At 36.5% G+C, this 144,179-nt stretch overlaps 1 protein-coding gene across 22 annotated transcripts; it reads left to right on the forward strand.

Moving 5' to 3' along the window:
• The first annotated feature begins 19,192 nt into the window (after positions 1 to 19,192).
• On the forward strand, positions 19,193 to 105,781 carry TANK (TRAF family member associated NFKB activator). Of its 22 annotated transcripts, none has more exons than XM_070581369.1 (9): positions 19,199 to 19,460; positions 35,628 to 35,730; positions 55,107 to 55,254; positions 75,019 to 75,127; positions 76,235 to 76,353; positions 94,568 to 94,644; positions 95,285 to 95,400; positions 100,900 to 101,480; positions 104,925 to 105,781. In XM_070581369.1, exons 3-9 carry the CDS (start codon positions 55,156 to 55,158, stop codon positions 105,102 to 105,104), a joined length of 1,281 nt encoding a protein of 426 aa, XP_070437470.1. In that variant the 5' UTR covers positions 19,199 to 19,460; positions 35,628 to 35,730; positions 55,107 to 55,155; the 3' UTR covers positions 105,105 to 105,781. The 22 variants fall into 22 exon arrangements, 12 of the variants coding, with proteins under 12 accessions (XP_070437471.1, XP_070437470.1, XP_008530041.1 ...); XR_011528773.1 differs by lacking the exon at positions 35,628 to 35,730 and adding an exon at positions 83,926 to 84,093 and having other exon boundaries at positions 19,201 to 19,460; XR_011528774.1 differs by lacking the exon at positions 19,199 to 19,460 and adding an exon at positions 83,926 to 84,093 and having other exon boundaries at positions 35,622 to 35,730; positions 95,285 to 95,529.
• The last annotated feature ends 38,398 nt before the right edge of the window (positions 105,782 to 144,179 follow it).

Genomic DNA, 144,179 nt, shown 5'->3' on the forward strand with positions numbered 1-144,179 from the left:
CCGACGCTCCTCATCATCTCACACGGAGTTGGCAGGACTGCCTCCCTGTCTGTCTTCCAGCTTGGGGTAGCTGATTACCTCTTCATTCTTCCAGTCTTAACTTCTTCTCTGCTGCCTAGTGAGTTTTGGCATAAAGTCAAAACTAGATTTTGTGCTTATAGATACAAGAATCATTAGACTGTACACACTGTCTTTAGAAGTTTACCTAAATTCAAATATCTCCATCATTCTATGGTTAATTCTAACAGCAATTGTGTTAAAAGATATCCTAAATTCCCCTGAAGACAGTCTTTATCACGTGTGCTCTATAACCCCTATACTGGAATGCCTAGGCTCACACCCCAGATCTACTTAAATCAGAACGTCTGAGGATAGAGTCAGAAATATGCATTTTAATAAGCACCACAGGTGATTCTGACAGCCACTAAAGTTTGAGAAACATTCTTTTAAAACAATCATGAATAGAACTTCAAAAATTATGTTTATCTTCTAAATTATAGACTACAAGACAAAAGCATAGGCCAGAAAAGCAAGAGACAAAAAACATTTTTTAATTAAATAGAATGATCTCTAAAGACCAAGTGTATTTTAATAATATATATACATATTATTAAATGGTTACCTTTATTAAAAGGCAAAGAGTCTAAAAGGATCAAATATCCAACAGTAGGAAAATCATTAACTGAAGTATAGTACATCCACGCAAGAGACTATTTTGCAGTTGTTATAAATGATCATTATGAAGACTATTAAGCAAAATAAAAATATCTATGAGAAAAACAAAAATGTGGAGCACAAAATTTCATGCTCATGATTATTACAGCTAAATATATGTATGTATTCAGAAAAAACTAAGAGAGAAAGGGTCAGAGCTGTAAAATTATGGGTGAATCCCCCTTCCATTTTTTTTTCCAAAAATATATTTACTATTGTATTTTTCCTACAACTTAAGCTAAAGAAATAGATTGTGATAGGGCTTGGGAATCCAAATTGCAGCCTCTGACAATTCTACCGAGTAGATTAACAACACTGTTTTGCAAGTATTATGAAACAAGAAAATAAGTGAAAGTGACTAATTCTGTTTACCTTGATTTCTGATGAGGCCCAGATTTCACCTTAACATATTAAGATCTTTTCATTTCCCAGCATCTTCCCACTAATATTCAACCACTTATCTGCAAGCCTTCTTAACTCACTTCTCAAACCAGAAATCAAATCCTCTCCATCTTCGCCTCCCTCCCCTAATGTCCTCAAGTACTTGCATCTGTTCACAGTCTCTCAAGGGTTTCAAAAAGATCCACCCTCCAGAAAGTACCTTCATTTCCCCTCTCTAGAAATCCACAGGTCATCTGACCACACTTAGAATTCACAATAAATTTTGCTCTGCAATGCAAAAGCCACAATTGACCTATCAAAATTGGCCATATTTGGGGTTTTGTTGTAGTTGTTGTTCTTAGATTGTCAATTTAGGAAGTAAGAATTTTTTCCCTCTGCTTACAAGTAGAAAACATGTGATATTGAGAATCTCAAGAAGAAATACTCTTCTTAAATCATCCTCTTATTTTATAAGCAGTAAAATAATATAAATAAAATAAAATCTTGAGTCAGGGCCATCAGGAAAGGTTGTTCAGGAGGTGCACTACACAAACCTCAGGCAAGATGTTGAGTGGTGGCCAATATCTAACCAGAACTCTGCTCACCTTATCTATCCTTTCATTGATGTAGCACCTGGAAGGGGGTGTACATTCTCTGTTGAGAGAAGAAATCTGCTATATGTTTGTCTATTTTTAAAGCTTCTTGATTGCATGATTTTCACCCTCTCAAAAATGCCTGTCCAAGAAAACCTTCAATATAACAGACAACCTGTAAATGCAGAATCGTTCCCTTTCTTAGTGCATTTGTTTTCCTGCTCTTTTAACTGTACAAAAGAAACAAAGGAGCTGGATCAGACCCTGCCAAGGCTACTCCTGGTACTCAGTTTCTTCAGGGGACAGAGACTCCTGAGCAGAGTCTGACTGAAGAGGAATAATCCTCAACTGTAGCATCTGTCCCACCCAAGCACAATACCAGGGAAGCTCAATAATAACGATACTGGTGTCCCTGAAAATGGCAGAGCTCCTTCAGGATCTGGAATAAAAAGTATAAGATAGCACTATGTACCTCCAGTAAGTCCTCTCTGTTTATGAGCTTTTAACTTCAAAGCTAATGTATACAAGTGCCTAATACCATACACAGGACAGTGGTGTACCTAATGAATTATAAATATTATTATCATCATTATTGTTTCTCTCATCTCAACTTTGAGCAAAAAGGAAATCAGTCAAACATTAAATTGGAGGTGGGGAGATGCCAAAGTGATGCACTGGGTAAGTTTCAAACTAGTTCCAAAACTGTATTTTCCACTTAGCGAACCCTCACGCAGATTAATGAATGTTCACACCATGCTTAGTATTGAAACCATAACTTATGACAGTCATGTGCCTATACAGCTGTCCCCAATCATCACAAGACTACCTCTGTCACCAAACCCATCTTGCAATGGTTATCAATTCTTTAATCATTGGTATTTTTTATAGAATTGCTCATTTTAGCACTTCATCTAGTTCAAATCCAACATAGACGACAGCTTTCATTTTAGTTATGCAACATTTAGTGTCTATTTTGTGGAGTTGCTATCAAAAATATTTTCCCATGAGCTCAGCCTTAGTAATTCAAGCAGTCTTGAATTCATATTATAGAGGAGATAGCCCAAGAATGACCTTTCAGATCAGTCAGTTATTCAGTCCCATCAATAATTCAGAAATACGCAGGGTCTCGGAAACCCATAATGTTAGCTATTGAGTGTTAAGCTTGAACTAATCTCTGAATTAGAGTGTTTGAGGCTACCATTCTATCCCAGTTCCTCCTGTGTCTAACTTGAATTAAGGCTCAAAAACCATGCAGTTCATTGAATTCTCTTGGATGTCTCCAGGCTTGGACGCTCCACCTAAACTTTCAAAGACTGCCAGGCAAGAATCAGCAGCTGTAGGATTGAAAGAGAGTCTGGGAGTTAGGCTGGCTTTTGGCTCTTCAGCTCCACAGGAAATGAAGGCGCATATTATACGGTGGGAATAGTGGAAGATTTACCAGAAAGTGAATGATGGGAAGCGATGAGAAGTGAGATCACAGCCCACTGCCACTATGTAAAACACAGCTGTACACATCCACCTAATATGTGTTTCACATGTAACTCGATTGTTGATTCTTAAAGAAATAATTGTCAGCCATTTGTCATCTGTAGGAAATATCTTTATCGCTATAAAGAAACATGATCTAACAGGCCCTTCTGCCTTCTGGGGAACATAGCATGTGTGCCATACAAAGACCATAGGCCCTGGAGACAGACATACCTGAATTCAAATCCTGATCTGCCACTTACTCGCTATGGCCAAGTTACTCAGTCTCTCTGAGGCTGCTTTATCCTCTGAAAAATATCTAATTCACAAGGTACTTGTGAAAATGAAATGAGAAAGCCCAGCCCAGCACAAAACAGGCACCCAATACAAGTTAGCTTCCTGCTCCTTTCCTTCATAGGAATTTGCAAACTAGGTGTTAAGGTAATAAAAGAATCTCCCGTTTCCAAGATTAGCCTTTTGTGGAGCTGCTCCACTTCAAGGCGGTCTAATTAACACCCATTCTTCACTTTCACCCACGCATTCATCAGTTTCAACAACAGTTAATCACCAGCCGGAGGTCACAGAGCATATCCCGATTCTTAATTCCAATTTATATTTCTGAGTATCTGTTTGCAACAGGAAATTTAAATAAAATGAAAACAGAATACTTGATTTGTAATTCTTAAAAAATATGTAGATCTTCAAATTCATGCTCCCCCTCATCCTTCTAGGTTCTAACACAATAAAGAGATATTTCTAATTAAATGTTTACCCTAGTTTTCATATTAATTTATATAGCATATATTTATGCTGTAATGGAGCTGTTTTTTTATGGAGTGTAAATACTTTTTTTTTTCCCCCTGCAGGTCTTCATCTTAAAATTCCTTAAAGAAATAAAATATCACAGACGTTGCAATGCTGTTTGCACATAACAATCAACTGGGGAAATTTTTTAAATGCTGATACTTGGGACAGACCTGAGACCAATTAAATCAGAATATATGGGGATGGCACCCAGGCACTGGAGGCTTTCTAAGGCTCCCCAGGAGATTTTAATGAGCAGCCTGAGGGAAGTGAGATGGAGGAGACATGACTCTTTCTCTTCCCTTTCGTTTATTATACCTCCACTGATTAATTTCTGAGTCCAAACTCCAGCTGAGACACTGGTTGGATTTGAGAAGATCCACGTCATCTCTTCCCAGGAAGGAGCCCTGTGAGTTTACAATGACTTTCCAGACACAGCCCAGCAGCATTTCATATGACACAGTGGTTCCTTTCAACCCTTCTGATGGTGGTGTAGTGGTTAGGTTTTTGAGCTCTGCTGTGGGGACCCAGGGTTCACAGATTCGAATCCCAGGCATGGACCTATACACTGCTCATCAAGCTGTGCTGTGGCAGTATCCCACATATAAAATAGAGGAAGATTGGTACAGATGTTAGTTCAGGGCCAATCTTCCTCACCAAAAGAAAAGAAAAGAATCACCAAGGCATCTTGTCAAAATGCAGATTTGAGTTGAGAAATATAGAGACAGGGCCCTGAAATTCTGCATTTCTAATAGTCTAATGATGCTGATGCTGCTTATCTGTCAACCACGCTTAGGCAGCAAGGACATCCATGTTTTTTTTCATCTCTAAATTCTAGAACAGAAGATAATTCTATTGTGTCAAGACTTTTCTTCTTTTGTGAAACAGTCTTTGTTTGCCATTTCTGGTATATTTGATGTCGAGTCTTTGGAAGGAAATGCATTCTATAATTAAAGCATTGCTCCTTGGGAAAAGCACAATCCATTTTATGAAAACCTACTCTTATTACACTCAGTTCACAGGAAACACCATGGTGAAAGGGAGGGCTTTTCGTATAAATAAACTGATAACTACAATCTGGAACAGTATATGCTAAGGATCAAATGAGGATATTGACTTGAGATGGCAAATACACGGCCACCTCAAATACATGCCCCTACCTCCCCTCTGGAGCCCTTGGCCTGTATCAATGACCATTCACAACAGTCTTTCTCCCTGATCCCATATTTAGCCTTAGAATACTTCCCAACACAGTGACCTCCCCAAAATCCAAACTGGCATCCCTGATATGGACACGATGAGAGTTCAGAGGAGGAAACAATCAATTCCAAGTAAGGACACTTCCCAAAGGGAGTTTACTTTGATTCAGCGTGGCCAGACACTTCAATAGCATCTCTTTCTTTGTGACACCAACCTGCCAGTGATAATAAAATAGTATGTTTAAGTGTTCACACACTTAAGATAACATTAAATATTCATTTTAACTGCAACTATGCAGTTATAATTTGTGCTTTATGGATACTTCTCCATGATTTACTTTTAACAATAACAAAACAATGGCAACCATTTCCACAGTGCTCAGAGGCAGCATTGATAGAAAGCCTGTAGGTGACATTTATGAGAGGCTCAGCTCCAGCTGCTGACCTAGAGAACTGGGCCTAGAGTTCAATGCCACTTTTATCCCACACTCTGTTTGCCACCATCCAAAGAACATGGTGTCTTCCTGAGCAGGTTTCCTATTTCTTTGTCAATTGGTATATCACTGGATAATGTGTGGCTAAAATCAGAACTTCCAAAATGTTTGGGTTTTAGGAACTAGTAATATTTTCAAAAATATTTTGGGAACTAATATAAGGTTCTCAATCTTTAATTTGCTAAGCAAAGATATAAAAACAAATAACTATCATGCAGTAACACTTTTATTTTTTCAAACCACATATTAACACCAAAAAATAAAGTAGGAGGGAATTAATCTCAGAATGAAAAGCAGTTCTTTAAAGTGAATAAATTTAGTTTTAGAGGACAAATCACTACATGATCCTTCTCATTTCACTTGGTCTAATAAAAACTTTGTCACTGACAACAGTCCTTACACTCTCCTTTGAGTACTATAGGCTTAAGTAACAGGAACTTCTAACAGAGGGCAATGTCTTCCTCATCAACAACAAGGACTAAGGTCTTTGCTCAGGGGATGAATTGGTTCCTTTGGACCAGGCTTGAAAATCAGTACCTGCTAAACCATTTCTGTGCATATCCTGTTTTTTGTGCTCTGTGAGGTAGACACCCATCAGTCCCGGGAAGGCCAGATTCTATATCCATCTGTCCCATCTCAACTTCCTTCTCCTACCTGCTTGTCCATATTGATAGGTCCTATCATGTCCAAGTTATAGCAATCCTCCCTCCTGTGGATTGAGGAAATGCCAGATTATGGACAAAAAGAGCTGCTTTTTCAATTATTGCAGAATGTGAATCTCTGATTTTCATCAAGTTGCCAAAGACTGTTTTACACTGTGTGGGCTGCATTTATGAGCCCATTTATGAGCAGCCCACACAGCGTGAGTCCCTAGAAGAGGAACAAGTTTCTGAGTCTCTGTCAGGATTTCATTCTGCCATCACTTCTGAGAAGTTGTGCTGGCTTTGAAGAGAAGGCAAAACAACTATTTTCTCGCATGTTTTAAAACTGGCTTCAATGACAATGAAGCTGAAATCAAAAGATTTTTGGAATTAGAGCTATACTGACTTTTGAAATCTTTACTAGTAGGCAAGCTGTGAAAGCAGCAGCAGGATCCTTCCTGCTGAGTCATGACAATGGGGTTACCATAGTCAAGCAAATTCAAGGCCACAGACACCAGAACTCAAGCAAGGGAGAAACAGGAATCAGACTCAGACGGATTGGAAATACGATCATTGAAATCAGGAGCAAGGCAGAAATAACACAGAAACATAGGCAGTTTGAGTCTGGTGATCATGCCAAAATGAGGAACGCAATAGATCAGAAAATTCGGTCATTATTTGAGAATCAGGAACACAAAAGACCAGAGGTGAATGGATGCTAAGTGAAGCCCTTTTATTCAGGCCTTCTGGGAAAGAAGGCCTAAGAGATCTTAAATAGACCTCTTAGAAATCTCCTCTGTCAGTTTTAGCCTACAAAATAACTCCCATTGTTCAGTCTATCCATTTGCCTGTCTGTGGAAACCACCCTGAAAGAATGATGAAAGTCTCTGAGACTAATTCTACACACCAAACTGGTCCAACCATATTGACTAAAGCATTACTCTGAAAAAATAAATTCATAAATTAAGCCACCTTGTTCTGTTTATAGATATAACATGAATATAAACACAAGAGTAAAACTACTGATGTGTATAGCAGTTGTAAGTAGACTTGTTCCTGTTGCGTCTGATTTTCTTCTGAAGTTCCAGAGCAGAGAACAGTGTTAAGAGCCACATTATCTATAAATTTGCTCAGGAGTCACCCCAAAAAGCTGATCCAGAAACTGAACCCAAAAAATAAAAGGAGGCAAGGTGATGAATCCTGACAAGATTATACAGTTTTGGGGGTGAGGGATTATTCAGAGAGATTAATCACAGCGTAGTGCATTTCCTCTACTCATCTCATGGTAGAATTTGGGAGAGCAGTCACAGACATTCCTCAAACCAGATGAAAAAGAGAGCTTCAAGACAATCTCTTGTGATCTCACAGAGCCTGGCTTTGTGTCCACTAACATTAGTGGGCTACAGAGACTCTTAATTGGAAAGTTTAAAGGCAAGAGTCTGGCCTGGACCTGACTTTGAAAACAGAGCAAGAAGAGAGGGTTATTATGGAAGTGGCCTACACTTCTAGAGTTTAGCAGAGCAACAACACAGGTTTTCTGGCCCAAGTGGACATTACAGGAGGTAACCAGGTGTAAGTCAAGGTCCCAAAACAAAGAGTCTGTGTAAGATGTAATGTTGAAGCAAGGCCTGAAGAGCAATAGTGAGAAGCCAGATAGAGATTTCATTGTTCACACCAGGGACAGGACAAGTGTCTCACAAACAATTGGACATCTGCCCCGTACAGAGGCCTTCAAAGTCACATTACCACTCCAGCCAGCCAGAAGCAGGTCTTCTGTCCCAAACCTCTCCTCCCTCCTCATACCCCCACACCCGTGTCTGAAAGACACAGAGGTAACACAGTGAGATATGGCGTCTCCTCTAGTTGACAAAAATAAAAAATAAAAACGTAATTGGAAATCCCACCAAATAAATATTTAAGGTACTTTTAGCTTCAAAAATTTACAGGGATCCAAAGCTATCTCAGCTGCAGCACCCCCTGTTTGCAGACCATGGCCCCTCCTTTGGCAAGGAGCACCCAACTGGAGACAATCTTCACCAGCACAGCTCCTCCCTGCTGGGCCACCCACTGAGATAAAACGGTAGTTCTTGTCTAGGCAGCTTCTCTGATAAGCCCCAACTCCACTCTAGCCAATTCCAATTCCATTCAAAGCTACAAACACAATCTCCATGGAAATTTTCTTTGCTTTTAGAGGAGACCCAGGTCATCGGTCTAAACTAAGTAAGTGAATTTTCCACTCATTCTAATTACTTTAGATTCTTATCTTAAGAGAAACTGTGTCATGTGGTAAAAAGAGCATGGGCTCCAGAGTTAGACAGCCCTAAATTCAAATCCTGGTTCCACATTTGTAGCTGTGTGACCCTGCCACCTCTGCTTTCTCATCTGTAGAATGAGAACAAAATCTACTTCATGGTGTGGTTGAATTGATTAAGTAAGATAATGTATTTATATATAGCGGCTAGTCTGATACCCAGGCACAATAAAGTTACTTAATAAATGCATTTCGTTACTTTCTTTATCAACATTTATTTTTGACTTTCTCATCAAGTGCCTTGAATTACTTTGAGGATCTTGGAAGAAAACCTACAATACTGCCAGTAATTACTTTAGCTTGCACTGAATATTTTCATAAAGTTTCTTTGTTTAATATCTTGCACTATAATTCTTATAAGTGGATAGGGCCAAGGTATTTAATTAGGTAGTTTTCTCAAGTTTCTGGGTGGGACTCAATTCAAGAGAAGAGTGAATGCCCAAATCCTTTAGCCTCTTGTTTCTTTGAGTAAGAGTTTTGTTACTATAGAGAGTCTTTCTTAACATACAATGCCAAATAGGAAATTCTTCCGTCAGTAATAGAAACTCATCCTGGGTGGCCATCTATTCAGTAGCAATCAGGTCATTTCTCAAACCCCAATCCTATATTCCTTCAGCTACTATAAATATCATTAACTCTTAAGTGCCTAGCACAGGCACAGCACTTCTAGGTGCTGTGAGGGTACAAATTATGTGCAAGTCATGGCCTTCGTTCTCAAAATACAAGGAATAATTCTAGAACAATGAAGGAATGTATAAGATATAGCTAAACTATATCAGAGTTTCAGTGCTAGAAAAGTTCAGAAGAGACAGGAAAGTCTTCTGACTAATGGTAGGGTAAAGTTTCAGCTTGGGGCAAAAAAAGACATCTAATTTAAGAACAGAGTGTCCACAATGAATGTGCCATCAAATGCTAAATACACTGTTTTTGTTTCTAGTTGGATAACTTCATTTTTCTTCTCAAGAACCCCAACCTCAGCCTTGCATACTGGGCATGAGCTCATCTCAGTGCAGCCCACCTGCATGCAACCATCCTTGAACAGATTCTTCCTCCTCACGTCTTCACTCCCATTCCACCTTCTTTTCTTTTCAATTTTCTCCTGTGTCCTATCCTCTCATAAACAAGCTCTGTATAAGAAATTCAATGATGCCAATGAACCGAATCACAAATTGTTGGCATATTAGAGCTGGATGGTATCTTAGATATCAAAGAGTTACCCTGCCCTTCACTGTGTGCAGTCGAGGACTTTCCATCTTCTATTATCATTCAGTCATTTATTATTTCATTTTAAAAATATCTAAGCCACCCTATCATATACAAAGTTCCCAGTAACTGTATTTCTGCTAAATTTCCCTTCTTCTTAAGAATCTTATCCTCTGCCTCTTCTCCAAGCAATCAGTTTAGACAAATTTGAGAAATGGACAAAACTATCTTGGGTACTCCCAGCCTCTGCATTCTTAACCCATGTTCCTCTTCGGTGACCACTCCCGTCCTAGTTCCTCAAAAATTTCTCATTTTCCTTATCAATAGTTATTGTTAGAGTCTTCAGTCACCTTAAGGTTTAATGGCCCACAAGAGTATAATGGTTCTCCTTAATGAGGTAGTTACATTGTAATTGTGGTCAAAGTCTTACATTACAACTAAAGACCTAACCTATTTCAGACACCAGTCAAGAAGTATTGGGGAAGTCTCAAGACTTTGGTAGAGACTGCACCTGAAGAGACTTTTTATAGTTAACATCTACTTTACCTACCTTCAAGTAATACAGATAATATACTTAAATAAAAGCTACTGTTGAATACCGACATAATAGAGTATCATAAGAACTAATCTTCTACGTTCAAAAGTGTGCCAACTAAAAATGTATTTCCTCCCAGTTGCAAAGCCACACTTTATTGTCTGCCCTAAAAAAGTGGAGCTGGAATGTTGAAATTTTTTTCCTTTACAGTGAGCACAATGTTCAGCTTTGTCATTATAGGGAACGGGAGAGACACCACAAGAGGAACCAGCCTTCTCTTCCTGATTCTGATTTTTTTCTATTTGCTTCATCTTGTTCCTGTCTCATGGCTGCCAGCTTCATATCCAGTAGCACCCACCTCCATCAAGTTTCAGTGGCATATGTATGGGCAGTTTCTCATCAAGTTTCTGTGACATCCCTATTGACAGCTTTCCAATGGGTCTTATAGATATGACAGATATTGGTTCCCGACCTCGGCTCACCTGCACTTTGGAGGGGTATTTCCTGCTTTTCCAGTATCTGTGGATCAGTTCTGGCCTGGACAACCCAGCAAAATTCTCTGCAATCCACTGGTCCACAGCCATACCTTCTCCAACATGGCTGGAGTTCCAGCCTTGGGGAGGAGGGCTCTTTTCCACATTTGTTCCCTCCTTGGGTACCCTTCCTGAGCCTTAGCCTATTTTTGGGGGGTTACTTTTACCCCTTGATAGATCACCACCTATTATAGTTAATAATTGTTTATATTAAACTTTCCCTGTTCAAATTACTACGTGCTGTCTCCTGATTGTCCCCTGACTGATATAAGGGGGGGAAATAAGATCTTCATTCCTGCAGAATAAAACTTCAAAACATTTGTTAAAAAACCCAAAGTATACGAAGAACCAGAAGTATAGTTTGACTTTGTGCCAAAGTAATCTACTGCAAATGAGCCTAATGTCTTGGTTACAACAAGTGAGATAGGAAAAAAAGGCACCAAGCATTTGAATCTTAGAAAAATAGATTCTCGTGTTAAACCTGCAACTGAAAATAAAATAAAGCAAAATAAACTAACTAAAAGAAATCGAATCTAAATACACAAGGGCCTTATTCAGTTGTCCTGTCTCAATATTATTGTGCCCAAATGAATATCTTCTGTATTTAGTTTAGAAAATTATCTGGGAGACCAGGGAAGGGGGAGTCTGACTAATTAGGCATTTACATTTGTTTTCTGAAAAAATATTAACACAAAATAGGCCACAAACAGGCCACATTGGTAGTATAAGGTCTGCAGTCACAATGTGTTATGCAGAGCATTCAGAGTCCGGCTCTTTGAGTGGTGGAGAGTGAGAATCATAATACCTTTCTCACGGTGTTATTGGAAAGATCAGTACCTAGGACAGTGCTTGCCATACAGCAACTTCTCCCAAGGCTATTTTTTTTGGTTATTGCTATTGTTTGTGACTCCTTTTTTACTCTATTCAGTATTATGGCAAAAAGATTTCAGATGCTAGTAACAGAAAATCCAACTCAAAGTGGCTTAAAAAATAAAGAGAGACTTTGAGGATTACTTAACAGGAAAGTCAAGAGGTAAAGGGAGCTTCAAAGTTGGTTCACCCAATGGCTCAGCAATATCACTGAAAGACTCATTTTTGTTCCTCTCTTTTTGGCCATTCCATGGTCGTGGCTTCTCTTAAGGCTGAAGCCCTTTGTAAATGTAGTCTGGCTGCCAGCCATAATGAGGGCTATGCTTCACTGTTCACCCTCAGTGGGAAAGTGAGCTCCATATTCTAAACCAGAGTCCTGGGATTCACCCAAATTAGACTGGCACAGGTCACATGATCACCCCTGATCCAAGAGCAAAGTCCATGAAAATGAAATGTGCTGACTGGTGTAAGTCAATCATAGCTTACCTATGGATCTGTGGTGGAGTTTTCCCAAACAGCATATAGGCTATGAGGAGAAAGAGGAAAAGGCAATACAGACGTTGTATAGACAAACAAAAAGATCTTGCTTAATAATTTAATTTCCTTCTGTCTAGTGTTTCTGCAATACTTGTATAAATTCATATCATGATTTTACAGAGACAGTGAATAAAAACATAACAAGCAATAAACAACAGCAACAAAAAAAACCTCTTACATAGTCTTACCGTGTGCTCAGTGTTTTAAATGCTTTATATATACTCATTCATTTAATCCTCAAGACTACCATAAAATTTAGGCAAGGAGCTATTCAAGAATGGATTCAGGATGTGGAACCCAGGCAATATGGCTACAGCACCTGTATGCCTAACCTTTCTGCTGAGACTGCCTCTCAACAAAGAGGTAATTTTTAATTCCTCTGATGTTCTACAGAAAGTGCCATGGAGCTTGTTTCTATGGCACCCTCTGTCCACAGGTGATCAGTATAGAGCAACCGATGAATGAAGGACTAATGAACAAATGAATGACATAGGAAAGTGGTGTCCCTTGAAGGTTTTTTTTTCATTGAAACAGTATTTTAAAACCAGAAACCCAATGACAAGGGATGAGGCAAAGCACACAGGCCTTTCACCAACAGTGTAATTAGAAACAGTTCTCCAGTCACACCCCATTCAGCTTCCAAACCATAGCAGCATCCTCAGATTATAAAGTCAGAGATGATCAAGTACTTTGGAGCTAGGATCTCTAACGCCAGTGGAACTCTTGTCAACACCATCAATCAGCTGCTTGATATTGAGAAAATCAATCTCTTCAAGTCTCAGTTTCTTCTTCTTTGAAGTGAAGTAATTCAACCAGGTCATCTAAAGCATAGCATGTACACACACACACACAGACACAAAATTATTCCAACATTTCTAGCACTACCTCAATCTTGTCCTCTCAAACAATAGCTTGTGATTTTACTTGGAACCCATGTTTATTGAATCTCTCAACATGGCCCTGGCATCCCTCCAAATATGATCAAATTAAAAGGGAACTTAACTGGTAAACCAAAGAATAAAAACACACAAGGAATCTTGAAATCTCTCTGCAAGCTTCAGCTAGTTAATCCCTTCAACATCCCCCTGGAGTGAAGCTAAACCGTTTTGAAAGGTCAGATCTCTTTGAAAATCTGACTTATTTTATTAAAGGCATAGAAAAACCCAGAGTTTATGGATTATCCTTTCTGTCTCTCTGTCTTTTTTCTTTTCCTCTCTGATTTTTCTCCCACTGTCATTGTCTCTTAGAGGTTATAGTCGGACGAACATGTTTTTTTATCTCCTCATTTATAGAGAATTACAAGTATGAACTATTAATCCTCCTAATATTAGAAACTATATCAGGATTAAATTGCTGTACTTTGTGTAGTCACATAGAAAATTATTGATGATCTTAAGGATCTCACAGCAACTTCAATTTCATGAATTTACAAATCCAAAAGAAATATATTTCAGGTAATGCAAATTTGTTTTCTACCTTTTATAAATTCTGGATCTCTGTGAGGGATCCACGTAATTCCTGTTTTCTGTATTCTGATATCTAAACCACTTTTATAGGTTTCTCAGTTTAGAAAGAAAATGCCTATGAGACTCATTTTTTTGGTAGGTTGTTTTTATTAACCTTAGATAGGAGAAATCCCAGTACATAGATCAAAATAAAAGGGCTATTGACAATAAACTAAATGTATTGCTACCTTGGCCACAAAAGCAGAATGTACAATACCTGAAACAAACCTTTGTGTAGTGAGATGCCTTCATTCCCCGATGAAATTCTGTCAACTTATAGGGATTTTTTTTATGGAGACTTAGATAGTTCACCTTGTACCCTCTAGAAAGCATCATGGATTTCTTTATGAGACTTACTAAGCTGTACATAATAGATTAGAAAGGAAAAAACTGAAGGATAAGTAAATCTGCAGAAACAAAATGTGCACCGTCATCTTCCCTAACTAATGGCATTGAATCTGCTCAAAGGCTGCCCTATTTTCCTAAATTGGCGTTTGAGAGAAGGCAGCGAGTCTTATTCCCTCTTCCACTTCTCCACAAAGTCCCCCTTCTGCACCACCCTCCTTTTCCTTTCCCATCCTCTTGCTGTCTCCAATTATACCATCTTTACAAACCCATCCTATGACCAAACTGGTAGATGTTAAGCAGGGATTGGAGGTGGCACATTTTCAGTTCTTAACTTCTTGCCAGGCTGGAAGTTTTCAAAATTAGGCATGAGAAGGAATAACAAGTGACAAGGAAAACATCTGACTTTCTTTTCACCTCCTCTAAAATTCCATGCTGTAGGTGAATGAGGGCACCTACATTTGATAAATTGCACTATAATGGACATCCCGGCTGCTCTATAGTGAAGTTGTTAAGAGCATGGACTTTGGAGGCAGATGCCTGGGTTTCCACTTACTAGCTATGTGTGAATTTGGTTAAGTTAGTTAACTTCTTTATGCCTCAGTTTTTGTATCCATAAAATAGCACCTTTCTCATAGGGTACTCATAAGGATTAAATGAAACAATGTGTGTAAAGTACTTAGAATTGTGCCATGGCCATAGTAAATTCTATATAGGTATTAGTCATTATTTCATCTGAGATTTTAATACCCTTTCAACATTCCCAAGCAGTGGTCATTTATCTCGTACTTGATTTTTCCCAGGAACATGGAACTCACTACCTTCCAAGGTGACTTACTATCATTCTTACTGTTGGAATGTTGATCTTTCTATAGTGAACTAAAATTTGTTTTCCTTTTAGTTCCTGCTTACTGGCCTGAAGTTTACCTTGGAGCCATACAGAAGAACTGAATTGATATATGGATACTGTTATTTCCTTCTCATTTTCTCTAAACTAAACATCCTCCATTCCTGCAATCATATACATGTAATATGGATGAGTATTTAATAACTAGTTTGTCTATGTCTTCTTAAAGACTGGTACCCAGGAAGATGTGTCTGAAGGCAGGACTAGGGCTTTCCTCATTCTAGAGAGAATTCTAAGGTCCTATTCATTTTGGAATTTTTTAGCATTCATTTTTTACCACCTCAAGTAAAACTCAATTTGTTTTTGTATGACTGCTATTAAATTGCATCTCACCATCCCCTCTCTGGGCTTATGCAATTTTTTCTTGTCTTTTGTTTGTTTGTAGGATGTGGATGGTTGTTAGATAGTCCTAGGATGGTATAGGGTGGGAGTAGTAACTAGACAAATTTATAATTACTCCTGTTAAATTTCATATTATCATCAGCCTATAACTTGAGTTTATCAAAATATTCTTAGATTTTAGTTCTACCAACCTTCTTTTAATCATACAACATTGTGTCTTCTTTCTTTTGATAGCAAAAAATGTGTAGCCATTATACAATGAGAATGGCAGAATGCTGGGGAAGCCAGAGTCCTGCTTTTGTTCCTAGTCTCAAAAATAATAGACCTAAGGTACTTCTTAACTCTCAGGCTATCTGTGTACCTCAGAGATTTGTTTTTCAAGGATCGGTGCCAAGAAGACTAAAATGGTTTCTATCTAACTATCATCAAGATTGTGAGCAATCCTCTACAATGTTAAAAAGCAAATTAAGATTTTTCAGAAAAAATGTTACCTATAAAGCTATGAAAATGAAGAAAAAGCCACAAGTTTAGCCTAAAAGAAATCACAGTGAATTTACTGAGAATATGGAAAAAGGTATAAAATAAATTTTTTTTTGAGGAAGACTAGCCCTGAGCTAACTATTGCCAATCCTCCTCTTTTTGCTGAGGAAGACTGGCCCTGAGCTAACATCCATGCCCGTCTTCCTCTACTTTATACATGGGACACCCACCACAGCATGGCTTTTGCTAAGTGGTGCCACCTCCACATCCGGGATCTGGGCCCGCGAACCCCGGGCCGCCGAGAAGTGGAACGTGCAAACTTAATTGCTGCACCATGGGCCAGCCCCTAAAATAAATTTTTTAACCCTTGATCCTTTTATTTATTCAGTCCCTGGATGCCTAGGCATCTCTTTGTGAGCAGCTCCAGCTCTGAGAACTGCCTCTCTGCCCACACAGCACCTTGTATATATCTCTGCTCTTATTTTTGGCAATAGACAGAGGAAATGTTCGCCTGTCTGTCTCTTCCTTAAGATCATGATCTCCTCAAGGGCAAGAAAAAGCATTTTAATAATCCCTACACCAGCCCAGAACCTGACATATAAGAGATAATAAATGTTTATTGGATAAGTAATTGAGCAAGCATGCTAACTGTGTGTCCCTACTGATACAAGGGCAGTCATTAACTGAAGTTACAGCTTAAGTAGAAGAATTGTGAGGAGTAAGGACATTTCTCCTTCCCTACGCCCTTCCTACTTCCACCAGATCCCTTTCTGCCACTCTGGCCAGAAATTCCATTAAATGAGCACACCTTTAATTCTACGACTCTCTAAGACATAAAATGCAAGTATACCCACTGAAGAAGCAATACTTTGGCATAAATTTAAGTTAAGTTGCTCATTAGTGATATAAGCTACTCCCCCCAGTGCCGTTTATAGAGATTGGGCTGGTAGCAGAAAAAAGAGTATCCATCATCCCTGCAGGTGCCAGTCCTGCTGTGGCCATGGGCCTATAACATCCTGGAGCATCAGCCCACCAGCAAGTAGAGGCTAGAAGATTCTGCTGCTCCCACAAATACCATGCCTAGAACATAGATTCATCCTGCAGGTGCCCGTATGATCATCTGAACCAAGTTGCTCAATCAAACACCCACCCCATGCAGCCCGGCTGTCTAACTAGCTCCTTGGCCAGCGTTGCAAGCACCTGGGTCCCCTCCTGAAGTTGGAAGCCTGTCTCTGCATCTCAGTCAGCAATGAAGAGCCCTGGCTTTCTTGTCCTCCACTGTCCCCAGGGAAGACTGTGCTTTCCAGGGATTCTTCTTAAGAAGGCCTTTCACCCAGACCTGCCCTGAGAACTCTGCCGTCCTATGGTGGTGATCCCTTCATTCTTTAATTAGCGACCCCTTGGCCATTCACCTCTGCCTGAATGGGAACCTGACTTTTGCCTCCCATCCTCTCATTTGGGCTTGGAGCCCCACCCCCACCCTCAATCCCCTCCTACCCTATTCATTGGACCCTAACCCTTGCCAATCCTGGCTTGCTGCCAGTTTGCTCCTTCCTTTCCTACAAGAATCTCTGCATTTCTGTCTGCCCTGGTCACATGGCCTATGACTCTAAGAGGAAAAAGGAGGAGGAGGGAATAGGAAACGGAACCACCAGAGACAACAAAGACAAAAACTTCCATCTGTCTCACGTGTTTTGCCTAGGGCCAGAACTAGTGAGTGCATTGGTTTTAAATTCCATGCACTCGGACAGAATTTTCTCAAAAAGCGTCTTTAACTATAAGCTTCTCTGTCTTGGCATCAGGACCCTCTTGCAAGCAGTACCCCACCAGGTTGAGGTCAAATACCCAGTACTAGCCAGTTCTGCTGGAGCTTGGGCATCAGCCAAGCTCACATGCCAAAGTAAATAGAACAGAGAAGGGGCACGGGACAGAGAGACCAAAGGGGTATTTCCCAGTTAAGACATCAACACTGCTTTTTTTAAAAGCTGTGTTTTTAAAATCCTCCTCATTCAAAATATAAGTGCTTGAGAAGAAAGTTTTCCTTCCACCAGTGGCTATCTCAGTTCTTTGTTTTGTTTTGCTTTATTTGCAGTATTAGACGGGTTTTATTTTTCCATTGCACACAAGAAAGTTTAATGTTTGATGCCAGTAAAATAATTATAAAACACACGATGCCAAAGGAAATTAATACTTCATTATGTGTTAGATGAGTATATGAAATGTTTTTAATATAATCTTATTCATCATATTAGATACTTTCAAAATTATTTCCTTTTTATAGAATAATTTCATCATGAGTAGAATATCTTAGGCTTGTTTAACAACTAATTTAGGAGAAGGCAGTGTTTTAAAGTGGAAAAGAAACTAGACTGAGAATCAGAATTTCTTAGTTCTAGGCCTTTTGCTAACTTTGGCCTTGGAGTAAGATCTCGGAATCCTCATCTGCAAAATGAAAGAATTGAACAAGGAGACTCTCAATCTATTTTTCTTGTTACAGTCTTTTTCCTGTTCAATAACTTATACGCTAAGAATATGGTATGGTAAAAAGAGAAATGCCCTCAGATTCAAAAGACTAGGATTTTCCTCTGAGTGCTACCTCTGACTTTCTTTGTGACTTTGAGCATTTACCCTCTCCTGTTTCCTCATCTGTAATAAATAGGAAATGGAACAGATGGTGTCTAAGGACATTTCCAGCTCTAAAATTTTATAACAAAGAAAAATGTCTGTGGTGCATATGCTGCCTTCCATTTGCATGCAAAATTTGATGTTTTGCTCCGAGTAGCCTGAGAAGAATACATGCATTTGTAAAGCATCTCCTCAGAGTGCTGGAGCATACACTCATCCACGTGAACAGAGACCCTTAGTTCCCAAGGAGAAAAGCTGTCTTAAGAGCCTTCTTTGCTTCACCTCTCTTCTAAGTACCTGAGGTCAGGCTCTGGAATCCAGTATAAATTTTATTGCTAGGCTTCATCCAAGTGACCTCTGTAGCCTGTGAAGCAAAGACAACTATACTCCAGTCTAGTTTTTCCAGCTGTTTATAAATATACTGCTTACGTCAAAAAGTGACTTCTTAAAAGCTAAAAAAAGCCAATTATCAAACTTACTTCTAAATTTTCTTACATGAAAATGTGCTTAATCCAAAATACTTTTGTGTTGACAATTTCTGGATTTTTGTTAGAATGCCCTAACTATTCAAGTAAAGTATCTTTGCTTCAAAAGGAAGTCAGGGTTACAGTCACGGGTGGTTTACAGAACATTTTCTGGTAGTCTTTGCTTCATTTCAATATCTTGCCATGATTGGCTGTTGATAGCTACAAATAAGGAAGTCTTCAAGTCAGGGGATTTCTCAGTGGAAGTTCCCAGTTCAACACAAGGGAGAGCTCACGATTTGGGCGGCATTGCTAGAGCCTCTAGATAAAGCTTCCAGACTCTGTAACTACCTGTATCTTTAAAGAGCAATAGACTGTGAAGGAAGACTTGTCACTTGGAGAAGAAGTAACCAAAACTTTGGTAATTCCTACCAATTCTCAACCTACCAAGGTGGCCTGGATGTCTTAAACTGAAGTGTGGCAGATTCGTTCTACTCTTGCTTCTGCTAAGTGAGTAATTTATGACATTATTCAATAATGCCTTTGTATTCACTGTCATAGTTGGAAATTTGGTCTCTAAAAAATGGAGCCCCTAGCTAAGACTAAAGGAAAATTTTAAACATTGTGGTCTTTTTACCTTCTTCCCAACTTTTAAGGTAGAATTTATGTCTCTACTTGAAATGATCTTAAGTTTGTATTTGGAATATAAGCCTTCTCCAATAAGTGGTTTGCATAACATAATGTAAGACTTAAAGGATATGTATTTGGCATAAGTAAAGCTGTGTATAGCTTATTAGGTTGAAAAGTAAACTTACACTATATATATTCGTAGTTTTTGGTTAAATTTTTAAAGATCAATTCCAGCATGTTCCAGCGTGTCCATTCAAACATTAACTGGAGTTAGTATTTTTCCATATCCTAAGAAACAGAGGTTAATGAATATTTCTTTACAGCAAAGTATTAATCTTATAGACAACTTTGCATTCCCTATCTTGGAACATTTAAATTTACACAGAGTAATCCAGTCTTATTCTATTACCAATTAGCCTTTATTTTCACTATCAAAAATAAATATTAAAGATTATGTACTATTTTCTTAAGAATAATCTTAGGAAAAGTTGATAGTTCAGAAAGATTAAACATCAATCATCATTATCAGTATTATTATATTAATAGCTGCTATTTATTGAACGTCTGTTGGAGGAAAACAATCACAGGAACTTCCAGCTAGTAAGTGGCAGAGCCAGGACTTATAATTTTATACCACTTCTTTTTCCATGTCTCTCTGTTAACACTGCCTTGTCTTCTTATAATATTGAACCTATATTTTAAGAAGTCTTATCCAAGCTGCAAAATGATGGAGGAAAGAGGAAGATGACTTGGCGCGGGGCACAGAACAGCCAATCATTCATAGACACTTCTAAGTCATTCCTGGGTCTCCCTTTTCCTCTCTGCCACCCCATCTCCTCATTCCATCCAGAGTGTACTTCCGCCTGTGCACAGGTGCGCATATTAGTCTGCCTCCGTCCAGGGAGGACATGGGGCTGTATACCAGGTCCAACCTGACGGAGGTTCCTGCTAGCAGCCAACTAGGGTCCTAAAGCAACATCCAGTTATTTCTCTTAAACACTTGTAACAATAAAAGAGATAGCCAGCTGGAAGATTTAAAATAAATCTGTTAAATTCCTCCAAAAGAAGTTCTGGTTGAAATTTCATGAAGCTCATGCACTAATTTGAGGAAAATGATCATTCCTACATTAGAGAACCTTCCTGTCTGCAATCATTCTTTCCCTCCAGGTATTAAGGCCTCAGGAACCATAGAGGTTCTTTATTTATTGTAAAACATATTCCAATGTATTTTGTTTTATCTACTTTATGTGTGCGGTAGGGATGCTATCTTGATAGAGGCATTCTTTCCACTATGTTTTCTGACTAATTACTGCTGGCATTTGGGAAAATACTTGATTTCATAATTTTATCTTGCATCCAGCCATTGTATAGATCCTTTATTTGTTCTGAGTTATTTTAGGTAATTCACATGTGATGCCTGTATAAATATATTTTTGTCTCCTCTTTTTTTCTTCTCACCACATTGGCCAGAACTTCTAGAACAGTGTTTAGTAAGAGAAGAGATAGCAGCCAACCTTGTCTTCTTCTGATCTCACTGGGAATTTCCCTAGTGGTTAACATTAAGAACAACGTCGGCTGTTGGTTTGAGATAAATATGTTTATCACAAAAACCAAATAACTACCAAATATACTTCTAATCCTCGTTTACAAAAGATGTGTCAAGACTTCATGTTAAACTGTATTCAATGTCTTTTTGGTATAATTCGAGGCAACTGTATGGTTTTTCTACTTTAAACTATAGAGTGTTCTGCTGTTACACAATACAGTAATTGCATTTAAAAAAAATTGTTTGTTATCAAAAATCATGCCTCAGTAATAAAGGTAGATTTATAGTTATAGAGTATATTTTTTTATTGCTCTGGTTAAAATAATAAATTAGTTGATTAAAACAAAACAAAACAAACCTACACATTTCCTCATTTTCTCTTCAATCCACATGCTTAGACGCCTCTCCGCTGTTATTTTGGCTTCACAATTCAGTTCAGAACTCAAATTAACAGAAAAGAATGAAAACAATGTGGCATAGCCAAGGAGCCCTATCCAGACAGAGCAACCAGATACTCAGACAAAGCAGCTGTTCCTACGCTTTGTGCGAAAGGCTTCTCCCTATTGTGACAGTGCTACTTGCAGACTACAATTCAGTTACAACCAACAGTGCTATGCAAAACGTGTGTTCAAATTGATTAATGTTACACCAATTTATATCAGAAAGTGTGTACTGAAAAAGAAATGTCTATAATTTATTGAGCATTTTTGCTTTCATATTCATAAGTGAAATTAACCTGTATTTTTTATTTTCTGATAAAAATATCAAAATTTTCCATGTTTTAAAAAAAGCTTCATGAGAGTTATTTGCTCCTTGAAATGTTTAAAGAGCAAACACTGTTTGTTCTTGGCATCCGCTTTTGGAAGTAATTCTTTAAAAGCTTTCCAATGTTTTTTATTGTTATTGATCTATTCAGGTTTTATGCTATTTTTGCACACAGTTTAGGTTGTTTTGTTTATAAATGATCCTTTTTATCAAACTTCTCAAACGAATTGGCATGCATGGTATTTTTGTACTTTTTTGAATCATCTCCACCATGTGGATAACTCTTTTTCATTACTAATTTTTTCCATTTATGTTTTTTCTCTCTTTATTTTCCTGATTGGACTTGTCAAGGGGTTAATCTCTTGGATGTCTCACTTACATGGTTAGCTCTTTCTTAAATAATTAGTTTTGCTTTCAACATTATTAATATTTTCTTAATGTCTCTTTTTAGACTATTTTACTTTTCCTCTTCTCGATTTTTGAGTTGAATACTTAGTTCATTTATTTTTGTTCTTTCTTGTTTTGTAATGAAAGTATTTAAGGCTAAGAATTTTCTGAGTACCGTTTTAACTACACCTTACGACCTTTGCTATGTCATTTTCGCATTATCACTATTTTATGGTTTTTAACTGCAGTTTTATTTCCTCTTTGATCCAAGAGTTATTTAGGATGATAAAGCTTTTCTTAGTTAATAGATTTTATTCTTTTAGAACAGATTTAGGTTTAGAGAAAAATTGAGCCAACACTACAAGGACTGCTCATATACCACCCCGCCTCCCCGCCACACATAGTTTTGCCCGTTATTAGCATCTTACATTAGTACGGGGTTTAATATTGATTAAACTAAGGAATTAATATTGATACATGTTTATTAGCTCAGTCCATGTGTATTCAGATTTTGTAATTTTTTTCCTTTTAAAAAGATCGAGGTAAAATTCACATAACATAAAATGAAATGTTATAAAGTGAACAACTCAGTGGCATTTAGTATGTTCACAATGTTGTGCAACCACCACCTCTATCCAGTTCCAAAACATTTTTATCACCCTAAAAGAAAACTCTGTCACCATGAAGCACTTCCTACTCCTTTCAACCCCTGGCAACCACCAATCTGTGTTCTGTCTCTCTGGATGTACCTATTCTGGACATTTCCTATAAGTGAAATCATATAATGTGTGACTTTTTCTGTTGCCTTCTTTCACTTAGCATAATGTTTTTGAGATTCATCTATGTTGCAGCATGTATCAGTACTTCATTCTTTTTATGGCTGAATAATATTCTATTGTATGTATATGCCACAATTTGTTTACCCATTTATCTATTGATGGATAAGATAATTGGGCTGTTTTCACCTTTCGGTTACTGTAAATAGTGCTGCTATGACCATGAACTTACATTTGTTTGAATGCCTGGTTTCATTCTTTTGGGTACATACCTAGCAGTGGAATTGTGGAGTCATATGGCAATTTTGTTTAAAGTTTTAAGGAACCGCCAAATAGTTTTCCACAGTGGCTTGACCATTTTGCATTCCCACCAGCTGTGTATGAGAGTTCCCATTTCTCCACATTCTCACGAACGTTTGTTATTTTCCATTTTTTTGTTTGTTTTTTGTTACAGGCATCTGTCCTAGTGGGTGTGAATGGTACCTCATTGTGGTTTTGATTTGCTTTTCCATGATGACTAATGATGTCAAACATCTTTTCATGTGCTTGTTGGTCATTTGTATATTCTCCTTGGAGAAATGTCTTCGAGTCCTTTACCCATTTTTCAATCGGGTCATTTGTTGTTGAGCTATAAGAGTTTATATGTTCTGGATATTAGACTTTTATCAAATACATGATTTGCAAATATATTCTCCCATTCTGTAGATTGTCTTCTGATAATGTCTTTAAAAGCACAAAAGTTTTTTTTAGTTTTTGTAAAGTCCAATGTACTTTTTCTTTTCTTATTCACGATTTTCATATCATATCTAAGAATCCATTGCCAAATTCAAGATTATGATGATTTACCTCTATGTTTTATCTTAGAGTTTTATGGTCTTAGTCTTATATTTAGGTTATTGATCCATTTTGAGTTGATTTTGGTATATAGTGTGAGGTAGGGGTCCAATTTCATTCGTTTGATTGTGGCTATAAGTAATCCCAACATCATTTGTTGAAGAGACTATTCTTTCTCCATTGAATGTTCTTGGTACCCTTGTCAAAAAATCAATTGGTGATAGATGCAAGGATTTATTTCTGGACTCTCAATTCTATTCTTTTTTTCCTTTTTTCTTTTTTTTAAGATTGGCACCTGAGCTAACATATGTTGCCAATCCTTTTTTTCCCCGATTCTCCTTCTCCCCAAAGTCCCCTGGTACATAGTTGTAGGTCCTTCTACTTGTACTATATGGGACACCGCCTCAGCATAGCCTGATGAGCAGTGCCATGTCTCCGCCCAGGATCTGAACCAGCGAAACCCTGGGCCACTGAAGCAGAGCACACAAACTTAACCACTTGGCCATGGGGCCGGCCCCTCTCAATTCTGTTCTTGCTGTCTCTATGTCTATCCTCATGCTAGTAGCACACTGTTTTGATTACTGCAGCTTTGTAATAAGTTTTGAAACTGAGAAGTGTGAGTCCTCCAACTCTGTTTTTCTTTTTCAGTATTCTTTTGGCTCCTCAGGGCCCCTTGCAATTCTTTGTAAACTTGAGGATCAGCTTTTCCATTTCTGAAAAAAAAAGTGGGGGGGCCATTGGAATTTTGATACAGGTTGCATTAAATCTGTAGATCATTTGGGGGAGTACTGCCATCTTAACAATATTAATTCTTCCAATCCGTGAACACAGAATGTCTTTCCATTTATTTAGGTCTTCTTTAATTTCTTTCAGCAATCTTTTGTAGTTTTCAGTGTACAAGTCTTTTGCCTCTTTGGTTAAATTTATTTCTAGATATTTTATTCTTTTGAATGCTATTGTAAATGGAATTGTTTTCTTAATTTTCTTTTTAGATTGTTCATTGATGATATATAGAAGTGCAACTGATTTTTGAATGTTGATATATCCTGAAACTTTGCTAAATTCATTTATTACCTCTAGTAGCTTTCTTGTGGATTCTTTGGGATTTTCTATATATGGGATAACGTCATCTGAAAATAGAGATATTTTTACTTCTTCCTTTCTAATTTGGATGCCTTTTATTTCTTTTTCTTGTTTAATTGCTCTGACTAGAACTTCCAGGATAATGTTGAATAACAGTGGTGAAAAAAAAAGCATCCTTGTCTTGTTCCTGACCTTGGGGGGAAGTCTTTCAGTCTTTCACCATTCAGTATGACATTAGCTGCGGGTTTTTCGTAAATTCTCTTTATCATGTCGAGGAAATTCCCTTCTATTCCTAATTTCCTGAGTGTTTTCTTATCAGGAAAAGGCATTGGATTTTGTCAAATGCCTTTTCTGCATCAATGGAGATGATCACATGGGGTGTTTCCCTTTATTGTGTAATGTGGTATATTGCATTGAATGATTTTCTTATGTTTAACTACCTTTGTATTCCAGGAATAAATCACACTTTGTCATGATGTATAATCCACTTAATATGCTGTCAGATACAGTTTGCTAGTATTTTATGGAGAACTTTTCCATCTTTATCCATAAGGAATATTCGTTATTAGTTTTCTCTTCTTATGGTGTCTATGTCTGGCTTTGGTATTACAGTAATGCTGGCCTCACAGAATGAGTTAGGAACTATTTCCTCCTCTTCTTCTTCTTCATTTTTTTTTTTTTTGAGAGTTTGAAAAGGATTGGTGTTAATTCTTCTTTAGGTGTGTGGTATAATTCACCTGTGAAGCCATCTGGGCCTGAACATTTCTTTATTGGGTGGTATTTTATTACTGATCCAATCTATTTGTTATAGGTCTGTTCAGATTTTCTATTTCTTCTAGATTCAGTTTTGGCAGTTTGTGTGTTTCTAAGAATTTGTACATTTCATCTAGATTATCTAATTTGTTGGCATACAATTGTTCATAGTATTCTCTTATAATCCTTGCTATTTCTACTTGGTTGGTGGTAAAGTCTCCACTTTCATTTCTGATTTTAGTTATTTGTTATTCGCTCCCTTTTTCTTATAAGTTTAGCTAAAGTTTTGTCAATTTTCTTGATCTTTTCACAGAACCAATTTTGACTTCCTTGATTCTATTCTTTTTCTATTCTCTATTTCATTTATCTCTGCTCTAATCTTTATTGTTTCCTTCCTTCTACTAGCTTTGAGTTTAGTTTGCTCTTCTTTTTCTAGTTCCTTGAAGTGTAAAGTTAGGTTATTGATTTCAGATCTTCCTTCTTTTTTAATGCAGACTTTACTACTATTAATTTTCCTCTGAGCACTGCTTTTGCTGAACCATTGTGATGCAATTTTGTCTTCATTCATCTCTAAGTAAATCTAATTTCCCCTGTGATTTCATCTTTGACTCATTGGCTGTTTAAGAATGTGTCATTGAATTTGCACATATTTGTGAATTTTCCAGTTTCCCTTCTGTGATTTATGTCTAGTTCAGTCCATTTTGGTTGGAGAAGATACTTCATATGATTTCAGTCTTTTTTAATATGCTGAGATGTTTTTGTGGCCTAACATTTGATCTGTCCTGGAGAAGGATCCATCCCCATGTGAGAAGAGTATATATTCTGCTGTTGTTGGGTAGAGTGTTCTATATATGTCTGTTAGGTCTAGTTGGTTTATACTGTGTTTCAAGTCCTCTATTTCTTTTTTGATCTTCTCTTTTTCTATCCATTATTAAAAGTGGTATAGTGAAGTCTCCAACTGTTATTGTAGTCCTGTCTATTTCTCCCTTCAATTCTATCAATATTTGCTTCATATATTTTGGGGCTCTATTGTTTGGTGTGTATATGTGCATAATTGTTATATCTTCTTAAAGAATGATCCTTTTGTCAATATAGAAGATCCTTCTTTGTCTCTTGTAACAGTTTTTGAATTAAAAGCTATTTTGTCTGATATTATTATAGCTGCCTCATCTCTCTTTTGGTTACTATTTGCATGGAAAATCTTTTTCTATCTTTTTACTTTCAATTTATTTGTGTCTTTGGATCTAAAGTAAGTTGCTTGTAGATAGTATATAGTTTGACCATGTTGTACTATCCAGTCTGCCAAGCCCTGCCTTTTGATTGGAAAGGTTAATCCATTTATATTTAAAGTAATTACTGATAAGGAAGGTCTTACTTCTGACATGTTTCTATTTGATTTCTGTATGCCCTCTACCATTTTTCTGTTCCTCATTTCCCCCATTACTGCCTTCTTTTGTGTTTAATTGATTCTTTGCTGTGTACCATTTTATTTCCTTCTCATTTTCTTTTTTGTGTCATTTTTTAGATATTGTCTTAGTGGTTACCATGGGGATTAAAATTAGCAACTTAAATTTATAACAATCTAATTGAATTAATACCAACTTAGCTTCAATAATATACAAAAACTTTACTCCTATACAGTTTAGTTCCCTCCCTTATGTTGTTGTAATCACAAATTTCATCTTTATATATTGTGTGCCCATTAACATAGATTTATAATTATTTTTAAGTGTTTTTCTTTTAAAACATGTAGGAAATAAAAAGAGAAGTTATAAATTAAAAATACAATCATGCTGGGTTTTATACTTATATAAGTAGTTGCCTTTACCAAAGTTTATTTATTTGTATGGCTTTGAATTATTGTCAAATGGCCCTTTATTTGAGCCTGAAGACTCCCTTTATCATTTCTTATAGAGTAAGTCTACTAGCAATGAACTCCTTCAGCTTTTTTTTTTAAATCTCAGAATGTCTTAATTTCTCCTTCATTTTTTAAGAATAGTTTTGCCAGATAAAAAATTCTTGGTTGACACCTTTTTAAAAGCACTTTAAATATGTCATCCCACTGTCTTCTGACTTTCATGATTTCAAAGTGAAATTAGCTGTTAATCTTACTGTGGATCCATTGTACACAATGAGTCACTACTCTCTTATACTTTCAAGATTCTCTCATCTTTGGCTCTCAGTGGTTTGATTATAATGTGCCTCAGTGTGGATCTCTTTGAGTTTATCCTAGTGGAGTTCATTGAGCTTCTTGAATGTTCAGATTCTGTCTTTTATCAAATTGGGAAGCTTTCAGCCATTATTTCTTCAAATATTTTTTCTGCTCCTTTTCTCTCACTTCTTGAGAACTTCCATAATGCATATACATATTGATTTTTTGGATAGTGTCCTGCAGGTCTATTAGGCTCTATTCACTTTTCTTTATTCTTTCTCCTCCTACAACTGGATAACTTCAATTGTCTTCTCATCACATTCACTGACTCTTTCTTCTGCCTGCTCAAATCTGCTGCCAAACCCCTCTAATGAATTTTTTGTTTTACTTACTGTACTGCTCAGTTCCAGAACTTCTATTTGATTCCTTTCTATAATTTCTAACTCTGTATTGATATTACCATTTTGTCCATACATCATTTTTCTGATTTCCTTGGTTCTTTGTCCAAGCTTTCCTTTAGCTCTTTGGGAGTATTTAAGACAATTAATTTAAAATCTTCTATTAAATCCAATGTCTACATTTTCTCAGGGTGAACTTTTAAAAATATTTTAAATGATAATTATGGCTACTTATTTAAATTAAATATCAACTACATGTAGAACTACCTACTTAAGCTACAGAAACTATCCATATTAACTAATATTTATTGAGTCCCTCCTATAGACCAGACCCTGTTCATATATTATCTCATTGTACACATATATATATACACACAATCTTTTAGGCAAATATCATTATAATCTGCATTTGACAGATGGAGAAACAGAGGCGCATGGTTAGTAAAGTCATATGGTTAGTAAATGGCAATACTAACATATGAATGAGGCAATTTTAACTCAGATTTCTCACTTATAACCAGCATGCGTTAGCCTCTCTCAGCTTAGGTTTGCCTTTGTGGGGGCAATGACCACTTAGGCATCAGACTGATGGTTGCAAGTTTCTTTAAGATCAGTTGTAATAGCCATCCTAACTTCAAAAATATCCAAATATGTATCTTGGAATTTCAAGTGTGATGTATGACAAAGGGGAAAGGACAGGGTGAAATGGGAGCCCATAGCTGAGCCCACAGTTCTAACGTGGAAGGAGAGTCAAGTGAGGCCCTGCTTAGAATCAGACCATTCCACTAAGACCTCAAAAGACCAGGTGAAATGTGAGGGAAACACGTTCTAGGATGAGGAAACCACATCAGCAAACACCAGAAAAGGACAGAACAGGGAGCATTTGAGTTATTGAAAAAAGCCCAAAATCACCAGGAGGAAGAGGCAGGATATGAGTCTAGAGAAGTAGGAAGAAGCCTTATATCATGCTTAGAATTTAGATTTTATCCTGAGGGTAATAGGAAGCCAATGAGTGATTTTAGGTGACACAGGAACATAATAACATCTAGAATTTGACAAGAGAGAAAGCGAGGAGAACAGTTAGGAAGATAGTATGGTAAATACAAATTGATGGTGGCTTGAACAAGGGGTGGCAATAGAGACAGAAAGTGGCAATGAGGACAGAGTGCAGCAATGGGAACAGTGAGTATATGCAGGCAAGAAATGTTGCAAAGGAGTACTCACAGGCATTACCTTATTTAGTGATTGATTAAATGTTGGGAAATAAGAGTTTTATGTCTTTGTTATATGGGCAATGTTTTCTTACTTCCTCTATTAACAAAGAAATAAACAAACAATTTTTAATTCTACTTATAGTTATTTACCTTTACATATTAAAAAAACTACAATAATATGTGTTAAATTATCATAGAATAAGATCTTATTATTTCTGCATATAGAAGACAAGAAAATGAGTAAATTAAAACTTTTTACTTCCTGCTACCTCTCATCCACCCACATGAGGTTTTGTTGCTATAATCAGGAAGTTCAGAAAGTATTATTATTTAATTATTTATTTAGACTTGTATCTTATGTCTTAAAAATTACTTTTAATATTCTCATTACATTTGCAACAAGTTTTTACTTAGTCCAATATTTAAATTATTTCAAATATTTACAAATATTTCTTTTATATCATAATTTCATCTTTCTTGGGTTTTTTTATTTTAATTCCATTTTGGACTAACTGAAGTGTATCTTCAACTATTTCAGGAAATGGGTGGTATATTTCTGAACATTGAGATATCTAAGAATGTCTTTATTTTCCTTTCCTATGTGAATGATAACTTGAGTGGGTGTAGACTTTATAAATCAAACCCTTCCCAGGCAATTTAATTCTATTTAGCTTCTGAAGTTTAATATTGAAGATAAGTTTATTTTTCTTTCTTTTCCTTCCTTTGCAAGTTTATTTATTTATTTATTTATTTGGCCTGGATTCTTGTTGAATTCTTCCCATAGATAAAGGAAGCCTTCCCTCACCCTCTCAAACCTAGACTAAGGCCTCTTCAATGTGTTTTTAGAGTACCTTATACTTATCGTTATTGTAATATTGTAATACCACAGTGTGTAGTAATTGCCCACTTCTTGTATGTTTAGTCACCCACAATACACACTAAGTTCTTTTAAGTTAGGACTGTTTCTTGGTCATCTTTGTATCCTTAACTTTTAGCGCATAGCAAACACTCATGAAATATTTGCTTAATAAATTGATAAATCATTTAATATTGAAATTTTTATCAGAATAGGTCAAAGTGTATGGTCTCCTTTAATTCACTAATATGTTTAAAAATTTATTGAGTCCTTGTTATCTCTAATTGCTTTGGATCAAAGTATTACTTCAGACATCTTCTGATATATCTTTGGTTGCTACTTCTGTTTTCTTTACTCTGATCTCTTCTTCAGGAAAAAGTTGGAGCACTATCTTTTCCACTGTTTCGTGTAGCGGTTTTCATCTATTTGTCCTTTCCGTTCACATTCTGAAAGAGTTTTCAAGCCTTTACTTTAATCATTGATTTAATATTCTGCAGTATTGATTATATCCTTGATTATGTCCAAATAATATTTGAATTTTGCCATTGTATGTTCTATGTCTTTACAGCTTTAACCTATCCAACTTTGTTTTCATTTCTCCCTGCCTCTTAACTAGGTTCCTCCTTATTTTAGTCCAATCTCTTGACTTATATTTTATCTCTTGTTTCATAGAAAATACAAAGCCGATTCTTTCCATTTACTTACACTTCTGGGAAACCATTTTCCAAAGTGTTCACTTTCCCTGCATTTTGAGGACTCTGTCCTTCTTCTTTTATGCAGTATAATCTTTTCAAAGGGATGCTTTGTCTTGTATTTACTCACTCCAAGCCTTGAGCAGCCCTTACTAACCAGACATATGGATTTTTCTTGGTTCTTCTCATTATCTGCCTGATTTATATTAGTTCCTCAGCACAGATCTTAAGCTGAGAGACAAGTAGACATGCACAGTTTACAGCTAAATTTTTGGCCTAAAGCTGACATTTATCAATTTTGTCACTATGGGTATTGGCCCAAGGTGAGATCCCTCATCCTTATTGCCTAGTTATTTTACTAAAAAGAGGAGAATTCCTGGTTAATCAGAAACAATCATTGGTCTTTTCCTTGATAGGAACTATATCTGCAAAATTAAACTTCCAGAGTCAAACACATAGCCCTGTCTGCCCAGCCCCTTTCATTATTGGCTTCACATATCCTTAAATACAAAGCATCACTTCTATCCATTTCCATTGGGATCATGTTGGTATACTCCAAATCATAGTTCCAAAATGAATAATAGAAGCACTAATGAGGGCTTTGGGGCAAGGAGGTATAAAATACTACTTGTAGGTAACACATAGTAGTGAGGTTAATTCACTACTAGGTGCCATGAGGCAGAGACCTTTCTTACTATCCTTCAGGCCAGCAGATCTACTTACCTTCAAACAACAAAGTTCATGTCCACTTCAGGCCCACAGTTCTTGCAAATGGTGGAAAATCCTGTCAAATTTTGTCACTAGGATGCTTTTCAGCAGCTACTCTTTTGATGCCTTTTTTGACTTAGAAAAAGACACCCCTCTGGGGAAGTCTCAGGCCAAAGGCAGCAAAGCTTGACAAGTGAGCACCTCTGTCAGCTGCGTGCCCTGTTGAGGGAGCAGTATACTCAGTCATATTTGCTGGGCCTGGTTATCAATCCTGCCTTTTGATGCTATTATGAGTTCTCATATTTTTCATTAGGCATTTAGTTTGAGAGTCTGAGACACAAACAGCTAGTCCAGATGTCATCCTAAATCAGAAGTCAACCAGATTCTATTAATAGCCACAATTCACATCAAAGATTTAACTGAGATCATTGATGCATACCTGACATTCCAAGTTGTAGTAAGTGTTTATACTGGCAGCTTTCCTTGTCCCTAGATTTATATTCAGAACTCTCAATAAAAATATTAAGCAGTTTTGAAAATAGGTCCTAAAATATTTTTAATAAGGTTACAGTTCTCATTTTCATTCCACCCTACCCCATAGTACTGCTTGCTAAACTGAGGTATATAATAATATAAGTAAAGGAAAATTGGAGTGAAATTATGTCATTCTTTTAAAAGATTATTCCTCAAATAAACCTCTCAACTCAATTCCTAACCTTAACAAAATATACTTCATGTCAATTCTAAAATATTCATCATCATTATAGAAAAAGGAAAATGTCTGACACTGTTTTAGTACAAAACTCATCCATCTACTCCAGCATTCACGTATGTTTCACACATTGGAGAAGTACGCAGCCATTTCTCTTCATAACTACAACATCATAGGAGTGGAAATAGAAAAATATATATTTAAAAAAGTGTATGTTTAATTTTTTCTTCCTTATTCACAGTTTTTAGCACTCCCACATTTCAAAATGCTTATGCACTCAGTTTTAGATTCTGAGTGTACTATTAAATTCTACTATTTTAATTAGAAATCGTTGAAGCAGCTCCTTCAATTTGTTTAAAAGAAGTGCTGGATAAGTTGGACTTCATTAAAATTAAAAATTTCTGCTCTGCAAAGGACACTGTCAAGAGAATAAAAAGACAAGCCACAACTTGGAGAAAATATTTGCAAAAGATACATCTGATAAGGGGTGTTATCCAAAATACACAAAGAACTCTTAAAATTCAACAATAAAAAAACCCCAATTTTAAAATGGGCCAAAGACCTTAACAGATACCTCACCAAAGAGTATATACAGATGGCAAACAACCAAATGAAAAGATGCTCCACATCATATGTCATCAGGGAAACGAAAATTAAAACACACTGAGATACCACTATTCAGCTATTAGAATGGCCAAAATCTGGAACACTGACAACACCAAATGCTGGGCAGGATGTAGAGCAATAAGAATTCTCATTCATTGCTAGTGGGGATGCAAAATGGTATAGCCACTTTGGAAGACATTTTCCTGGTTTCTTATAAAACTAAACATATTCTTACCATATGATCCAGCAATTGCGCTCCTTGGTATTTACCCAAAGGAGTTGAAAACTTATGTCCACACAAAACCTGAACACTAATGTTTATAGCAGCTTTACTCATAATTGCCAAAACTTGGAAGCAACCAAGATATCCTTCAGCAGGTGAATGGATAAATAAACTGTGGTACATTCAGACAATGGAATATTATTCAGTACTAAGAAATGAGCTATCAAGCCATGAAAAGACATGAAGGAAATTCAAATGCATGTTACTAGGTGAAAGAAGCCAATCTGAAGAGCATACATACTGTATGATTCCAACTATATGACATTTTGGAAAAGGCAGAACTATGGAGACAGCAAAGACATCAGTAGTTACCAGGGACGGGGGAAAGGGAGGGATGAAGAAGTGGAGTACAGAGTAGTTTTGGGGTAGTGAAACTAGTATAGTATGATACTATAATGGTGAATAAATACCATTATACATCTGTCCAAACTCTTGGTGTTGTACATAACATAAACTATGGACTTTGGATGATAATGATGTGTCAATGTAGGTTCATCCACTGTAACAAATGTACCACTCTGGTGGGAGATGTTGATAATGGAAGAGGCTTATGCACGTGTTGAGGGAGGGAGCATATGGGAAATCTCGATTACTTATTACAAGAAAACTGTTCAGCTGATCATAATGTTATAACAAGAAGTTTCTGTTTGTTAAAAAGAAGTTTTTTAAACCATATTTTGGCTTTGAGTTTTAAAAGTAAGCCCAATATTCGAAAATGCACTGCAACTTGGCAGGTTTTTAAATCCTTGCACTTATCAGCCTAAAGAAAGAAGTGCAAACATCGTGGTTCAGAAGTGCAGGGAGAAATTGGGGCAGCCAGAACCTGATCTTCCAGCTCCAGCAGAAGGAGTAAGATGCTGTATTCCCCTGGGGAGACAGCAGCTTCTAAGTCATATGGGACCATATGACCAGAAAAAAATGAAGCTCAAGAATTCCAGAGCCAGGCTTGAACCTTTCAGGATGAAGAAAGAATCACGAGCTGAAGACCTGTTCAGGCATGTCTTAGCTAGGATCAGTAAGACAGGAGAGTTCTCAGCTTTGGAAGTTTCATCAAGTCCATGGATATAAAGCTATGTTCTGGAGCAGGCTCTACATGACAACAGTACATAGTATTCCTGGTCATTTTAGTCTAGGCTATCAAATTGCTATTTCAACATCCTTAGTACGCTTGTGCTTGGTGGTAAGGTCTTTTTCAGACACCATTGACCCACGTCAGACATGTGCACAAGCAGTGAGTTTTAAAAATATTTTTAAATTAAATAAATAAATAGGTCATCACCACAGAAGCTTCTGAGAGTGCTACACGCATTCAGCCAGATGCAATCGTGCTCCAGTCAACATGGACAGTCCCAGCCTTCAGTGATCTCAGTAAGCTTCCACACGTGCTGTGGATTTGACTGCGCACTTTTCCTGAAAGGAACCCCAGGGAAAACCTTGCTGGTGGGAAGGAGCCAGCCTGACAAAAATGACGGCGGACAACACCTTTCGTTTGCAGAGCATTCCAGACTTTACTGTGTGCTTTCGCTCACGTTATCGGATTGATCCTCCCAACCATCCACCCAGTGAAGTAGGTTATCATTGTCCTCATTTGCCGGATAAAAATATTAAGGTTCATTAGATTAAGCAACTTGCCTGAGCCAGTAGGTATCTGAGCTAAAATTGGGAGTACAAACACTTTTCCTGAGGTATCTCTCAAAAATGTCTATCTTGAGAATATTCAAGAATAGCTAGGAAATGGAGTAACGGGGAAGTTCACGGGAAATTTTCTGATAAAGGTCTTCTTGCATTTACTAACCAACTTTAGCAAGTTCATTTAGTGAAAGGTGTTAGAGAAAAACTAAACGGGTGTGTGTGTGTGTGTGTGTGTGTGTAGCGTTTCTCAGAGTGTGCATCTTAACCACATCCACATGAGGATTTGTAGAAAACGCAGATTCCTAGGCTTCACCCCAGTTGCTCTGAAGTCTAGGAATCTCCACGGGTGAGTCGGTGAATCTACATCTTTAACAAGCCTCTCAGGTGATTCTCGTGTACGCTAACTCACATACAGAGTGATGTTAGACCTAGTTATTTATTGTTTGGCAAAAATCTAGCCAAGACCCTCAGGTGACCTTTAAACTTGACACTGGACGCCTCTCTGCGCCTGTGGTTTTCCCTGCGAGGTGGGGCGGGGCTTCGCTGGGCGTCGCTTGGATGGGTGGGGCGAGGGGGCGGGGCCTGGCCGGGAGGGGCAAGGCCTGACCTGGCGGGGTGGAGGGTGAAGGGTTAAATGGCTCCACGCGCAGGCGCTGCCCTCTGAACTGGAACGGAAAACAACTTCCGGTTGGAGTCACTCGGCCCGGCGCCGCCGACCCGAGGCTTAAGAGACCGGCGTGGAACCCTTGAACTGTGAGTAAGAAACTTCGTGAGCGAGTTGGTGTGTCCGAATCCGTCGCGCGCGCCGACGGAGAACTTGTGTGTGTGTGAGCAAGAGGGACGCGCTGGCAGGATAGGCGCCGCCGGGAGAGAAGCCGCGGAGACTACTAGTGCTCCGAGTGGGGAGGGACTTTGTGCGAGAGGAACCAGCCGGGGCCGCTTCTCGGAGCGGACCCGGGAGGGGCTTTCCGGGCCCGCGACGTCAGCGCCGCCACGCCGGCCCGCCGCGACGCTCCCGGGGAGGGCGCCTGCCCCCTCGGCGTCGGCAGCTCCCTGGACTGCAGTGCTCCGCCGCGAGACGGGGCAGGCGGGGCTTGCGGTGTCACAGTGAGCGCTGGACCTCGTCAGGAGCGTCCCAGGCACCCTTCCAGGAGCTAGTACTACTGTGCTTACTCTTTCGCAAACTTCTTACTAGGTTCTTTCTGTTGTTTTTCCCAAGGTTGTTGCACAGTTCCGCTCTCTGCTTTCCTGTGGGGTGTCATCATAACCTTGTCAATGAGAAGTTGGGTAACTTCCCCGAGGGTCACGGAGAGAATGGGTGGCAGAGGCGGAAAGAGCAAAAGCAAACCAGGTGTTAGGTAGAGGCCCCACCCCGGTGTCAACGGACTAGCAAAGAGTTAACAGGTGTAAAAAGCCGTGCTTGTCAAGAAGTGAAGAAAGAAAAGGGAAGGTACTCAAACCAAAGAGGAGTTGTGTTTCCCTCACTGTTAGGCTGTCACAAGCAAAAGTGGAGCAGCCTTGCTATGTAAAGTGTCATTTACTTCACAGATGCTTTTGACAAGTTATCATAAGGGAGAAATGGTAGTACAGGAAGTGAGGTGCCATGAAAGTGAAGGAAAATAAAATGATCTCCCTCCTTACCACGGTTGCAATACACTTTTCAAACGAGAGGCAGAAGAGAAGCGAGCACTGTATTCCGTTGAAAATTGTCCTCATCATTTGAGAGGGAAGGAAAGCCCTAAAAATGAAACGACCATGTATAAAGCAAAAAATGAAGCTCCTCCTCTGCCCGTTCCCCAACCATAGGTACTCCAAGGCCTTCCACATCTCTCTTATAAGTACGTAAACATGTTGTTTTGCTTTCTTATGAAAATGAGGTTATGTATGCATACCATTCTCTTAGCTGCTTTTCCAGATAAAATATATGATGGAAATCTTGTCATATGTAGCTCTACTTTATCTTAATATCAGCATGATATTCCTTTGGATGGACCATAACATAGTTAACCATCTCTTAATATGGCCTGTCCGTATATTTTGCCCTTTATTCTTCACATTTACTTTTCTACATTTCATTAGAATACAGATATATTAGTCCTTTGTGAAATATATGGCATATAGTTTCGACAACTGTCAGTCTTTTGGCTTAAAATGTCCAGGTTTTGTATTGCTTGAGAAGGCAGTCCCCACTGAAAAATTAAAATATTTTCCTATATTGTCTCTTAATTCTTATTATCGTTTTTTTGTGCTTTACTCGTTAAGACATCTGAAAGGTTTTTTTGTACATTGTATAAGTTAAGGATATAGCCATTTTTCTTGAAATCAACCTATTCCCAACTGACTAGATATATTACCTTAATATAGTTTCCACATGTACCTGGGTCTTTTTTTGGACTTTTCTGTTGCTTTGTTCCGTTTCTCTCTTCCTATACAACTACCAATCTCTTTGATTATGGCACTTTTCGTAATTCATAAAGCAAGTCTCTTCATTTGTCTTTTTCAAAATTTTCTTGAATATTATGTTCTCTTTCAGGTAAAATTTTAAATAAACTGTTATATTTCATTAAAATAATCCTTTTGGTGTTTTAGCTCTTATATTCACTGATATTTTGTGGCTGTTATGTAGATGAATGTTTATATATCTGGCCAATTTTCTAAACTTATTATTTTTAATAAATTGTCTTGAATTTCTAGGAAAACAATCATTTAAATATCATCTCTTCCTTTATACTTCTTTCTTTGATTTAATGAATTGCCAGTTTCTCTAGAACAGTGATATAATAGTGATTCTGGCTATCCTTATCTAATTTTTTAGGTTATCATTAAATACAAGGTTTACTGTTAATTTTCGATAAATTTTATTTATCAAGGAAATGTCTTTAATATTTCTAGCTTACTAGGATTTTTGCAGAGAGTGGATTTTGGATTGTGTCCAAAGTCATCGTCTTTTTTTTTTTTCTGTTTGCATTGAGAACAGTTTTAAATAATAGATGTTGAGTGTTTATTTGGTCGATATAGTTCTTGTTGTTACATGATGTCTTTTCATTACTACTTAACTAAACGTTTTTATCTGGAATGGAAGTTGAATTTTGTCTTGTGGTTTTTTGGCCCATCGTGTGCTTTTCTTCTTTGATCTATTAGGATGGTGAATTATTTTCGTAGATTTCCAGTTTGTGAACCAACCTTACACTTGGTCATGGTGTAATATTTAAGTATATGGGTTCCTTTTTGGTCACATTTTCATGTAATAGCAATAATTGAGTTTCATCTATAGTCCTCTTTTTCTGTGTTATCTTTGCCAGAGTTTGATGTTAAGGTTATGCTAGTTTCCTAAAAAGAAGTGGGAAGAGTTCTTTCTCTGCTCTGAAGTAGTTTAAATAGCATAAGAGCGCTCTGTTCTTTGAAAGTCTGAAAGAATTAACTTATGAAACCATCTTGTCCTGAAAGTACCTTGTTCTTAAAACAGCAACAATATTCAGCAAAAAGGTCCAGAACTCTAAAAAGTGAACAAACAAAAACTCCTTAGAGTATATCCAAATAAATGAAAGGGTCTGAAACACCAATAATGTTGAGAACAAAGAACTGCTGTACTGATCCTGGTCATTTTTTCCACTTCTCCTCCCTCCCTTCTTTTTTATGGTCAGGGAAAATGCTGTAGGTAGGCTGATACTGATAATAAAAGGATTTTCTGTCCAAAAGTCATCGTCTCCTCTCCTCTATTCCAGTTATATTATAGAAGAAAGGGTGTTACTTCTGCATGGGCAAGTTCTTCTATGCCCTGAAAGAAACCAAGAGTGAAACTCAGCTGGGAAAGCGTCAGTTTCACTTTGTCGTCATTTGCTTCCCAATTTTGCTGGGAAATTTCTTACTTTAGACGTAATAACCAAGCTGACATTCTACTGTAGCCAAATCCCATAAGGAGTTTCAAAATGAGTGGGTGAGAAAATACATAAGCTCAGCATGCTTGTACTTATTTAATATGAAGTGAAAATCATTAGCACAGTCTAGGTAGGTGCGTGGTGTGTGCACACACATAGAGCAGGGCTGCTTCTAAGGAATAAAAACCATCTAAGCAAAGCCCATCTTTTTACTCAACTAATAGTTTACTGTTAATATGTGGTTGATAGTGTATTATGTAATCTTTGGTAGAGTTATTAACTTCTATAAATGATATCAAACACTTTTTGATCACTTTAAAAAATATGACCTTAGGCAGGTAATATAATTTAGCAGTGTACATTTGTGAACTGTGGAGGATACTTCAAGACAGTCATAAGTGGTATTTACAGAGGGATGTAGGCATTATGTGAATGCTTAGATATTTGAGTATTTTAGTTGATTGTTAATCTAGAAAAAATAATTATTGACATGGTTTGGGGGCATTCTCTGTGACAAAGAATGACTTTGCATGTTTTTTAAAACCATACCAGTTATCCAAAAGTAAATGGTAAATAAAAATAGCCTATTGATGTAAAACTTCACTGTTCTAACTAATCTGATGTCTTGCGTTAGCTGATTAGCTGTTATTACTATTTATACTTTTTGTTTTCTAACACCTTATAAACACGAATATTACTGTTTAATTTCAACTTGTTTGTGTTTAGTTGTGTCAAGCCAAGTTTTAGTTTCTATTTGCTGTAGGATTTATGTTGTGGCTGTCATTCCCCCCACTATCTCCCATGCTTGCTGCTGTGGTTTTCACTCATTGGTAGAGGGAAAGAGAAGGCTATTATCTAGGATAGGTAACAAAAATCTGTTGATAGTCCAGGACCAAGGTTCTGAGTCATCTTCAAAAAAGGATAACAGAGAATATGAAATGAATTACTTGCGAGTAGGTGGCTAATTAATGTACAAAGTCTTTTGAATTAGGTGCAATATTTGACAGCTGTTCAAAAAAGTTGAGGAGGATTGGAATAGGCAGTGGTACTAGGTCCTTCACAACTGACAAGGCTTTGGAACCTATGTAATACATATTATAGTTTTTCAATCACTAGTCTATAGGAACATATTTTTTAATTGTGGTAGAATACACATAACGTGAAATTTACCATCTTAACTATTTTTAAGTGTGCAGTTCAGTAGTGTTGAATGTATTCACATTGTTATTCAACCAGGAAAAACATTTCTTAAGGGACTTATTTTTTTAAGAAAAAGAGTTTGGAAAGTATATAATAATGATAGTTGTTTGTCTCACGGGGGAAATGTCCTGTACAGAAACCTGTGTGTTCTTCCTTTTACCTTCAGAGATACTCCAGGATGTTAATTGTCTCCACTAAATTATGAGAGTAAAGAGTTTGAGCACTGATGATCTGCAGTAGCTTTCGCTTACCAATACTTTTCCTTTGCAAAGAAGAAGAGTCTATTGAAAATAGTTTGTTAACAGTGAAAACAAAGTCTGTCTTTCAAGTCATTGCCATGAGAAATTATTAGAAATTGAATGGACTAAGAAAAATAATGAGTTCCATTTCGACGGTTACTTAGTAAGTTGCATAGAAGTTATATGAATTCAAGGATTCTGTAAGTTATAAGAATCCTTGAATGTTTGCGGTGGAATGAGGCATGAAGAATTGTTCTCTTGAGCAGCAGAACAAACACAATCAGGTAATTTTGCTATGGGGAGTGACTTTCTATAAGGACGGAAGTCAGGGACTCAAGTCCCTTCAAAATAATACATTTTTTAAAATTGCTTGAAGAAAATCCTGTGTTATTGTGGGATATTTAATTGATTTTACTATTCATAACCATTTATTATGTGGCATTTACTATAATGTAATTCATGACTGCATATATTTGCTATCCCTAAACTAGAAATGCATTTCCCTTGATACTGATGTTTCTCAACCTTTTTAAATCCATATTTCCTTTTTGATAAACATTAAAATCTCACAAGTCCTAGGAGAGTTTGATATGTACCCGTCCTTCCACACAGTCCTCTCTTACACCTCCTCATACTGAATATAAACTTTCTCTTGTAGATTCCCCCATCCAAGAATATTCTACAGAGCCCTACTTTATACAGTTTATGAAAACAGATTTTTAACATTAAATAGCCATTTTTAAACTGTATTCGCCCGACCTCCCCTCCACCCCCACCTCCCTGCCATCTCCAAATTCTAACATGCCCCTCCTCAGGGGAGAGGATACCCCTTAGTGGCTGAGCAAGCTAACTGAGCAGTGCCATGTTTCTGTCCACCTCAGAGGGTAGGACTTCATATGCCTTTTCCCTTTTGGTGTTATACTGTTTAGTTGTGCACTTCAACCCATAGAATTTGTTAAACAGTCTGAGAGAAAGAAGTACTACTGGAGAAAAAAGGAAGTGAAGCAAAGCTGAGACTCATGGGTGTGGTCTTTGACTCTGAAGTCTTCTCTTAACTCTTAGAAGATAGCACAAAAAGTTTCATCACATTCTAACATCCAGCAAAATGGAGAACCTGATCTGAGGAGCTTTAGGTTTGATCATTGGGGTTGTCTTACCTTGTTTATCTTGATGCATTTAGCCAACCAGTTTATGGAAAAAATACAAAATCCAAATTCTGACACTGCTGGATCTATGATATTAGTTTCTGTTATTTCAGTTCCCTGATTGGAACACAGTAACAGTGTAGTGCAGTGGGTATATCCATCACCAAAGTTTACAACCTGGAAAGGGAGAACAGAAATGCAAGTTGTCATTTTGGAGAATTGGCTGCTTGTGTTATGGAACTCTCTTAAAAGTGGGAAATGAGCCTAAGTAAATGTTAGGAGTGACATTACCTTTCTTCGGGTAAGGAAAACACACATACTTTTGAGTGTCTTTAAAGATTTACTTAACCATCTATGACAGAGGATGTCCTTTTAGAGGATGTTCTTATTTTCTGCTTTTTGCTTCTGATGCTTTTTGTGGGTGAAGAGGGGAACACAGGGCTAAGATATAGAAAAGACAGGATGTATCTCTCACTTATTCACTTCTTTGTTTGCTAAGGTGGTAACTTTTCTGAAATAGAATGTGAACTCTTATTATTATTCATACCCCAAGGGGTTAGGAAAAGCAGGTGATTTTTTTTCTAGGGTAGAGTGGAAGAGGTAACAGTTACCCAAGGTGATTTCCTTCCCCATCCTGAAACTGCTTTAGATTTAAACTGACCTCTCACCACAAGTGTGAACCCTAGCAGAACACTTACCCAGAAGCAGAATTGTCTCAGCAGTGGGGGAAACCCAGCAGAGGGGCCTTTCCCACCCCCCAGATCACCCACACTTGCCTTTACAGCCCCACAAAAAGTAGACCTTATTAAAGAATTGTAAATCATTCTGGGGTGGGGGTGGTGGGAATCTACCTTTAAGCCTGCGATTCTTTTTAAACTTGAAGTCCCGATATATATAACTAATTAAAGTTGAGCTCCTGTGGTTGAACTGGGCAGTTGGTGGTGGAACATTGTTTGGTTCACACAACCCCAGCCTCAGTGGGGCTCTGGAAGCACCACTACTTACCTTTATTACTTTATTCAGAATTGGTTAACTGTCATTTGGCAGCATGATACTGGTTGCCAAAGACAACAGCCTTAAGATATTTTATCTATGAAATAAGAAAAGTTCATTTAAAAGGGAGAAGGAGGGTGGGAGGAATTAGAGTACAACTTCAGAAGATTCGCCATCCAGATAGTAGGAGTTCCAGAAAGGAACTCCTTCCAGAAAGGGACACAGAAGGACTAAAATTGCCGAAAATATAATTTGAGAGAATTTCCAAGAACTGAAGGATGAATGTCCAGATGGGTTAAGTACAAAATCAGAATTCAGAGTGGCTCTGTACTTTAACAAAAACAAATGGAAGCTAGAAGAGAGCATAGTAAAGCTTTCAAAATTCTGAGGAAAAATTATTTCCAACCTAAAACTCTTAACCTGGCAAACTGTCAGTAAAATCTGAGGGTAGAGTAAAAATATTTTCGGTTATGCAAGTTCTCAAAAAAATTTACTTCACACACTCTTTCTCAGGAAGCTACTAAGGATTTGCTCCACCAAATAGGAGAGTAAAACAACAGAGATGAAGATTTGGGATACTGAAAATGAGTGATTCAGCTAGAGAGAGGTGAACAGAGGGAATCCTCAAATTCAAGGTGGAAGAAGGTCACAAGATGAAGGCTTTCCTCTGAGATGAAATTGATAGAGTAACTGAACTGTCTGAATAAATTAAGGAGTTGTATTAGTGATAATAAAAAATAAAGCAAAAAGTTTTTTCAGGGCAAAAAGGTTTTTCGGGAAAGGTAAAGGAGCCATAGTATAGTATATGACTCAGCAGTGAATAGCATTGCATAGTCCTAAGAAAGTAAAGCTTGGGGGCCAGCCCGGTGGCATAGTGGTTAAGTTTGCACAGTGGTTAAGTTTGCGTGCTTCACTTTGGCTGCCCATGGTTCACAAGTTCGGATCCTAGGCACAGACATAAAACTGCTCGTCAAGCCATGCTGAGATGGCGTCCCCCATAGAAAAACTAGCAGGACCTCCAACTAGGATATACAACTATGTACTGGGGCTTTGGGGAGGGGGGAAAAAGAAAGGAAGCTTGGCAACAGATGTTAGCTCAGGGCCAATCTTAAAAAAAAAAAAAAGACAAAGTAAAAGTTGAATGCTAATCCAAATCATATCCAAAAATAGGATATAATTGGGAGAATGGGGATGACAGAAAGTACAGGGAGGGGGGCAAAAAGAGAGCTGAATCCTTCCCATGCATAGTGGGAAAACAAGTAAAACTGAGAAATCAATAGTGGCAATATTAGCATGTTATTTAGAGATAACAGAGATAAATACCAAAAGGAATCAACCAAAAGAGCTGAAAATTGTTGCCAAGGTAAAGCAGGAAATGGGGAGGGTGGGGAGGAGGGCAAAGGACTACTGTTTCTCTTAAGCTTTGTGAAGTTATGTGACTCATTAAAATATAGATATGTATGGCTTTAATTAAAAATAAAATCAAAACTAAATTAGCGTGAACGAGGTAGAGATTGGACTTTCACATCAGAGAGACCTGGATTTATCTGGGTCTTCCATTTTCTAATTCTGTGACCCTAGTCAACTTATTTGACCTTTTGAAGCTCAGTTTCCTTATCTGGAAATGGGAGATAATATATGCTCCTGCAGAGGGAAGATTAAAATAAGGTAGTTTATTTAAAGCACCTGGCAAATAATATTACCTCAAGAGATGTTGGTCCCTACCCTTCTTCCTAATGTTTCCCATGAACAACCTCCTTCATTGTTGGGATGCTTGCCATTCAAACACAAGACTAAGACTGTCCTTCTGGTCCATGGCTCTGTGCCTCTTTGGATTGAAGGCATGTCATTAGGATCTATGTCCTTTCTCAACTATCTGTAGATAGTTTTAGAATTTAAATAGAATTGAGATGGTTTGAGTATTAGTAAGGAGAGCATCAAGGTAAAAGGGCTCTTGCTGCTTGGTGGGAGAAGAGCTGTGGTCACACTCGAATTTCTCTCTCAACATGAACTTCAGTGCAGATGCCATTAATGGAGTCTCTTGCATTAGTAGAGAAAACACTTGTCATACAGACTGATGAGTTGTGGAAATTTCATGGAACCGGGATCGTTAGAGTGCTATTGCTCTGGTCCATCTGCCAAAGTATTAAAATACTTTTTAAAGGAAAAAAAAAAAAGATCATCTACTCTAGCAACTGCTAGTTTTGTTTTCAAATTCTATATACTTCTCTGGAACAATTCAGAAAGCAGATCTCTGTGAAACAAAAGGAGACTTTATGAAAGTCTGTTTCCCTGCCTTGGTGCATATTTGTGTAGTGTTTTACACAGATACAGTGCTCTCCCAGTTATGACTTGACCCCCTATGGCAATGGTTCTAAATCTGTCTTACAGCTGCTCTTCCCCTTTCCCCCTTACCCTCCCTTCCCCCCAAAAATTATAATCCAAGAAGTCTTGGACAGGGTTTGCTGATCTATTTTTTTAAACCACCCTGATGGTGATAATGTGCTGACAGGTTGGGAACCTGTCTCCTACATCATGCTCTACCCCAAACATTCTAAACTGGGGCAAATGAGGGAACCGAGGTCCACAGAAAGGTTAAATGGTGTGTTCACTCTCACCCGTCAACAAGCATGTCTAGACTGGTCACGTATTCTGTACTCCAACGCTGATTTTATCTTTGGTTGATTAGGCTTTTTAACTTTGATTCTCTACTCTACAAATTGTCATAATAGAGAAATTAACACTTTACACAAGATGTGGTCTCAGTTAAAAATTGTTTGGAATCTTTATTTTATAGCTTCTTTATTTTTCCTAGTTGCAAAATGAAGTGAAACAGCAAATCTAGATTTTTAATAAACTCTTTCTTCTCCACAGTTGGGATAGCACAGCAAGTATTAGGATTTACTAGGTCTGAATATTCATATTTGAGGAAAACTGTTGTGGCCCTGAAAAGAGTGGAAACTTGGGTAGTGTGGGCACAGATGCAGGTCTGAGAGGTTGGTTTGTCAGCCTACCCAGGAATTTTTGAGTCCTGTCTTCAGGAGTATTCAACAGTTGGATTGAGAGAGTGTGTTGCATGATGTAAAAATATTGCATCTGGTTTTAAACTTTTATCGTATTATACATTTAAAGTCGCACCCTAAACGTCTTGGGAATGACTGGAAATGGAGATCTGGAAATCTCTGAAACCTTATTTATTTTCTCAATTGAGTTCTCACAATTACTTCTAATAAAACAAGTTGTGCCTTGCAAGGATTTACCCAAGAGCCTCTAGGTGTCCTCAGGGAAATTAAAAGCAGGGCTGTGAAGAGCCGTAGAGTCCTGTGCCAGTGGTTAAGAGCGTAGAGTACAGCTTGGTAATTATGTAGGCTTTTGCCTCTTCCCATTTATCATTGGTAATATTCTCAAGGCTAAATGACTGCTCAGCAACTTAAACTGCAATTTAAGAGAAAACAGACCTTTTTGTGAAAAGGTCCTCTGGCTCCTGAAGTTTCACTCTCTTTTCATAGAAGAGCTCTCTCCTTTCATGGTGGTTTTGTTCTGTTACAGTAAATGACTCAGAGATGCTGGAGGGGCCCCTAATCTGTTAACTCATGAGATTTTAACTACTTCTTTTTCGAAAACAACTTTGCCCTTTATGAATCTGGTGCAGCCTGTGACATCGCTCACATTATTGTCTTCTGTTGTGGGAGAACTTTTCAAGATTACTGAAAATATTTTTTTTGAAAATTTTCTGGTTAAGACCAGAAGATCAGTGCAAACTATCCTACTCTTGTGAAAGATCACTAGTAATACTATTTTATTATCATAAATTTGGTAGAATAAAAAAGAGAGACTTAGGAAAAGTCACACATTCACTCTACCAGAGAGTTAGTTTTCGTTATTTAACAGCGTGTAAGGGTTAGCAGAACAGAGCGTTAGATAACATTCCCACCTATTTGGCTGATAGTCTCTTTATAATAAGATAACGGACTTCTACTAAAATACCTTACTGTTTTATGCATTTCCTAGTTTTCCTTCTGACATTGTACAGATAGTAAGTGGGCTTATCCTCTTTTTTTATTTATGTTAGGGAGAAAAGAAATGTGCATCTTGTGACACAAAATGGTACAATAATGAGTATTGTTTCTTTCTCCACTATTTTCTTTTCAAAAATGTGGCTTTTTCTGCATGTTTTTGGTAAAAAGATTTTGGCCTGGTTGACTGTCCAAAGATTTACCAGTATCAGAGGACATTCAAAAGAGAACTTCCAAGAATATAAGCAGGAAGGAGGGCATACTTAGCCTTCATTTCTTCCTCTAGATTTTGTTATCACTCACTTGGTACATTTTTCTTACCTATTGCTAATTATGTCTCTTCTAGTAATTTTGGCCAAAATTGAATTCAATATTCCACCCCACCCCCACCCCCCAATTTTTATTCCTGTTTCTCTGTGCCTGGCTATCATCACTGTCTGCCTAGTATTTTGAAAAATATGGCTGGTGATCCATCTTCAACAAAATCACCTGGCTTACTCTGCTTATTAAAATATAGATTCCGGGGCCGCGTCCCAGGCCCATTGATTGGAGAATTGCAGGGATCTAAATGCTGCCTTCTTGTCTATGGTGCAGATCTAGTTGGCCAATGAATTCTGTTGATTCTGCCTTTGAAATGACTCTTGAACTCATGCATCTTTCATTTTTCCTCTGGTTCAAGCCTTCACCTTTCACTCAGAGTACAGCAATAGTTTCCTATGGATATTCCCACTTTGTCTCCCTCATTCATTTGTATTCTATGCTAGTATCCAGTTTACCTTTCTAAAACATGTCCTTCTCCTGCATGAAAATCCTCCATTACTCCTGAATATCAGCAGGTTAAAGTCTAAGTTTCTTAGACTTTAAGGTCTACTTTCTAAGACAGTCTGGCCATAACTGAGTCTGCTATGTATAGTTTATGCAGTTAGTGTACTCTATAACTCTAGGGAGTTCCATTCCAATTATGGTTTATATGAGTGGTGCCCCTGGGCTTTTGCAGTACAGCATAATCATACATAGTGGCTCTATCTTGTCTTAGCACCCTCACTTCCCCATCCTCTCTGCATACACAGTAGACTTTCATAAGTAGAATACTCAACTCCAGTCCCTAAATGCACTAGACTAGTGAATTATCAGTGCCCCTTGCCTTTTCAGAGTAAATATTCTTTCTCCTCTCATTCTCTACATGTTGAAATCCTTATATTTCAGGGCCCAGTTTAAGTGTTAGATCCTCTCTGAAACCTTCCACAATCCTTCTCATTTTAATTCTTCCTCTTATTTAGCTTTATCTTGCTTGTAGCTCTTATTTAACAGTTCTTTTTTCTTCTTTTGAGGTAAAACTTAACATACAATGAAATGCACAAATGTTGAGTGAACTATCGAGTGAGTTCCTACAAATGCTTCTTCTACCTATGCTTCCCAGACTGCTATCAAGATTTACTCATACCTTTTTACACATTTATGATTGACCTGCTAATAAGGTTAATCATTTTCATGTGTGTCTGCCTTACTAAATTATAAGCTCTAATTAGAAGAAAAGGCAGGGATTATGACCTCGTTTCTTTCTTATGGAGAAAAGGAGCCCCTAGTATATGTTCAGCACTGAACCAGTCTGGATTATTACCCCAGTTAGGATACAGCTCAGCCCCGCTCTTAAGAGACCTCAAAGGCGGTAGCTAAACAAGACAGAAATTTTATTTTTCTCACATATTACAGTTCAAAGCATAAAATGTCCGGAGCTGATCTGGCAGCTCCGTAATGTCAAGGATCTAGGCATCTTTGTTCTTGTTGTTCCACCCTACCCTTGTTGTTGCACTATCCCTAAAGTATTGTCCTCAGCATGGTATTCTGGGTGACTCACCACAACATTCCTTCCAGCTGGGAAAGGGAAAAAGGTGAAGAAGAGAGCTCATCTTGGAAGTTACATTTTCTTGCCAATGACCAGAATGTAGTCATGTGACCAAACCAACTAAAAATCAGGAATACTAGAAGAGGAGAATGGCTATTAAGGAAAAAGTAAAATATAAGCTTCATATATGGTCTCATTGACTCTTCACGGTAACCTTATAAACTATGTATGATAAGAAAACTAATACTCAGAGAAACTGAGTAAATGGCTAGAAAATTGCAGATCTGGAATCTGAATCTTTTTTCATTGTATGTAGTAAAGTGGTAGGAGAGAATATATAAGTGCTATTAAATAAATAGTCATTAATTTTCACAGTGTTATATCACATATTTTCACAGTGTCATATTATCTCTTTGCTTTCAGGACAGCCTCTGTAACTTTACTCCATGCTTCTACCATCTTAAAATGAAATGCCGTATCAACTGATTGTACCCAAGGCCTAGTTTGTAATACAGTTTAAAAATAAAATGGCCACTCCTTTTAAATCTATAATATCATTTATCAGGAAAAATAAATCACTGTGTTTGCCAAGCAAAAGCTTCTATACTCTGTAGTTGTTTGGAAATGCTATATAATCATAAAGTTGACGGAGATTATATCATTTAACTTCATTTTGAAGGCAAGGAAAATCGAGGTCCAGAGAAGATACAGGACTTGTCCTTTATTTTATTCCCATCCCTACCTCTTCTCAAGTATCATGGAAAAAGCACTAGCCTAATTATTTCTATAAATAACCATCATTCTTATACTTAAGAATTGTCACAAGTTTGCAGAGTTGTCCTGATCAGGAAAATCAAGCTGAACGTAAGAAATGCATTTAATCCTGGCCTGTTTTAGTGAAGGATAGATATTATCTAACACTAAAAACATCTTTATAGCTATCAGGAACCTGTTTCAGAAAAGATGGCTGCTATTTGATAAGTAAAAGGAATGACTGAGATCATTCCTATGCATAACTGAAACCCCAGATCAAATGCCACCTACCTCTCAAAGCCTTTCCTAAACTTCATAAATAGATGTGACCACTTTCCTCTCCAAACTCTATGGCCTTTGGGTATCTCAGGGTACTCGTATATATATTTTAAGTTTCAGCTAATGGTGCCTGTGTGAGGACAGGTTTCATGTCTGTTTTTTTCTCACTGCATCAGTGGTGCCCAGCAGTGTCTTTGCTCAAAGTTAACACTCAATAGATTTTTTTTTTTTTTTGCTCAGAAAAATTTGCCTTGAGCTAACACCTGTTGCAAATCTTTACTCTTTTTGCTTGAGGAAGATTGTCTGTGAGCTAACATCCATGCCAGTCTTCCTCTATTTTGTATTTAGGATGCCACCACAACATGGCTTGACAAGCAGTATGTAGGTCCGCACATGGGATCTGAACCTGCAAACACCAGGCCGCTAAGGCAGAGTGAGCGAACTTACCCATGTAGGGGAGAAAGACGTTTCCTCTGCCCACTCTAGGTCTTTCTGGCAGGGCTATGAATTAAATTCACATGAGACAGAATAACAGGAGAAAACTAAACACAGCTTTATAACATGTATACATGGGAGAGACTCAGGCAAACGGAGTAACTCGCCAAAATGGCAGAGGTTCTCATCTTAAATACCATCTTTAGCTACAAAGGAGGATGTTGGGGGTGGGGCAGTCAGTTATGGGAGATTACCAGAAAAGCACAGTAAACAAGAGTAAGGTTATTATGTAGATTTAGGTCCTTGCCTTCTGCATTGATGAGAGTTTCTAGAGAAGATCATCCCCCTTCTTCCTGGTGCAGAGAGGGAGATAGCTTTAAAGATGGAGATTTCCTTACAAATGTAAATGTTTCTTACAAAGGGTAGCTTATACTTTTCAGAGTTTCTCTCCTGTCTGCAGTTTTTAAAAGTAACCAGCCCAAAATAATCCTCATGCCAAAGAGAAGTATCTTGGGGTAGCCAATTCCAATCCCCCACACCCACTTCACCATCATGCTGGCCCCAGTAGATGTTTTATTGAATGAACATATCCACCATGACACCCTGGGAGAATACTTTGCAGCTGGCTTTAATAAACAATCTTTGAATTAAGAATTTCAAAGATTTAGTCCTAGTTCACACATTTACAGCTTTGTAGCTGTAGGCAAGTCATTTAACTCCTCTGAGCCTTATCAGTCAAATGGGAATACGCATAATAGGAAATGAAGAATTGGTGAAAAAACTTTGTAGAAGAAACACAAATCTAAGGTGGTACTATCTCTGAAGCCCTTTGCTACACCCCACACAGTGCTTTACATGTAGTAAGCAAGTACTTTATTCTCAGATTGAGTAGTAATGGGATATATTTTATTAAAATCAAAGTTTGGCCCTTGTAGTTAACAAACCTTCATTGGAGCTGGGGAAACTTTACCAAGGGATGATAAAATTATCTCTGTTGCACATGCTGCCTCTCCTACCCTAGGCCAGTTTTGGTGAAAGAGGAAGCAGTCTGCTGCCCAGGGATTTTCTTGGTGCTTCCTCCTGGGTGGGCACATGCTGGACCCTGGAGGCAGAACAGCAACTTGCTGCCTTCCATTTTCCTTCTTGCAGGAACCACCCAGGGGAAAAAAGAAACTACCGCCTGAGGGACGTAGGCAGGTGGGTGGGGACTAACCTGTCTTCAGGAGGATTGCTGGGGAGGTGGGGGAAGAGGGCAGCACTCAGGTGCTTTGCTTTGCATTCTGCTTACCCAGCTATCTTCTGAGGAATCAGTGACTTAATCTTTTCCTTGTGTGGAGGAAGGAAACCAATAAACCAAACCCAGAAATGTGGAGATTACCATGAAAGGCTTTCCTAAAAATACATTTAAAAGAGTGAAACCATAACTAGAAGAGTGTTTTCAAGGCAGAGGTTCCTCTAGCTTTGACCTCCTGGGTTTGGGGGATGAGAGTGGCCATTAGATTTGGGTTTGAGCATGTTTACTATGAATAAAACCATTTCCCTGAAGCCTGGCAAGTTTTGCAGAAGGCATACCAAAATGTAATTGAAATGTGACTGCCTCTTAAATTGTGAAATTAATTTTACACTTGACAAATGCTTTTAAAAAATAGAAGAACAAGTGGCTTTAAAGTTCAGGGTGTTAATGTTTGAAATCTGCCTGGTTTAATTAGCTGGGTACTGGAGATGTTTCCTTTTTCTCTGGTCAGTGTCATTGATCTAACACCCAATTCTCTTCTTGGTTGTGAGATAGGAATTAAATGTATCATTTAGTTAGTTGTATTGACCTGAATCATATCTCCCCAGCATACATTCTTATTTCAGGAAATAGGATGCATCCATGTGGAATTTACTCAGTAACTCTTCTTAGTGACATTTGTGTGATCTAATTCAAGGACCTGAAGTGAAGGCTTCACATGATTTACTTGCATATGATGCAGCTATTTTCAGTACTGCATTTACATTTTTAAAAACAAGAATGTACCTTCTTGGTGAAACAGACATGCGTTTTTAGACTCACAGACTCAAGAACTGTAGAACAAAGAAGTTTCTTAGAAATCAAGTCCAAACATCTTTTTTGTATTGGAGAGAAAGAAACTTGGGTCTGAAAAGATTTAGTGGCCTCAAACTAAGGTCACAGGGTCAGTCAGAGATAGAACAAAACAAGAAACTAGATGGGTTCCCAATACAAGGCTCTTGTCTGTCCTAGATATAAAAATATAGGTGTGGTTTACATTGACAGCTGTCATGACATGTGCAGCTTTTTAAGACAGTGATAGATAACTTAGCCACTTAGCTACCTAAAAGCTCTAATTTGTGCGTTAGCTTATTATAGTATACTGTAGTCCCTGTAGCTGCCTACCCTTAGTTTTCTTTTCCTGCTTGTATATTTAATTTTTAATCTTGTGTGTATTTTTGTAAGCCACCTTAAATCTTTTGAATGATAGAGTGTTTAAATAAAGTACTCAGTGGTACTTTGTATTAATGCTAATTGCTTATGTTTCCACAGTGTCTATGGCAGGTCAGAGATCCTGTGAGTGTTAATGATCCTAACAGTATTTTATCTATCAGAGGTAGCAGTAGAAACAAACTTCCTAAGTCGAATGCCTAAAAAAATTACCATTCATTCATTTCTTCAGAAAGTAATGACACTGTGATCCCCATAATAAAAACCCTGAAATTGCTTTTATTAAGCCTGGAAAATTATTTAGGAGTGTATTTAGTGTCTTAAAATGAAAGACTGGCTGGTAGAATTGAAATATTACCTAGGTATTTAAAAGAGCACTGTAATTATGGTCAACTGATTTTTACCATAGTCAAAGTGCCAAGGCCATTGAGAGGGAAAAGAATAGCCTTTCAACAAATGGTGCCTGGATACCTGGATAATCACATGCAAAAGAACGAATCTGGACCCCTACCTCACACCATATCCACATTAACTCGATGGACCACAAATCTAAGTGTAAAAGCCAAAATTATAAAATTCTTAAAGCACAGGTAAAAATCTGCATGACCTTGGGTTAGGCAACAGTTTCTTAGATATTACATGAAAAGCACAAGCAACAAAAGACAAATTAGATGAATTGGACTTCATCAAAATTAAAAACTGTGTGTGTCAAAGGACACTATCAATGAAATGAAAAGACAATCTACAAAATGGAAGGAAATATTTGCAAATTATGTATATTTGATAAGGGCCTAGTTTCCAGAATATATAAAGAACTCTTACAACTCAACAGTAGAAAGAAAAATAACCCAATTAAAAAGTGGGCAAAGGATTCGACTAGACATTTCTCCAAAGAAGATATACACATGACCAATGAGCACTGGAAAGATGCTCAACATTATTAGGGAGATGCAAATCAAAACTGATGAGGTGCCACTTCACGCCCACTCAGATGATATAATTTTAAAATGGACAATAAGTGTTGGTAAAGATGTGGAGAAGTTGGAACTCTTGTGCATTGCTAGTGGAAATATAAAGTGGTACAGCTTCTGTGGAAACAGTTTTGGCAGTTCCTCAAAAAGTTAAACAGAATTGTCATTGGACCCAGCACTTCTGCTCCTAGGTATATATCCAAGAGAATTGAATACATATGTTCACACAAATATGTATACACAAACAGTACCTTTGTTCAGAATAACCAAAAAGTGGAAACAACCCAAATGTCTATTAATTGAGGAATGGATAAACAAAATGTGGTATATAAACATGGTGGAATGTTATTCAGACATATAAAGTAATGAAGTACTATTACATGCTACAACATGGATAAACCTCAGAAACTTTATGCTATGTGAAAAAAGCCAGACACAAAGGCCACATGTTTTATGATGCCATTTATATGAAATGTCCAAAGGAGGCAAATCCATACAGTCAGAAAGCAAATTAGTGGTTGCCGGAGGATGGGGAGAGGAAAATTGAGACTAACTGCTAATGGGTATAGGGGGTTTCCTTTTATGGTGATAAAAATGTTCTGGAATTAGATAATGGTGATGATTGCACAACGTAGTGAATATACTAAAAACCGCAGACATATACACTGTAAAATGGTGAATTTTGTGTTACATGAATTATATCTTAATGTAAAATACTAAAAATTTTCAAAGCATTGTGTACCCAAAGGTGAAATGAAAGGTGTTATGAAATATTAGAGACTGAGATTAGAAAGGATTTTCACTCATAAAGAAGTAAAATAAGGGGCCGGCCTGGTGGCATAGTAGTTAAGTTTATGTACTCTGCTTCAGCAGGCCAGGGTTTGCAGGTTCGATTCCTGGGCATGGACCTCCACACTGCTCATCAAGCCATGCTGTGGCAGCATCCCACATACAAAATAGAGGAAGATGGGCACAGATGTTAACTCAGGGTCAGTCTTCCTCAAGCAGACAGAGGAAGATTGGCACAGATCTTAGTTCAGGACCAATCTTCCTCACCAAAAAGGAAAAAAGAAAATAATTTGATATCCCCAAAATCCCCTATGACTGATAGAGAAGTTTCTATTCTGTGCCTTTCAGAGGATTAAGAGAAAGGTCCTGTGGTGTTTTTACAGCTGGACAGGAAGAATCAGAGTTATTAGATGGCCCTCTGCTCAGAGCCAAGGAATGTGGTTAGAGATGTGGTGCAAATTGAGATGATAAAACCAAATTACCTCAACTGAGTAAATGACCTATACTTCAGAAACAGCAGGGAGGTTGGAAAACTAATGGGGAGTAAGGGTAGGACTGAAGGGATGTGGTTTTTCTTTTTTAATGTACAGTCCAACAGCAACTCTCCCTAGATTTTTGTGCTAAAATAAGAGCATTTTCACACATTTTAATTGCTCTGCGATAACAACAGTGTGAACTCCATCCGCAAACATTTATTATCTATTTAATTTTTCTCTAATTTCAGTGTAGCAAGAATTCACCTTGTAAGTGGGAGTAACTGTCTAGTAGAAAGAAATCCCTTCTCACGTTGCTAATCTGTTGTGCGTTTCTATGATAGAGTACTAATAACACATGGCTTTTTGTATTTCTCCATTTTTAGGTTGCATTTATAGATTACAATTTCCAAAGTAGCATCTCTATGAAAGCAAACCCCTCTTGCTCCTTGAACATTAGTAAAGAATATTTAAAAATTGTAGAAGTTAAAGTTTCACAATATTTCTGATCAGGATTTTAGATGAGACTTTTATGCCTTTATAAACCTTTTGTAATACTTGGTGCTATAATGTTCATGATAAACCGTATAGAACTGTCTTTAAGATGCATTTTAGAAATGAGATTTATATAACTTAATGACTATCTAAATTGTTCTGATTATTTTCCAGACCTGCCATTTACTCCATCCTTTATAGTGATGCTACAGGACGGAGAGGAATGGATAAAAACATTGGTGAGCAACTCAATAAAGCTTATGAAGCCTTTCGACAGGCATGCATGGATAGAGATTCTGCAGTAAAAGAACTACAGCAAAAGGTTTGTCGTTTTGGTTTTGAAAGTTGTTATTTATCCTGGTAAATGGAATTTGAGAGTCTTTTGCAACTAAAAATATTGTTAGAAACTGCCAAAAAAACTATAATTACTGAAACAGGGATATATTAATGGATGAAATTTGAGATTTTTATCTGGTGCCTTTTAAAAAAACATTGTGACCTGTGGGAAGAGTTCATTTTAAGGTGATTCTGTGGAGGAAAGATGAATGTTATCTTCCATAAATAATTTTTAAGTAAAATGACAAAGTTAGAAGTATCACTGTCTCAGCTAGTTTTGTTCTTTGGTTTTTTACATTGTTGTTTGACTGGCAGGATGACTGTACAACTCTTAAAATATGCTGGAACTAAATTTGTTGTTAATTTACCTTCTTTGGAAAATGAAAGTACTAAACAGAAATTTTCTATGTAGAGGGGTAATTTTAAAAAGCTGAAACTTCTGTTACATCATTAAAGATTTCACTTAAATACTTTATTTTTAACTCTTAAAGTTAAAGGTGTTCTCCATAAATCTCATGGTACAGTCTGAATAGGCTGGCACACCAGTCACAACCTTATCACTAGGAACTGTTTTCAAAAGTCAAGTTCTTAGATGCCAGCCAAGGGCCAACCTTGCACGTTGGCTTTTCTGAAGATAACAGCTGAAGACATACTATATTAAATTATTCCTACAAAGAGTTGAAAGTGGAGCATCTTATGTTGGTTCCTTCAATTTAAAAAAAAATTTTACTAGCCTGTGAAGTTCTGAAGTCTAAGAAATATGCTAGCCATACAGTTCTGGGTTCTTCCGTAAATATGGGAACTCCACAATTCTCTTTTTCTTTCTAAGTGATGCATATACCATAAGCTGTTGTACATGTTTCTCTGCATTCCTCACAAATCATTATTCTTTGTGATTCTGTTGGTTTTCAAAAGCATACTCCCACTTATGTAGGTAGACTTATGGACTATCGATCTTCATTGGGGGCTCAGAGGAGCAACAGAGGCATGATAATGATGGGGAGCTTTCTGAAATTATTGGAATGAAGTTTGGAATTTGGATTTCTTTTCCTTTCCAGTTCAGGTATAAGGCATAATAATTTTTTAAAAAACAAAACCTCCCAGCTTTCATTCTTATTTTCCCATTAGATTCATTAAGAAACTTCAACAGTCCTATACTTTTCTAGGAAAGTTAGGAAACACAGAATTAGGGAAGGAGGAGTATTGAGCTATTCTTAGGTTAAGATAGAAACAGGAATTTTTGTACTCTCTTCCTGCACTGGCCAGTGGTAAGCAACTGAAAACTTATGTAGTTTAACCTCTTATTTGCCATGGAAGAAGCCTTTGCTCACATGAGCAATTATCCTAAAGAGGAGGAAGGGAAATATATTTTTTTTGTATTTGTCAAGTACTTAAGAATAGGAGAAGAAAAAATGTTTACTGTATGTTCTTTTATATTAGACTCAAAATATCCTGATTTAAGAAATATTGTTGAGTGTCTACTATGTGCTGGGTACTTGATGAGGTTCTGAGAATACTGAAATATGTTTATGCCCTTAAGGAACTTTCCAATAAGTAAAGAGGATAAAAAAGAAGATCAATAGTTATTACCATAGTGTTCTAAGTGCCATAATAGAGATCTGTGCAGGATAATATATGAGCACAGAGAAAAGGCACCTAACTTAGTCTGGGAGGATCAAGTCTTAAGCTCAGTATCAAGCCCAACACTTGGGCTCAGATTAGGAGGTATTGGGTAAATTAGAGAAGAGTCCTGAAAGCAGAGGGAGCAGTATATATAATAAAAACTCAGAAGCGAGGGACTGTATGGTACGTTCCATGTACCATAAGGTAATCCTTTGACTTCTGAAAGACTAGTCATGGTAGTACAGGAAAGAAGCTGTGAGGGTAGATTGGGGCCCTATCATGATGAATATGAGTAAGTAGTTTGTACTGTATTCTTATTCAATCAAAATTTACTGAAGGATTAATATGTGCTTTAGAAAAGTCTTCCTGATATTGGGGATAGAGGATAGATAGGATAGAGGACAGTGTGGAATTCATCTCAACAAATGTATGTATTGATGCTAACCAGTGTTCTAAGAGTCAGGACTGTAAAAATACCTGGCAACCATTAAGTTGCACTTTATGAACTTTAGTATATTTATTAGTATATAATTATAAATTATTAATATACTTGTGTTAAATATAAATGTACATATAATACTCAATTTAAAAAAGAAAAAATGAATGTCAATCATTTCAAGCAATGAGGACTTAAATTAAGCATTAGGGATGAATTAGAGAAGAGATCTAAGATTTATTTAGGAGATAGAATGGAAACCAGGTAGCACCTGAATGCAGGCTACTTCTGAGGGTGATGGCATAGATTCTAGGATGATACCCAGGTATCTGGAATAGAAGACTGGATTGATGGTGCTGATAACTGAAACCAAGAATGAAGAAGAGATGCAGATTTGAGGATGGAGAAGTAAGATGTGTAATTAGGTTTTAGTTATTAGGTTTAGTTACCTGTTGGACATGCAGATGAAAATGTTTAATAGATAGTTGTAAATTTGGAACTAGAAGCCTAGGTAGAGTTCAGAATTGGAGATTATAGAACAACAGATTTTATTATAGCCTTGAATGTGGATAACATTCCTGAGTTAGAGTGTATAGGATGAAGGAATATGTAAAGGGCAAGAGGGTAAGAGGAAGGAAATATGGCCAATCCCTTGGTTTCTGGAGATTCAGAAGTAGGTTAAGGAATTTACTGTGAACAAGAGGAGAAACACCTATTCCTCTGAGAACAGAAGGGAACAAGAGAAAAAACTGCAAATGAAGATAACTGTGCATATAGGAGGTGGTGGTGGCAGGAAGTTAGAAGGGTTATCATATATCACTTATATGTGGAATCTGAAAGAGTGAAACCTGTAAAAAACTGTAAAATGGTGGTTACGAGGAGGAGTTGGGGAGTGGGGTTAAGATTGATGATGTTTAGAGATACAAACTTGTAACAAGTAGTAAATAAGCCATAGAGATCTAATGCACAGTGTAATGAATACAGACAATAATACTGTACTATAATTATATAATGTGATAAATATCACAACAGCAGTCATATTACAATATCTAAATCTCTCAAAGTAACACACTGTACACCTTAAACTCACACAATGTTACTCATCAAATTTACTCAATTAAAAAATAAAGAGTGATCATTTGAGTCCATTTTTTTCTGTGAAATACAAGGTGAGGTCATCTACTGAGTGAAGTGATTTTAGGATATTCTGAGAGTGGTAGTAAAGAATTAAAATAGCTTCAGTTAATAAAAGAGAGAAGAAAAATGTTTCATTCACCCTTTACTGTGAACTTTTAGTGGTATCAGTCCATGTTTGTTGATCACTTTTTCAGCAGCTTTCTTGGTATAGAAGTAGAAGAGCTGGATGGTGAAATCCAGGATTAGGAGGTTGCAGAGTTAAGAGTACAAGAACAGTTGGATGGCCAGAAAGTGCGTACAAAAGCAATTGAAATTATATGCTTTGAGATATAAGCTAAAAGCAAAAGGAAGCTAATCTAGGAGGAGTCTAATAGATTAAGAACAAAAAGAAGGTTTATGGCTGAAGTTCTCATGAAGTGAGAGAACAGACACAGAGGAGTGAAAAAAGAGAGTAGAGAATGTGAGTCCAAGGGATGGGTTATTGTTAATGAGTTTCTTGAATTCCTCAATCCCATTCCAGTTCCCCACTTTCATGACTTATTGTGAAAATAGAAGATCCTAAAGATCAATATTTACTCATTTGATTTGATTTGGATATTTTGAATTCAAGTGTTAGAAGATTAGCCAGGGGAAGATGATCAGCAAGAAATTGAAATGGGGATCTCTGAAGTAAGGTACCAGTTGGAAATACAAATTTGGGAGTCATCTTCATAGGAATGATACATGGACTAATGGAAGAAAGAGGTACCAAGGAGAAAGAGAACAGAGCAAGAGAAGAGAAACAAGAGGACAACCTTGTACAAGGGAGCCCCAATAAGACTGTTAGCAGATTTCTCAACAGAAACTTTGCAGACCAGAAGGCAGTGAGATGATATATTTAAAATGCTGAAAGAAAAAAACCTATTAACCAAGAATTCTGTATCTGGCAAACTGTCCTTCAAAAATGAGAGAGAAATTAAAATATTGCCAGATAAACAGAAGTGGGTGGAATTCATTACCACTAGACCTAACCTACAAGAAATGCTGAAGAGTGTCCTTCAAGTTGAAATGAAAGGATACTAGACAGTAACTTGAAGCCATATGAAATTATAAAGCTCTCTGGTAAAGGTAGCTAAATAGACAGGTATAAAAACCAGTATTATTGTAATTTTGTCTTGTAACTCCATTTTTTATTTTCTACAGGATTTAAAAGGCAAGTATATAAAAAATAACTTTAAATCTATATTAATGGGTACACAATATATAAAGATGTAATTTGTGACATTAATAACAAGGTAGAAGGGTAGAACTATAAAGGTGTAGAGTTTTTGTATGCAATTAAAGTTAAGTTGGTATCAATTTAAGATTGTCATTTCTTAAGGATGTTATATATAATCTCAATGGTAACCACAAAAAAAAATCTATAGAATATGCGCAAAAAGAAAGGAGAAGGGAATTAAAATGTGTCACTACAAAAAATCAACTAAACGCAGAGACAAACAATGGAGGAAATACAGAACAAAAAGCTATAAAACATACAGAAAACAACAAAATGGCGAAAGTAAGTACTTCCCTATCGGTAGTTAACATTAAGAGAAAATGGATCACACAGCCTAATCAAAAGACATAGATTAGCAGAATGAATAAACAAATAGAATCCCACTATATGCTGTTGACAAGACTCACTTTAGATTTAAAGACATGCCAAAAATGTCCTTTTCACATTGAAAATGAAAGGATGGGAAAAGATTCCTTGCAAATAGTAACCAAAGGAGAGCAAAAGTGGCTATACCAATGTCAGACAAAACAGACTTCATGTCAAAAATTGTTACCACAGATAAAGGAGGACATTATATATTGATAAAAGGATCAATTCGTCAAGAAGATATAACAATTATAAACATATATGCACCAAACATCACAGCTCCAAAATATATTCAGCAAACATTGACAGTATGAAAGGAAGAAATAGTTTTACAATAACAGTAGTAGACTTCAGTATCCCACTTTGAACACTTTAAATAATGGATAGAACAGATGGAAGATCATTAAGGAAATAGAGGACTTGAACAACATTATAGACCAGTTGGAACTAATAGACATTTACAGAATACTCCACCCAACAACAGCAGAATTCACATTTTTCTCAAGTTTGCATGGAACATTCTCCAGGATAGACCATGTGTTAGGCCATTAAAAATGACTCTCTAAATTTAAAAAGATTGAAATCATACAAGTATCTTTTTTCTTCACAATGGAATGAAACCACAAATCAACAGCAGAAGGAAAACTGGGAAATTCACAAATATGTGGAACTTAAATAACATGCTCTTAAACAACAATGGGTCAAAGAAGAAATCACAAGAGAAATTAGAAAATATCTTGGAGACAAATGAAAATAAAATCACAACATGCCAAAATTTATGAAATGCAGAGAAATCAGTGCTAAGAGGGAGATTTTTTAGCTATAGATGCTTACATTAAAAAGAAGAAAGATCTCGGGGCCAGCCCAGTGGCACAGCGGTTAAGTGCTCACGTCCTGCTTCAGCGGCCCAGGGTTCGCCGGTTTGGATCCCAGGTGCAGCCATGGCACTGCTTGGCAAGCCATGCTGTGGTAAGCATCCCACATATAAAGTAGAGGAAGATGGGCACTGATGTTAGCTCAGGGCCAGTCTTCCTCAGCAAAAAGAGGAGGATTGGCAGCAGATGTTAGCTCAGGGCTAATCTTCCAAAAAAAAAGAAAGATCTCAAATCAGTGATCTAACTTTACACCTTAAGAAACTAAAAAAGGAACAAAGTAAACCCAAAGCTAACAGAAAGAAGGAAATAGAAAAAATTATAGCAGTGGTAAACAAAATAGAGAAAACTAATAGAGAAAGTCAATGAAACCAAGAATTGGTTCTTCAAAAACATCAACAAAATTGACAGACCCTTAGCTAAATTGACTAAGAGTAAAAAGAAGACTCCAATAACTAAAACCAGAAATGAAAGAGGGGACATTACTACCAATTGTACAGAAATAAAAAGAATTATAAAGGTACTAAACACTTGTAAACAATTGTTGTACGACAAATTGGATATCCTAGATAACATGGACAAAGTCCTAGAAACATACTACCTACCAAGATATGAAGAAATAGAAAATCTGGAATAGACCTATACCTAGTGAAGAGATTGAAACAGTAATCAATAAGTTCCCTCCACACAAAAAAATTCCCAATTAAGAAAGCCCAGGGAGCCAGCCCTGATGGCCTAGTGGTTCAAGTTTGGCACTCTCACTGCTTCGGCAGCGCAGGTTCAGTTCCCAGTCACAGAACCACATCACTCATCTATAGCCATGCTATGGTGGCAGCTCACATAGAAGAACTCGAAGGACTTACAACTAGAATATACAAGTATGTCCCGGGGCTTTGCGGAGGGGGAAAAAAAAGGGAAGATTGGCAACAGATGTTAACTCAGGGCAAATCTTTCCCAGCAAACAAAAGGAAAGCATTCTATGTGCTGTTCATTAAAAAAAAAAAAAAGCCCAGGACCCAATGGCTTTACTGGTAAATTCTACCAAGCATTCAAAGAAGAATTAACGCCAGTCCTTCTCACCAGTTCTTCCAAAAACTTGATCAGGAAGGAACACTTCCTAACTCATTCTTTGAGGCCAGCATTACCCTGATACCAAAGCCAGACAAAGACACTAAAGAAAACAAAACTACAGACTAATATCCCTTACAAATGTTGATGTAAAAATCCTCAGCAAAATAATAGTAAACTGAATTCAACAATATTTTTGAAGGATTATACACCTTGACCAAGAGGGATTTATTCCTGCACTGCAAGGATGGTTCAACATACAAAATCAGTCAATGGAATACACCACTTCAACAGAATGAAAAACACATGATCATCTCAATTGATGCAGAAGAAGCATTTGATAAAATTCAACACCCTTTTATGATAAAAACACTCACGAGACTAGAAATAGGAGGAAACTATTTCAACACAATAAAGGCCATATATGAAAAACCCACAACTAACATAGTACTCCATGGTGAAAGACTGAAAGCTTTTCCTCTAAGATCAGGAACAAAACAAGGATGCCCACTTTCACCACTTCTATTCAACATAATACTGGAAATCCTACCCAAAACAATTAGGCAAGAAGAATGATATCCAAATTGAAAAGAAGTAAAATTATCTCTGTTCATAGATGACTTGATCTTATTTGTAGAAAACTGTTAAGATTCCACCAAAAAAACTGCTAGAACTAATAAACAAATTCAACAAAGTTGTAGGATACAAAATCAGCCATAAAAACCAGTTGCATTTATATACATCAACATTAAACAATCTGCAAAGGAAATTAAGAAAATTCTATTTACAATAGCATCAAAATGAATAATATAAACTTACCAAGTAGGCAGCAGACTTATACAGTGAAAACTACAAACCATTGCTGAAAGAAATTAAAGAAAATACCAACATATGGGGAAAAATTTCATGTTCATGAGTTGGGCCCTTACCTTTTACCATAGACAAAAATTAAATCAGGACTTAAATGCAAGAGCTAATACTATAAAACTCTTAGAAAAGTCAGAGGGGAAAAGCTCCATGACATTGGATATGACACCAAAGCACAGGTAACAAAAGAAAAATTAGATAAATTGGACTTCATCAAAATTAAAACACTATCAACAGAGTGAAAAGGCAACCCAAAGAATGAGGGAACATATTTGCAAATCATATATCTGGTAAGTGATTGATATCCAGGATCTGTAAAGAACTACAGCTTAGCAACAACCACAACAACAAAAAAACCCATTAAAAATAAGCAAAGGACTTGAATAGACATTCTCCAAATAAGTTATACAAATGACCAATAAGCACATGGAAAAAATGCTTGACATCATTAGTCATTAGGGAAATGCAAATCAAAACCACAATGAGATACCCCTTCACACCCATTGGCTATTATAAAAAAGTAAAAATAAAAAAGGTGTTGGTGAGGAAGTAGAGAAATCAGAACTCTTGTACATTGCTGATGGGAATGTAAAATGATATAGCCTCTGTGGAAAATGTTTGATGTTTCCTCAAAAAAATAAACAATTACCATATGATCCAGCAATTCAACTGCTGAGTATATACCCAAACAAGATGAAAACAGGGATTCAAAGGGGTATTTGTACACTCATGTTCATAGTAGGCTTATATTTACAGTAGCCAAAAGGTGGAAGCAACCCAAGTGTTAGTCCATGGATGAATGGATAAATAAAATGCCTTATATACATACAATGGAATGTTATTCAGCCTTAAAAAGGAAGGAAATTCTGACACAATGTACAACATTAAATATTACACTAAGTGAAATAAACTTGTCACAAAAGGACAAATATTGTGTGGTTCTACTTATATGAGGTGCCTGGAGTAGTCAGATTCATAGAGACAGAAAGTAGTAGGGTAGTTTCTAGAGGCTGGAGCAAGAGAATGGGGAGTTAGTGTTTAATAGGTACAGAGTTTCAGTTGGGGAACATGAAAAAGTTCTGGAGATAGATGGTGGTGATGTTTGTACAAGAATGTAAGTGTACTTAATGCCACAGAACTGTACACTTAAAATAGTTTAAATGGCAAATTTTATGCTATATATATTTTACTACAACTTTAAAAAGTCTGTTACAAAAAAAAGAGAATTGGTGTAGCCTAGATTCTCTTACCAGCTATGTTTTATTGCTATTTATCTGTCATTCATCAGTTTGTACCAACTCCCCAGCCTTTTTTTTTTTTTTTTAAAGATTGGCACCTGCACTAACATCTGTTGCCAATCTTTTTCTTTTTTCTTCTTATTCTTCTACTCAAAGCCTCCCAGTACATAGTTGTATATTCTAGTTGTGGGTGCCTCTGGTTGTGCTATGTGGGACGCCACCTCAACGTGACTCAATGAGCGGTGTCGTGTCCACGCCCAGAATCTGAACCGGTGAAACCATGGGCCGCCAAAGCAGAGCACGCAAACTTAACCACTCCGCCATGGGGCCGGCCCCACACCCTAGCCTTTTACCAGTTAGCTGTCCATACTCCAAGCCAGTTCTTCTCACAGCGATTCTTCTAGTTCACTGCAGTTTAAGACTCAGAAGCTCCTCTTTGAGAAGTCAGTGCGCTTCATCTATTTAAGAACATTTTGTCAAGCAAAGGCATCCAAGTATTCCAAATTAATAAGGGAGACAAAGACAATGAAGGCAGGTAAGTGATTTGTAAAATATAATTGGCCAAACTTATAAAAGAAGCGTGTGCATAGGGGCTGGCCCCGTGGCCGAGTGGTTACGTTCGCACGCTCCACTGCAGGCGGCCCAGTGTTTCGTCGGTTCGAATCCTGGGCGCGGACATGGCACTGCTCGTCAGACCACGCTGAGGCAGCGTCCCACATGCCACAACTAGAGGAACCCACAACGAAGAATACACAACTATGTACCGGGGGGCTTTGGGGAGAAAAAGGAAAAAATAAAATGTTTAAAAAAAAAAAAAAAAAGAAGCGTGTGCATATTGAAAAAATTGCAAGTAATTCAAGATACACAGAATATAAAATGATGGTCCTCTCCCTCGCTCCCTAGGGGTAACTGTTGTTAATAATTTGATGTATATCCTTACTGAATATATGAATTATATTTTTTCAAAAATGGAATTATTTTAATCTGAAAAAGGATTCAAACTTTTTAAATGTATTTATCTTCACCATCATCATTACTGAGATTTATTGAGGCTCATGTTTGCCAAAGTGCTTTACAGTCATCTGATTTAATCATACAAATCTTGTGAGGAAGTATTATTTTCATTTTTCAGATGAGGAAAAGGAAATACAGAGAGGTGAAATAACTTGGCCACAACCACACAGCTAATAAGTAGTAAAGCTAGTAGAACTGGGATGTGAAAAAATCTACCTGACCACACATTCCATGTCTATAACTTCTTTGCCTAAAATCATCGATAGTCTTTCAAGTTTATACATATAGAGCTGCCTCATTTCATTTAATAGTTGGCCATATCACTTGTACTACCTCTTGCTTAAAGCACTATTTTTCTTTAACATTCCACACACCATATTTTATTTTCTCGTTCCCTCTTGGGCCTCACTTCCTTAATCTCCTTTGTAAGTTTCTTCTCTACTACCAGGCCACTATTAAAAGTTTTTCAAGGCCTTCTTGGCTTCTTACTTTATATTTTGTGTGACCTCTCATCTTCTCCTGTGGCTTCAGATACCTATGACAGTGACTCCTAAATTTATCTCCTTACTCCAGACCTGCCCTCTGAGCTCTGGACCCATACATCTCATTTCCTCTTGGAAGACACATTAAGCTGAATGTCTGACCTGAATTTATATATTCACTATTTTTCTCACCTGTATACCATTTCAAGGGAGTAATGAGTCTTAGAAGGGCTGTGTGGAATAATACTGCCTTTTATTTATCATAAATTACTTCACTTAAATTTCAAAGGATGATCCCTCATACTACTACTAGTGTTCTACTATTGATCATCAAGTGTATTTACTTTCCCTGGCCCCTAAGTAGTGTTTTCTCTTTCAGTTCTGTGCCAGATTTTCCATTGTTCTACCTGAGCACTCCTGCCACCATGCCATTACATTTTTGTCTTAGAACCTCTAGTCTTTAAGAAAACATCACTATTTTTAGCTTATCCTTCCAGTATAGCCTTTATTCTGGACCATACTAAAATATCAGGTAATCACAGATAATGCTAAACCAATTACATTCTCTTCCCTCCTTCAGTCCTTAAATTCATATTACTTCATAAAGCAGAAAGGAGAATTAACATTTAATGAATGAGTATATTTTACAAGTGTCACCTACTTTGTACTTAAATCCTCCTAGCCCTACAAAGTAAGCATTGTTGACCCTATTTTCAAATGAAAAAACTGAGACTCACAACTACATGTTTCAACATAAGTGGCAGAATCTGTACTAAAATTAGGTTTATCTGACTTTGAAGTCCATATTCTTTATACTAACCTAGCTAAATTACAGCCCATTTCAGGTTTTCAAACTTACTTTTTTTTTTTCTTTTTGAGGAAGATTAGCCCTGAGGTAACATCTGCCGCCAATCCTCCTCTTTTTGCTGAGGAAGACTGGCCCTGAGCTAACATCCGTGCCCATCTTCCTCTATTTTATAAGTGGGACGCCTGCCACAGCATGGCTTGACAAGCAGTACTAGGTCCGCACCCAGGATCCAAACCAGTGAACCCCAGGCCGCTGAAGTGGAAAGTGCGAACTTAACCACTGCGCCACTGGGCCAGCCCCTCAAACTGTTTTCTTACCATTGAATAATCTAATATAGTTTCCTTTTTTCTTGGATGAATTCCTACTTTGTGATTTACACATCTCTTACCAAAAGAGGCAGGAGTATAAAGCTTGCTATTAATCTTTATTTCAATCATCCTACAAACAATTTATGGTGTGCCAGGCACATAATAAATGCTAGGGATCCACGATAAATAAAACGTAGAACGTGCACTTAAAAGGGTTCAGAGTCTAATATTGCTTATTCTGTTTCTTGCCTTGCATAAGCATTCATATGTACTCACAGTAAGAGGTCTTCTGATTTCCAGAGTAGAGGAATGTTTTAATCACAATAGCCCCTGACAGGGCAGTGGTAGAGTTGGCTTCACCCCTGAATTAGTTATTGTATATGATCAGCTGTTGCTACGAAGAGACCAAGAAATATTGTGCTTAAATAAGATAGTTTATCTCTCTCCTGTGACAGTCCAGAGGTGAGTAGCCAGGGCTACACCTTGAAATATAGTTTCCCTCTCTGGAATCACAATGACTGCTGTACTTGTTACTATTTCCCTGCCAGTGAGAAGAAAGAGAGAGAAGCAGGGAAGAACAGACGACTTCCTTTTAATGATGTGGTCCAGAATTTGTATGGGTCACTTCTGTTCACATACTGTTAGCCAGAACTTAGTTCCATGGTTATACCTAGTAATGGGAAAGGCTAGTAAACGTAGCTGGATGACCATGTGCCCAGCTAAAAGTCTATATTACTGAAAGAAAGAGAAGAATGTAAATGGGGAGAATAATTAGCAGTCTTTGCCACATCTTATGGCCGACTAGGCTAAAGTTGCCTGGAGGGTTTCAAATATGACAAGATTCCATAATGTGGAATTAAATGTTTAATCAATTTATTACTTATACCAAGTTGCTTGTTATCAATTTCTGCTGCTTTTCTGTGGGAGAAACCAAATATATTTAATTAAGACTTAAGTACCCTCTATTGCTTCTTTCCATCTTTCCAAGAGAAGAATCAATTAAAATAATAAAAACATCTGAAAATTTTAAAACTCATTGCCATTTAAAAGTCAGATTGCCGTATTCATAAATGATAAAGTTACAGAAAACTTCTGACAGCTGATCTTTTGCTTGTCCCAAGATCTTTTGTATTATGTAATAAAAAAAATAAAAATCTTCTTATGGAAAAGAGAAATATGGAACAAAACATATTTGTCTCTTCTTGCCCAGTTCTTGATTAAAAGAGAAAAATCAACAATGTCTTATATAGAAAGGAAGAAATCCCCATAATTCTTAGTTTAGGTACTGCGCTATAAATTGCTTTTTCTTTGTTCTGATAAGAAGGGTAAAGGATACAGAATGTGTAAAACCATCCTATTTGCTAAGCAAAGAGCCTTATTGACTAACCAGTGAGTCTAAGGTGAAGACCTCAAATAAGACTAAATTCGACTGTGCTCTGTCTTTTTGTCATAAATTACAGATCCAAACACTTTTGTAACAATAAATATGAAACCATAAGGACTGTCTTGTCAGATTGCTTTATTCTAGAGCTAGTCTTGACCCATCTGAAATGTAAACTCTTAGCCTCAAGGCTTATGTTACCTCTAAAAGATTGTAAAACATGTTTTAAAGGATTGCATATAAATGCCTTTATTGGAGGTACTACTATATTAAAAAATACCTTTATTTTCACTTATGATGTAGATGGCCTCATTATTGTTTACCAAATAATGAGGCCATTTCTTTTTTCCTTATTTTTTTCCTTTCTTTGTTCCACAAAAACATATATCTCTGTGTAAAGTGTCAGTGGAAATAGAGCAGTTCACTCTGTTTTTTTCCTACTGAAGCTACTGGTATTAGAATAAAGGTGCTTCTGGCTGTTTCTGCTCAAAGACTTATTTCTACAGTTGTACGTTGTCAGTACTTTGCCATAGACTCGTTTTCCACCTATCAGAATTTAAAATGTTTGTATCCTTTGTTCCAGGTTTTTATTTCCAGAAATATGTTCTGTCAAAACTTTTAGACAGGTATGCTAGGATTTATGTTCAAGAAGATCCATCAATAATTAGGAATGTTTAAATTATGCTCTCCATTCAAAGATACTTTGAGCATCTACTCAATATACTGTTTCAGGAACTGCTCTAAGTACCAGGTCTACAATGATAAGCACACATGCTTCTTGCTTTATGGAATGGTGACACTAGTCAAACAATCTCATAAATGTAAAGTTTCAAACTCTGATAAGTATTAGGAAGAAAGGTAAACTGCTATTAGAATGTCTGTTAGGGAGTTGACCTAATCCAGGCAGTCAGAGAAGACAATCTTTATGAAGTGATTTTTGAAAGGGCAAGCTTGAGGGGCTTTCCAGGTACAAGGACCTGCATTATAAAGACCCATTGGCCTAAAAGAACTGAAAGTATAAGGGAAAGGTACAATGAAAAGGGTCAGGGCAAGACTGTGTAGGGTCTTAGAGACCATATTGAGGATTTTTGGTTCTTTATTCTAAGAGCAATAGGAAGCCATTTAAGGTTTTGTGGGGGAAGAGGTGGGAGGAAAGCATGGGTGTTATGATTAGATTTGCATTTTGCAAAGAACAGAGTGGCTACTATGTAGAAAATGGATTGGCTGATAGATTTGGGGAGAGCAGTTAGCTATTGCAGTAGTTCATTGAGGTTGTGATGGCTTGAACTGTGATGGCTACATTGGAGATGAAAAAGTGGATAGACTTGAGAGAGATTTAAGATTAAAATTGACACTTGGTCATGGATAGGCTATAGAACAGCTAGATGTCAAGGATAGTTACAGCTTTCTGGATAGACAGTGGTGCCGTATACTGAGAGAAGGAATGCTAGTAAAGGACCTTATTTTGCGAAGGAAAGGGGATTTGGGGAGATGGTGGTTGGCAGAAGGAGATCATCAGTTTTGAATAAGTAAAATTTCAATTGCTTTCCCAGTAGCACTTGGCCACATAGATCCAGAGTTCAGAAGACAGGTCTGGGCTAGAAGGAGAAATTTGAGAGTCTGGCGTATGACCAGCCACTAGGGATGAGATTGCCTAAGGGAAGAGGATATAGCAAAAAAGAGGACTTTGGTAGAACTAGATATACTCAAGGATATGCCATGCTGGTTATTTAGGGGCTTGGGCATTGTGATCAGGTAAACCTGGATTCGATTCCCAGCTCTATTACCTACTGAGAAACCTTGGACAAGTTATTTTGTACCTCTGTGCCTCAGTTTTCTTATCTGTAAAATGTGGGAAATAATCTCCGCAGAAAGTTCATTTAAGGATTAAATGAGAGAAAGAAAATAAAGCTCTCTGATTTTGGTGCATAGTAAGTATTCAGTGAAATGATCATATGATGATGATGTATTCTTGAAAAATTTGGTTGCAGAATAATTCTCATTTTTTAAAAAGTAAGATACGTATACATGTACACAGAAGTTCTGAAAGGGTACATACATACCAAGGTGTCAGTAGTAGTTATCTCTGAGGAGGAATGGAAAGCAAAGTAAAGGAAGAATGTCACTTTTTACTTTGTGCATATCTGGGTATTTGTTGTGGTGATGGTGGACAATTTTGTTGTTTTTGCACTTTTTTTCAACTAACATGCTTTTGTAATTTTTAACAGCCATTAATTGTTCCTTAATCAGTTTTGGGCCTATTTTGTCTCTTTGTAAACTTTGAACAACCAGAGTTTTTTTGCTTTTTGCTTAAAAGAATGTTTTTGATTCAATGGAGATAGACCACACTGATTTCTTAAAAAAAAAACTTCTGCGTCCTAGGTTACAATGAAATGTAAGAAAGAACGAGAAAACTGGCTTAGAGCATAGGGTGGTTGTGTGGTAAGTCTGGTGATAAATTGCCTATGTTTGGTGGTAATCAGAACTTTAGTTACTAGATGTATGCACTACATGCTACAGTAATAGATATTAGGTAGATCCCTTGCTCGTTATTAAAGGAAAGGAACTAATGTTTTCAGAGAACTTATCATGTGCCAGATATTTTATGCATGCTATCTCCTTCAATCCTTCAGATAAATATTATTTTCATTTCAAAGAGGAAGAAACAAAGAGGCTAAGTAAATTAATTGGGACCAAAACCCATGGTCGTAAAATAAAAATAGTTTGTCATAGTTTGCCATTTGGTATGCTGAGAAATTGGTGGCAGCACTGTCACCTAATAGTAGATAACCAGATTGATAATCTGATCCATCAAATTACAGATCTTCTAGATAAGTCTTGAATTCGGGAGGGCAAAGAGGGCAGGGTTTATAAACCTAGTTATCAGAGAATATAAAAGAGTACAGTTGAAGAATGAGCTATGTAAACCAGGATCTCTGAGTTGCTAATCCTATACAACCTCATTTTTTTAAAACTGAAAATTGAAGTTGATGTTTAGTTTACCAAAGTTTCAAGACGGTTTGTGTCTAAAGTGTGATGTATGGGGCCGATTAATATTTAATTATCTTCTTTCATGAACTGTGGAACTCCCTATCGAGAGCATTTGTGGTAGCCAAGCAAATCCTTCAGTAAAGCTTTCATTCTCTTTGTTAATCTTGGAACCATTTGAAAGGTTTTTAAATTGAGACTTTCTTTTTTTTAAAATCCATTTAACATTTATTGAATTCCTATTCTTTTTATATTTGAAGGAAAACAATGGTATTTTTCAGAATATTGAGGTTAGTTCTTGAGGATGAGAAGAGATAATGTTTGACCTGTTACAGATGACTTAAGGACACTTGAACTTGTTTCCCCATCTAGAAGTAAGTGCTTTGGAAAATATGAAAAATGAGAATTTTCACTGTCAGCAATAGGAAAAAAATTCAATTTCTTGAATTCTGTTTTAATATTTATGAAACTCAGGAAAACTTGAGCAGCTATATGTCCAAAATTATAGAGAATATGCTGCCTTAGTTTTGAAGATGGATTGAAATTTTGCCTGGATAAAGGGACATCTCTTAAGATAAGCTTTTTGCTTTATATTTATCATAGTCGAGAGTATGTATGGACAACCACTTTTAATAAATTTAAGATGTGTAGTATATTTGATCACTTGTTTTAAGTTTTCCTTTTGAACACTAAGAAAGAATACAAAGTACATTATGGCACAAGTACCTAAGTACCTGTTTACCTCTTTAGATGCTGGTAGACCACTTGTTTTGCTAGTCTTTGGAATTGGAAGGAGTGTCAAATACACAGAAGCCAGAGTCATCTTGGCCAGATGGTGTTTGATACAGATGGATGGTTAGTTGTCATGCAGATCTCCTAGTTGGTAACTTGTTGCTGCCATCTGACTCAAAGAATCATTCACACACACTGGCTGTCAAAAGCATCTTCTCTTCTGTCTGTTTTAGCTGTCATGTCTGTGCTCTGTACAGAAGTGTTGACAAGACATTGCTGTTGTACATTTTCAATGTGGTTGTTAGTGATTTTTCTGTTTTGTGGGGTCTTTGATAGTGCTGGAATGTACTTGCTTTGTAATTGTACTGTTTTTTAAAAAATACTGTGACAGTACAACAATTATCTGACCTTTTAAAATGACTTTTCAGGCTTTAAGTTTATTCAGATCTGTTCAGTGAACAAAAGCATTTAATAAAAAGAAAAAAAAAAACTTTGTTAGTTTCCAAACATAGCAAATAAGCCAAATTTTGGTTATTTCCCAATTTGATAGAATATCCTCTTTTGGACTTTTCCTTCTCATAGCCTTGTGGTCAAAATCTTCATTCTGTTTTCTGAGTATGTATTTTTTTCTCCTCAAATTAGTACCCTTTTTTCTGACAGTATAACTTCCCTTTTTTCCCAAAAAATGTATCTTCAGACATGTCTATATTTTGCATCCATTTTCTCAAACTTAATTTCCTTTTGTCTTATTCACCTACTCACCTTGTCTCCATTTTTCCTGTTTCCCTTATAGAAATATAACCAAAACCTTTTCTCCATTCCTTCAGATCACTTCTTTAACGACTTAATTAATTTATATTAATATTAACTGAGCATCTCAATGTGTGCCAGACACTCTGTTATACCCTGGAGGTGACAGAAGAAAATAGTCTCTGCCCCTGAGGAGGTCATAATCTAAAGGGAAATCAGACATACATACAGTTAGACTAGAATACTATGATTTCTATAATGTAAATAAGTGGAAAGAGCAGAAAGAGAACATGAACCATTGCTATTCTGTTTCTCCTGCTATTCTTCCAGAGTCTGTTTTTAAATTATTACAGAATTTTCTTGAGTTTATAAAGTAATTTAAGTGGTTTAACAAATAATTCAAAACTTCAGCTTGAAATAGTTGTTGATCTATTGATTTTTCCCAGCTAATGAATACATCTTCAGCATTATTTATTTATTATGATATGTGCTAAAGTATGTTTTTGAGCCATAGCCTAGAAGATGAAAATTACCTGGCAGAGGCTTTCTGAGTTGGTTCCAAAAGAAAATACAGGTCATTTGGGTTTTCATTAAGGTGGGAAAAAAATATATAGCAGATGGAGAATGGGCTGAGGCTTGAATAACTTACACATTTATTCTGGGCCGATCTCTAACTTGCTAAGTTTTTTGTACTGGTTGCTTAATGTGTGGATAGTAGAATGTGTATACCTATCAAAATACAGTGAAAGAATGGGCAATTATTGCCAGCGTTCATGAAGAGCTTTGAGTTCTTTGGAGAAAGTTCCAAGTACACAGAAGTAGGTAGAGAAGACTGCAGCCTCACCTTGTTTGCTGATTCCTCAGCCCTGGGGGCTCTGTGTAGCCCAGGTAAATTTAAGTTATTACAGAATTTACTGTAGACGTTTGAATCCTTCTTTCAGTCAGCCTACCCACTCTTTCTAGGGGCTTGAATGTAAACTTACGTAGGAATAAGATGTCTTATCTTGGAAAGCCTGACCCTAAACTGGATTTTGGTATTTAAGCTTCAGTACTGATACTCAGAGTCATAGGACATATAGTCCAGACAGACTCACAAGATTCATTCTTCTATTCAGAATAATAAAACTTACTTGGATTTTTTTAACTTGAATTCTTTATTTCATTTATTTATTTTTAATAAGCATGTACTGAATACCTCCTATATATAAGTTACTTTGCAGAGTTATGGGAGTATCAAGTTATATAGGACTACCCTCAGGCAACATGCAAAGGTGACACACCATTTTTGTGTTACTCCTCAGTTCTGTCAGTTATTCATGTTTGAAGTGTATTATAAAATTTCACCTTTTATTTGAGAAAATGATATTTTGCTGTGATTTCTTCAGGTAATTTGGGAATCTGGGAACAGCTGTGTAATTTATAAACAACTTGAGGCTTATTGGTCTCTGAAAATAATAGGGCTTCACTAATTTTGAACTTTGATTAAGAATCAATTCAAAATCAAATATTTAGTATCTACTGAAGGACATTCCAAAATTATTAAGACCCTATTTCATATTTCAAGGAATTTAGAATTTAGTCGTTTATTTATTTGTTCCTCTAGTAATAGAAATTTGTAAAGAATTCTCTATTAGATTTTGCTAATATTTTTGACTTTGTACTAACTTGGTAATTGTAATGCGGCGTTTTCAAATTTGCATGAAGGTTTGCAATATCTCTATTCTCTAATGCAAACTTGTGTCTTCTTTCATTGCTTAATTCTTAGAGCCATTGCAATAAAAATAGCAAGATGAATGGATTAAAAATATAAGGGAAATTGTGGTGTTTAAGATCTCTACTAAAGATTAACCAGGTGTTCTCTTGACTTCTTAAAAGTTAATCTTAGATGTTTATGACCAATATAATTTTATAATTTGTACTTGTCCCTTTGATTTTCATAGTGTCTTACTTATAGCTACTTCCTTTGTATTTTTGCACTCTAAAAATAAATTCAAAAGTGAGTTTATTTAAAAGACATGAAATCTTACCTTTTTTAAAGTTAGTGGGTATTTTTATAGAATAACTTTAGTATGGCGTCCATTTTTTCATTCATGCTTTTTTTATCATTAAAGATTAAATTCTAAATTACAATTTTTATCCTAACTGATGGACCAAGAAACCATACATTGAACTGTTAACTGAAATTTCTTTAATTAAGGTGATTTTTAAAAATTTTACAGTATTTTAAGTGTTCTAAATCACTGATATTTGTAATGATTATAAATACATTGCTGGAGCCGATTTTTAGCTCATAGCTAAATGCTCAATACCAAGGAAATGGCAATATGGACAACTCATTTATATATAATTATTAATGGACATTAAATAAATGTATATACATGTCTGTCAGTAAATATCAGGCTAACTGGTTTTATGTCAGCAGACTGAGAACTATGAGCAGAGAATACGTGAGCAACAGGAACAGCTGTCACTTCAACAAACTATTATTGACAAGCTAAAATTACAGTTACTTCTTGTGAATTCCAGTCGAGGTATGTTCATGTTAATTTTTTATATATTTCTTGAATCTCTTGGAGAAAAGAAAGGTGGACGTCACGTCTTTCTATTTTATTTCTCTGTTGTTTCTCCATAGTTCTGTTATTTTAATAACGATGGGATGGTATTTAAGAAATGAACTCTTGCAGAATATGGGAAAATGAGACATTCACATATACTATATGGTGGATCTCTAAGTTGATAAAACTTCCTTGAAGACAATTTGCCAATAAATAGCAAAAGCTTTTAAAATGTCTGTGCCTTTTAAACTAAAAATTGAAGTCCTAAGAATATACCATAAGAAAATATCTGTTCAAGTACTGAAAGATATATATGCAAGGATGCTCATCATGTTATAATTTCTGAAATAAAAAACGAAAGAAAGAGATATCCAACAGTTAAATTACAGTCATCCATATAATGAACAGCTATGTAGCCAAGAAAAGTGATGATAATAGATGTTAACTTTTTAACATGAGACTATTCAGGATATATATATCAAAATGAGCAAAGCAAGATATAAAAGTAAATATTTATGCGAAAAAAAAAGATTCTTGTGTGAATTTATATGTATAGGAAAAGAAAAACTCTGATAAAATATAAACCAAAATATTAACAGGAATAATTCACAGATGATAAAAATTGTGAGTAGTTTTTATTTTTTTTATTCTTTTTAGTATGTCTACATTTTCTAATTTTCCTGTGATAAGCATGGAGTGGTTATGCAAATAATAAACAAGAAATGCATACTTGGAAATGCAACTTAACATAAAAATTTAATTGCTAATACTGATAGTAAGCTGCAAAGAACATACTTCTAGTTTTCTAAATTCTACATATTTTATACACCACTGATTTTGGAAGAGTAGGGGTTTTATGTGTTTAGTGAGAATGAAAAAACAAATATGAAGTAAACATGCCAAAATCTAAAGGAGCAGATCTAAACTGTCAAAGTAACTATTATCTAAAGAATTTTTAAAACTCATAGCTTAAAATCTCTGCTCTTTAAATTTAGGCATTTGGGTTTGTATTCTTTTTGCTTTTTCAGGGGGTACCAAAAACAAGGGTTTCCTACTTATGTCCAAAAGGTTTTTGTCTTACAGATAACAGTTATGGTTATGTTCCCCTGCTTGAAGACAGTGAAGCAAGGAAGAATAATTTGACTCTTGATGCGCCACTTGATAAAGTAAAATCAGGAATACCAAGAGAAAAAGAATCAAAGGTAGACTGTGCGGATGGTTTATTCCCGAAAGGAAATGAGAAATCAGGTTCCACAGACTTCCTGAATTATTTAGTGATTATTCTGTCACAATTTTGATGAGCAGGGGGAGGGGAGAAAGTGGACAAGATTCTTTTCAATCCTAACATTGCTTCTGCAAAAAGCAACATTGAAATGCTGAACATAACACATCTTCCTCATTTTATTTTCCTGAGGTGGATCCACTGGAATTCTAAACAGAAATTCTGTATATACAAACAAATGACTTACATATTCCTAAAGAGAAACACTATTTCCCAGTAAAATAAAGGCCTACGTTTCAATATTTCCTAGTTTTCTCTTTTCTGTATAGGCATTTAGCAAAGAAATAAAAGGTTAAACTAAGGTAGCTAGTATGACACAGATATTTCTGGATTAGAAAATAGCATTCTAGTTTTTTTCTTCAATTGCCTGTGCTTAATTCCAAAAAAAAAAATCCACCTGACCTGCTTAAGCAAAAGTCTTCATTGAAGCAATATAGAAAGGAATATTCCATATCCGCAAAAAGACATGTACAAGTGTATTCACGCTGTGTTGGTTAGAAACAACCTAAACATCCAATAGTAGAATGGTACATCTTTACAATGAAACTCTTGAGAAAAACTAAACTAAATATTTGTATACTAATATGCCTAGATTTCAAAAGCAATGTTGAGTAAAACATGGAAATTACAAAGTGATAAAATGGGAATGATTTTTGTAAATTTTTTAGACAGTATGACTGTTTATACTTTTACTACTTATTTTTGTTTTTATAAAAACATGGGCAGGAAGGGTACACATCTTCTTTAGAAAAATGATCACCTCTACAGCTGGGGAGAGAAGAGACTATGATTCTGGGAAGGGAGTAAAGGGGGCATTTAAGTTGTATCTGTAACTTTTCTTTTTTTGAGGAAAATATGTGAAGTAAATATGGCAAAATGTTAACACTTGCTAAACAGAGTAGTGGATATATAGATGTATTATATTATTCTTCATGTTTCTCCGAATCACTGACATTTTATGTTTAAAAAGGAATTTTTTAACTGAGATGAGTTAGATTTTAGTGGGATGAAACAGCTTTTGAATAAAATAAGATCTCCTAGCAAGTGAGGACTCAACATCCACCAAACCAATTAAGTCGAGTACTATATTTATTTCTTTCCTTCTAAATAAGGTAGGAGATTTTAGCTTTGTGTGTCAGGGTTATTCAGATATTGATCCTGTAACCAAGACTCTCTTAACTTGTTTTTATTTTACTTCAATTCTGAGAGATTCAATTTTGATACTTTTCTATAAATAAAAATTTTAGAATAAGAAGTTCTCTATGATATCTCCCAATTCATTTTTTTCTTCAAAATTATTATTGTGTTTTTATTTGAATCATTCACTTCTCTTCACCCCCACTCCAATTTCTGTTTATCTAAAAATGCTGATAAACACAAGAAACCATGGCACTGGAATTCGTTCAGATTTATTTTACAAAACACAAAATTCAGAAACAATGATTCTGACTTTTGGAATATAATTTTATGATTGCGTCTATTAATGTACATAATCACTGAACTACTATAAAATGCTGACTTACAGTGCTTAGGTAAACAATATCTACAGTCCATTTTCCTGTTTCAGGGGCTTCTAAATGTCATTATTTACCATTAATTTTTAATCACAATTCTTTATTCCAGTTACATTTCTTTGACGGTAATAGAATATCTCCTGTTCAAAATATATAGGAGGTATATATTTTGGTTAGTACAAAAAAGATGATGTGAAAGGCTCTAAGATATGTTAATAATTTACTTTATTTTAAATTTGGATGATTTGTCATTATTTATGAAAGTTTTAGAGTTTATTTTTCATTCAGTAAGTGTCCAAAGAGAACTTTCAACAGAATTCTTTTTTAAATTTGTTTTAATTTTGTAAGGTGTCTTTTATCTCTAAATATATATCTGGATACCTAGGCTGAAATTAAGTGTAAGAAACAGAAATCATGTCAGAGACAGCTTATTTTCAAAGACTTAATAATGTTGCAATGCAATCAGTGGTAACTTTATTGTGGACAGATAATAAGAAGAAAAAAATATAAAGCTCCAAGTAGGAAATAAATGTAAATTCAGTGAGTTCTCTTATCTTTAATAATAGAGGAAAGATTTATGTGACAGCCACATATTTAATACTTTGAATAGCTCATCAACTCAATCTTCTTTTACTATACGTTATAATAAAAATTAGCTGTCTTGTATTTCAGCTTTCTCATCTTCCTTTATATATCTAGAGCCAAACTAAATATATAAGGGATTAAAGAGAAGAAAAAATATATTCTAAAAGAATGGATAAGTTGGACTTATTAAGTATTTGAGAGCTGGCTATATATTCATTGTAAAAAATGAGGCCTAATTTAGAAAAATACTGGCCACTTAAGCAATTGAAATTAAAATCTTTTTCATTGGCATATGTAGATCTCTATTTACTGACTTAAAGTCACTTTTAGCTAATACAAGTAAAATCCTTTCCTAAGGAACTTTGAATAATTTGGATATATTAGGGCTTTTTCCAAAATGAAAAAATTCCATTTTGGTTGGTTGCAATTTTATAAAAGTATGCATCTACAAATAGGACAAAAACTAGAAGGCAGCATGCAGAAGTGGCTAGCATAATGGCATAATTGTTTTTTTTCTATTTTTAATATATTTTTATATTATTAGTCTTCTCAAAAACTAATTGATTTCTAGAAATCGTATTCCAAATCAGTTGGCCTAGGCTCTGTAATGAATTAGTAAGTTAGTAGAAATGCTTTGAACCAGTAACAGAAGGAAACTACTACTAACCACCCACAGTTCTTTCCTCCTTCTGTTTGGTGGGTGGTTTGAGGATTTGTTTTCTTTAGACTATTTATTTTGTTTAGGATTTGATTAGGATGTTTGAGAGAGTAAAGACCTGTGGACATTATGACAAATGGCAACTTTGTCTGCCATGGAAAATGAGACAAAGAGTGGAGGAAAGAGGGGTAAGAGGCCCTTTTAGAAAATTTTGTTTGAGAAACATGAAAGTTATAGTCCAGCCTCTGTTCATGGTAATCCTACACAAAGAGCTTGCAACAATCTTTTGACTTCCAAAAAGGCATAAGTCAAGACAACAGAGCCTCTATCGATGGATAACTCTTACTACTCTGCTTATAGTTTAGAGACAATAGAGAACAGTACTCAGTTTAATGGAACTTGTACACCATAGTAGTTTGCACAGTCTTTCTTGATGAGATCTGATTTTGGCAAAGGGGTCATTCTTATAACAAAGTACCCAAAATTTGCCCCAAAACTTAACAGCTTAAAATAACAAATATTTATTATCTCGGTTTCTGTGGGTCAGAAATTTGGGAGTGATTTAGCTGGGTGGTTCTGGTTCAGAATCTCAAGTGATTAAAAGTCAAGATGTAGGCAAGGGCTTTCGTCGTTTGAAGGCTTGGCTGTGGTTGGAGGAGCCGCTTCCGAGCTGGTTCACTCACTGTTGGCAGCAGACCTCACCACGCAGGCCTTTCTTCACAAGCTGGCAGCTAACTTCCTCAAAATAAGAAAGTAAGAGATCCAGAAGAGAGAGCAAGGAGAAAGCCACAGTGCTTTCTATGACCTAGTCTCTAAAATCACATGCCTTCGCTTCCACTTTATTCTGTTCATTAGAAATAATGAACAGAGGCGAGGAAATAAGCTCCTCTTCTTGTAAGGAAGTGTCAGAGATTTTGTAGACTTATTTTTAAAGCATCAGAGCTTGTAGATTGTGATGTACAAAAGAGGATACCAAAGATCAGGGGTGTGTGTGGGGAGTAGTATTTAATTCCCATATGGTAAATATTAATGAAAGGTTAAAGGAACTTGGCAGAATATAATAATGAATTCGACTTTCTCAATCCTATCATTATTAATCTCAGAGGAAAGAAATATCATAGTTTATCATCTTAACAATTTTTAAAATTTTAATATGAATATAACTTTCCAGAGAATACCTGAGCAGTGCTTTAGAGAATCAAGAAACAGTTGTATGCTAATTGCTAATTTTTTATAACCAATTCTAAAAATTAAAAATATTTGTGTATAGGAAGTCAAATAACACAAAAACACACTTATTCATGACAAAGACACTTCTCGTTTGTTGAACACTGTTGTCAAACTAACATATTTCCTAATAGTTATTATTTAAATAACAAATTTTGTGTTTTAATGTAAATACAAATTGGCATTGTTTAATTCACTTTTTTTAAAAGTAGGATTGTAATATACTGGATAATTTATATGATCTTGGAAATAAGAGATTTTTATAATACTGTTTCTGGGAAGCACTTCAATTGCCAAACTAAATACTATTCTAAGTGTCAAGGGTTTGACAAAAATTGTTTGCCATCATCTTTCTGTCCCATTTTTTGTTGTTGGGAAGTTATACAAAAGTCTAGAGTGTTTTGATACAAGAAAATATGTAGAGAGCAACAGTATAGAATACATAAAAGAATTTGGTGATATTGGTAAATTTTCTTCACTCATTCATTGCGTAACTCTGAACTTCTCTGTACCTGATGCTGCCAGCCACTGGAAGAGCAAAGAGATGTTGTCCATTCCCTCTGGCTTAAAGTCTTGATTTAATAACCAAAATAGACATTATTGAATGTTGTAAAGGTTTTTCAGATTCTAGGATCCAAGATATGCAGTAAATACAGTGTGAGTTTATTTGAACTTTCAACTATTTAAATAGAGATCATGTGTTCCAAGAGCTGATTTTATGCTTCATTTCTAATTTTCTATGTATGTTTCTAATTTATTCTTTATATGTCTTTTTTTGTCTGATTTATATGCTTTAAGCTAAAGTTTAAAAATACAAACAATACAGTTGTTATTGAAGGATGCCAGTTAGACAGTTGGCAAATTTCTGATGTAGCTCTCATTGCGATTACATCAGCAGCTATGTTGTAGCAGGAGCAAGAAATATTGTAGGTTTAGAATAGTAAAACAGTGATGTAGCTGTGGAGCTGCCATCAGTGCTAACGTTAAGGAAATAAGATGTGCTGTACCTGGCAATTGCAAGTAAATATAGAAGCTCTGACATGTTTGAAGAAGGCTGATGTCTAAAAATTCACTTGTCAATCACTTAGACAGGAAGTATTTATTGAACTCCTTCTATTTGCCCGGTCTTGCTAGTTATTGACAGAAATACAAAAACAGAGTAAGACAAGACTAATTCTCTTAAGGAGCCACAATCTGGTTGGAGAAACAAAAGATTTGGAGACCCGAAGCAATTAGCAAGCATTGTAAGACAATGTGAAGTCCTAATTATATGACAAAATGAAATCCTAATTACAATTTTATGGTACAGATAAAACATATAGGACCTTAATTTTAAAATAAAAATTCCCAATGAGCTGAAGGTAGGCTTAAGCAGGGGCTCAACATTTAGTTCAAGTAGGGAAAGGAAAACAAATTATTTCTTGCCTATATCTTGGTAATGTGCGCATAGATACGTAAACTTAAGTTTTCTACAAGATTTTAATGGAAGAAATAATAATGACAAGAACCAAGATTATTACAGGCCCCTTTCGAGAACATTGTATAAAATGAAAGCTAAAACTGAGGATTTTTAAAGAGCAATTTCATTTACTATAACCTTTTTAAAATGACATACTCATGGCTTCAGAGGACAGAATGCTCCCTACCTTTTTGTTACTTTACTCTATAGACAGTCTTTCAAGTGAGAACTATTTACCATGGTGTATTACTCCAGTTATTAGGTATGACAGTTTTCAGCAGGCAGTATATGAACTTTAGCCCTGTTCTGCTTTCTGGCCATCTGTGGCTTATAACATCCTAGCCTCACAAGTCTAAGTCTTGGTGGCATCCCCATCCTTGAACTGTTCATTTCTCATGTACTCTGGACTTCAGGCGCAGTTACCACTTAGGGAATCTTCATCTGAGTTTTAGGCCCCTATAGCCTCTCTTAACACTCTAGATACTTTCTCTATTACAAGTCTTTTACACTATATTTGTTTGTAAAGTTTCTACATATTGTCCAGGTACTTGGTTTTATATACATTGTAAAAGCTTAAAAATAAAAGTATCGTATGCAGCTGTATGATAAATATGTTGTTCATCATTTGAACAAAAGTTAGAAATTAGACCATTAGTGAAGACATGTAACTATCAAGTGATTTCTCTGGGAAAATCAAATCTGGTGTACATCATCTTAACACACAGTACCTTTCTTAAGAGAGAAGCTTGAAATAAATTTGACTGCTTATGTTCATTATGCCTCAACTTCGTAAAACAAACAAACAAACAAACAAACAAAGAACTATCCCTGTATTTCTTTAATGCTTGGTTCTTTTTTTCATCATCTTTTATTAGATAGAAACGGTCATTTTGCCCACTATACAATGACACATGCCATCCTAGGCTGGGGCTTATGGAGGATTGGAGAAAACGTGTGTGTGTGTGTGTGTGTGTGTGTGTGTGTGTGTGTGTAGCACCGTGCTTTCTCATTGAGAGCAAATGTCCCATTCCTCCTGGTTTTGTTTCTATTTTGTTTCTAGAGACTCGATCGAATATACCTTGTTTTTATATGTAACACTCTGTATTACTCCTCTTTGGAGACTAGCCTTTGTTTATAGACTCTCTGGTAGAAGAATAATTAGAAGGAAAAAAATCTTCAACCAGTTCATTCAGTCAAACTCAGACTTTTTTCCAAAGTGTCATAATAAATATATCATAAACTTTAGGATGTCCAAAGCATTTTAATATTTATATTGAAATTTCTGTTGCGGACATTTTGTTTTTAAATCTGAGTTATTTATTCATCCTAACCCTTTCCTGTTCTGGGTCTCTGTTTTTTAATTTAATATATCATTTTGGGGTTTATGCTTTGTTATAATACTGTAATTTTTGAAGGGAGAAGAAAATGAGAAGTGGCATATCACTTTTTAAATTCTCTTCCCTGGCTAAGCAGATTTGAATATCTCTAGTGTGGCTTTTCTCCTCTTATTTCCCCCTATTACACCCTTTCTCGCATTTCCCATTTTTCTTTTTTCTACTCTTCTCCAGAGCCCACAAAGCAGAGTTTGTATGTTCTATTCAGCCCTGATTTCTCTTGACCAAGGCATGAAAGGCTGTTGTCTCAACCTCAGTAGGTTAGGACTAGCCCCCTAAAACAGTCTAGTTTCTCTTATTACTATATTATAATCTGTCAGCCTAAAAGTTGTTGTTTTTTAGTGTCACGAAATGCTTTTTCATTTGATGTGTTGTAATACGTTTTGGGGGCAGGGGGTTCTTTTTTTGATTGAATTATATGAAGAAATTCCAGCCTCACACAGATATGTATTTGGGAAAGGGAAGAGTATTTTAATAACCTTTTTAGGAGTTGTGGATATTCTTGGATACTACACTAACACTCGATTTAAGGGGTAGTTTCCTAAATGTTAGCTGCAGTATAAAAGCTGAAACCAATGAACTTTTCTGCTGCATTAAAAGCCATTGGTCTATCTTGTACTTTGAATGTATCTTTTACCTATGCTTGACTTTGTAGCCTCCTGAATTGGTCATTTGGAAAATACTGGTTCATTAAGCTATGGAGATCTTGCAAAATATTCACTTATTTCATGATATAATATTTTTAAATCACATGTAACATCATCACTAATCTCATCAGAAAAGTCTTCAAAGTATTGGGCAGCTGTCAAGCTAACTGTAACAGGTACGAGTTTTCCAAAGTTTTAATTTTCACTTGAAAACTTAAATTTTTAATGGACAACAAATCTTGTCAGGTGTTTTTCTTAAAGTGAGAGACTAACTTCATTTGCTTTTGAGAAAATGTCTGAATAACCTTAGCTTGCATGTCAGTCATCCTTTCAAGTGAAAATGGCATTTCATTAAAAAGTGACTAGTTCAGCTTGCGACTCAAACAGTTGCACATGTGTTTTTCCCCAAGATGAGCCTTGTACCTCAATATGAAACAGAAATCCTTTGTGTATATTTCCCTTTTTATCACAGAGAATATCAAAAAGATGTTAACTTGCATCAGAATTCAATAAAATTAATACTTTTTACTGCCTCGTCAAGGACATTCTTAGGTAAAACTAGCTTCTTGTTCTACTGAGTGTGTGGCATTGAAGAATACAGTGGCTACAGTTTAGTATCACGGCCTTGGTTGTCATACTCAGGCACCAGCAATTTTACTAACCATTGCTTTTGTGTAATCAGTATAAATGCCAACACAGTAGAAAAGGCAAGTAACATCTGATAGTATCGTGACAATAGTTGACTGCATGTATTTCTCTGGGATTTGATTTTCCCTCCTTACAAGCTAGTAAGTTAGCCAGTTACTGCTTCATAGATGCTGAAAGAAGACACAAGACTCCTGGAAGAGAGAATAAAGTCTTTATTATGTATATCACAGCAAGCAGCAAGAGCATTATGTTTTCATCGTCCCACCTGGGGGATGATGCAGTAGACCCAGATGGACCTGCACGTGCATTGGGTTGCATTAAAGGAGAAAGACATTGAGCTTGGGACACCCACCATTTTATAGCAAGCAATAAGCAGCCTGCTTGTTGTCCAAGAGGGAGACATTACTTCATCTTTCAAGTTTGCCCTCTACAAACACAACCCTGAGAAATGTCCCAAGTAAAAAACAGTCAGAGCTTGTCTTCTTGGCATGCACAGCGAAAAGTGCAGGGACTCTCAGGTCCCATGCAGGTTCCCCCTCCCAACACGGACCCCTTGAAGTGATCTCAGGACCCCCAGGGATCCTAGACTGTGTTTGAGAACCACTGGTTTTACCAGATTATAATTTCCTGTTAGAAAAATAATTTTGCTTTTGTGTCAATTAGGTTATTTACTTTTCATCCTACTGAAAAAATGTCATGCTCTAAGAATACTCTAGCATCGCCTCAGGAACCCTTGTTTATGCATGGAGGTCATATTGTTTCTTCATAGGTCCTTTTCACGTTTATTGAATAAATAATTCTTTTACATCATTATACTTTAAATCATGATACCTGTAAATTACTCCTGGTTACTTACCTATACCTAGTATATCAAGACTAAAGCAAACTCTGAATTTTGACTCTAATCTGTTAATAGATAGAATGGTGCCTGATGCATTTCCTGAGGTGTTCCACAGAACCCTAGACCTGTGAAATGCTGCATACTGTGTGCTCTGTGGTAATTTTTAAAGGCACAAGAATGTATCATAGGATCTGAAATCAACAGTAAGAAAAGCGCTTAGCTTCATTTAACCACAGAATCTTTAGCTAGCACTTTTCCTAATATTGTATTTTAACAACCTCTTGTTGGATTTGTAGTCCCCTCTAAGATATTGCTAGAATTTGGCAGGGGAGTGGAGGGAAAGCTTCACTTAATTTTTCATTTGCACCTAATATGCTGTGCTCACTGAACTTCTCTGTTGCTTGCATAGGCAGTCTTGCCATGTTATGAAAGCTGACTTTTTCCCTGAAAGTTTTTTGGTGATCTTGTTGCCATTTATACATCTTTCCATACCCGTGGTATTCTGCTCTAACACATATGTGTATATATGTCTTAGAACCCTAATAAAACTATTGTAATGTAATTCCCAGGCATTCTATGTCATTAACCTGTGATTTTTTTTCTTCCCTGATAAAGTCCCTTTTGGAAAACAAAATAATTCTGAGATGGATATCTTTTGTTTTCTCTCTCTTGTGTTTGTAAGTAGTGGTTTGATTTTTGTATTCCAACTCAGTTTTCATCTAAGTAATTCTATATTGGATGGGTTTATCCACTGTTATTTCTGCCCCTAATCACTCCTCACTATTATTCAACCGTAAGGATGTAACCCTCTACATTTCATCCAAATAATACTACAGGGGGTCACTGACTTGTCACTATTCCCTGAAAGTATCATCTGGAATGTATTTCTGCTGGATGGCCAGATGGCATCAGTAAATCTTGTTTTCCTTCTTGCTCCTGCTGATTGAACATTCTCTCCTCCTTCTCTTCCCCCCACTGCTGAGCCTCAGAATCCCCATTCCTGCCCCTAGCTTTTGCTTCTCTTCGTGTCCTGAGGATGAAGTGATAACCATTTTATAAAGCTGAATCTGAAACTCTCTCCTTCCTACTTTTTGGTAAATATCCATCCCTTTTTGACATGAAGAAGATAATAGATCTTGGTAGGTAGTTGTTTTTTACGGACTTCTTTCTTGGCAAGATAAAAAGTTGGCAGCCCTTTTCAGACCCCTATTTTTGTTTTGCATTTTACTATTCCAGGAAAGCCTCATCTCAATTTCTTTAAGGTTTTATCTTGCCCTAAGATTTTTTGATGCTAAGGAGAATGGCCATACATTAAAAAAGGGAAATGAAGATTAGAAGCATGAATCAGATTTGAGGAAAAGGTGATTATGTCATGTTTTAAAACTTGGTGGTCTAAAATAGACAACAGAACAAGTGAAAATATATTGGATGGAAAGAGAACTGAGAGTGACTATGGAGAGAGGGTGGACCTGAAGATACAGACTTTAGGGCATGAATACTCAATAGATTTGCCATGAGAGTGAATGGTAAGAAAGATGTATAATGAGAGAAGAACAGTGTCCCCATGTCTGAACCTTAGAATATGACCCATGTTTATGGCCTAGGAACAAGAGGGACCAATGAAGATACCAAAACTTAAGAGGAAAACCTAAATATTATACTGGTAGCCAAAAAACGTTTCAAGAAAGAGGAGCTGGTCAATAGTGTGAAATACTGTCAAGTAAGCGTTAAGCAGAATAAGAGCTTTAGGAAAAGCCATTGGATTGGTGATTAAGACATCTCTGGAAAATCATGGTGAAATCTCAGAAAAATGGAGGGATTAAAAAAACCCCGAGCTTGGGAGTTCAGCTTCGGTTAAAGGAATGAGTACTGATCAAACCAATCCTCTACAAATAACAGTAATAACTGGGCAACATGCCAAAAAACAACTACCTGAGGACTTTGGAGACTGAACTTTGCATATTTTGGAGAGGACTCAAAATGTAGAGCAAGTAATCGGCTCAGAGTAAATTCTGTTTTCTCTGATTTTGTTCTGAGGGGGGCCACAGTTACAGTGGCTGAAATTCCAGTAGAAAGCCCACCATCATTCTGGCTGGAAGAACCAGGAAGGAGAATGAGCCCAGAATACCGTTGAGAGAGTGAGAAATAATAACCAAGAGAGTGAGGGAAGGAGCTCCAGAGAGAAGAGAGTCAGAGGAGAACCCTAAGTTCTGTGTTTAAACTCAGCTCAAGTGTCTGGCTATCCCCTAACCCATGGGTGTGCAGGGCAAACCGAAACCCATTTGCAGCTGAGTCTTCAAGGACTAAACTGAGATCTGAGCTGCTGCTCTTCAAAAGAGCCATAATTCAGAGTCTGAGCCTTAACCACGTTAATTGCCTGCAAAAGCAAGAACATCAACACCCTTCGGCACCATGTAACATAATGTCTCCACAACATAATGTTCACAACGTTCAGGGTACAGTCCAAAATTATTCAACATATGGAGAGTCAAGAAAATGTTACCCAGTTTCAAGGGAACAGCAGATCCCAACCCTGAGATGATCCAGACACTAAAGTTGTAAGACAAGGATTTTAAATCAGGTACTGTGACTATGCCCAGTCTTCTATTAAGAGATAGGGAGGCAAGGAAGAGAGTTACGGTTTTGAGAGGATAGAATTAACAGATACTGCATTGTCATTCTTTGTCAAATGGTTAACTTCTTTTTTTTTTTTTTTTAAGATTGGCACCTCAGCTAACAACTGTTGCCGATCTTCTCTTTTTTTGTTTATCTTTCTGCTTTTTTCTCCCCAAATCCCCCCAGTACATAGTTGTATATTTTAGTTGTGGGTCCTCCTAGTTGTGGCACGTGGGATGCCACCTCAGCGTGGCCTGATGAGCGGTGCCATGTCCACAGCCAGGATCCGAACCAGCGAAACCCTGGGCCGCCGCAGCAGAGCACATGAACTTAACCACTGAGCCACGGGGCCCGCCCCCAAATGGTTAACTTCTAATAGCAAGTTTGGGAAACACTTAAAAGTATGAAATTTTGATTAAAAAACTATTGCCAAATTGCCTCTGTCAACAAGTGAACTGGTTTGGCATAAACCTGTCTAGGTTATTTGGGGATGTAAATTTCTACTTAGACGTTCTCGAGCACAAAATAGACCGTACCTAAGGTTTTTTTCCAAGGCAATATTTAAACATCAAAACTTGGCTTATAAGTGTTCCTCAGTGACAAATATATTTGTTGTATGACAGACAGGTTTTAGAATCTTAAAATCAGTTTGCCTCGGTGCAAAGTTCTTTACCTACCTCACCGTGCTAGACAGCTGTCGCTTCTCTAGCAGCCAAGCCCTGTGCCTGAGAAGTGAAGAGCCTGGTGGTGAGGCTTGGGTTCCAGTCGCAGCTACTCCACCTGCTGGACTGTAGGCAAACTATCTGACTTCTCCAAAGCCTTATTTACTACAGTAAACTTTAAAATCAAGTTAAAGTACTTAATTCACAAGATTTTAAATAGTAACATGAAAATTACTTGAATAATAGCTATTTTCATCGAGATATTTTCTACTCACCATGGTAATGGTATAACATAATATTTGTGGTTAATGAAAAGGAGTTTCCCAAATCAGTTCATTTTAAGCCTAGTGTTTGGAAAAGGGGTGAAGGGAGTATGGGAAGCCTTTACTTTTTTAAATTGCTCGTTTTAAGTTATTCATTTTCTATTTTGCATAAAAAGCCATCCGCACAGTTAGGTATTTCTTTCTATTAAGAAAATGAATTCAGAAAGATATATGCAAAAAGAACCTAATACAAAGTGAAAGACTCAAAAGACAGACACTAGGAAAGTGTTTATCTCACTCTGCTTCAAATTAACTGCATAGAATTGATGTTACAGTAATTGTGGCAGTACTGGTAAAAGATTTTAACTTCTTTTTTAAAGAATGTTTTATTGTAACATTGAATTGATAGAGATTTGGGGGGATTTACATTAAACCAAAACCCTGTAAAGAACTTGGAAGTAATTGGGGTATTTCATTTTATTTTTATATTGTTTATTTTCTTGCCACTTCCTTCAAAACTCTGGGATGGATCCCGTTTTGCCCTGGAATTGTTCCCGCACTGGCAGTGGTTTTGCCTAGCATACTGTGTCGTGCAGAACAGACAAGGCTCCTAGAATTTGTGTTCCTCTTGCTTTGCTAGATTTTCAGTAATATTAATGAGGGTGAGAGAACCATAGATTTACATAGCCATAAAGTCTTATAAATATAATTTCCTTATATTATTTTTATCTTTTCTCCTTAAACTTTTCTTTTACTATACTTTTATATTTACTCCTATCAAATCTCTTTTTAGTAATTTTTTTCTGTTTCTCTTTTCTACCTTAATCTCTTCTTGTCTCAGCTCTTTTCTCCCTTACTCCCTGGTTCAACCATATTCAGTGCTTGACTTCACTCTAACATCTTTGTCTCAGTATATCTAAAACTGGTGAGGAAATATTCAACCTCAGGTTATCCTTTAACATTTCATTCTTAGTTTCAAAAGTCTAAGTGATAAAAGTAAATCCTTTTTTTCAGATTCTTTTTCTACTGCTCGTTTTTCCTTTTTCTGTAGTAAATTATCAAGCATTATTTATAACTGTTCCACAGTTTATATTCCCTTTACTAATCTATCCCATCTCACCTTGGCTTATTCCGTGGTTTACATTGTTCTAAGAGCATAGTTCTCTTTTCTGTTTTAAAAGCATGATTCTTCTAAGCCTCATCCAGAAACAAAGTCAAATATTGGCTACACTCAGTTACCTGAGCTACCTAAAAATAAATATTCGAGTTTTGCATGCAAGGATCTCAACTAAAGTTTAGAGGGAATCTTTGATATGAACCCTGGAGTAAAGTGATAGTCACTGCTACAGTTCAAATATGTCTCATTGAAAACTTACTACCTTTATTCAGTATTAGCCCTTTTTTTTTTTTTTTTTTTTTTTGCTGAGGAAGATTTGCCATGAGCTAACGTCTATTGCCAATCTTCCTCTATTCTGTATGTGGGCCGCTGCCACAGCATGGCCACTGATGAGTGGTGTACCACCAAAGCAGAGCACACTGAACTTAACCACTAAGCCTCTGGGGCTGGCCCTAGCCTTTTAAAGTTTAGATTTCTTCCATATGAGAGAATATACATTATATTAGTGAGTTTAATATCTTGAAAAGTTCCATAACTCAATTTAATTTTGCTAACTTTAATTGCTTAGAAGTTCTAAGAAAAAGCATGATTCTGAATTAAAATTTTTCATTGCATTTCTTTTTTCTCCACCAGCTTTTTTTAGGTATAATTGACAAAAATTGTATGTATTTGCAGTGCATAACATGATGTTTTGATATATGTATGCATTATGAAATGATTACCACAATCAATTTAATTAACATATCCATCACTTCACATAGTTACCTTTCTTTTTTATTGTGGTGAAAACATTTAAGATTTACTCTCAGCAAGTTTCAAGTATACAATATGGTAGTATTAACTATAGTCACCATGCCATACATTAGGTCTCTCAAACTTATTCCTCCTGCATAACTGAAACTTTGCCGCCATTTCCCCCAACCCCCCAAACCCTGGAAACCACCATTCTATGCTCTGCTCCTATGAGTCTGACTTTTTTAGATTCCACACATAACATCGTGCAGTATTTGCCTTTTGAGCCTAGCATATTTCATATAGCATAATGCCCTCCAGGTTCATCCATGTTGTCTCAAATGTTAAGATGTCCTTCTTTTTTAAGGCTGATGTATTCAGCCTTAAAATATTCCTGTATGTATTCAATATTCCATTGTGTGTGTGTGTGTATATACACTATTCCTGTGTATTTCTTTGTTCGTTCATCCATCAATTTACATTTAAGTTGAATCCGTATCTTAGCTATTGTGAATCATTTCTGTATTTTTCAGTTGGTTTATAAAAGGAACGAAATAATTTCACTTTTAGTACCAAATGTAAAAAAAGCCAGACATTAGGGAAAATGTACATTTCCTTCTTTGAGATGTTGATGTCTAACAGATCCTGGACTCCCAACACAAAAACATTTTCCATTATCTTTGCATTAAGAATAAATCTGGATTTGGACTAATGAACTATTAACTACTTTTTGTTTTTCTCCTTCTTAAATATCATTGCTTATTCAACTAGCCCTCAAACATGTATTTTTTATATGCTACCCATCTATGAGAAGCTTAAATTGATTTACCCTAAAACAAAATTCTCCCAATTCACATAAGAGGAAATTTAAGGAATCATTTCACAACATCTTCCAACTGTTTGAAATGGATTTATCTTAATGATTTAGTTGAATGATTTATCCAGCGCCATACTGGAAGTGTAAATGAAAAGTACGATGTGTAAAACTCTTATTTCTGTATTCATTCCACAAGTTCGGCATTTCCAAACTAGTACTTGGAACAGTTTATAATGTTAAGTATTTTAAGTTTTAGAACCTCAAGATAAATTCATTTGTTGAATGATTTAACGTTTAAAATCTCCTAAAATATAATGTTCAAATTTCCCTTGCTTTTTTATTTGAAGTTGCAATAAATTCAACTTGCTGCGTTGCACAGTCCACCCAGATAGCATTTGAGAATAGAAAGAAAAATACAAGTTACCTCTTCTAATGTTTACTTAATTTCTGGGATGCTCAACAAACTGGGTAGTCTTCATTAAGTAAGATAATTTAGCACTGAAAAGAAAGTCTGAGTTTCTGGGGAAAGTGTTGGCGTCATTGACTATACCAGTCCTAAATCCTTTGAAAAAATAGTTTCAGAAAGTTCTGTCAGATTGGTACAATGGAAGATAGATTAACATGCTACACCCGTTCTAGGTAAACCCAGCTTCAAAATGTCTGTCAGAGAACTGCTTGCCTTTTTTCTTTGAACTAACATGTTAAAAGGTCCCTTTTTGAAATTTTTTCTTGGGATGCTGGGACCTAAAATTGTCATTCAAAATATATGAACATATTTATTTGATGTGAATGATAGAAGGTGCAGGTATTGCTTAGTACAATCAGTAATACTTTTCTTCAATAATAATAACAAAAATAATAGTAAGCAGAGCGTGTTCCTAACCCCACATAAGCTGAAGCCCTTAGTTTAGAGAGGTCATAGAAATAGATACTGCAGTAAGTGCGGCCTCCCTTCCCCTGGCCAGTACACCCAGAGAATCTCTTCCAGATCAGTTCTCCCACACCAGTTATAAAATGGAAACATCACAGATGTAAGTTGATACTAGTTATTTGCCAAGCCAAACACAAGCTTATCATTCTTCTCCTACCTTTTCCTTCACCTCCTTCTGTCCTCCCACCTGCTTAATGTTTTAGACGTCTTTAACGTCAGGACAGTCATTTCTAGTTTATCGTCAAAATCAGTACTTGGGAAATGGGATAGTCTTCTTTACCACTTTGTTATCTATCTTCATTTTTAGGCTGAAATTACGGAGTACTTCTTATTGATTCTTTCTAGCTCCTAGTAAGATAATTTTTTTCACATTGAGAATGTCTAGTAGTAAATTTTAAGAAGAGATTAATCATTTCATTTAATCACTTATTATGATTTGTTTAACATATTACGTTGTCAGATGTTCCTATTATCTTAATACCTCTTCTCTCATTTTGTTGATATAGATTTACTATAATATAATCTTTTAAAAATTTCTTTCATACTTGTAGTATCCTGAATGGTTGGCTAGCTTTAAAATGTTTCCTTTTTTCCTAGTCCACACTAAAATTCATTGAGTATTCTAATTGCACATAATACTAAAGAAAAACCTTGTCTACCACTTTTAAAAACAAACTGTGAATGTGAAAATGTCTTCTGATGTGACGGCTTTATAAAGCTCAATAAAGCAGTTGTAATTCATAAGAAGACATGGCCTAAATATTTGTCAGACAGAAAGTATGCAGCAGCAAATGATCTTTATTATACCTCAGTCTGACAGCATAATATATAAAATCACAAACTGTTTAGGTCGCCAAGATTTTGTTTTACTAATTACTGTAAAGTAATACTCTATTTTAGAAATGTTAACCAAACATTCATATTTAGAAAAAGCTGGAAGAGTAGACCAGTAACTGAGCAAAAACTAATAAATCGAAGAAGATATTAATTTTAAGGAAAACAAACTGGAATCAAGTCTTCTTCTTAAAGAACAAGTAGGACTCCTAAGAAATTGAAAGAACTTTTTGAAAAGCAAGATTAAAGGAAAGTGTACTCAGATGATACACAATGTAATAAAAGCATCTATTTTAAAAATAGCTACAATTACCTTAATTAAATAAAATCTAAAAAGTCGCTAAATATAAATATCCACAGGTTTGAATTTGAACTAAAATAAGACCTATACAGTTTTGGCCCAATTATAATTTATGATTGTGTAATAATAGGACTTCAGATCTTTGAATTTTTCAATTTATAGCTTTAGAAGGTACACAAAATTTTTCTATATATGATTGAAGATTTTTTCAAAAGCCTAAACCATACAGTAGGTTATTACAACATGTTCTTTAATGTTGACTTTTGTCAGAATAAATGTAATACCAGTGTAAGCCACACGGTGGGAGTGAAAGGCAAGAACTTGTGGTAAAGTAGCTTCGTGCATAATTGCAGTATCTTTAAAATGCCTGTTAAATGCTAAGGAGCTGTCTGTAGTTTGGTTTTCTTTCTTCCTCTGATACAGCTGCATTCCTCAGCAAAGAATCTATAACAGAATACAAAGACAGTGATTTAAATGTATAGGCGAACAATGGGAAAGAAGTGAACACACACACACACACACACACAAACACAGATTCTTTTTTTTTTCCTAAAGTTTCTAGTCAAATAAGGTGCTTGGTAATCAGAGTAGCAATTTTGATCAATAGTTGAATTTGAATAAATTCCTTGAATTATCAGTACTGGAAATAGTAATTGAAAAAGTTACCAGAAATACTTCATGTCTTCATCCTGTTTTTCTACACCTTCATTTTCCTTTTTCCCTGATGGTTCTCATTTAAAGAAAAAAATCTATTAGACATTATATATATATCTGTAAGGTACCTAAACTTAGGATTTCACTGAGGAAGATAAATTTTCCATTGTGTTTTCTGTTAACCCGTTCTCATTTAGAAGCAATTTAAAGTGGTAATTATTTTGTGTCTTTAAGGTAAGAAGACAAGAGGTTTCTTCTCCTAGAAAAGAAACTTCACCAAGGAGTCTTGGCATTCCTTTATTCCATGAAAGGTAGTTCTATATCCTTTTTTACCAACTCTAAAAATCATAAATATTGAAATATATTTTTATTTATGTATTTTAAAATTTTAGCAATTGTAACAAAAAGTAGCCTTTTAGAACTGGAGGTGACCAACTCAAGGCTCTTCCATGTGAAAATGACCTAAATAAGTCATACAGTTAATAGCAGAGATGGATCTAAAAACTGAACTTTCTGCAGCTCTGGTATTTCAGTTGACCAAGTATTAATGCCACATTGTTTTATATGCATGGGTCTTAATGTGACCTTATCAAAGTAATGAATATTTAATTTTCTATTTAAGATGTTTACAGAGAACAAGAATCAATACATTGAAATTTCTAATATGAGAATGAGACAGCCAGCATAATTGTGATATATGAATAAGTAGATAGGCTTATTCTGCACTACATTTATGTATTAGAACTTTTAATTTATTGCTTACTTTGTGCTTGGCTCTCTAAATATTAGAGTAGTTTGGGGGACATTTTCTAGGAATTAAAAAAAATTTTTTTAACTTTAACCTTTCAATAATTATTTTGTGGTACATAAAAAGGTGCTATGTAAGTTTAATTATGATAAAAAATATTTGAAGATATAGCCTTATATTTTAAAATATTGGTTTATTTTTAGGGGTTATATAGAGAAGACTTTTTGTGATCTGAAAGAAGAATTTCATAGAATATGCATGCTAGCAAAAGCCCAAAAAGACCACTTAAGCAAACTTAATGTACCAGTCACTGCAACTGGTAAGGTTTGATTTAATGTATAGTAATATTAATTTTATTGGTTGAAATTGATTTCTTTTTGATTGTGAAAATATTTCTAAATGCTTAAGTGCTAGAGATCTGCAACTTGCACCTCACCATTGTAATGGGGTAAGTGTTGTTTAAGTTCCGTAATGTACTACATTATATAGTTGCTGGCTTTTTCCTTCTCTCTTTATTGTGTGTGGTACTATATAGATTGAATTGAATGAGATAATTACTAATCATTTTAATGAGAAGTCCCAACCTTGGAAAAAGTACAAAATAAATACGGGATATATCTCTCAAAGTTTTCATTGCTCTTTGGGAGTCTTATTAAACACTAATTCATGTATTAGTAAGCACCCTTGAAGCTGCACTACCAATAAATGAGCAGTAAGTAAAATTATAACCTCAAGTTTGTTTGTAAAAACTTCTACCTGAAAGTTAATTGAACACTACGAATAAATTCTTATAATTTGGTTCAAGAAATAAATGTTTCACATTTCATGTAGCCCATTCTGTTGGAGACACCAAGTGCAAATTTAGTATAAAATATAGCTTAAAAGGAACATCTGTTGCACACATGTGTTGCAGTGTTCTGTGAAAGCTCCACCTTCCCTAAAATCCCAGACTGGCTTCCTGGCGCTTGCTCCAGCCTTTCCATGTGAACAGCTTATGCCTGACCACCAAGCCCTCCCGTAAACAGTAGGAAGGTACACTGATGATTTGTAGTGACAAACTCTCCTTTACCCTCGTGATCTGAGAGATTCTGCGTACAGTTCCCAAGAGATGGATTTGTGGTTTTCACTCTGAGAGAAGTTGCAGCAGTGCTAACACCCCTTTAATTAAAGAGCACTTTCCATTTCTTACAGCTCGTATATCTAGGCTATTTAAAAATCATTTTGTAGTATAAGTTCACTTTTTGCTTCCTACTACCATTTTATTTTCAGAAAAGGTACACAATGTGGTGTTGGAGAAACAAAACAATCTCTGAAGACAGACATAATTTGTTTCTTCCCCTCATTTCCCCCTATGCCCCCAAAAACCACTCCAATTTTTCCATCTTAATTTTTGCCATTTTCGTGAGAAATTGATATTTTGTGCAGACTAAGTACTTGGACACTAGATACTTCTAAAGTAAAAGAATCATTTTTACTTAAAATATAGTAGCTATAGAGATGTAGTACCTAGAATTCATAAACATGCTTTTTTGAACATCAACATCTTATCAAAACATTGTAATGGTGAGATATTCATTGCTACACAGAAAACCTACCCCATTATCAGTGGCTTAATACTTTGACCATTTTTAAATTGCACAGGTCTAAATCTGAGTACGTATCTGTCAACTAGAACACTGAGTGTTTAACTTCAATTTCTTCCCCACTAAAACGGCTTCCTAACATTATTCTTATACTTTGTATTAACTGTGTCACAAATAATAAATATAACATTATCCTTGAAATCTTTTAGATCTGTTGTGCTACAGACTCCAGTGAAGTTTTGCTAGGTTCAAACAGAAACCAAAATATCAAATATTGTACTTCTGACAGTAGATCACGAGGAGAAAGAAATAAGAAGAAATGTTTTGGAAAAAGATGCCTATTCAGGCTTTTCAAGGATGAACATTACATTGAATAAAAATACAAAGAAACTATTTCAAATGTGATTTGTATAACACATCTAGAAAGAGTATATATAACATTTTTGTCCCTATGTTAATTTTTGTTCAAATTTGACTTTTACTTTTAAATACACAGATATAATTCATGAAAATTGCTGAGTTCTTAGTAGAATTGTACATTTCATTTTTATTACTTTGTTTTTGTTCTTATCCACATATGACAATAGCCTTGAGAAGGGATAAAGATAAAATGTATAGTTACGCAAATGTGGCTTCAAAAAATATACTATTTGGTCCATAAAGAAGGTTCCTATTTCAGTGGAGATCAGGAGAGAAGAATATAGAATTAGAGGTTACAAACAACCATCAGATCTTTTTCTTCTGTCAATATACGAGGTAAAAACTGAGAAGTAATCCAAATGGACAGGCAGTATTTAAAATATAGAAATCTAAAAATGTTTCTCATTTTACTTTTTTCCTTGAAAAAGTAAGTGTTCTTAAAATAGACAAAATAGAAAAGCAGTTTGCTCACCCGATCAAGTTTCTCAGTATAGTGTCAGGATGACGAGTGCTTTCATGCGCCTTGTTTGAGTTTTAAGTTTTCTGAGCCTGGATTTCTAGTAGCCTTAGAAATCTTAGGTTTAATTTTTTTTTTTTTTTTTTTTTTTTTGTAAATAGTAACTCTCATGCTTGAGCACATTAATTCAGAAGATTATTTTAATGTGGCTGACTTATGCCAGCTAGCTATCCTGAAAGAAAATAATCTGCTTTATTATAGCTATTTGGGTTTTCCGTGTTCTGCTCACAATGAAGATAGGTCAACTACTGGAAAAGAAATTTAAAGCACATTTCTGTCGTTTGGGGGACTCCTCTATATATAGAAACCAGCATGTTCAATTTAGCATAGCAGTTCAGAGCACAGGCTCTAGAGTTAGGCTGCCTGGGTTTCAGTGCCAGGTCTACCACTCATTCATTAGCTGTGTAGCTTGGAATTAACTTCTCCCTGTCTCAGTTTCTTCACGTGTAAAGTGGGCATAATGTAGTGCCTACCATGTGATTGTTTTGAGTATTAAATGAATTAATGCACATACAGTGATTATAACAGTACATGGCACGTAGAAGTGCTATTAATGTTAGTAGTCATTAGCAGCAGCAGCAGATTCTTTGGCATTCACCCTGTTCTCCTTGTGAGTATCATTTTGATAAGTGTTTCTTCATTTTTAGGTGTTACAGAATTTGGTTACCTCAACAGTTGGTTTTCCTGATTTGTTATTTGCAATTAACAAATTTATAACCTACAAAGAAAGTACTGTTTCCTAGATTTTCCTGCCACTCTTAAGTCTACTACCAGGAAAAATGACTACTTGAGAGTTAATGGACTTTGAGAACCTCAGAGGACAAAGAAATCCTGCTAAACATTGGAGTTTAGTCTCAATTACCGTACTTTTCCTAGTCAGATTATCTGGTAAATATAGATTATTATACTTGGCTCTGCAGGGAAGAGAATCCAGATTCATCCAGAATGTATTTATTGAGGACATACCATGTGCCAGGCACAGGACAGGGTACCGGGTATAAGCAGGAAGCAAGACATAGTTCAGGACCTTACAAAACCTTGCTTTAATGGGAGAAAGAGAGATAGACTTGCAAATACAATGCAGAGTATTTAGTTGTCAGGGCACACAAGAGTCAAGCCTAAACCAGTCTTGGGAAGCTGGAGAGAGTCATCCAGGGACATAAAGAACAAATAAGAGTTGGGCAAAGAGTAATGGGAGGGGGCATTTCAGGCAGTCCACACAGCATGTGCAAAGGCCCAAAGACAAGAGAACATGAACTGTACCAAAGTTCATTACAGCTGGAATAAGGAGTGAAACAGGTATGGTGAAAGATGAGAGCATGGAGAGGGGACCAGGGGCCAATCATGAACAGTTTTGTATGACTTTAAGGGCTGAGGGCCTTGGAAAGCCATGAAAAGTTTTTATTAGGAAGATAACATGACCAAATTTATACTTTAGAAATCTAAGGGGAGGTAAGGGGGATGCAATGTAGAAAATAGATTGAGTATGAGATAAATTTAGAGGCAAGGAAGCAATTCAAAGGCTATTGTAATAATCCAGTAAGAGAAGATAATAAGTACTAAAGAGAAGCAGGAGATATATAACAGGATGAACCAAAAAGTTGGTTGCATTGTACTACAGCAATGTCCAAACGGAAGATTTCTCATGTTGAAATGTGCTGTGGCAAAAGATAGAAAGGTGTCCTGAGATGCAAAGACCAGAGGAAGGGAAATGAGCTGACGTTTAAGTGCCTGCTAACCTGGACAGACACTATGCAAAGTGCTCTGCACACCCTGTCTGCATAAATAGGCATCACTGTTGAAGTCTCCATTGTAAATGTACAACCTCACTGACCACTACCTTTTTAGAGTGCTAATTTTGGAGGTCCGGCCCAGTAGTGTAGTGGTTGAGTTCTCGGGCTGCGCTTCAGCAGTCCAGGGTTCATGGGTTTGGATCCCAGGCACAGACCTACACACCACTCATCAAGCCACACTATGGCAGCATCCCATGTACAAAAAATAGAGGAAGACTGGCACAGATGTTAACTCAGCGACAATCTTCCTCAAGAAAAAAGAGGAAGATTGGCAACAGATGTTGGCTCAGGGCCAGTCTTCCCCACCCAAAACAATAAAGTGCTAATTTCTTTAATGTTTATCATTTGTCCATTTAATGGAAGTATGCACGTTACCAACCTCCAATCTCACTGCCTTCTTGAAATAGCATTGTGGTACACAATTTAGCTTTTTCTAGTGTCTCAGGATCATCAACATGGAGAGTGCTTTGATCATTACTTTTTTGCAGAGAATGTAGCCCTTGTTGGCCCTACACTAGACTGTAGTGTTTTCCAAGTTCTTATATCTGCTTTTTGTTTTTCTTGTCTCCTCTCATGCTTTCAGCTCTTGTTGATATCTATGTCTGCCTTCAACAACTCATATCCATACCTTGTAATTTGCTGCTTCTAACCAGCTGTGAGCTAGGGAAACATCATCAAGCTTGTTAGAATAAATCTAAAATGAGAATAAGAGCAAAATTTATGTAGCTCTGGAGCTTGTGGCTCTAATTCTGACTCCTCAGAAGCTCTGTTTACTTACTTTCTAGCTTTTGCCTGTGTCCTAGAGAGCCGAATTTGTTCTGTAAGTGACTTCTAGATATATAAGCTATAGAGACCCTGGCATCTACCTGTTATCCACAGAGGCCATATATATATATATATAAAATGAGAAAATTGTGTATTCACATAAAATTTTCTGAACATGCATCCCCAAATTACATTCTTCTTTTGCCTCCACTGTCTTCTTTCTCCCTAACCCCCACCACCACCACTCCCTCACATAGATTATTGCGAGTAGACAATGGCTAAATTGATTGGTGATAACTTTGTCACACAGTGATGTTAGGGGGAATAAATCACCTAATTCATATAGATTCTTACCTGTATGGTGTATATATATATATGCCTAGTAGGGATTTTCCTTTTTAACAACTGATTTGTCTAAGCAAGCTCACAGTTGCAGCTTCCATTACTGACAAATGTTTAAATGTATACACTACAAGCAAATGTTTTTTAAGTGTAGAGCAGTATAACTGTGAACAAGATGCAAAGCTTACAGCAAAACACCTAGGAAAAGACAAAGTAGTTAAACTGCAACTAATAAGCAATTGTAAATGGTAGCAAATGTAAAAAATCCCAATTGTCTTCAGTTGCCATAAAAACTAGTAGGAAAAATAATACTCATCTGTCCAAAGCTAATTGAACATTCAGATTTTTAAGAATGATTGGAATACGACTGTTTTCCTTTTGTGTTCTTTTCCTTGCAGAAACACAGTGCTCTGTGCCTGTACAGTGTACAGATAAAACAGATAAACAAGAAGTGCTGTTTAAGCCTCAGGCTAAAGATGATATAAATAGAGGTGCACCATGCATCACATCTGTCACACCGAGAGGAGTGGGCCAAGATGAGGAAGACACCTCTTTTGAATCACTTTCTAAATTGAACATCAAGTTTCCACCTATGGACAGTGACTCTACTTTCTTACATAGCACTGCAGAAAGACCCAACGTCCTTGGTCCTGCCACATCTGAGGCCGTGTGCCAGGATAAATTTAATGTGGAGTTCAGAGACAACCCGGGAAACTTTGTTAAAACAGAAGAAACCTTATTTGAAATTCAGGGAATTGACCCCATAGCTTCAGCTATACAAAACCTTAAAACAACTGACAAAACAAAACCCTCAAATCCTGTAAACACTTGTATCAGGACAGCTCTGGATAGAGCTCCGTGTTTGCCACCTGGAGATCATAATGCATTATATGTAAATACATTCCCACTTCAGGACCCGTCTGATGCATCTTTTCCTTCACTCGATTCCCCTGGAAAAGCCATCCGAGGACCACAGCAGGTAACTGTTTTACAGTAACAAATATATTATGTGTGAACACACATTTTGCCATACATGCACAGATACGCATCTCTTTCAGGTTATCAGACATCCTTTTTAAACTAATGACTAGCCAAATTAAGCTTTCAATAAGAAATCCAAGTCCTATAATAAATGACATGAAATTATAAAAGATGAATATGGTAAAACTCTGTTATAAAGTACCTTAAATTTTATGGCACATTTTAAAATATGTGTAAGCCTTATCCATATCTAGTGTGTCACTTTCTTAGCCCCTGTTATTCAAAGCTTTTTTACTCAGCATCAGTATTATAATGGGATTCTATATTAAATTTCATACTGTGAAACAAATGACATTTTTTTATTAAAAAGTTTATATCATACTTATCTTTACAAGAATGCATTTTTCATAAGTAAATAATCATATTGTATATTACTATTTATCAAAACAAATGAACTGTCTTTCAATTAATGCTTCTATTTCATTCTCAGTTACGCAGTACGTAGTCTGTAGGGTTTGGTTTTGGTTTTGGTTTCTAATCTGGCACTGAACCTGCAGCCTAATATATTTTTTAAATAGTCTCTGCATACATATGATTTTAATCAAATACTTTAATGTTTCTAAAGCTTGCAGACTACTTACAGCCCCCCAGTCCATTCCTATCCTCCCTTTTATTCAGGTTCTATCACAGAATGATTCCTTCAGCATAAAAAAAAAAATTAATGCCTGAAGGCAAATGAAAAATATATAATTGTTACAATAAACAGAAGCTCATGAAAATACAGATTAGTATAAATGTCTATATAACTTGCAAACATTTGTTTGATTTCTCTTTGCCTTGAGATATTAATTTCAAAAAAAAGCAACTTGGTGAATATCCTTTGGCTTTATAAGCACTCTTATAGTTTATAGCCTTTAAATCAGCATACAAAGGAGGTAGTAATCAAGCTGTGGTATGTTTTAGTAGTGGGGAAACGAGGCATCTCTGACAATAAGCTTTCATTATAAACTCATTTATGTTCTACATTATACCTTATTTCACATCATCATCTGAGTTATAGTTACTACTAAATGAAACAAATTAAACAATTTCACTTATTGCAAGAAGAATTCCTGTGGAGCTGTGAAGTGCATCAGTTCTAATGCTTGTTACTTTTTTCTCCATTCTCTCTCTTGCTTGTTCTTTTACTAGTTAGTCTGTGCATTCATGTTTCAGTAGATGGCACCCTGCATTGTGCATTTGCTTTCTATGCTACAGCAAGGGAAACAGCTGGTATGTGATTACAACTTGATGGAAAAGTATTCAGCTTAAAAAATGCAGGAGAATTGGTGTTGAGCTGTCACAAGACATGGGGCATAAGGTTAGATAATTGATATTTTGGCAGAAAAGGCAAAGAAATTAGTTTGTTTTGAAGGCCATGTTACAGTTTAGGATTGAAAGAATATTTCTTAAAATGGGTTTTTAAAAACATTTTGCTATTATATGTGCATTAATAAGGCTAGTATGATAAATACAGAATCCTTGAGTTGTTGCTAATAACAAAGAGAAGTGAAATTTTGGTTACATATTTCAAATTTTTACTGTATATCAGTCATTACTACTTAACACCTTTTTTAAACATTTAGCTACCATAAAGTCTAAAATTTATCTTCTTATTTTTGTTCTATGTGCTTTGCTTTTCTTATTACTTTACTGAGTCAGTTATTGGGGTCCCAACTGAATTCCAGGAAGAGATCAAATCTGAACTAATAGCTCCTAATAGAGGAGGATAGATAGGGACTTTGAAGATAAATTGGCAGTAGAAGATTGGCTCACCAAATTTAGAAGCTAAGTTGCTTCTAAGTCTATTTATTACTATTTTATAGACCTTAAGAATTATCTTTAACATAATAATCTTTTATTTATATCATATAAATTTCCCATTAGAGTGATGCATATTAATCAATTGTACTTTTTGTTTAAACTGCAAACAGTGAATTTTAAATCTAGTTAACTCTAACTAGATTTTTGCTTATATACTCACAATTATTACTGCTCTTCTTTTATCATGGAAGAAAGATTTTTCTAAAGAAAATTATTTTACCCCAAATTTCAAAATGTATACTTAAATATTACTATTTTTTGTAATAAAATTGCCACTTCTCACAAGGAATTGAGTCAGTGTTATTATAAGCCCTCTGTACTGATATTTAATGTATCTCGGTGCTTAGACAGACTTTGTATATTTACACCAACTGTACACAGCTGTCCAGTAAGATGTTTATAAGAAAATAGTGATGCCGTGAAACCCAAATGCTTCAATTAGTAATATACTGTTTATATAAGTGATTGGTTAACTAGAATGAAGGACATTGGTTAAGGGAATGGAAACTAATGCTGTGTCAGGTGTTGGATTAGGCTGTTACTTTAAAAACATATTAGTAATGGGAGTGCAAAGAGGTCTCTTTAAATTGACTTTTTGAGGTGATTTTCCTCAAAGTATCAAAATTTAGCTATGTCAAGGTAATTTACCTATGTCAAGGTAAGAATGCAAATTTAAAAAATAATTTGGCTTAGCACATTTTAGAAAAAGAAGATATTCCAGTCCACAGACATTTATTGAGCACCTACTGTTGAACTAAATGCTTTTTCTTTCCCTTCTAGACTTTTTTTTAAAAAAATAATAAATGCAGTTAACATTTAAGGGTATATATGTACTGCTTATAATGGAGGTAGTTCTGTTGAATTATGATTTTCCATAATCCTTTAATTGGGCACCTATGGGCAGGTTTCACTTTATTCAGCTGCAAGAAAGAGTAAAGAAGACCAAACTCTGCGCTATATAACAGGAGCAAAATAAGAAGTCAAAAGAATGCATCCAGTGTCAGATTTTGTTGAATGATTAAATATTTGAGGTTTCAAAAAACAACTGATCAATGGAATTTGTTTAGTACCTTATAAGAAAAGAATTTCAGAAATCAAAACACCACATTTCTATATGATTTATTCATTGTATATTTGCTTATAAATAGTGAAATTTAAATTGCTCTTGATCAAAATGCATGTACACACAAATCATGTCTAGTGTACTATGTATTAATAAAGGCCCTATAAGTTAAGGTTTCTATTGTAAAATAGAAAAGATAGAATTTAATATTTAAAAGTCTCAATTATTGACTGTTGTTGCAAAATTACTGCCATTGTGATAACGGGTTTTAAAATGTGCTGATGTTAAAGCTGGTAGGTTTTTAAATATGTGAAGACAAAGTGCATGAATGTGTATTTTAAGTGATTCTTAATCAAAATTTAGTTGTGCCCTTTATGAAAAAGAGAATTGAGTCGTGTCCTCATGCTAACTCTATGGAAAGGTCATTTGCTTTCATATTAGGGAATTTGAAATTCAATGCAAGTTGATTTTAAATACAAATAACAGAAGATGTTTTTGTTTATTTGTTCCCTGCAGCCCGTTTGGAAGCCCTTTCCTCATCAAGACAGTGACTTATCATCGGTACTCAGTGGCACGGGCGCAGAACTGCATATACCTCGAGTATGTGAATTCTGTCAAGCAGTTTTCCCACCATCCATTACATCCAGGGGGGATTTCCTCCGGCATCTTAATTCACACTTTAATGGGGAGACTTAAGACGCATTTGAAAACAGACACACCAAGTTCTGTGTGATGATTTGGGGTTTGTAATACTATAAATACTTGATTGCAAACTTAGTTCAGGATCATTTATTGAAGAATCTACTGTCAGACCTATTTTAATTTTTTCTAAACGTATACTGTAACTTTTATTATCTTTTAAAGGATCATTCTGTACAAAACTGCAATTCATTGTATTCATGTTTACAGTGTTTACCACCATAATTCAAAATTTATGTATGTGACTTATGGAATTATAGAATCATAATTTATCTTTGTTTCAAATATCTAAGCTTATTGCTTGGATTTCTAGTTAGATCTATTGAATTTGGTGATGTCAAATGTTTATAGAGTTTTTTCATATAAAAATTTAGGTTATTTATGCTATAGGTGATGTTCTTTTTGAATAAACCTCTAATAGAGAATAGCAGACAACATAAAAATCTAAGTAGATACCAAACCTAAGACATTTGTTGCCCAGTGATAAAATCACTGGTAGAATATTTAAACACTTTAGATTTTTTAAAATAATATACATGGTTTTAATTTTTACTATGTGTATAGCTACATGACAAAATGAGTTAAATATTAAAAAGTTACTTCTGTTGTGATTATTAATGTGGTCTTTGTTCCTGAGTAAAAAAATAAATCACATTTTTGAGAAGTTTATAAAATTCATGTTTTCTTTCCAGTAACCTGATAGAAGAGTGATACCAGATCTAGTGACATTTTATTATAACTAGTAGATCACTTTGAATTTTAAAATTACTTTTCAAACTAAACTTGCTAAAGAGACATTTGTATTTAATGAGAGCAAATCTAAAACCTTGTAAGGACTATCCATATTTATTAATTTATATTAGAAATGTTCACATTCTTGTTGAGAAACTTGTTATTCATTGTTAGCAGCCTGATCTGCAGCCACTGGAAGGCATTTCAGAGAGAGGATACCAAATTGCAGAAAGCTGCAGAATTTTGTTTAAAATGAGACCTCCCTTTCATTTTCTTCCGTATGATTATTGTCTTTTAGGTTTCTCTTTTCCCCTCAATTTTTAAAAATGTTCGAGGCATGGGTTCCATTTTATGAAGTAAACATTGATTTGCAACTCTCAAAACAGAAATTTAAGCGTTCTTTGGAGCAAGTGTTTTAAAGAGCTGGAGGTTTAGGATGGGGAATTGGAGCAGGCCCCTGTGCCACTGTAAAGAACCTTAACTTATGGAAGAACGAGAGCGGTGCCGAGACTTCTCAGGGCGTCAAGCACATCACGTTGACATCTTCCTCACCCAGGTGACATAGGGGTTATTCGGTATTCACTGGGAAGGGTTCTGAGGCGTGTACATCTTTCTTTCATTGCCGCTGGGGCTGAATGGAAATGCTTAGACAATTATTCAAGCCTCTTCCCTTCCCCCTACCTCCCGCCCACCCAGCCTCTCCTCTCACTCACTCCTCCCACACACACAAAATTAAAAATAAAAACTTCCCAGCGTGTACCAGCCAAAATATACGACTGTACCTATCTAGTGAAAGGGATTTTCTTTTCCTTCTTTTCTAGAAGAGGAAGAGCCCCTCTCACACAGTTGACATCTACTTGCCTGCTGACAGCCAAAGGAAATTAGAGCCCAGAAAGTGACTCACATCAAAGTGTATCACTGACCCCTCTTCTCCAGTCCACCCTTTTCCCCCCTCCACCACTTTTAATACTCTTGTTTTCTTTTCGGTTCCAAGGCTACCGCAAGCTCCAGCTTCCGAGGGACAAAGGCCCTCTTGGGCCACAAGAGAGGCAGCCTGGAGAACAGGCTCCTGTCCCGCACTGCAGAGGTGGCCCTGGCTGCAACTTGAAACACCCCCCAGGTCTCTCCCTCTGTCTCTTATTAGTACTGAGTCGTGCAGGGGCTGCATCTTGGCATCTGCTAAGCGTGGCCGGGTAAGAACAGCTCCCAGGTAAAAAAGCTGCACACGCGAAAACGCTGAGTCTGAAAAAACCACCCCCGCCGAGGCGAGGCAGTTGTGAGCGGGATGCCTGAGAAGTGGGAGGTGAATGTCCTCGAGAGGCCCCCCCCCCCCCCCCCCCCCCCCCCCCGGTGCAGCTTTCCCCGGAGGCTGAGGCTGCTGCCAGCGGGGACATCTGCTTTCTTACACTCCAGCCTGGCTCACCCCGCCCCCTCAGCCCGGGTTGCGTGGTTATTTTACCAACACGTGGGGAGGGAGAGCTTGAGGAGGTAGGAAAGAGGTGGATAGAAGCTCAAGAGATGTTCTTCCTACTCCCCCACGTCCCCTCCTTTTTTCTTCACATCTTTTAACCTTCAAGGTAAAGACTTGATAAATATAAAACGAAAAGCGCGTCCGCTGGCTCCTAGGCCCGCCTTCCGCGCTCGCGGGGCTCTCGGGTGCAGGGCCTTGCCCTTCCCTCCGTCCTCCCCGGACTGGGCCGGGCCTCGGCGGGTCTGCCGGGCGCAGGGGCCGGCCGGGTGCGCTCAGCCTGTGGCGCCTTCTCTCCCGGGCTGCTGCCTCGACAGCTGCTTGTAGCTACAGTAATTAGACTGTCAGTGCTTGTTAGAGGAGAGAGGGGAAAACACGCTTCTGACAGCAGATTCCGAGACTCCCCAGTTTGTTAATTTCTAAGAGATCTTTAGAGCATTAATTGAGGTCTCCCCAACTCTCCCCTCCCGTCCCTCTCCCCAACTCCTCCCTTCCCAAAAATATCTTAAGGAGAAGAGAATTCTCTCCGCGTGGAAGCAGTGTTTCCCGCAAAACTGCAAGCCCGCCCCCGACTCCCGCACATACACTCTATTTTACGTGTACACATTTATGCGCCCATGTATACGCGTAAGGTTAACTCGGCGGAGGCCTCGTCCAAATAGGAACCGGGATTGCATTTAAAATAATAATAATAAATAAATAAACTAAGAAGGAAAGGGGGGGAGGGAAGCAGAAGTCGGGAAGAAAAGAGAAAAGCAGCAGGCTGATTACGAGGTGTCAAAACTGCCAGGAGCAAGAAGGTGATAGCAATCAGGGGTGAGAAGAGTGCGGCATTCGTGCGGGGCAACTAATTATCCGTCTCATTTGAGAAGAGCAGCATTTGAGGCAGCAGCGTTCGCCTGCTGAACGGTGACAGATTGGCGCGGAGGAGAGGGGAGGTGTTAAAACAATGGAGCCGGGCGCGCGAGCGCTGCTGCATGCTAATCAGCCCTCCCTCCGCCTGCCTGCCGCGCTCCCTCCTTCCTCGCGGCCTCCCTCCTCCGCGCTCCCTCCTCCCGCCTGCGGCGCTCCCTCCTTTCCAGCGGGCCCGCCGCCGCCACCCGCTTCCTCCTCCCTCGCTTTCCCGCGCGTCCTTCCCGCGGCTGGCGAGTAGAACCCAGCCACCGCCACCGCGACCACCGCGTCCCCTGCGGGCACCCTCCGGTGGCCCGGGCCGCACGCGCGCCGCCGGCGAGCGCTCCCCGCGCGGGGGTGCCGAGGGCCCGCGGGCCGCGCCCCGTCCAGGGAAGAGGCCCGGCAGCCTGCCTTCAAGCGCCCGCTGCTCTCTGCTGCTGCACTGCACGCGCTGGGCAGCGAGTGGGAAGCCAAGCGAATTCGGGAAGGGCGAGCGACAGCCAGGGGTGGCAAGAGAGTTGGGGCCAGAAGGCAAAGAAGGCCCCTGGACGGACGGCAGGTCCCCGACCCGGACCCAGCGCCGCTGCTACCGCCCCAGGCCGCCCGGGAGCAGCCGCCAGCCAAGTCCCCCTCCCTGGTTGAGCCCTGCAGACCCCAGCACCCTCCGCGCCCCAATCAGGCCAGAAGGATACCTACCCGATTAATAAGCACAGAGAGGAAAGATAAATAAAGGGCCTTTGCATTAGTTGTGCTTCCAAGGCCTGACCTCCTGACCCCAAGTCTAGACTAAGGGACTTCTGGTCCCCCAGAGAAACACCATTAAACCATCGCGGTGAGAGAGCGCCTTTGAGAAACCGGCCACCCCACCCTCTGCCGCGGAGACTTGGAGGCCAGAGGGGGCCGGGGCCTATCTGGCAGCACCCCGCCTGGCTGCTCCGCACGGTGTTCTGGCCTCCACAGAAAATCCACCGGAACCCGAGTGTCTGCCGAGAAAGGTCTCCTGTACCTGTTGAGGAAGGCCCGGGACCTGAGATTTTGGATACAATTTCCTCCTCCTTTTGAGGTGAAAAGCTGATTGTTGAGCGTCAAGCTTTTGCTTAAAATACACTTTTATTCCTACATTTTCACTATTACAAATTTACAGAAAGTACCCTTAGAGATTAAAAAAACATTAAAACATTGACATTCTTCTGTCTTAACTAGGTTAAAGGGATCACAGCTACAGAGAACTGGTAGGCATTTGGACTGAATGAGGATGCAATTCCTTCTACCGCGTTCCCTGCTATTTAGCTAACCAGGTGTCTAAATCAACATCATAAAACTTCCTTCTCCAAGCCATAGGTGGCAAAGGAAATGGCTGAAAGATAATCCATGCAGTCTGATTTTTTTCCTGCCAACCTTTACTATTGCAGAACTTTACACACACAATTGTTCATTTAAATCAACGTAAAACGTGAACGTTTGATAAAGCTGTCGTATATACACGAGTTTTTCATTTATATTATTCTCTCTACTCTTCTTTGTTTGTAATGTTTCATGATAAAAGTACAACACAAAAAATAAAATACAAATGAGTAAATTTTGGTGTTTTATATCATCATCATTGATCTAATGGTATGAAAAACTACACAAACGCACAGAGTGAATCATTTTTCCTTTTAGCATATCCCGAGGCATAGTCTACAATATACAATACAATACAATAGCTGAATGCAAAATTGTTAGGATCTACTAAAATAATACACAATGTTTAAAAGTTTTAAAATTGAGAATTCTTAAAAGAATTACATAAAGAATTGTGTGTAAGTAAATGTTAATGCTTTTTGGTTTCCACTATTTGGGAAACCACTGAGCCGGCCTCTCTGCCCTTAGTGCATCACAGACTTCTCAGTGCTAGAATATTATCTGGCATTTGGAAAATTCTCTGGCATCTGAATCTGTTAAAATAGCAACCTATCTAATAGGAAAAAAAATAACTTTACATTTAGTAATGTAAACTTGGAGATTCAGATGCTCCATCATTATCAAAATTAAGGAATCTATTAACTATTCATCAGCCTTTTCTTCATTAACCAATTCTCTCTTTCTTCATTAACCAATTCTATAGAAGCAAAGTCTCTCTTTAAGCTATGAACCTATAGAGTTCAAGTAAATATAGTTCAATTCCATGTTATGTGATGCATTTCTATTATCTAATCAAATTCTTTACCTTCCAACAACTTGGTTGTTATGGGTTTAGTGTAATTTCTTCTCAGTCTATAGATTTCACAAATTTGCATGATTGTTTTTAATGGTGTATTTACAGAGAAGTTTTTATTTGCACATAAGGACAAAAAGGTGAAGTGAAATTTGGTCCCAATGGAAACCTGTTAGGTTCCCTGAACATATGGCTCATTGGGCTGTTGCTTCCTTTTTGAGATCATTTTCCAAGATTTTTTAATATATACATCAATTTGACACCAGTTATAAAGAAAATATATTGGCTTTGAAGACGCCTCCACCTGGGGCATATCTCTCAGTAACAAACCATCTAGTCAGGTGTACCTCTGAATGTACAGGTTTCCAGTCTCCAAGAACAGGGCATAATTTGAAAGCAGTCAGAACTGACAGTTGATTTACAGTCTTTGAAATTAGGTAGCTCTGTGGATTCTTCGAATGCCACAATGATTTGATTAATACAGTGGAGGGATGATTGCTTAAAACTCTTTTTTCAGAAGGCTGTGCATTTGGAATCCACAGTATTAGAATGATTTCTCTCAGTAGATACAAATGATGTAAGACTCATTTATTGAAAGTGTGTGGTGCCAGCTTAAGACTTTAGGGGAAAATCACAGCGCTTTGAAAAAGATGTAAATGTTCAGTTGGTAAAAAAGGGGGGAAAACTGTGCTAAAACATGTGCCTATTTCAATTATGCTTAATTTACGATTCAAAACAAGTTTTTCCTAATAAGCTCTATTGTTTCTTTCTGTTTTGTAAAATTTAATATGTGTGAGACAAAAACCAGATTCAGAATGTGAATGAAGTCTGTTTAGCGAAAGCTTGTTGGAGCTTACAGTTCAACGAGGGCCTCAAATTAAAAGACACATCACCTTATAACACTGATAGGATAAGAGGAAGCAAGCTTCTTAGGTTGTTTCTAGAACCTGTTACAACTAGATTGCTAACTTCCTCCAGCCTCAGAGCTCCTCATGGATAAATTCATACACTTAAAGTCAGCAAATACCAGAACCTCCAGAATGATGATGCCACATATATTTACTAAATAACCTTAGCTTTATCGCAATCTTCTTCTTTCTGTGGTGTCCATCCCCAAATAGGACTGAAGTATAAGTTCTCAAACATGTTATCCCCTGGTCCTGTCTGTACAAGGTTGCTTGTCTTTAAGTCACTCACACTTCTCCAAAGTATTCGCACCTGACTCTGGAACCCCTTAATGTTGAACTGGTCTCCCTCACTTGAATGTCCCCTTGGAATCTGGACTGTAGATAACCTGGCGTGTGCCCACGCTTCCTTCGTTGTTTAGGGCTATATCATGAATAAATTGAAAAAAATATCTTGCTTATATCCTTTGGAAGCAGCGTACAAAAGATGTCACGTATTAATTAATTGAAGGCATAGTTGTTTTAGAAATAAAATCTTAAAGATTGCCTAATCCAATTTTCTTTTTGTGTGGACAAAACAAAACAAAACAACAAGAAAAACAAGAAACTGTGTCTAAATTGAATGAAGAGTTCTTCAAGCCAACTCAAATAGCTAGAACCCAACTCCAGCTCTCCTGCCTTTCCAGCCACTATTTTTTCCATAATAATCCCTCACCTCAAAAAAGAAAAAGTTTTTCACTGGCTTTGTACTTGGCTTCACAGGAAGGTTAAATGATTATATCAGAAGTCTTTTGTATACAAAGAGACTAACCATTATGCTAACCCACAGAGGCAGGAGGGAGCCTGACATTACTGACCATGGGGTGGGGTGTATTATTTAGGGATTATCAATTTATCACCGCCCTGACACGGACCCCAGCACAGTTCTGCTGGGAGGATGAAGCACCTTAGCGCACAGAATGTGCAGCGTTTCTCATGCCTGCTCCAATGAGGGCACAACTAGTGTCGAACGTATTTTTGTAGCTTGAGACAGGAACTAAGGTAGAAGAGAAGGTAAAAAAGGTTTGTACTTCTAAAGCATGGAGTCAAACCTCACCATAACACCCAAACCACCGTGCTAGCTCTTTAACAGTCCAAATTCTAAACCAAAGTTTATAGCTTCTGTGGGAGAGAAAACAAAAAGGAAACCAGTTTGAACTGGAAGCGAACCTATGTATTTTCTAAAACTATTAAGCTGGAACTAAAACATTCTCTAAACCAAACATAATATGTCATTTGGTTCAAGAGTTGGCCTTCACTCTAGAGATGGCCCTGCGGCTCCGGAGGAGTCTCAGCATTGTATTAGCTTCCAAGTTTTGGTGAATCAACAGGAAACAGCTCTCATTAGACAAATAGTTTCTCCATTTGCAGTTGTTAAATAGCATCAATCGCCAGCGAGAAAGGGGCATCCTGTGTGGATGTATTCATACAACTTCAAGCAATTGGCTTAAAAGGAAGGCAGGCTCCCTGGGAATCCAAAGTATCAGTCAGGGTGATAAAGCTTTCTTGAAACAGCTTTCTCTAACGCGGACCGAGGGAGAAGTGCAAGCAGCAGGCTTCCTCCGCAAAGCAGCGTTGGGACTCCCTCACACTCACACACAAGCACTCCAGTGTGCAAAGACCCACTATTTTGTTTAGTTTTTCCTGAGGTTTTACCATTGCCATTTTGAAAGTCTTTTCTTTCAGCATCTACAAGGCCTGGATGAGCTCTATTTGTAGGTTAGAACACGATAAATTTCGAAGCAGATTTTGCTCCGCCCTTCCACGATTAAAGTTTTCAAGTCCCAACTTTGTTTCTTTCGAAATAAAACAAATAGCAATAAGTAAGGTGGGTCTATAGTAAAAGTTTAGACAAAAGATACGTATTTCTGACATGGGAGTACCATTGTAACGGACACGACTTCCGGACTCGCTAGGGTCCCTCTACTGGCCCGGAAAGGAGCCAGCCTCAGGGAGGGAATGCTGGTCCATTTTCTAGTCAAGAGTCAACAATGCCACTGCCACTTCCTCCAAAATAGGACATTTCCAAGTGTTTCAGGCATTTCTTCTTCCTCCACCCTACGATGTGCTTGGAAAAGTATGCTGTGGGGCTAACTCACTTCCTTTCCAAGCAAAGTCCCTTTAAAAATGTCCCGAATATCCTGATAAATATACAGTAGAGAATAAGCCCTGCTTCTTGTATGATTTCTTCAATAAAGTATTTTTTAGTTAGGATTGCCCGATTTAGCAAATAAAAATACAGGATGCCCAGTTAAATTTGAATTTCAGATAATTTTTTTGCAATACTTGGCAACCGTATTTTTCATATCTCATTGACTATAAAGATGTGAAATCCAGTTTTACTTAAATTTTCCCCTAGTTTTTCGCTTTCTGTGTTTTGGGGGCGGGGGGTAGACGGTGATTAGATGTGGAGCAAATATCCCCTTCCGTGCCTGGAATTTTCTTTCTTCCGCATTTCGCAGGGAAAGGCTCAGTGCCTCTTAAATGTCGCTCCTCCGCTGTACATCCTACTCCCGTCGCTGTTGATTATACAGTGTGTTGTGTTGTATTTAAACGTGTGTTTACAGAGTCTCCTCCATGATCCTGTGAGCTTTTCGAAGAGACAATGCGCGTCGCATCGCTTCCTCCTTCCACGGCGCTCCCTGGCGTCTTTCTCGCCCCCCTTCCGGGCTGCCTCAGGTGGGCGCGGAGGCACACCGGGAGTTCTCCCCTCCCGCCCCGCCCCGGAGGGAGAGGGAGACTGAGCCGCGGGAGCTGGGCCCCTGGAGGCGTGTGCACAGGGAACGCAGGCAGCCAGGGCAGCGCTTGGGGCCTTCCGGGCCTGCGCGGCGGGGTCGAGGCCTGAGGCGGCGCTTCCCTGAGGCCTGGGCTGGAGGCCTCGCCGGGCGCCGTCGGGCCTGCGGGCCTGCGGGGGGCGCCTGGGCCCGGGGCCCCTCCGCCGGCCGTCCGGGGGAGCGGGGTCGGGCAGCCCGGGATCCTCGGCGGCGGGGGGCCCAGGCCCTGCCCGGCCCGCCGCCGCTCGGCGCCTCGCTGCAGCCGGGCGATTCTTCCCTCATTTGTTGCATTGTTTGCATTAATATGAATATCTTGTTCTGTTTGTTTTGTCTCCTGGGAGCCAATAAAGCTGTGAGTTTTTTCTTTACACCAAATGCAGCTCTACGGGCGATCAATCAATGGGTAGTCTTCGGATAATCTGTGAGAGTGAGAAATCTAATAAAGCTAGCGCCTAAAAAAGGAAAACAAAATCTATTTTTCTCTTAGGTTAACTACGTCAGGAGGAGTGTGTTCCACTTCTGCTGCTTGAGGTGGGTTTCACTCTTGTTCTTTTTCTTTTTTTCCTTTTTAAACAAATGGATTTAAATGTCAAGATGGGAGGGGAAGAGATCTGAAGGGAGAGTAAGAAGAAAGAAGAGGGATATTCAGGGGCCTCTTAAAATTTTCTGGTGATTGGTCCGTTCTTGCAAGAAGAGGAAAGAGGTACTTCTGCCGTCCCAGAAAATGAGATGTAGGATTCTAATAAAATGCACTTTGGCGAAGAAGTCCTTCCTCAGGTTTCCAAGCAGACAGGAAATGTAAATTAATAACGAAGTGAACTAAGTAAGGATAATAAGTCAAGTTATTATTAGTGCCCCCTGCCCCAATCACTCGTTCCCCCCTGCTCAACGCTAAACTCCCAAAATGCATTTTTGGAAGGCCCCTCAGCCACACTGAGCAATTCGAGAAAGATGAGCAAGATCTTCGCCTCGGCTGCCGCAGTTCTCCTCGCAGAACAATGCAACCTAAATCATTTATAAACAGATCAAAATAACAATCTGAATTATCTAACATTAACAGCTGAACTGAAGAGCCCAAGATTATGTGATGAATTGTTAAATTGCAGTAGCATTGTTTTGGATTGCTAATTAAAAAAAATAAGCAAACCCCATGACTCTAGATATGACAACTGAAAATACCCACAAATTATTTAATAAATGAAGCGTCTAACAACTTTAACACTTCCTGGTCGCCTTGTTAATAAATGTAATTTGAGGTAGATTTTAAAAATCTTCAATCTAAACAGTGAATTCATTACGCGCCATTCAGATCTCTGGATGCCTATGGACTTCTTGGAATTAGGTGTTAAATAGACAAAAGTGAACCAAACTGCCTTTAAAAGCACAGCATGACCATGTAATTCTTTTTCCAGTTTGTGGTAAAAAATGATGAAACTTCTTTCCAAGTAGCTATCACCCAGATTTAGTGTGAAAAGTAGTGTAATTGTAATTCACGCCATCAGGGTCTATCGCTGATAGACGATCAGCTGTTCTGTAGTGGGGAGAGGCTTTCTTTTCAAATAGGAAAGCTGCCAAGTGCTCTGCGATACCTCCAGCAAGCTTATCGGATTGAGTTCAGAGCCAAAACAGCAGCTGCACACATATGCAAATTGGCAATTAATAGTATAACATTCTGTAAAAAAAAAAATGTTTAAAAAAATTTTTAAAGGAAATAGAAAGAAGCTACCTGAACGTTAACCTTAACTATAACTGGGACTTCTAGGATGAATGACTAAGGATTAATTACCCTCTGGAGAGGACTTGCTCTTTATTACCTTCTCTCCTGCAGATCAAGTCTTTGTTGTCTTGCTGAGTTTTGTCTGTTCCATGGAACACAACAATGGACTCTACAGGAAGAAGTTTAAAAATAACTAAAAAGCCCTTATATTTTGATTCCAGAAAAGGGGGAAATTGAGTCCTTTTCATTGATCTTTCCTTCTATACACAGAGATCACAAAGCAAGTGCTTTCGCATCCTCAGCATCCTCGTGAAAAAGACATTTTGTTCTGGATGTCATCCTCTCCTTCCACTACAGCTTGCAGTAGGAACAAGCGTCACGTCGTGGGGCTGCTGCCTGTCTCTATCTTGATTTCTGTCTGTCTCTTCCTCCCATTGACAGAAATGCCATTTGTATGCTTCACGCAGCAGTGTGCAGAAATCCAGCAAGATTTATGGTTTATGTTGCCCAGCATGTATAAACACAACCCTTTCAAATGTTTAAAGAAAGAAATCGTATGGATTGGTTAAATTTCTTAACATCCTGGTCCCCACCCCATTCCAAATCTCACACATCCAAGAGCACTGTTTGCCCTGAGCCAGTCATGTAGTAGTGGCGGCTGGGATTAGGTTGACAACCTAAGCCCCAAGAAGGGCCTGGCATTTTCACAGCAGAGCTTCCCCAGCGCTTTCTGGGTATAATTATATTATTATAATTCTCTACCTCTCCCTCCAGCACGGGGGTGGGGTGATTAACAAATGTTTCAGCTAATCTGTGAATTCTTAATAGTCATATTTTCACCTTGAAGTTCTGCCTGTTTCTGGGATGTGGCCGGTTTCAGAGACCTTGGTGTGTTGGAGGATTTAAAGATATTTCCAAGTTTCAGGAGTTTGAAATTTGGGTCGGAATCCTGATTCTCTTCCATGTGTAAGGGTGAGGGAGGTTTTATTTTTCTAGGTGTTTGGGGGTGAGATTGTATCGATCCTGGCTGTAACATGTACCATAAATGCGGAGTTGCGACCGTTATTTCTGCCTTTTTCTTCTTTTCTCACCTACACTTATGGCTTTATTACTTTCAGTTTTATTGCAAATCAAGTGTGTTTTTAGTTTAAAAACATTCTTTTTCTTAAAGCCTAAGGACAGTTCTTTTATAATCTGAGACAAGTTTTGGATTATTAACATTCCAGTTGAAAGGATACTGTACGCTGTCATTACCAATATGGGCTTTGAAGCTGGAATACCAGATTTTTAATAGGAAATTCACCCATGTAGAATATAAGTATATTTGTTTGTATTTCTTGGAAAAAAAGATTTTGGGTAACTGTCAATTAACCATCCAATCCCATTGGAGTACAGAAATTTTGAGCCCCTAATAAGAAGGACAAAAATCCTTTCCTCTAAATAACCAACACTTGGTCAGTAGATTGCCCTTTTCTAAATGTTTATGATTAACAGAGCTTTTTTGGTCTGATTCCAAAGAAGGATCCTATGTTCTGAAGATTACAAGGTATGGGAGGAAAAATTGTCAAGCCTAAATTTTATTCATAAGTAAGGTATTATTTTTCTTGACTTGTGATCCAATTTGAACGCATTGTTAGGCTTTTCTGTTTTCTTATGACTAAATGAAAAGTGATTTAAAATGATATAGCAAGTCAATTGAAAAGTTGCTTTTGAATAAAACAGAAAAATGGGAATGCCAACTTTCTTTCCTTCTCTATAGCTTCATTAACATGGTTGTATAGACATTTGCATGTAAAATGTAGTTAACAAAAATTACACAGAAGTAAATTTAGTCCTTTAGTGCCTACCTCTATGGTAAAATCAGACCATTTGGCATAGTTTGAAGTCTTCCAAGAAGCCTGGTTTCCACCTGGAAAATAAATTACTAAATTTGAATGTGTTACTTATACTATGGTGAGTTGTCTATCTGTTACATTTTATTTTAGTGCATATACTAGAAATTGTATTTAGAGTTTTCTAAAATTGTCATCTGTCAAGGTAGAGAATTATAATAATATAATTATACCCAGAAAAAGTGTTCTGACTTTAGATTATTTTGGTGCTGTTACAAATATGATGCATTTTTTAAAATTCAGAATGTTTGTCACACATTCATGTGTTTCATTGTCAAATTTTGAGATTAATTTAGATTAGCTATAACTGTTATAACCAAAGTTTATTTTCTGCACTTTTATTGATGCATAGATAATGCTTATACATGGGCTTCAATGTAACACATATATACTATCACAATATCTAGCAGTACTTACTTTGTTCCATCTTTAAATGGAGCCTCATCTCAAATTTTTCTAAGGATATTTACCACATTATTGTTGTACTCTCAATTCAATCTATCCTACTGTTTTAAATCATAAACAGTTTGACTGCATTATAAGAACTGTTTTGATTAATCAAAGATTCTATGTTGTATGACACAAAGTATCATAATGAGATGATTGGTGAGATGTCATGGACAGTGAAGACAACATTCAATTAACTTATCCAGATAGAAAGTATGTTTTATAATGCTGCAGGTGTACACAGTGGGAGGAGATGTAGATGTGGGACCATGGCTGAGTAAAAACTCATTGCCACAGATAGAGAAAAGGGGAAAGTACGTGTTTCATTAAAATACGTTAGTAGGGTTTTTTTCATCTGAAAGGAGAGTGCATTAACCTCCTTAAAGGAAGCAATATTTCTTTCTAAGGTGTACATTTTCTTTCTTTTTTTTTTTTTGAGGAAGATTAGCCCTGAGCTAACATCCGCCACCAATCCTCCTCTTTTTTGCTGAAGAAGATTGGCCCTGAGTTAACATCTGTGCCTACCTTCCTCCACTTTATATGTGGGACACCCACCACAGCATGGCTTGATATGTGGTGAGTAGGTCCATGCCTGGGATGTGGGCTTGTGAACCCTGGGCCACCGAAGTAGAGTGCACAGACTTAACCGCTATACCACCAGGCCGGCCCCTACATTTTCTGAGTTAAATAACCAGAACCAGTGTGGTTGTGGAACTCTATACTCTCAAGCCCAGAAACTTTATAATTCACTACAATATATCTCATTCCCATACCACTTTCGTAATAATTATAATTTTTATGTTTGTCATTTTTTTAATTCTAAAACACTTTGTGAATCCAGGTGAATATGTAATAGATACCACCTTCCTTGAGAGCGAAACGAGGAAAAGCTTGATTCATATTTGAAGCTGATATATTTGAGCAATATGATGTTCAAATATTTTATCTTAGCGCAGGCCATTTGTTGTGAAGAATTTATGTGGAGCACTCAGGATGTATTCTATCTAGTAAACTGAATGAGGAGCCTTTATTTAAGATAATAAAGGATAATATTTTTAGAAAATCATGCCTCTAGGAAATTTATTCAGCCATTGCATTAATAGCCTAAGAAGTGATGGTGATAGAATAATAATAATAAATTCTTGGTGAAGTCCTTTCTCTGCACTAGACGCTTCACGTACATTCCGTCATTCAATCATAATAACCACCTTATGAGACCAACATTATTATCTTTATTTTACTCATAAGGAAAACGATGCTAAGTTTGTCATGTAGCTATAATGGACAAGTCCCTATGGCTGGGGAACTCTAAAGTTTGCAATCTTATCATGTGAGGCAGTTCCACTCTGGTGCCTGAAGGATGGAGGCATGGAGGAGGGTAGAAAACCATCTCTCCCCTCTTAAAATTCCATTTTTCCCTTACTAAATGAAAAAGAGTCAATGAAGTAGTCCAAGAATTTAGCACTGTAATCGAGGTCCATTAGATTAGGAAGTCTTTATATGACTAAAAACAGGATTGCTTTGACACATGCATAAAGACTCAGGCCATCTACGCATCCATCCTGAAATTTAGCAATTCGAAGCAGTTAGCTACACGGACAGTTTTGTATGCATTGCTAAATGCAGACACAAAAAATGCATTTGCAAAAAGAGGAAACCCAGTTAAACTAGGTTGCAAATTTGGCCCTAATTTAGCGTAGCATTTGTGATACATATAGGTTAGAGTGACATTTATATAATGGTGTGAAATATGAGAAAGTTCCAATGCTAGACACAAAGACTTCTTTAAATTGCTGTTGCCTACTTTGGTTAGTTTAAGAAACAGGAGGAAGAATTTGGTTTTTCAAGTAATGGGAAGCTTTAAGGATGTTGGAACACTGTTCGGTCCCCTGGGGTTCTGCCTGCTGTACAATTTTAAATGTCTTTTAGCTAAAAAATTGGCCAACAAGGGAAACAGAGATGAAATCTCTTCTTCCTTATCTGGGAAGTGAGAAGCTATGGGTGGCTAACTTAATCCAACTGTAATAGTCAAATAAATGGTCAGCTTTTGGGTCAGAAAGCCATAATCATTCCTCCTGGGTAATATTTCAATGTAACTGAAGTAACTACCTATATGTTAGAATTTAATTTGGAGGTTTTTCCCTTATGCTTGCTTGTAGACGGAGGTTTCAGCTTAAGAAATATAGCCAGAAATGGGACTAGATAAATACTTGGTGTTTTATATAAATGCTGTAATCATGGTACCTGAAACGATTTCCATCTCTCCAATAAAGACCACTGGAGGGCAGTGTTTTCTCCTTTGGGAACAGCACCTGGTTTTACATGGAGACTGCGTTGATGTGTTAAAAAGGTATCTGGGTTTTGGAAAATGAGTTGCACTCCTCATTCAGGCTGTGCTTGGAACTTCCTGCCTCCTGTTTACATGTCATACAGGTTGTTGCTTATCATACTGCCAGCCAAAGTAGTCATGCCTAAAATCAGATCCTAAAAGAAGAACAGGTACAATACTTGCTCTTTGGGAGGCTTACAGTTTTTTGCTTTTTTTTTTTTTTTGAAGATTGGCACCTGAGCTAACAACTGTTACCAATCTGCTTTATTTTTCCTGCTTTTTCTCCCCAAACCCCCCTAGTACATACTTGTATATTTTAGTTGTGGCTCCTTCTAGTTGTGCTACGTGGGACGCCGCCTCAACATGGCCTTGTGAGCGGTGCCATGTCTGTGCCCAGGATCCGAAATGGCCAAACCCTGGGCCGCCTAAGCCGAGCACGTGAACTTAACCACTCGGCCGCGGGCTGGCCCCCTAAAATTTTATATTAATTAACCATTTGTGGATTGTGCAAAGGTTGTTTTACTCATATAAACAGCAAATGAAAGAAGGATACATGAGCAAGAATGGGTAGTTTTAACTAGCTGCACCTCACGATTTCACTATTTCATTGTTTGCATTGATTTAATTTCAAAATGTGTGTACATATGTTTGCCACCAAATCAACAAGTCAGCATTTTCTAGAAAGAACAACTTTTCCCAGAAGTTATTTGCCATAAGTTTTAGTATGACTTTTTCCCTAGGGGCAGTATATGGAAAAATATTTAGAATTCTTTTTTTTTTTGAGGAAGATTAGCCCTGAGCTAACATCTGTGGCCAATCCTCCTCCTTTTTTTTTTTTTTTTTTTGCTGAGGAAGACTGGCCGTGAGCGAACATCTGTGCCCATCTTCCTCTAGCTTATATGTGGAATGCCTGCCACAGCATGGGTTGCCGAGCAGTGCCATGTCTGTTCCTGGGATCTGAATGGGCAAACCCCAGGCCATCGAAGCCGAACATGCGAACTTAACTACTGTGCCACCAGGCCAACCTCAGAAATTTTTTATTTAAAAAAGATCTGTTGCTGAGTACTAAATTATAAATTATATTTGTGTTCCTATTAATTAAAAAATGAAGCTGGATTACATAATGTAATTTGAGAGGGAGTCATTTAATCTTGAAGACAGATAATACTAATTGAATTCTTTTAATTATAAAGGTCATTTGTTTCATTTTAAATAATGAAAATATCATATTTTAGTTTTGTGATTTTATCTCACAAAAGATCACTGTTTTTCACAAAATCAATATATAATTTTATTCTAATGATTTATTTTCTTCAATAAAATGCCTGGAAGCTGACCTGAGACTATGCCTAAACAACAGAAAGCAACCCAAAGCAACTAGTCACTTGAGGAAAAACATAAATTTCAATGTCTGCATGATAAACATTTGTTTAAACTATTTTATTTTTATAACATTATTTCAGGTTATAAAACTAATGAGTGTTTATTGTGGAAATTACAGAAATAAAATAAAAATCACCCATAACCAAGCCAATTAGAGATAACCACTCTTAATACTTTAGAGTATATTCTTACAACATATTTTTCTATGCACTAATATGTTTTAAAAATAATTAGGGCCAGCCCCGGTGGCCTAGTGGTTAAGTTTGGCTCACTCCACTTGAGCAGCCCGGGTTCGGTTCCCAGGTGCCAACCTATACCACTTGCCTGTCAGTGGCCCTGCTGTGGTGGTGGCTCACATACAAAAAGAGGAAGATTGGCAGTGGACGTTAGCTCAGGGTGAATCTTCCTCAGCAAAAAAAATAATAACAACGATATAATCATAATTAGAATATATAACATATCCCATTTGTGAGCTACACTTTTCACTTAAAATATAGCACAAATATTTTCCCTTATCATTAAATACTTGTCAACAGAATTATTTTGAATGACTGTATAGTGCATCATAGTTTATCTAACAGGTTCTCTAAACTGTATATTTGGTGGTTTCTATATTTTCCTACATTATAAACAATACTATAATGAACATCTCTGTAGACAATGTTTACATACATCTATAATTATTGCCCCCAGGTAAATTTTTTTCTTTTGTTTTGTTTTGTTTGAGGAAGATTAACCCTGAGCTAACATCCACTGCCAATCCTCCTCTTTTTTGCTGAGGAAGACTGGCCCTGAGCTTACATCTGTGCCCATCTTCCTCTACTTTATATGTGGGATGCCTACCACAGCATGGCTTTGCCAAGCAGTGCCATGTCCGCACCCGGGATCTGAACTGGCGAACCCTGAGCCACCGAAGTGGAACATGCAAACTTAACCACTGCACCACCGGGCTGGCCCCGCCCCCAGGTAAATTTTCAAAAGAGGAATTTCAGGGTGGAAAAGTTTTTTTTTTACAAGTTTTGATACATAAGGCCAAAGTGTCTTCCAAAATGGAAGTGTAAAAGAGTCCATTTATCCATATCTTCACTAACACTAAATGTTATCAGGTTTTTAATCTTCTCTAATGTGATGTTTGAAAGAAATTTTGTTCTTTTTATTTTTGTTACTTTGGTTACTTGAAAAGTTTAATGTATTTCATATGTTTATTTGCCATTTATATTGTTTCACTATGGCTTGCTTTTTCCTATACATCATCCATTTTTTCTATTGAGATGTTTGCATTTTTAAGTTAATTTATGAGAGTTCTTCACGTAGTAAGGATAGCAAAACTGTGCCATACATTTTACAAGTATTTTTCCAAGCTAGTATCATATTTTGTTATTGACTTCTGTATTTTTAAATTATCAATTTCTCAAATGTTTTCATTAAAATTTCTACCCTTGCTTGTACATCTAGAAAATATTCCTCACAAAGATTACATACTCACTTATATTTTCCCCTACATATTTGATGACTTTGGGTTTTTTTTGTTTTCATTTGATGCATTTAATGCTTTAATCAAACTGCAACTTATTCTGATTTATCATGTGAGGTGAGGATTTGATGATTTCTTCCATTTGTTAAGCAATTGCCCCTAAATATTTCTTGAATAATGTACTTCTTTTCTACTGATTTAAAAAGATTTTTGAATCAAGCTGAACGCTTTTATGTTCCAGAATCCACTCCTAAGATTAATTTCTTCTCCACTGATTTCCCACTCTTCCATCTTTATCACGATATTTTAATTACACATTCTTACATCTGTTATTGAAAGTCCTTGAGTAGTTTTTTTCCCCAAAATTTTCTGTGTCAATTTTTGCCTGTTTATTCTTTATATCCTCCAGAGTTACTTTATTACGTTAGAAAATTCACTTGAGAACATATGTTTTGCTATGGAAAAATGCCCAAGACATATTAAGTGAAAAAAGCAAGTCATAGAACAGTATGTATGATATTCTCTCTCCTATAATTTTTTAAAAGGAAATCAGAAAAAGTATGGAAGTGTGTGTGCATGCCTATGTGCATGTGGCACATGCCTTATAGAAACATGCAAAATTTCTGGAAGAATCGCCTGAAAACTTGTTAATAAGGGTTACCTTTGGGGAGTGGGGATGGACATTGTGAGGGAGAGGAACTTTTGCTTTTTACTATAAGGTAGTCTTTTTAGGCAGTTTGGCTTTAAAATTGACCTGATATTCTAAACAGAATTATGTTAAATTTATAAATGAATTGGAACATCCTTATAATATTGTCATTTTTCCACATAGGAACACTTTTCAAAAATTTTTACCTTCCTCAGTAAAGTTCTGTAATTTTCTTCAGATAGCTCCTACACAAGCTCTGTAGTTTAACCCTAGATTTTATATATCGATAGATACATGTAAATTATGTATCTACATCTATAGATTGATATACAGAAATATAGATATAGAATATTATAAATACATATTGCATAATTGCTATTGTTTGTAAAGTTAATTTGTCTCATTAAATATTTTATAACTATTTTTTTGTTTAAATAATGGATGGAAGCTATTGATTATTTTTTCTTGACTTTAAAAATAAAGTAATTGGTCAGTTAAAGTTAGTTCAAGTTCAGACTAAAATTATTGGTTTATGTAGAAATACTCTAATTTGACTCACTGTAATTGTTTTTATTTATATGATTTTTTTGAATCATGTAAACATGACTTAAGAAAATAGCAAGTATGAAGAATATTCTGAAATATAAATGACTGCAGAGTATAATACCTGTCATTTTCTGAAAAGAAATGCAAAGGAGTAATGAATAAAAATAATTATTAGTTTAGATAGGATTTCCATGAATAATTTATGAGAAACTAGACAGGGAGGAAACAATAGATATGACCTATTTTGAGACCTGTACATGTTTTTCCACATTTGTAGTAGAAGATACTGCTATTTTTCATATTTTTCTTTTTTAAAAGGAAAGTGTTTTATTGCTATTATTCCTGACTATAAATATATAATATTCTCATTGTAAAACACATTCAAATATTATAGAGAAAAGGACTTTCTTATATGAAGATCAACCATAACACTATCATTCATAAAAAACCACTATTAATAGTATTTTGCCTATTCTTCAAGAATTACTTCTGTTCATATTCATATTTGATTCATAATATTTCATATATTTATGAGACTACACTGGACACACTGTTTTATAGCCTCTTTTTTTCTTTTGATGTATAATCACTGCTGTCTTTTATTGTCCATAAATACAGATCTTCATGATTCTTAATGGCTACCATTAAAACGTATATTTTATTACATGGTGTTCCATAATTTATGTGATCAATCCTCCATTGATTAACATTTAAGCAGTTTCCAATATTTTACAATGAATATTCTAAAACATCTTTTTTGCATTTGATACATTATTTCCTCAAGAAATGGAAATGCTGGATCAACGAGTCTGCATAATTTACAACTTTTGAAACATATTGCCAAACTGTCCTGTGAGATCATAGTGATTTTGCTCTCAAGCTTTTTCAGTATTGAATGTTAATATTATTTTTAAAATATTACCTTTTATAATCTGATATGTGGGAAATGGTATTTCATTGTTCTTTTAATTTCCAGAGTTTGATTACTAATGAGGTTGATCGTGTTTTCATAAGTTTATGGTCGGTTGTTATTTCTATATTTGTGAATTAGCTATTTTATCCTATTCTTGTTTTTCTTCCAGAGCCTATATCTTACCGTTATTGACTTGTAAGTGGCTCCTTAAAGATTAAAAATATTAATCTTTTGTTTGTGATATGTATTTCTTTAATGTCTTTGATCCTTTTACCTTTTTGTCTGTCATTTTTGCCAAATTTTTATGTAATCAAATTTACAAGTTATCACTGAATTTAATGTCTTTGGTATCATTCTTAGGAAGACATTCTCTATGAAAAGATTAGTAAGAAAAGATTCTCTGTGTTTTATTCTAACTGTATTTATGGTTTCATACTTTGCACTTAGATCATTAACCCATCTAGACTTTCTTTCTTAAGACATAAGTAGAGATCTAACCATATTTTTTCCAAATTCTTAGTTAATGTTCCCACAGCCATTTTTGAGCAATCCATATTTTCTCCACGAAGTTCTTGGATATATTGTAACCTCGGTCTAGACTTTATCTTCTGCATACATGTGTATTAGCATCTGTATTAGTGAGATTCTGAGAATATTGTTCAGGTTTTGCGGCGTTAGTGCTGTGTAACAAACACTCTCCAAATCCCAATGGATTACAACAACCGCCATTTACTCCTCTCTCATGGGTATCTGGGTCAACCATGACGCTGCAGTGTTCTGCTGGACAAATGGACATTGCTCCAGGCTCCAGGTCAGGTTTATGATGTTCCACGTGCCTCTTTTTTCAGGCTGAGGTAACAACAACTCCCTGGAACAGACTCTTCTCATGATAAATGGCAAGAGTTCAAGAGGGCTGGTGAAAACTTGACCACACTTCTTAAATCTTAATTCTTAAAACTTCATATTTGCATAAGCACATTCTCTTTTCCATCCACACTTCATTGGTCGGAGACAATCACATGGCCAAGCCCTAGGTGAATGAGAAAGGAAAGTATATGGCCTTTACAGGGAAGGCAAGTCAGTGACTTGGAGAAAATGAAGACTTGCAAACAAATAACGCTATCTACCACACTGAGCTAGTTATGTTTTTAGTCTCGGGTTCCACATTGTTAAAATATGATTATAATGAAAATTCAATGCTACAGATGATAAATGTCAAACACCTTGCACCTGGCATCTAGTTAATCAATAAACGTATGTCTGCTTCCTCACAGTATGCTAAGCCTTGTAAGACACTTTAATATGTGGAAGGGTAGATTAGCTCCTACTGCATACTCTTTCTTTTACAGGATTTTTCTGACTATTCTCCACCATTTTTTTTCCTGGTGAATAAATAAACTTTTGATTCCACCACATATGTTCATCTCATTAATAACTGAAGAAAATATCTTCTCATGCATACTACTTTTAGAATAATAAGCAAGTTGTTTCAAGGCCTTACCAAGACGGGGTTGACAGATTACTCTTAGGACCTATAATAATTAACATTTTTCTGTTTATTAAAAAAAGTCAAAACTACACTGCACGAATTTTCAAATGATATTAAATTAATTGAAGTGGTTAATATCCTGAAAAAATAATCTACAATTCAATTTTGGATTGTATGAAAAAAATTATGCTCGAGGGGCTGGCCCCATGGCCGAGCGGTTAAGTTCGTGCGCTCCGCTTCGGTGGCCCAGGGTTTCACCAGTTCAGATCCTGGCATGGCGCCGCTCATGAGGCCATGTTGAGGCGGCATCCCACCTGCCACAGCTAGAAGGAGCCACAACTAAAAGAAAATATGCAACTATGTACTGGGGGGATTTGAGGAGAAAAAGCAGGAAAAAAAAAGAAGATTGGCAATAGTTGTTAGCTCAGGTGCCAATCTTTAAAAAAAAAAAAAAATGATGCTCAAAAGAAGCAGATGCAAAGCAGGCTTATAGACATTCAGTGCAATGTAGGATGTACAAGAGTGTCTAGGCAAAAAGGACAGAAGAAAAAGACTTTAAGGTTTATCTACAAAATGCAAATAGTCAACAATATGGGAGAAAATAAACAATATTTATGATTCCCTAACTAATCTTAAATAGGCAAGGGACAGTTGCTCCTCTATATCATGTATTAATTATACTTTTGTTTGAAAATTGCTTCCTGTTTTGGATCACATTTTTAAAGGATGTGGAGAAATTGATAAGAGGTCAAGAACAGAAAAATAGCTAAGGACATCTAATTTAGGTCCTTGAGGAAAGCTAAAGGAATTGGCGTTATTCAGTCTTAGAAGGCTAAGATGTGACCTGATTAGTCTTCAATTGTAGGAATTATTTTCAGAGAAAAGATCAACATCTGTAGAGCAGGTGTTCTCTACATCTAAATAAGAACAAAAAGTTTATATTATAACAGACAGTTTTATGTGACTTTTATAACGAAGCATTGATTGTTGGGTCAAGGAAACACTAGAGATAAATACCAACAACAATTTTAAAATTTCTACTTCTGGATAGAGAAATATCCTATTTCATAAGTAAGAGAATAGACAGTTATCAGTCTGTTAAAACTGTCCTTTGAAGGTCAGTGACATATCAGATGAGCTCTTCTAACACTGTGAGCCTGTGAATTTATCTCAAGATAAGTTGCCAGCACTTCAATCTGTATTATTCATTAATAAAGTAGCTCAAATATTTACTGTGTAGTTTCATCATAGCAATATATTGGCCTATTTATGTACATTTTGAACATGAAGCAAAATAGCACAGTTGTTTAATTTACTCTTATTTCTCCTTAATGAATAGCAATAGATATGTTAGAAATACATTTGGTCAGTTATGCTCTTGGATTATTTAGGGCTATTATTCACAAGCATCCAATAAAATGTTGCCAAAACTATACCCATTTATTCTTGAGTATAACATAGAAATTCGAGGTTTTCATTATTATTATTTTTTTTTTAGGAAGATTAGCCCTGAGCTAACATCTGCTGCCAATCCTCCTTTTTTTTCTTTTTTCTTTTTTTTTTGCTGAGGAAGACTGGCCCTGAGCTACCATTCATGCCCATCTTCCTCTACTTTACATGTGGGGCGCCTGCCATAGCATGACTTGACAAAGTAGGTCCACACCAGGGTCTGAACCAGCGAACTCTGGGCTGCTGAGGCGGAGTGTGCAAACTTAACCTCTGCACCACCAGGCCTGCCCCTTAAATGCACTTTTAAGCATTACTTTAAGGCTTAATTTTACAGCCATATATTTAATGTCCTACAAAGACCCAAGTTTTGGAACTAAAATGCCCTTTTAAATGTTATTTGTTAGTTCTGAAAAACTGAATTTTGAAAGGGAGCATCTTCGTGTGTTTTAAAAGGGATCTGTAATACAGAAACCAAGAAATGCTCAGTAAAAGGGCAGTTAGGACAGGCTGAGACATCCTTTGCTTTCACTCTTATGCGGCAATGGCTGTTTCTTATATGTATATATATATGTGTGTGAGATGAGAATTTTTAAGAAAGAATAAATGTCAGTTTTCAAAACTATACTGCAAACCTATAAATTAATTTAGATCCAATCATAAGAAATGTGTTTTGGTAGAAAACAAGAATGAAGTAAGGTGGTTTTGTTTTTATTTAATTATCTGCCCATGGTTCTGAGAAATGTGTGTATGTATCTAGAAAGCATATTAGTTTATTCCTAAGTCTTAGCTAAGTGGTGTAAACTTTGTGTAAGAAAGCAGAGCATTTGCATATTATAAATGGGTCAATTAATCCTGCCCAATTGTTTAAAATATTCTTTGCAAACTACTGATATTATTGGCCCTGATTTCATTTTGGCCCACACGAAGGCCTGTTCTCGCTTTTCTCTGCTTTGCTCATCTTTGCCTGATTGAACGGCCTTCGCTGCTTGAAAGCCTTCCAATGGGGTCCACGTCTTTTGTTTTTATTGCATTATCCTAACTGTTGATAGCTTCATATTGCATGACTAATAGGCTGTCAAAGCGTGTCGATGTCTGTGTTTTCTGCCATTCCTGTCCACACACAACACACCCATTAAAAAAATTGAAGTTTTCTTTGCAAAACTGACTGTGATGTTCCAGGTGAGGATAGTGTTCATTCTGCCTTGTCACTCACTGTCCCACCACTGAACAGCCCCTGAGGCGTGGCAGCTCTCAATATTTATTTGTCAATTGGATGAACTGACAATGTAAAATAACGGTAATCAAAATTGGAACCTTTGGTTCTTTGAACTTCTGCATAACTTTACCGTTTTTAAAGATACGATTTGGAAGTGTTCAGCCACGTTCTCATTCATCATAGCTGGCAGTTTGGCACGGTTCATTGGGGTTTAATACACATACATTTGATCCACCAATTCCAGTTCTTTGAACTATCCTGTAAAATACCCCAACATACCCACGAAGATAGGGATACAAGGCTACATCATTGTTTTCAATAGAAAATACTGAAAGAACCTGAATGTGCATCATTGACAGATGGTTGTGTAAATCAAGGTACATTTGTACTTTGGAACACCAGGCAGCAGTTTTAAAGGAAGAGGTAGTTAAATATATGGGTACATGGAAAGAGCTCTACGATATATTGTTGACAGTTAAAAAAAGAAACAAAATTCTCCAAACAATGTACGTGACATAAATTCATAAAAATATATTTTGAAACAATAGATACCACACTTTTCTTTACCTCTGTAATAAGGAGGTATATTGATGATAAAATGATATGTTTTAAGGTGCTGATAAGGGTTTTCACTTTTTACTCTAACGTATTGATGTATTGTTTTAATTTTTAACAGCAAGCATGCATTTCTGTATTAAATAATTAAATAAACCTGTGATGTTTTTTAAACAATGCTTTTTTACACAGAGAAACCCTGGTAAACAATTGTTAAAGTATAATGTAAAATATTTATAATTATTCTCTACATCTCCATCTTTTCTGCCATTCCTCTCTTCACGCGTCCCACCTATTACAAAGCTATAAAAAGCAAACAAAGAAAACTCTCTTAAAAAATAGAAAAAGCGGGGGCTGGCCCAGTGGCAGAGCAGTTAAGTTCATGCGCTCCGCTTCAGCAGACCAAGGTTCGTCAGTCTGGATTCCAGGCGCCAACTCATGCACTGCTTATCAAGCCATGCTGCGGCAGGCATCCCACATATAAAGTAGAGGAACATGGGCATGGATGTTAGCTCAGGGCCAATCTTCCTCAGCAAAAAGAAGAGGATTGGCAGTGGATGTTAGCTCAGAGCTAATCTTCCTCAAAAAAAAAAAAAAGAAAAAAGGAAATAAAGGTTGCCTGGAAAATGCCTAGTTCAGATTACGTCTTTCTCTTTGTTTAGCAGCAAATAGCAAATTTCTATTTAACTCAGTGGATACTATTCATACACGTTATATTGAGACCAGTGGAGAATCTGGACTGTTGGTCCCTCTTGGTAAACTTCTAAGGAGATGCAGCTGAGCATTTCTATCAAAAGCTAAAGATAGAATAATTTTTAAATGCTTTTAAATGAGTAGATACATCCCATGTTAGCATTTTGTCTGTCTTATATTGAATAATATCTGACTGAGTTGATACTTTTCTTCAAGTACATCTTACATTGCTTTAAGCCCACTAGGAATTACTCTTTATTAATGTATGTTCTGTTTTGATATGTTATTTTCTATTTATTTGCCTACCTCACACATGACATTATTTATTGCTGAGACTGTCTTGTCCATGCTTTTGTAATTGAAATATAAGAACTACAAAAGTATTACTTATCTCTTGTCTTTCTGGCTCTCTACTTTGACACATACTGTATACAATGTAACAGTTATAAAATTATTTCCTGTTTCTATTTATATTATCATATGAGAAATATTTTAAATAATGAATAAGACAAAAAATACTGACATATCACGAGAAATTGCCTTCCAAGCATGTAAATTTTTTAAACATTACAAATGCTTAAACTGACTTGCTCTGTGTAGACTCTCGCTCAGATTTCAGCTATAGGTTTTGATCTCCACTTTTCAGAACTGAATATCTAAACCAAGGTTTTCAACATTTTCTCTGAAGCCTAACTTAATCTGAACAGATTTCTTTCTTGAAAAGAGGAAAATTTTTTACGATTGAGGCCTGAGATTGTCTCATTCGATGCCATTTTGATGTGACTTCTAGCGTAAGACTATTAAGAAGAAAATGTGGGCATCACCTGTCCCATTAGACACCACAGAATCTGATCTGATCAGTAGAATAACTATTAACCAAATAATCATGTCATAAGACTTATCACTATTTTCTAAATGAAAAGGCATTATGCTAATAAGATGAAACAAAATCTAATGATAGTTACCCCCTTCTTCTCTAACTATTCAAATTCAGAAATAGCCACCCATTTTCGCAAGAAGGGAAAATTTTTAACTAAACAAGTAGAAAATAAAGCTGCTTTCATACATTTTTCTATTAAAGCATTTCAAGGAAGAAAGAGGCACGTAAAACCCTTAAAGCAGGAAAATACAGCAAGAAATGGTCTGGCTTTTTGATTGTCTTTAATCATTCCCATTACTTTCTTTATTCTTTAAATCTACTTCCCTTTTCCTTCTAAAAGAGATGTATTTCTAAAGTGAATGGAAAATAAAGACATTGTTGCAGACCAAAGTAATAAAAGATATGTTAATGATATGTAAAAATGTGGAAAATCATACTGAGGTCTTAACAGCCTTCGGGACATTGGGCTCTCCTTACAGTCTATTTTCTCACTGCTCACTACCTCCATTTTTAATCAGTACTGCCATCATTCCTGAGACCAGCAGAATAAATGATGCTTTGGGAGCTACAAACTAAATATAGTTCAAATTTTTAAATAATTGATGGTCTCCTAGGAGAGACAAGATAAACTCGAAATGAGCTCACTTAAAATAAACTAATATGGATTATTTAGTTATTCTAGTTATTTATTTGTAGGTTTGTTTATTATATAGATATTTATATGCATCTATTACATATATTATTACATATGAACACATGCGCATGAAAGGGAAGAAATAGCCAATTGTTCTGTATTAATCAGAGATGACTCCTAAGAGAAGGAGACTCTACATATCCCACCTTATGGATGGCAGATAATTCCACATTTGTAGAAAGCTTGAGGATTATAATGGACCAAAGGACTCCTTGAACTTTTTACTTCTAGAAACTGCAGTGTGATCATAGGAAAGGTTGCTCTCCATGGGACAACTAAATATATATATAATATTATTATATACAATTATTATTGACCTGTTTGCCTTAAGATGAAAAACTTTCTTTGAGCTTTGTTTCAAACTGAATTCTGATGAACCAGAAACAACTTCATCTATGAAGAAGAAAATTTTCTTTCTGTTTTTCATTTCTGTACACACTGCTAACTATTGATAACTATTTTTCACACAAATCTAAAGAATACACATTGAAAGGAATTCCGTGTTATCAGCAGGAATGGAAATTTTAAGTTACTTACTAGAAGTATAACCAGACCTCATGTAACCTTCACTCAAAAGAACCAAGGGCAAGACAAACGCATCCCATTTACTGAAACCACCATTTATCTTTCTAATATTGATGATTTTAGTAAGATTATACTTTTTAAATATTAACAGACTAAAAGGATTATATTTACCTGTATCTGTATGAAAGAATAAATGAGACTATAAAACATTGTCTGTTTAGTAGCTGGCCTATGTTCCCACAGGAATCGAGCTCCCACAGATCAGCTCCTAATGGTCTTTTTCTCATTCTTGTTAGAGGGAGTTGGGATACCATTCCTGATATTTTTTGTTCTGAGGATACTTCCATAGTTCTGCAAAACCCAAATAATCTTGAAGGTCCCATCTAGCGCAACTTTGGTTAAAGATATATTACCTACCTGTAATTAAACGGCAAAAATAAATTTTTGTTTAACAGCAAAGTGGGAAAAGTATTCTGACTTACGTCTCAAACTTGGTCCTTTCCTCCTTAGGGTACACTGAACAATTAAACAATTTTTTTCAATTTTCTTGGTTAAATGGACTTTTAATAATAAAACAAGCCCCCTAAATGGTTTTCCTTTGAAGTGAGAAGTCCCATAGAGACACTGGGTTATTCTACTCAACATTTTTTGCAGCGACCAACACATAGTTATGTCCTGAACTAGACTATTACATGCCTTTCATGGTCTAATTTTATAGGTTCTGAAGAACGGAGCTTCCACAACTTTCCTGGAAAGACAGTTCTGCAGTGTAGTCCCTCTAATTATTTAAGGTAGGTCCAGATTTCTTTAAAATAGCTGAGTTATTCAAATTTGAAAAGCAGCTACTGCGTAAGCAGCCTGACTTAAACTGACAAAAGCAAGGAAATTCTGGATCCATAATTCACCTTCCACCCCTTGACCTCACAAACCGCCATATTAGAGTGAATACACCAAAATACCAGCTTGTGTTTACAGTTTCAGTCCTCCTGATGGCGGACGGGCGCGTGTACACGAGCACTCGCTCTGTGTGCACTGAATAGGATCACGATCCGGAGAGCTGAAAATGTAAACACAAGCTGGTATTATGGTGTGACTGGCGGTTTGTGGTTCTTTGTTTGAATACTTTAAAAATGGGCACCCTGGCAAGAACAAAAGAGGCAGAAAGCAGAACTGCTCTTAAATGGCTCCTCTCATCTTTGTTCCTCCTCAGGTAGACCCAAAATAACTTATCCACTTCACGGGGTCCCACACAACCATTTGTTTCTGTCTAGTTGGCTACACTTCAACGCAACAGTTTTGTTTTCAAATACAGGCCGTTAATACTTTGCCTTTGGTAATTTAAAATTATTTTCTGAGTATTTGCAAGCACTATACTTCTCTAGTTATTATTTGTATCAAAATCTTCCACGTGGCAAATTCATTGGAATGTTAGTTGTGTTTAAGCAAGGACCCAAATGCCTTATGTGGCCTTATTTTAATATTTGCAAATTAGCAATAGTACTTTTACCTCAAATGAGCGCTGGCATCAGCATAACCCTCTTAGACAACGTATCTACCTACTGTTCTTGCTTATGCTACTTTAGTTGTTGATTTTGAAGTGCAGGAGTTGACCTCAAGAGAAATGTAAAGGGTAAAAAACTAAAATTATGAGCTTTATTGTAGCATAGCATCTATTTGCGTAGTTAGTCCTTTAGTTTTCTCTGCAGTCTTTGTCATTTCTCCTTCTTAACGCTAAATAAGTTAGATCATTGGCTCTCCGCTGTGAACTTTGATTCTGAAATAAATTTACATGTAGGGTAAACAGATGATCATATCATTTCAGGGAGAAAATTAAGACATACAAAGAAGGAAAATTGAAAAAAACCTATTTCCTGAAAAATGTCAATGTAACTCATCATATGCTTGACTTCGTGGTAAAGTACTTTATCTTGTTTTTAAAAAAACAGAATTTTCTCTTTGGATTTAGATATGCCATCACTACCAAAAGTCAGTAACTAAAGGAAAAGTGGGTAGTTTGGCAGATCCCTTTTCTTAAATAAAAATTACAAATTGATTTTACACTTACTGAGGCAGCCATTCGCCACTGTAATCTTATTTCTGACAACTGTTTCTTTTAGAATCCAATAAGTAATTGAAAAACAAAAGTGATTTTCTCAATACAATCGAAAAGCAGTTAATGTAAAGACATAAACACAAACAACTCATGGCCGTGGACAGTTTTGATGTAGACTGCAGTACTTAATAAAGGGATAAGAGGGGTCTTAGCTTAGGATTTTTAATGAAATGCTACTCAAATGGAAACCAGTGATTTCAGAAGTGGTGTCAGTCACTTTAGACTGAAAAGAAATAACAAGAAATAGCTTTTAAGATATCAAATAATTTGCACTAAAATGCTATACTATATAGCACCTCGCCTTTGAACAGGCCAACAATTTGCCTTGGATGTTTAAAATATATTGTACTTGATCACTTCACTAAACTGCATGACTTGACCATTGCCGTCTTATATATTGATTATCTCCTTATGGGATCGCTCACTAAGACAGCTTGCAGGCATTTCATAAGTTATGATAAATAAACCACCTATGTGTACATCGATGCTGACAGATCCGGATCATCTTATTTCCACCTGACGCATGTTCAGGATCAATTGAGAACTAAACTATGGAATGAATAGATCAACTACAAGAGTGAATTTGGTCTTCTCTTACACAAATGTTTTAAGAACAACTGTATGAAGCTATTTTGGAGATTCAATATCTATGGTAATATGTTCAGATATACAAATAATTAATGTGCAAAGAATTGACATTTTCACAAGTTTTTTTCTCAATATCATATAAATTCATATCTTGTGTGCTGTATTTCTTATTCTGGAGAAAAAGAATTCCATGCTACAGAATTTCATAGCTTTAAACTTTGGCTTTAAGTTTTAGAGATTTTTAAAAATTCTTCATTTCAACTATATGATTGTAATCTTACAGAAGGTTCAAAACATCTTTGAGCCTGCACACATCCTTATTTCTCCTCATAATTTGCTTTGGCCCATCCACTTTCTAATGTCAGTTTTCTTAGCTACCTCATACTATTAGTATCTGTTGGTAGCAAAGACAGATAAACAAATGTGGCCTTTTAGATTAGAAGAATTTTGGCAAATTTATCTTGTGGAAACCAGCTAAGAAAGGAAAAGTGGGGGTTAGGAAAGCTGCAGCAATGGCTCAGTTCTACATCTCTATTAATAAGAGGTAAAAAAAAAAAAAAAGACAGGGAGATGGATGGTGATGATGATTGTACAACAGTGTGGATGTACTTAATGCCACTAAACTGTACACTTAAAAAAGGCTAAAGTGGTAAATTTTATGTTATGTATATTTTACCACAATAAAACAAATAGAGGTTAAGATTAACTTGAATGAGAAATTAGGGACTGACTCTAAGAACCTACTTGCCTCGAAAAAAGGAAATTATACTACAGAGAGGATGCAAACATCTGAGAGGTTAAGCAGGAAAACCAAACTTTCTTCACAGTTCTTTGGAGCAAACACTTAAGAATTCTTTGTCATTGGAGTTCATTCAAACACAAATTATCATGTAGTGTAGCCAAAAGATAATGTTGAAGTAAGACAAAGTTTATCAAATTTTCCTTTAGTCTTTCCTCTATATTTTTGACAACTGGCCATCTTTGTTTTTTTCCAGATTGTTATTTTTTTTTTAAGTCCATGCACATGAGCTTATAATGTATCTGTATGACTATTTATGGAAATAAAAAGGAATAAAGTAAAAAGAAGTAAAGAATAAACACTGCCTTAAATACTAATGAATTTTCAGTAGTTGAATTTTTGAAAAGTAAGCTCTCAGTCATACTGTAGGGCCTACTTTCCTACTTTTTAATAGCTTTCTAAAAAAACTCAAACTTTGAAGTGCATGCAATTAGAAACATGCAACAGTGAGGCTAGGCTTAGTCACAGTACTATTTCAATGCAAGCTGCTTCTATTTTTGGTGTCCTACAGAGAAATAGAATTAGAATGTTCTAACCTCTGCTCATTCTGTAGGTGAGAGTATAAAGCTGACTACTTAAAAAAATGGGGGAGGGGGATCCTTTCTAGCCAATTCTTTCTCATGTTTTATATATTAGGTGATTATTTTACTGTGATTTGGACAATTAAGGACAAATAATTAATTTCATATACATAGTCAGCTTCAAACTCTCTGGGACAGATTGCCATGAATGTGGCCTATCTGTGAGCATCAGCATGGTTTCTGTCTCGTGTTCATGTTACCTGCTGGTTTTGAGCCCTGGCTGCATGGATTTTAAGGCTTCTCCATGATCTAAAACGGAGCAGCATTACATAAATTTATAGAATCCCAGGGTTGGATGAATTTTGAATTCACCGGTTCAAGCACTCATCTGATGCTTGAATCTCTTCAAGTCCTTACGCAGCCTTAGATTTAAGAATTCTAGCGATGCTAATGCTTGCTTCTGCTGGAGCATATGTAATTGAGAACAGGAAAACTAATAAGCCAGGAATAAATTACTATTTCTTCATCTGCAAGCAATGTATAAGATTGAGGATTAAATGAAATATCTAATCATGCCTAGATCAGTGCTAGAAATATTATACATACTGACAACTAGTCATATTTAAATCCATTTATATCACACTCACTACTCTTTATGTTTCAAGTATCTAGTGCTAATTAATGTCACATAATTTTTTGGTACCTAGTTATCCCTTATTATGTTATGATTAGGGTCCTTGAAGTATCATTAGTCCAATATTATGATATAGAACCAATTCATGATTCTTTAACATAAAAAAATAAAGATACTCCTGTTATACACTAAATTTTTGTGGTATTGGGGTTATTGACTATGTCATGATTTATTTACATAAATATTCACCCGTTCATTTAACTCACCTTCCCACTCACTCACTAATGCTCAGATCTCAGTCACAAGCTATAAAAATTCCCAGAAATTTTATGATAGCCTCAATAAATGCTTGTCTTCACAAAAGCAGAGTTGCTCCTCAGCTTCATTCATAACTCTTGAGTGACTAGGTATTGAGTTCAAAAGCCTGCTAATGTCCACATCTAAAATATCCCACATGTCTATTTCTTAATTTCACATTCAGATATAAAAAAGTCCCACAAAACTTCCCTCTGGTAAAATCACATTCTGCTAGGTATTATAGTCTTTGAGCTATGTTTTTAAATGTTCTTAAAGATTTCTAGGTCTATGACTATGATTATTATTAAAGCAATCTGAAATATAAGCAGTTTTGTTAAAGATAAATTAATTCAAATTATGAGTATGTAACCTAAAATTTCTTAAAGTCATTAGCATGTCTGGTTTACCTGAAAGATGCAGTTATCAGGAACATGTAGTTTAATATCAGCACATCTCTAATATCGATGTTATTTAAAGCCATACATTAAGAGTCATAAGCATCTGTAGTGACAGAAGAAGCAAGCAGCAAAGTGCTGAAAAACTGGAATAGAATTAATTGGTTTTGGTCTACCCACTTCAAATTAGAAAATAGCAACAGAAAAAAAGTTAAACACTAAATGTATTCATTAGGCAGGATCAGCAATCATGCTGCCCACACATGATCTGCAATTAATTTGTAAATAAGAAGATTCATCACCTGGAGGATAATAAACTCTAGTTTTATGGCCCAAAAGACTAGACAAGTAAAACCCACTAATGAATGCACTGTATAAACACAGGGGCAAGAATGTACATTGGTTGAGCAAGTGAGGATAACAAGGAGACTCTGTTTTGTCATTAAAGTAGACCAAAAGATACATGACACATATCTGGAGATTTTTCTGAAGTGTTAACACTGCTCAAAACAGGGTCACTTAAAAGACATGGAAAAGTGTTACTACAAGGTAAGGAGGGCAAAAGTTGGTTTTTAGAAAGAACATTTTTTAAAAAAGTAAGGATGAGTGTAAAAACAACTGAGATAGTTACCTTAATTTTAATTAATTTTTCATAATTGTATATTAGACAGTCTTACTAATAAATAATAATCTGAAGTGATTTTAGTTTATCATCTTCAGATGTGACTTGGACTATGAAGAGATGCCCCCAAATGTTATTCATTAAGAAAATAAGTATTAAATGGAATTTTCAGTATTGCCCTACTTGGAAGAGGATTAGATGTGAAAACTAATTTCTTTCCTATACATTACAGTTGTATAACACACCTTAAGTTTGAATCCAAAATAAACATTCAACTTTACATCCATTCAAAGGAGAATTTCTTCTTTACTGCTAGCTAAGAACTCTGGGAAACACAGAGAGGTAAAAGAATAGATTGGGATATTTATTTAAAATACAGAGTCCTAGTCTCTATCTCATACCAATTGAAACAGAATCTCTGGAAGTGGGGCCCTGGAACCTGGACACAGTTGTAACAAAATCTCTACTGGATTCTGATGCATACAAAAGTTTAAGAATGACTTTATTTGTTAATATCGATAACTGTCACAAATTTCTTCAAATATTTCCTTTTTATAAGCAAAGTTACTTTTTCAATAGACATAATGAAAATACTTTTGCAAAGTGTAAAAGACAGACTTGAAATTACTTATATGAAATACATTCTCAGAATTGGAGTCACCTTCATGGGATCAATAATATTATTAATGCTAAAATTAAAAGGAGAAAGAAGTCAAAGGGAAGTCTTAATAAAGTAAATAGTATTCAAATTTTGAAAGCTCTGGAACTCAACTATTAGTTATAAATACAATTAATATATTAAAATATATCACTTTTAAGCAACTTCAACTATCAAAACATCTCAGTACTCAAAACAGATGTCATAAAACATACTAAAGTCTGTGTAATTCCACAATAAAATTTATATTTGACCCAATTCTAATAACTTTATCTGGTTTATTAGATTTTCATACACTATAGGTATCAATATTTCAAAACAAAATTTGGGGAGAGAAGACATTTGCTGCTAACAGTTACTTCTAAGAAGTAATATCTGGAAAAACAGAGAAAATGCTTATTAAAAAACAAGCCACCAGACTAGATGATACTAAAATGCTGTAAAGAGTGAGCTCAAAAAGCATAGTTATCTGGGGCCATTTAATGTAGGATCAAACACTAGAAAGATTTGTGTATGCTTGTGTAATACCGTCATTGATGTTTGTGATGATCACCATCAATCGTCAAGAAACAGGTTTATATGCTCTAGTTTAACAAGGGAGAGAAATGTATAGCCCATTTTAGAAAGATTTTAATTCAGGTTGTCTAAGATTAACAATTCTTTAAATTTTAAACAAGATAAATTCACCTATGATGAAAATTCACTGCTGGGATTTACCTCAAAGGAAGACAAGGTTTCTTCCAAATAGTTTAACTTAAAGAGTAGAGTTTGTGTTACTTAGACGTAGACGCCATCTAGTGGCAGGAAGCAATAGGTTCAGGGTAATTGTTTTGTCGTTGGATTAGGACGATATGGAATTGCCTACCGCCAGAGGTTTTCTTAAAGGCTTAAAAAATGTTTATTCCAAATTGCACAGATTAAACCTAAAATTATTTATTTAATTTCAAAAGAATTGAGACTAATGAAGATCACAAAATGAGGAAGAAGCTGAAGATGATGAAGGTAGTGTCAATGTACACAGTAAGATATGGGAGGTATAAAATAGAAAATACGAATAGAGTTTAAGAAAGAACCTTATTGAATATTGATATATTATTTGCTATATGTATACATTTTATAGGGAATGGTTTTCTTACCTTCAGAGCCCTTTTTTAAAATTATTAATATAGGGTAGAATTCTCTCTTCTCTGGTGAGGGTAGCTACAAGCAATATTACTATACATTCAAAAATTAGCCCATTGTGATGAAAACTGGGTTTTCTGATTAATTATATTTAACAAACAAATATTTGTTAAATAAGTACTTTTATAACTAAACAAGTTCCGGAGAATGAATAAAATTGAAAAAAAAATATAGTCTCTGCTTATAATCTAACAAAACACAATTGAAATGAAAAGAGAGGATTTACAAAAGAAAATATTTAGTAGGGAAAATAATTTAACAGGCATTACAAACCTATAACCACTGTCCAGTCAAAGCTCAAGAAAGGATGTACTGCTTATCCTGTTGCTTAGTGCCAGCCTAAGAGAAAACATCTCTATTAAAATTTATTGTCTGCGCCCATTATTTGGTTTGACATGTATTTCTATCATTGCTGACGCTGCTGTGTTCAAACATAAATACAAAATCAGTGTTTTCTGAAGTTACGTAAGAATTCCTTTAGAATTAGCCACCATTTTGGATTCACAGGCAGTGTATGAGACGGGGACAAGATAGAATTTGGAGACCAAGATCTGGAGTTGAATCCCAGTTCTGCCAGTTTTTAGTTTTGAGACTGTTTGCAAAGTGTTCAAACACTCTGAGCTACAACATCTTTTCTATGAAGAATTAATAATATCGCTTACATGAAACCATATATGACATTGCCCGGTTATGGTACATGTTTAGTTCCTTAAATCCCTTGGCTCTTTCATTCGTATAGATAAGCAACGCTAGTTGATAGTAAAAACTTGACAAGTACTGAAGGGAAATGTTTTAGACGGGATATGATTAGACTAGGAAAAATTTAAGATGTTTTGAGTAAGATATAGAAAAGAGTGATAGATATCAAATCAAAAGACAAAGGACAAAGAAAGAGCAAAAAGGCATATAAGCTGGGAGTATAAAATTAACATGCTGTATTGATGTAGAGGTCAATGTGGAAAGTAAGAAGAAATAACACAAGAATGGTATTAGGGTCATGTAAGGAATATCTCTTAAAAATTTATTTCATATGATAAGCAGTAGGTAACCATGGTATCTTCTTGCAAAATAATGAAACACATCAGTAAAGTAGCTGGTTTTCCACCTTATTTTACTATTAAACTGAGTCAATCTAAATGCACAGTGATTGATTTGTGAGTCTTTCTAAGGAAGGAAAAAAAGTTAGAGGATCAATTACTTCCATGTGTGTCTGTGGTCAGAAATCTTGAAGGAAAATCTTTCTAAAAGATTTCCCAAAATAGTTTTTTTTCTCTAGAGACCCACATGCTCAACATATATTTGTGGCATTTTCCTTCTCTTTCTTTTCCGTTTCTATCCTTTTTTGTTTCCTTCTTCCTTCCTTCCTCCCTTCCTTCTTGCGATCCTTCCTTCCTTTCTTGATAGTTAGAAAAAGTCAAGGAATAATTTCATTTTTGTTTTGATGAAGAGCTATGTAGAAACACTTAGGGAACAAATTGATTAAGCAGTTACTCGGTTTTACCTCCAATATCTGGAAACAAATTACCCAAGTAGGCTAATCTTCTTAAATTATCAAAACTACTAATCCATTCATAGTTTTCTAAACTATGCTATTAAAATTTCTATATCAAGTTATGTATATCATCTTATTCTTCAAAGGAAGTCATTCTTCTTAAATATGACTCTAGTCTTGGAAAAATACCCTCCTCCAAAAAGAAGAAAAACTATTTCTTAGTAAATGTTTTGTAAATTGATCCTTAATTATTATAAACTACAGTAGGTCCTGCCAAGAAGTATTAGATTATAGTTTGTCTTCAGCAGAAAATAGACATAATGAAAATCCTTAACACTTACCTACGTCTTATAAAGTAGGTGTATGAGTTTTCATGTTTGCAAACTTCACACTTAGATTTTTTTTAACAAGGTGAATAATTAGCTAAACTATTTATGCCTCAGAACAGTGCATCTTAACCTCCATGTCCAGGTCCATCGGTGTGTGTGCCATGATGAATTGTGAGATTTGCCAAAAGTAACGTTACTAATAAAAACTAAAGCAGCAAAGTTTACAAATAATTTACTTTAAAAAATTTACAGTACATTCAAATTTGCCTCTATAATGACATAACTCTCACTCATTTGAATTCACAGTTTATTCTTAAAAGCAAACATGGCCGAGTGGTTATGTTTTTGTGCTCTGCTGCGGCAGCCCAGGGTTTCGCTGGTTCGGATCCTGGGCACAGACATGGCACCGCTCGTCAGGCCGCGTTGAGGTGGCGTCCCATGTGCCGCAACTAAAGGGGCCCACAACTAAAATATACAACTATATACTGGGGGGACTTGGGGAGATAAAGCAGAAAAAAAAAAAAAAGATTGGCAACAGTTGTTAGCTCAGGTGCCAATCTTTAAAAAAAAAATGAAGCTAGAGTAAACTTCTTTTCCCATTCCCATGAATTGTCTACATCCTTCAAGATAGGGCTGGCACTGTTAGAGCACAAATACAAACTATCTAAGGAATGTATGTAGTAAATTCCCTTCACTATCCATTCTTCATACTTGTTTTGTAGTTATCAGCTATTCATTCTTTCATTCTGCTTCCTGAAAAGTGTGCCTGATACTAGGGTTATAAAGATTGACAAGATTAGGTCCCTGTACTGAAGGTAGCTCATAATAAACTAGGGTACAAAGTTTGCCAGGTATCCAAAATTACAGCTTACGGTGTTAGTAGGAAGATGATTTTTTTTTCCTTGCTGAGGAGGATTAGCCCTGAGCTAACATCTGTTGCCAATCTTCTTCTTTTTTCACTTGAGGAAGATTAGCCTTGAGCTAACATCTGTGCCAGTCTTCCTCCACTTTATATGTGGGTCACCACCACAACGTGGCTGAGGAGTGGTGTAAGTCTGTACCTGGGATCTGAACCTGTGAACCTGGGCTACACAAAGCAGAGTGTGCTGAACCTAACCACTACACACGGGGTCAGCCCCAGGTAGATGATTTTTAAGATGAAATAAATCGATTGTTTTATTTTTGAATTTTATTCAGTTTATACATAAATATATCCATTTCATGTTTTTATTTCTCGAGTTTTAATTTTCAGATTCTCATGTACTGTGCACATGGCTCTTTCGGTTAAACATCACAAGCTGGTCCTCTAATGTCAGCACATTTGTTATGATCCTTATAACTTTCAAGGTGATTGTCAAGATGTGGTTTGGCCATAAAATGCCTCCTTAGATGCCATTTGTTGAGTCAATATTCTAGAGCAAGAGATGCGAGGACTTGTGAGGCTCATGCTGGGTATTTTTTGCTCTTCACTCTCTTCACCCTGCTCTCTGCCCTGGGAGATTGGCCCCTAAGGACTGAATCCCCTGGAAGCCATAGCTCCTGTCAGATGGCTCATGCCCCATTGCTGCAGATCTCATCTCGG

The sequence above is a fragment of the Equus przewalskii genome, chromosome 17 (genome assembly GCF_037783145.1).
Source record: "Equus przewalskii isolate Varuska chromosome 17, EquPr2, whole genome shotgun sequence".
NCBI lineage: Eukaryota > Metazoa > Chordata > Mammalia > Perissodactyla > Equidae > Equus > Equus przewalskii.

What these genes read in the sequence shown, in the direction of transcription:
- TANK (XM_070581366.1), top strand. Translation starts at nt 55,156, where the DNA reads ATGGATAAAAACATTGGTGAGCAACTCAATAAAGCTTATGAAGCCTTT. An exon ending in TAAAAGAACTACAGCAAAAG is followed by an intron (nt 55,255 to 75,015) that starts GTTTGTCGTTTT and finishes GTTTTATGTCAG; the next exon opens with CAGACTGAGAACTATGAGCA. An exon ending in ATTCCTTTATTCCATGAAAG is followed by an intron (nt 94,645 to 95,284) that starts GTAGTTCTATAT and finishes GTTTATTTTTAG; the next exon opens with GGGTTATATAGAGAAGACTT.